The 144,179-nt window shown below is 41.4% G+C and overlaps 2 protein-coding genes and 2 long non-coding RNA genes across 4 annotated transcripts; 2 read left to right on the top strand and 2 right to left on the bottom strand.

The window, feature by feature from the left end:
- The first annotated feature begins 33,542 nt into the window (after positions 1–33,542).
- On the top strand, positions 33,543–65,679 carry LOC134491064 (uncharacterized). The gene is made up of 3 exons (XR_010067277.1): positions 33,543–33,695; positions 62,109–62,269; positions 63,355–65,679. It is a non-coding gene; the product is annotated as an uncharacterized LOC134491064 (long non-coding RNA).
- GABARAPL1 (GABA type A receptor associated protein like 1) lies at positions 59,849–78,972 on the bottom strand. Its single transcript, XM_063294566.1, has 4 exons — positions 78,665–78,972; positions 72,214–72,292; positions 65,689–65,807; positions 59,849–61,785 (listed from the first exon to the last, which is right to left on the bottom strand). Exons 1-4 carry the CDS (start codon positions 78,752–78,754, stop codon positions 61,720–61,722), a joined length of 354 nt encoding a protein of 117 aa, XP_063150636.1. The 5' UTR covers positions 78,755–78,972; the 3' UTR covers positions 59,849–61,719.
- A 20,985-nt stretch (positions 78,973–99,957) lies between these two features.
- On the bottom strand, positions 99,958–106,131 carry TMEM52B (transmembrane protein 52B). The gene is made up of 5 exons (XM_063296656.1): positions 105,700–106,131; positions 105,364–105,407; positions 104,049–104,087; positions 102,966–103,132; positions 99,958–100,926 (listed from the first exon to the last, which is right to left on the bottom strand). Exons 1-5 carry the CDS (start codon positions 105,745–105,747, stop codon positions 100,667–100,669), a joined length of 558 nt encoding a protein of 185 aa, XP_063152726.1. The 5' UTR covers positions 105,748–106,131; the 3' UTR covers positions 99,958–100,666.
- Positions 106,132–108,249: 2,118 nt separating this feature from the next.
- LOC134492486 (uncharacterized) lies at positions 108,250–116,839 on the top strand. Its single transcript, XR_010067446.1, has 3 exons — positions 108,250–108,305; positions 112,440–112,481; positions 116,134–116,839. It is a non-coding gene; the product is annotated as an uncharacterized LOC134492486 (long non-coding RNA).
- The last annotated feature ends 27,340 nt before the right edge of the window (positions 116,840–144,179 follow it).

The following is a 144,179-nucleotide window of genomic DNA, read 5'->3' as shown; positions in this document are numbered from 1 at the left end:
ATTAAAGGCATAATATCCAGATTCTTTAAAAAAAAATTTTTTTTTGGAAGAGCGAAATAAATTTTCATGTGGCCAGTCTAACCTCCCAGTAACTGACAATATAATCCTATGGATGCCATTAAGTCTCACTTTCAATGGGACCCGGTCCCCAGGGAGCATGCAAAGGAATGCAGCCTCACTCATGCAAAGGTCCTGCATATTGTCCCAAGAGCAAGGAAGGGTGCCATGTCGCAATTGGCAACACTATTCTGTAAGATTTAATTGTTGTTTACTAAACCTGTAATTGTTTATCTTTCTAAAACAAGTTACATCCTGTCCACTTTCTTTAAGTTAGCACCTGATCTAATATTTTGCTTTAATTTAATTAAGGGCCATAATGTTAGATGTTACACATTCAAATAATCCCTATATTCATTTATTTATGTCCCTACACACCCGAACTCACATTGGAAGGTTACAAGTAAATACAAAAGCCCTCAATTGTTTTAACCTGGAATGTGGTGTGTGAGAATATACCAGCTCTAATTCTGAGGATTCCATAGTCAAAAAAATTAGCATATACATATAACAACCCACACCCTTGTGTAATGACTGACTGTCATGTGCGCCGTTTCAATGTATTTGATGCATCGTAACGTTTCGCATGTCATTAATTGGATGCGTGTTTCATTTGTCTAGGGAGGATGGGAACGCTTATATTATGGCTTTGCTTTGGAATGTGTTTGTATTATCTACTACGCTCAAGGTTACTTTCCCAGGCTAGCAACTCTGACGATTGCTAGCACCTGTGCCGGGCGGGGCTGTTACGAGGGAGGCGGGATACGTTTGAAGCAAGGGTTTAAGTTTGTATTTGGCGCGCTTTTGCTCATTCTCAGCTTTCTCTGTATTTGCTTTTAGTACTCTAATAAATCAGATTTCATTTAGCATCCTCTTGTGAGTCTGAGTATTTGGGGCTGGGGCAATCATTACATAAAGCTGAGAATCTCAGTTCCTAACTCCGCTGGCCCCTGTCCAAGGAAGACAAGCGTCTAACTTGTGAGGGAGAGAGCCCGCGATGACCGAGCCCGAAATCGTGATGATGGAGGAAGGGGAACCGGACTCGACCGTGAGGCCGTCCGGCCGACCGTCCCAAGGAGGGGAGCTGTCCGCCATCAGAGAGGAGGCGAGCTCCGGGTCGGAGAGCGAAGCCGGGGGGCTGAAAACGGCCCCGGAGACCACCGTGAATTCCCCGGGTGAGCTGCTCACCTGGGATGAGACCCGAGGAGATGCCACAGCAGCGGGGGGCCCATCCTGGAGGCAGAGATACCCTTTATCCCCCAACGTGGTGCAGGTGCAGCCAACGGAGGGCTCACCCACTCCGGATCGAATCAGAGTGCTGGAGTCGAAAATGGATTCGTTGGAGGCTATTCTGAAACAGCTGAGCTTGGATGTAACCTCGATGCGAGAGCTCCGGGAAGAATCCAGCCAGAGGCATTCAACCCCTTCCTCCCAGGGGCTGACCCCGGAACGGCGACGGGTGGTGCGGAGGCGGGAAGGGGACCAGTCGGTCCAGATGGAAATCGCAGCAGCGCCCGGGCGATCGCCCCGGGGCCCCGTGCCGCTCCGAGTCAGGGAAGCACCAGCCGCAGCAGCCCCGGTGGTGGGGCGCAGCCCGGCGGGAGGCGGTATGCGAGACTTCCCTGTCAAGTTTGATGGGGACCCGACCAAACTCTCGTTCTTCCTGACTAATGCGAAAGCTTATATGGAAGAATGGGGGGCGGTTTTCCAATCGGAGAAGGCAAGAATCATCACCATTGCCACCAAACTGAAGGGGAGGGCGGCAGACTGGTATGTCCAGATGTGCCAGTCGGAAGCGCCTGAACTGGAAAATCTCGAGGAGTTCCTCTGGGCGTTGAAGCAACACTTCGAGGACCCCTTAGCAAAGGAGAGAGCAAAGCGAGCCCTGAAGGAACTCAAGCAGGGGTTCCGATCAGTGGCCGATTATGCTTTGGAGTTTAAAGCGCTAGCTGGGAAGGTGGATGACTGGTCCCAAGCAACCATTATCGAGCTCTTCAAAGATGGCTTGAATACCGAGGTGCTGCGCTGGTCCCTGGGGAGGGACGACCCATACACGCTGTATGAGTGGATCCTGCTAGCAGGAAGGGCTGAGCATGCCCAAGAGGTCTTTGCCCAGCGGAAGACTGTCAAGTCGGGGCGGGAGATGAAGCCCAGCCGCCCATCGACCACCGGGGGAAAACCGGGACAGCGACCCTGGGACGAGGAGCGTGAGAAGCGGTATGCCAAAGGATTGTGCCTGAGATGCGGTAAGGAGGGGCATCGAGTGGCAGCATGCCCGAAGGCAAAGGTGGAGGAACGGCCCGGAAAACCGCCGGCGAAGTCCCCTGCGTTGCCGAGGAAACAGAAAGCTGCGGTGGCTGAGACCGAGGGAGACGATGTGATGTTCTACGAAATTGAAGGGGAGACCGAAATCCCGCAACCGGCGGGAAACGCCAGCCACCTGCTCTAAAGGGCGCCGCTGGGCAGGTGGTAGAGGACGGGCGCGAGCCTCCAGCGGTGAGTGGCACTTACCGCATACTCATGGTGAAATTGAAATTGGGTTCACAAGTCAAAACGGTGGAAGTATGGGCCATGATTGATTCGGGGTGTTCCCGGTGTCTGATGCACCCTGACGTGGTGGCGGCTTTGGAGCTCCCCACTTTTCCCCTACAAAGACCCATCGCATTTACTCAATTGGATGGGTCCATGGCAGGGGGCAAACCGGTCACCCATTTTACAGGGCGGGTAGCCTTGCAACTGGGCAGTCACCAGGAAGGGTTGTCTTTTGTCGTGGCTCCCGTAGGGGGCCCATTGGTGGTGTTGGGGGTACCATGGTTGGTGCAGCAAAACCCCCAAATAAACTGGGTCTACCGGACCATCACATTTAGGGATGGGTTTTATCAAGCGGCAGAGGGTAAGGGTGCCCCAGAGGAGATGGTGGGGGTTGCGGCAGCTGCGACTCCGCCTTACCCGGCCTCTCCTCTGGAGGGCTTGCCGGCCGAGTACAGGATGTTTGCTGATGTATTCGGTGAAAAGGAAGCTGACCAGTTGCCCCCCCATCGAAAGACGGACTGTGCCATAGAACTGTTGCCCAACACTCAATTGCCTAAACCTAAAATTTATTCCATGACGCAAAAGGAACTGACTTTGTTGAGGGAATTTGTGGACAAAAATTTGGCGCGCGGCTTCATTGAGCCGGCGAATTCACCCGTGGGGGCGCCGGTTCTTTTCCGCCCAAAAAAGGATGGGACATTGAGACTTTGTACGGATTTCCGCGGATTAAATGCCGTCTCAATTTCCAACAAATATCCCTTGCCATTGATAAAGGACATGTTGTCACATCTGGCCAAAGGCAAGATCTTCTCTAAACTGGATTTAAGAGAAGCCTACTATCGTGTACGAATCAAGGAGGGTGATGAGTGGAAAACTGCATTCAATTGCCCGTTGGGAGCCTTCCAGTATAAGGTGTTGCCGTTTGGGTTGGCTGGGGCCCCTGGGGTATTTATGCAATTAATCAATGAAGTTTTGCATGAACATCTGTTTAAAGGTGTACTGGTGTATTTGGATGATGTATTGATTTATACGGAAACCATGAAGGAGCATGTAGCTCTGGTAAAGAAAGTCTTGTGTAAACTCAGATCTGCTGAATTGTATGCAAAGCTATCCAAATGTGCCTTTCATCAGACCCAAATTGACTACTTGGGGTATAGAATTTCTGATAAAGGTATAGAAATGGACCCTGCCAAGGTGCAGGCTATCATGGACTGGGAGAGTCCCCGTACCCGCAGGCAACTTCAAAGTTTCTTGGGGTTCAGCAACTATTACAGATTGTTCATAAGGGGGTTCGCTGAGATTGCCTTGCCCCTAACGGACCTGCTTCGAACGAAAGGGGTGGGAGATACTAGACGAGTCAAGAATCCCGGAGCGTTGTTGAGGTGGACGCCTGCTTGTCAAACGGCGTTTGAGCGGCTGAAAGCAGCTTTCGTCAAAGAGCCCATTTTACAACACCCTGATCCCTCAAAGCCTTTTGTTGTACAGGCTGATGCCTCCGATTATTCTATTGGCGCATTGTTGATGCAAAAAGACGAGGCAGGATGCCTTAAGCCCTGTGCATATTTATCCCGCAAGTTCTCCGAAACTGAGAGGCGTTGGCATGTTTGGGAAAAGGAGGCATTTGCAGTGAAAGCTGCATTAGAAGCTTGGCGGCATCTGTTGGAAGGGGCTAATCACCCCTTTGAGGTATGGACTGATCATAAAAACTTGGAGGCACTTAGTACCCCTCGAAAACTGAGCCCTAAACAGGTTCGTTGGGCTCAATTTTTCAATCGATTCAATTTTCAGTTCAAGTTTATTCCAGGGAAAAAGAACTTCTTGGCTGATGCCTTGTCAAGGCAACCTCAAGACTCTGGGGCGGCGCCAGATGTGGTGAGCACCCTATGGTCGGCGCCCCAATTGGGCATGCAAGCTGTGACGCGTAGCCAAACGCGCGCGCAACAACCGCCTACCACAAGCGCTGCTCAGCCAAGCACTTTGTCAATTCCCTCCCAATTGCAACAAAAGTTTTTAAAAGAATTAAAAACGGATACTTGGTTGCTTGCGAATAAAGACAATGTTACTTTTGACAGAGGCTTCGCTTGGAAGTCCGACCGCCTCTACGTTCCTGAAAGCCTCCGAAAAGACGTGTTAACACGTTCACACGATGACAAACTCGCAGGTCACTTCGGGTTTGTAAAAACATTGCATCTCGTTCGGAGGCAATTCTGGTGGCCCACATTACGTAAAGATGTCAAAGACTACATTGCTTCCTGCACTGTTTGTGCAATGTCCAAGCGCAAGGTGGGCAAGCCCCAGGGGCTGTTGCAGCCAGTAGCAGCCCCCTCTTCCCCTTGGGAAGAAATCTCCATGGATTTTATTGTAGAGCTACCACCCAGCCAACGCAAAACGGTCATTTGGGTGGTCAAAGATTATTTCTCCAAACAAGCCCACTTTATTCCCTGCGTATCCATTCCGTCAGCGCGTCAATTAGCCCGCCTATTCCTTGTACACGTGTACAGGCTACACGGATGTCCCTCCCGCTTGATTTCAGACAGGGGTACACAATTTACCTCTCAATTTTGGCGGGCGTTTCTCAAGCTGTTAGGCACGAAGCAAGCCCTCTCCACGGCTTGGCATCCTCAAACGGACGGGGCCACTGAGGCGGTTAACTCCACTCTAGAGCAGTACCTGCGCGCTTTTGTGAATTATCAGCAGGACAATTGGGTAGACCTTCTACCATTTGCTGAAGTGGCTTACAACAATGCAGTGCATCAAAGCACTGGACAGACCCCGTTTCGGGTGGCTCTGGGTAAAGACTTTGTTCCTATCACTGATCTCCCACAACCTCCTGCAGGTGCGGTCAATACAGATGATTGGTCAACACAACTGGCTGACTCTTGGCCAATGATTCAAAATGCATTGGCTGATGCTCAAGCGGATTATAAATTGTATGCTGATCGAAAGCGGGCCCCCCAACCTGCATTCCAAGTTGGGGACTCAGTGTACCTTTCTACCAAGTTTATCAAGTCATCACAACCTTCAAAGAAACTTGCACCTAAGTTTGTGGGTCCTTTCCCAATTGTCGCTCAGATCAACCCTGTGACTTTTAAACTTGATTTGCCTCATAACCTGAAACGCTTACACCCTGTTTTTCATTGCAGCTTACTCAAACCGACTATTCCTTCTGATCGCTGGCATCGGCAACCTCCACCTCCCACCCCCATCATGATTGATGGTCAGCAACACTTTGAAGTTAAAGAAATTTTGGACTCTAGACGCCTTCGCAATACTTTGCAATATTTAGTTCGTTGGAAGCATTTCCCTCATCCTGAGTGGGTCGCTGCACCAGATGTGGCTTCCCCGGTTCTAGTGGCCCGTTTCCACTCCACTTATCCCTCGAAACCAGGTCCCTAGGGGTATTTTTGGAGGGCGGTATGTCATGTGCGCCGTTTCAATGTATTTGATGCATCGTAACGTTTCGCATGTCATTAATTGGATGCGTGTTTCATTTGTCTAGGGAGGATGGGAACGCTTATATTATGGCTTTGCTTTGGAATGTGTTTGTATTATCTACTACGCTCAAGGTTACTTTCCCAGGCTAGCAACTCTGACGATTGCTAGCACCTGTGCCGGGCGGGGCTGTTACGAGGGAGGCGGGATACGTTTGAAGCAAGGGTTTAAGTTTGTATTTGGCGCGCTTTTGCTCATTCTCAGCTTTCTCTGTATTTGCTTTTAGTACTCTAATAAATCAGATTTCATTTAGCATCCTCTTGTGAGTCTGAGTATTTGGGGCTGGGGCAATCATTACACTGACAGGAGCCTTGAGACGAGATTGATAGTTGAAAGAGTTTTTTAGCAATAAAGTTAACTGCCAATTGGAATTAATCAAACTGTTGGGTAATGATGTCAAATATTTGATCACAAGAGGAAGACAGGCAATTAAGAAAATCAGAAAGTCAGTAAAGGTGAAGATGTAATATAAGTTGGCAAACTATTTTACAAAGCACTTTATGACATTCTGATTAGTTCAGTTCAGTTATATTACAGTCACTGACCAGTACAAGATACAATTCTATAAAGATATACACATTAGCCTTAAAATATGAACCATCTGATTTAAAATAATTTTAAATTTGAATTTACAAGTTCCAATTAAATGTTAAAATACATTTAGATCACAATGTAAATGAGCCCCTTAATCAAATTTTAAAACAACCTTATTAATTTACATTATCATGACTAATATTCTATCAAATATAAGTGTTTATAAAAATATGGTATGTAAAATATTAAAAAGAGTAATAAAAAGAGTAAAACATTATATATAAAATATATATAGACCACTTAAAGTTATTACAAGGGGTACATTACTACATTTTTTCCAATCATAATCTGATGCATCTTCATAGCAGCTGCGCAGAATCTGGCTACTTGCACCATGACAGTTGGATGTTTGTCTATAAGTAACATTTGCATATAATCTATATCTTTCCGCCTAGGGTATTTTTTGATCAGAGGTAATATTAATTTACTCCTGAGCTCTTTATAAAAAGGACAATGGAGAAGCATGTGGTCTGTGGTTTCTATCTCTCCATTGTTACAAGGGCACCACCTTGCAGCTATTGGGATTTTTTTTGTATCTGCCTTCCAAGACTGCAGAAGGGAGTGCATGGCTTTGAGCTAGGGAGAAAGCTTTCCAATGGCTAGGAATTTTGAGTTGAGTAAGGTAGTTAGCAGTATAATCAATAGTACTTTTACTAGTTCCAGCCATAAATGTATATTCTCCTGGGTGATCACTTTTAATAGAGCCATTTAGTATGTATAGATTAAACTTGTTTGCAAACTTGGCTAGACAAATCCCAGCATAGTTAGATCTTTTATCTTTGAAAAGGCATACAAGAGTGGCATCAGGTAATTTGGGAGCGTGGGTTGGAGGATACTGCTGAAATTTAGAGAACAGTGTATGGTCATCAGGACCTAGCCTGGCATTAAAATCCCCCCCACCCCCCAGGGAGTACCAAAGCATTAGGGTATTCCAGAAGGAGGTTATCAACGTACTGCTCTAAATCTGACCACATTGCCTCTATATCGGCTCTTCTTTGTATTGGCGGGAAATATACATTAATAATTAATAAAGAAATATTCCCCAGATCTAAGAGTATGGCCATAGTTATTTGATTAAGCGGCTCAATGGATTTATGACCTACTCTCAGAGCAGTGGAAATTAGGATTCCCAGTCCACCTTTCATCCACCCTGGCCCTCTGCCAGCGGTTGCCTCCAACTTGTACGAATAATAGCCATTGAATACAAGATCATCAGCTGTCCAAGTTTCCTGTAACAAAAGGACATCTGTATCTAACAAGTGATCTAAATGGTTAAGGCCTTTGTTACGATACCATCCGGCTATATTCCACGAAATAATTTTCAGGGGATTTATCTTATACTGGTCTGCATACCGTCAGGCCATATGCGTTAATATCCTTGATCTAGACAAACCCTCTTTATGACCCAAGTGGGTCCCATCCATATTCCCATCTTCTAAAGATCCAAGGTTGGAAATTTCTAAGGGTTGCTCATGAACTTGGGCCACTGTAATAATTTTTGCTTTAGTTGTTTCCACTTGCTTCTGTGTAATATTAATACTTGTAGTGAGAGCAAAAGGCTCCTCTATCTCAGATATTAGGTCTGGATTTTGTAATTCTTGGTTCTCATTGACAGCTTTCTGCCTACAGCTAGTTTGCTTTCTCTTTTCAGTGCATTCATATTGTTGTCCCAGGTGAGAATTTTCTTCTTGCATTGTTTGAAGTGTTAAATTTAACAGAGGGTTTGCTGTGTGGTCAAGTTGCCATTAAAGCTCCTTTTAAGTCCTTTAATTTCTTAAGTGTATCAACTTGTCTATTATCTGGTAGAACACTGGATATGTTAATTAAGTTTCCTTCTAAAGGATCAGGAGGCAACTGAGTTGTTATCAGGTGGAGAGAACTATTATTGTTCCTTGGCATAGTCTCCATTAATGAGGTGTCCTTAGGCTCATCTGCAGGAGTATTTCTACTATGAGTTAAATTTATAACACTCTCTTGACTATGCTGAATTATAAGGGGACTAACTTCCTCTGAATGAAAAACTCAGATTGGAAATATTGAAAATATATTCAGAAAAGGTTTCATTTTTAGAAGCATACTAGGTATCACAGAAAGACCAAAAGTCAACAGAATCCATCTAAAGCTGCCTCTGGCTGGTAGCCAGTCTATCTTTTGTAAATCCACAAATCGTTTCTCACATTGTAGTAACTGACTTAATGATTGGAGTATAGCTCTTTTCGTCTCCCAGTTTGTATCTGAAGGGCTATCTTATTGGGTTGTAAATAACATTTACCTAATACAGGTTTTTTACCCTTTTCATCCATTTCTATACAGATGTTTGTCATTATCTTCCCTTTTAGCTCCTAATATAGGGTTAACTTCAGAGGCTGAAACTTCCTTTCCTCTGCAGCCTGACAGGAGCCGTGCAGGTGTAAGCCCTTAGCTTTATCAGAGGCCTCAGTTTGATCTGCATGATTCTTACAGAATTCAACAAGGGAGTCTTTTAAAGAATCAACTTGAGTTTTGATCGTACTCAGTAAATCAAAGATTGAGAGAACCGTCTGTGCTGTCAATAGACTGTGTCTAGTTATAAATCCCAATGAGTTTTGGACTTCCAAGCTTTTATGATCAAGGAGTCCTTCTTTATTTAATTGTTCAGCAGCTGTGCAAACAGCAACAGCCTGTGGGGAAGAAGCATTTTCTAGCAATGATGAAGTAAACTCCAACAATTGCTGACTCTCTATCTCAGCCTGTAAGTCCCACTCTAAAGAATCCTTTCTATTCAGTAGGTAAGTCAGGGAATCATATTTTACTGACGGGGTTCACTTACTTGTAACAAATCTGCCCACCTTCTGTTGTTTCAGCAGTTTAGATGAGGGTTGTGTTGCTGAGGGAGTCCTTTGTCTCTTCTTCCTTTTCCCCATATCAAAAGATATGTAGTATAAGTAAAATATAAATAAGCAAGGGAGGCTCCATAGTAGGATAACAAACTATCTAAAGTTGAATGGTGAATTTAAAATGTAGTAAAATAGAAATAAAAGGAACTTGTTAGAGGAGCTCGGACGCATTCATCCGGAAGTCTCCCAGCTGAGCTCTCACAACACGCTCCCCTTCCTAGATCCATTCTGATTAGAAATTTAAATAAACTTGGAGTATATCAATCAAGACCATTAATATTTGAAGAACTGTGTATATGTGCTTTATTTAATAGTAATTGAATTCACTGATCTTATGTAAAGTTCTTGCACTAAATATGCTTAGTTCTCTTTACAATCTTTACTGACTATCATCAAACTTGATTAATCTCACTGGAATTCTTTGTGGCACGGAATTTCTTTTAACCTATCTCAGAAAATAATCAAGAATAGACCATAAAAATAATCCACAGGATATGTTATACATTTGCTAAAATTACACTATATATTTGACCTTTTCTAGATGCTGTTGGGGGTGTAAACATATTTTAATTTTTGGTGGTGATGTCCAATTAGTTTTTTTGTTTTTGTTTGTTTTTGTCAAATGTTTCTGAAGAATTAGAAGCAGTTTAATAATATTGCCGATTTCATATTAGCTTAGATGGAGTGGAACATTTACCATGCTATCAGCAAGGATCAAGATGGAGAAGGGGGACACAATAACCTTATCAGGATGGACCAGTTCCTCATCCTGGATGGTCTAAATAAGACCAGCCAATCAACAGCCAGGATCAACATAATAGACATTGTACTCTGACCAACTAAGAGTAAAATGGCAGGACTACCAGAGCCTAGGGAAAGGTATAAAAGCCAAGCCTTCAGAAGAATTCCACTGCTGACTAGGGTCTTTTGTTGTCTAGTTGGACTGGCCAGCTAATTAGATGAACCAACATCAACTGGGTAAAGATCTTGGGTGTGTTTTAAGATTGAAACATACATACATATATATTAGGAGTTTTGCCTAATTGCCTCTGTAATGCTTTCTACTTGTCAGCTCATTTGATTTATTAATAAATACTGCCCAGAACTGTTGTTGAGATGGGCCATGGAAAACTGCAATAGATGGATGGATGGATGGATGGATGGATGGATGGACAGATGGATAGATAGATAGAGCTTATGTTTAATTTGAATAGATGTGGATTTTCTCTTTTGCAGATCACCAAAGCTAGAGAAAGACTTATGTCCTGATACCAGGAGTGACTTTAAGATTAGGGTTAGGGTTAGGATTGTATCAGTTAGCAGCAGAGTTGCCAGTCCCAATTGTGGTTGTTAAGCAAGGATTACTTGTAATTCATTCCTGGCCATAAGATGTAATACGTTGGCCTGTTCCTCCCTAAGTGTATGGAATGAATTCAATATTTAAGGATAAGTTAATCAATGAGAGCTGATCCTAGAGCTGGCTAAAGCAATATACATGGAGGCTGTGCTTAATTTGTTAGGCCTCCATAGAAAGAAATAAGACCCAGAGTCAGGCATAAAGAGAACTTCCCTTCAGTGTTCAGCAAAAACCTTTAACTCCATATTTTCACAAAACATTCCATAATTGAAGTCTATTCACTTTATCATACAATTTCTTGAAATCTATACATGTATAATAAACTTTATTTTCATATTCATACATTTTTCAAGGACCTGATGAAAAGCAAATCTTTTAATGTATTTTTAAATTTATAAATCCCAATTTATAAATTATATAAAATATAAATTATGTATATAATACATATTTAAGAGACTAATAAATTGATTAAAAGAAGGGAAAAATAAAAGTAAATAAGATCTATATAATAGAACTTTCATATCTATATAATATTGGGTGTGGATCTGGGTGTTTTTATAAACAACAATACTAAGACAGGAAATAGAGCAAAATTTAGCAGCTTTCTTAGAAATGTCATTGGAGATGTCTGCTAATAAAAAGTGTACAATCTCAGACTCAGACAAGAAGAGGGTATATCAGCACTGACTACCAACCCTAGTATAATGGGCAGGGCTACAGAACATGAGCTATTGGTCCAGTGGCTACTTCCAAACATATGCAGTGGCAATCTAAATAGGGAATATTACTAAAGTGCCTTTCCACAAGCTTAGACCATTAAATCTTGCTGGTGTGGGTGCCTTTCTGAAAGATGGGAAAAGTATCTTAAAAAATGGGGGATTTCAACTACCCTGACATCAACCAAGAATCAAACTTTGCAGCAAACAGTAATCCAATAGATGTTGATGTGTCCTGAAAACAACTTCATTGTCCAAAAGGTAGAGAAGGGAACTAGAAGATCCGCTATACTGTATTTAATATTTAGTAGGCAGGGTTGAAGAAGTGATAGGGATCTAAGGAGGGAGTGAACATGTCAAAAGTTTCTGAAGAATTAGAAGCAGTTTAATAATGTTGCCAATTTCATATAATTGCTTAGAGGTGCTATTGAGCACTATGACTAGAAGTGCTATTGAGCACTATTGCTTCCATTGCATTATAAATAGGATTAAAGGTGTTGGATTTAGGACAAACATGGAGAATTTAGGACAAAGGAGACTTCAACATTGGTTCACACTACAATAGATGCATAAAAATTTATAGGCCTTAGCTATGCAATTAGTTTACTAAGTGAGCAAGAAGATTTTGACAAATATGCTCATTTATGAGGCAAAGATGGTATAAACTGCTTATCCGGACTCCCAGCTGAGGAGTCAGAGGTGATGGATGCACCAATGGAGTGGAACATGCGTGATCCTGCAACACTAGAATTCAGCGTATTGTAGGCAGGGAGAACTAAAGGTAGCCAGTTTAATGTTCTACATTTCAAGAGACTTCAATAAACAAAGAGAAAACATAGGAAGGATTCCACGGATAGAAATCCTGAAGGGAAAAACAGTTCAGGATAGTCGGGAAATTCTGAATACCAAAGAGAGAGAGAGAAAAAGGGTGATGTACTTTAGTTTTCTAGTATTTTGTGATTTTTAGAAAAATCTAACATAATATAATCAGGTAAGGAATTAATTTCTTACGTTTCATCCATTTGTAATTCATTTATCTGCAACTGGCTTTTTATTACAGTAGTGGTATAAACCATCTCCCACCTACAGAAGCTATTTAAATTTGGAAAGCCATTTCTAATTCGCCTGAAATCTCTTTTACTTTGGTGTAAGATTAATGGCCCCAACTAAGTGGTTGAACAGAATAGTTAGACTGCTCTGTCTCCAAAGTCACGTGTGGACCATTTTGTTATTGTTAGCTGCCGTTGAGTTGTTTACGACTCACGGCAACCCTATGTATAACAGAATGAAATGCTGTTTGGTCTTGCGCCATATGCCTGACTGTTCCAATGTTTCCATCCACTGTTGCAGTAATTGTATAGGGCTCTGCAAAACAGCACCCCTTTCTTTTGCAGAGCCACCTCAGGTTGGATGCTTCCAGTACTGCTTGACTGACTGCTTCATTTTGCAGGATTGCCCTGAAGGGGCCGAAGGAGACTGGCATTCATAGGGCTTTGAAATCAGGCCTGCAACTAGGGTCCGTGTCACCTGGGGTAAACATGGATTCCACGCCCATTTTGGTGCCCCCCAGCGCTCATTTTGGCACCCCCCCAGGGCGGAGCCTGGGGCACATGCCCCGCTTGCCCCCACTAGTTGTGGCCCTGTTTGAAATGGATGTTCCTGCATGCACCTATAACGTAACTACAGTATTGGTCTGTAGCTCCCAGCATGATCTATCCCAATGGGCAGTGGCATTCCAGGATATCAAATCTGAACTATTTAAGCAACCTCACACTCCAAGCAGCAACTCTCCTTCCACATACACAGAAGGCAATGTTTGAAAGCATAGTTCACTGTGTATGGATGAGGGCTGCAAATGACTCAAAAGGACACTTTGCTTCGACTGAAATCTTGATCAGTGCGTTCTTTTGAAAGCAAAGCCATGCCTGCTGTTTTCCAAAGGCTTTGTGTAGTCAAGCCACACTGAAGCAGCAATTTCATGGGCCTTCAACAGTCTTCCACATCTCTGTGTACGTGTGCAGAAGACACTTCAACCAGCACTTCCAGCCAAGCAAAGAGGCCTGCCTTGGTGCTTCAGCTCGAGCAGCTGAGGCAGAGCGCTTTGCTTTTCCATGTCAAGGCACTGTCTGAGTTGAATCGCTCCTTTGACCAGACCCCTGGAGTAAAATGGTATTGCTGCACACAGGACCAGGTATTATTATTTATGAGGTTTTTATCTGGATCTTTTATGTGCCCTGTTTATCGTTATGTGATTACATTTTTACATGTGTTACCATTTTTTTATTCTTTTTTTATTGGACACTTTGAAGAAAATATATAACCAAGCACAACAGAGAACATGAAAAAAAAGAATATTACAGTATACAGATAAATAAACCAGATAATAAATATCATGGAGGTTATAGCTTTCTAAAATATCATTTATTAGGGACTAACAATCACTATTTAAATTAAAAATGAAGGTCAAAACCCATGGTCAACACATTATAAATCACTAAGTGGAGTTATACATGTAGTAAGTTCAGTCCATATTACTGAAAATCTGTTCAATCAGATTTTCATAACGTGTTGTAATTTTTATGCTGTTCTACGTAATCAATCACATTTTGTAAAGACAAAAAGTAAAATTATTAGATAAATAATTATTTTGTGCCTGATGCTCTGTGTATTCCAGTGTACCTTAATGCATTCATGTAACATTTATTATTTGAAATATGATGTAGGATACTTGATGTTATCACAAGCTGTTATTAGTGGCTCAGTATTTTAAAATCCTTCTTGAATAGCCTACTTGTCCTGAATATTTTAGAGGTTACAACATTTCAGATATTGTAAGAGCTTTTAAAGGCTCCGGATATATTATTTTCCTCCCAAGTTCTTCCCCTCAATCAGTTTATGTGAGCAGCCTTCAAAAATTGTAGCTCCACATGAGGAAACATGTTACCTTAGCAACAAGAACCAGCTTCTCCACACTGTTCCTTTGATTCTAATTCAAAATAGTTAAAATAAAAAAGGAAAATAAATTTGATCTAAGGCAAATAGGAACCAAATATGATGACAAAGTAATAGATAGGGAGTGGCAGCCATTGCTCCCAAATGCAACCCTATCTGGAACCTCCTAGAACCTTCTGGCAGATTCCCCCTCCCCCCCATAGCTGTGTTCCTGAGTTCTGCTCTGGGCTACAATGGAAGCTGTTAGGCCAACCTGACTTTTCTGAACAGTGAGCATTTCCAGAGGTGCAGTCCTTGCTGAGGGTCCCTTTTAAAAAAGGAACATATTAGCGGTTCCTAGTACAACTCATGCAACTTCTCTTCTCTGGATTAGAAATCGTTATGGTTACTTTATCCATGGACCCTGTGAATCTCCTGAGAACCGACACCGAAAGATTATCAAAACTATAGTGTTTTCCTATATAGATATGGTTAATTTTCACATAGGTGTCCCCTCCCATGAGAAATAAAAACGCAGTTATTTGAGGAAAGAAGGGTGGTTTCGGAGTGGAAGGGAAAAAGAATTGGAATGATAAGGCCTGCCCATCTGGAAAGAAGTAAGATAACTCTAGCTCAACACTGAGTGTAGGAAATATACTCTATGTGGGTATGGGGTGTGAGGGTGGGTGGCTGGGTGGGTGTGGATATAGATAATATGCTATTATAACATTTCTGCTCTAGGAAAACAATGGCCAGTTGCATTATTTCTTTATGTCTTTTATATGCGTGTGTGCTTCTGTGTGTATGTATGTTATCAGCCTGAATCAATCCACTGCAGGATGGAGGGCTGTTCCCTGAAAGTTATGGACCATAATACACCACATTGGTCCGGTGTGGGTTGAGAGAGAGTGACTGGCCCAAAGTCACCCAGCTGGCTTCTGCACCTAAGGGAGAACTAGAACCTGGGTCTCCTCACTCCTAATCCATTACCTTAACCACCAGACCACCCTGGTTCTTGCATGCATGTGTGTGTACAGGAGTGTGCATACATAGATGTATATACTATGTATGCATACATAGAATATATATACATACATACATACATACATACATATGCAAGAGGGTGGGCGGGTTTTTTCTGTCCCTCATCTGCTGTTCTCTTCAGGAACTTCTCATTTTCTCTTGTGCATTGCTATGTAAAAATTCTTTCAAGTCCTTTCACTTCCTCTTAAGAACACAAGCTTGCACTTGTATGTGGTATAGTGTAGGTCCTCTTCAGGTAAGAAGACAAATATTGCACACCTTGTAGATCATGATGAAGCTTCCCCCACTGTCCATGTTGTTTGGAATCTCCCTGTTTGTTCCCTGTTAACTTGCTGTGGTCTCAAGCTCCCAGAAGCTAGCCTGAAGAAAGAAGGGAAGGGAAGGGAAGGGAAGGGAAGGGCCTCCTCCTTGACTTCACCCATCAAACTCCCTTGTCAAACTCCTATTTACTTCCCCTCTCTGCTTGCTCAATGAGCATACACTCTGGAAACTGGATTCCTTACATCCCCCTTGATTTGCCTCAACTAAGTCAGCAAGGGCAATATTCCAGTCAGACACAACCGGCAATAACAGCATTCAGGAAGCTTTTAGCAGTAAATCAAAAGTCCTCAAGAAATTGTCAACAGCAGCTAGCAGTCAGTCAGAAGCAGCAAACAGTCAGCAGTTTCTCACCCTATTTGGCTCATTCTCTCACTTTAGTTTTCCTTACCAAACTCCTGTTTACTTTCCTTGTTCACTTGCTTAGTCCAATCATATTCGAAAGATCAAAACTACTTGAAAACTTAATATTATAAATAATGTCATATTCCCAAAGCAGAAAAAACAGTTCAGCATTATTTTTCCCAGTTGTATGTCTGCTTGCAAGATATTTGTATTTTGGCAATTAAATGCTTTTAATGAACACTGAGTATTCCAATATAAACTTGTCAAATATATTTGACTGATATATCTTCATAAACTAAAGTTCACTGCTAGTCATGAATTATATAGATATGTACGTCCAGTTCTAGTAATAAGGATATCTGACAAAACATGAGATTATATCCACAGCGAATTTTTGTTCTCAAGACATACCTCCAAAGGGAAAGAAATGGAAAGTGATATTCAGATAGCACAAAGTCAACCCAGAGCTCGGTAAGACTATGGAACTTCTGCCCGGAACTGGGCAAAGTTATTATCTTGGCTATATCGACCCTGAGGGATTTTAGTATCTCTTGGCTGCTATTTGTATTCAATTTCTTTTTTGTATTGTATTTTAGCAAGGATACAAATACATAAAACATAAATTCTGCATTGAGAATATATTATGTTAAGTATATAGATTGGAATAAATTTTATTTTGCATAAATTATTCTAGTTGTTTGTATCTTTCACTTTTTAAAAATAAAATCTCAGTCATATTTTATATTGTTTCTATTCCTTACTCTGAATCCACCTTTGTTACCTATCCTTATCTACCCAAGTTTGATCACAGTCATAGAATGTGAGCCAGATTATCCAGGCTCATGTCACAGGAATCTGTATAAGATTGTGTCAGAAGAGGAATTCCAGTGGGGAACATGGCTGACTGAACAGCTGTGTCTGCAAGCTCCACGGTCAGAACTGACAACACTGTGCTTTTTCAGGCTCAGGCAGGCTTTTACCTGAAGTCCAGAGCTTTTTCATGAATAAAGAAAAAGCTCAGAATTATCCCATTTGTCTTCAGGAACAGTGTCTAGTAGCCAGAGAATTGCAAACAATGTTTGCGACGATCTGGTAAGAGCCGCCAGGAGGCTGGGACGTCATCATTTCCAACCCACGCTGTAGCCTTAAAGGGACATTAGGTCAAGCTGCTCCATTTCTAAATCACCCAATTTATATATTTTTAAAGTTTACTTACCCTAAGAGAAGCTTTCTACAGCAAGAAGTGGACTGCCTTGTACTTATCATTATTTCAGGATTAAATTTTTAAAAATCTTTTAACGTTTTGGCTTGTTTTCCCATTTAAAGACTAAGGAGAACTGAGAAAAAATAATTGCTGATTATTACTTCTGTACTGAATTTGAAGGATTTAATATTTTCCTACACGTTGAATTTGCTGTTTTGAATTTCCAGCCTTTCCCTAACTTCCCCTGAGAGCTGCTTGTTAGCACACTTTCTCTTGTCTCAATTTCATTTGGAAGTTTTTCACTAACTCGTTAACTCCAGCCAGATTGCTGTCAGGCTATTTTGCAGAATATTTGGGACATTGGGCAAGATATTACTTCTAAAGTGTGTCATCTGGCTGAAGATGTTATGGAAGAAGATGAAGATTTTGGCAAGAATGGAGATGTTTCAACTGACAGCGAGACTGAAGCAATGCCAGGCGAAGACTACATTTTGGGGCTGAAGGGGTTAAAGTGACAGTCTGAGCTGCAAATTACAAAGGGAGTTGTCTTTCTGAGGAAATGTTATGGGAGAGAAGAGAATCTGTTTTGTGGGAGTTGTTTTGCTGAGAAGTCTGAGTTTTTAAGGGGGATAGTTGGGCTGTCTGATTCTTGTAAGAAAAATGCCTTGTGTGCAATAGGGAGATATGTAAATGTCTTGGTATATTTCGAAGTGAGGTAAAAAGTTAATATTTATTTGGATTGACAATGAGGCTATTATGATTTCATTTCTCTTTAATGATTTGGATTAAGATTTATTGGATTCTTTTAAAGGTTTGTTTGATTTGTAAGATTTATATCTATAAGGTGTAATAATTGCATTTAGTGATTTGTATTTAATGGAATGATTTATAGAAATAATGTGATCTTGGTTTGATATAGAGTAAGGGATTGATTATGGAAATTCCTGTATATTCTTGTTGAAAGTCAGAAGTCACTTATGTAATCTTCAAAATTCTTTATTCTTGTGTTTCACACTCTTGTGTTTTACACACTTTTAGGGGGGTTTTGGTAGGTTTTGTTTTGCTTTTTTGTAGTTTTTATCTTTGTTTCAAACGTAATAAAATTCTTATTAAAAAAAAGATTGTGTCAGAAGAGTAGGCGTGGATAATATGCCCTACATGCTGTAGTTAAACTCTTCAAGTGTAAAAATAACCAACAAAATGTACACGACATAAATACTATAATTTACAAAACATAAAGAATCAATTATTGGTTGCTCATCTGCACAGTTATTATCAAGAATCCATTTAGCTTGTATAGATCTATTTTACTGCTACTTCTCCAATATTATGTTAATGGTAAATTCTACTTTAACCGCCCAGAGTCCCTCCGGTGGGAGGAGATGGGCGGTGACAAATTTGATAAATAAATAAATAAATACTTCAGTTACAGTGAGATAGAGATTTTCAACAGAAAATCTATATACAGTGAAGTATATAGATTTTCAACACATTTACCAGAATTCTTTTGATTTCCTTCCACTGTTAGGGTACTAGTAGGTGGGCTTGTTCAAGGCAGATTTATTCTTTGTTGCCATTACTGAGATTTTTTCAGTGGAAATGGGAGCAATGAAAAGAACTGGATCTACTGAATCTAAATTGGAATGGCCATAGCTTATGTAGGAGCCTTATACATTTTGGGATTTGAGTAGTTCAATGATTATATATGCACAGAAGTATTCATGGTCTGCAATCCTATTATTTAAAAAGCGAGTCATTTACTTAAGGGTTAAAAACAATATGAAAACCCATATAAACTCAATGACAACAGCCAAGTTTTCCAAAGCCCTAGTCAAAAGGTCCATAGCAGACTTTTTTGATCAACGCATGCCCTGGAAGTGTACAAGCAAATGCTTTCCCACTAGTTTATGTTGATGAAGTTGAAATACATTTATTTCAAAGGAAAACAGAGCAAAATCCTCTAACTTCCAAGAAAGATTCTTGGGAAGAATCTCTAGACTGTGGCATGAGTTCATAACTTCACAATGAGTTCACATGAGAGATTGATCAAATAAGCTTAAATTTAAACTCTTACATAATTGCCATAAGAGACCTAAAGAAAAAAATAACAAAGGAGTCTCCAAAGAAAATGTGAACTGAACTATGAATTAAAAGCAAAATATAAGAGTGAATTACTAAGAATTTTTCAAGATATCTCCTACAACAGGGTTGAACAATCTAAATCCAAAAGTCACATGTGGCCTTCCAAAGCATTTGTTGAAGTTCCTCCAAAATTTATGAATTTAAATACATGAAGAGTAATTAATTTGATTTAAATTAAATGTAGCTGTTATTCTTGCCACACTTTCTTTTGTGTCCTGGCCCCACCCACATGTCACATGGCCTTTGGCATAACATATAAAGGGCCTCAGAATGCATTCCCCTTTCTCATAAGAACTCACTTATCTTAAAAGCTCCATGTAAGAGAATAAAAAAGAAGACAGAGTTATCAACAAGAAATTAAGGATGGGTCCAGATGAGCCTTTTATCAGTTCTCATCTGACTCATGGAATTTAGGGGTGGTGGTAACAGTTTCAAGTTACAATCCTGTGTTTGCTCACTGTTCCTTTTATTGTTTTTTTTTTAAATCAGAAATAACCAGCTCAGGAAAAAGAAATGGAATAGCTGCACAATGTCTTTTCATTGGTAGGCTATCAAGATAGGAAAGGATGTTCAGATCTGTGGAATATGAATACCAAATACTCTGTGATCTAAACACAGAAAAGAACAAGCTATATGACAACCTACACATACTCTGGATTCAAAGCCACAATTATATTATTCTCCTTGCCAAACAGAATGTGGTAGCGGTGGTGGCACTGCTGCTAAAATTATAACCATGGAAACAGCTGATCTGTAGCATTCATGCCAGCTAGTGAGAGAAAACGAGCACCAAAATGTTCACATGTAGTAAAAACTATTGAATACCAACAACATAATCTTCAGAGTCATAGCTGGAGAGGCCATGTTTTGTTGAGACAATGCATTCAAAGAGTTTCAGAACAGCCATTCCTGGCCAGGCTACTTCATACCCTTTCAGGTATGTCTGTGGATAATGACAGTTCAACACATCTAAAGGGCAAGGTTGTTACATTAGAAACCAACCTCAACTGTTAAGATATAAATTTAAATGTAAAAAGTAACCATTTGGAGTTCAACTTAGTTTTTTTATGCAGTCCTTGGATTATTTATTTATTTATTTATTTATTTTCTATCCCGCCTTTATTATTTTTATAGATAACTCAAGGTAGCGAACATACCTAATACTCCTTCCTCCTCCTACTTTCCCCACAACAACAACCCTGTGAGGTGGGTTGGGCTGAGAGAGAGGGACTGGCCCAAGGTCACCCAGCCGGCTTTCATGCCTAAGGCAGGACTAGAACTCTCAGTCTCCTGGTTTCTAGCCCGTTGCTTTATATGTGAAAGCTCAAAATGGGAAGAGTCTGAAAGAGTTTCTGCTCCATTCAGTTAAATTCTACTTGTTACCATGGCTTATCACAAGGATTATTATTATCATTATTATTATTCAAATTTAATTACCGCCCATCTCCCCCAAAAGAGATACTTCTACCTGTATTCAGCACAGGCATCCAGTGAGAACTCAGCATTCAGGGGAGGCAAGACATGCACACAGGAGACATGTGAAGGGATTGGAGTGTTGTGGCCAGGTTATACATTCTTCTCTCTCACCTTAAGCCTTACCTTTCCTGAGAAATGTATGAAGGTGTGGTATTTCAAACATGGGAATCAACAGGAAGTCAGAAATTTTGTTTAAAAATAATTTCTGTTTAAAATACTTGTTAAATTAAGAAAGTTAAAGGGTCAGGCAAGTAGCATGGATGGTGTCTGCAGGCATATTGGTGCCACAGATACCATGTTGGAGACCCCAGTCTTTGATGTTTAATCTCAAACAGCACCCTCTAAATTCACTTTGATACTCTGCTTTAGGTGTACTTTAGCAGCCACTCCAGTTCTGATAAATCAATAACTTTCTGTTTATCTGATTCTGCAGTTCATTATAAATATATTTTTATGTCTTGCTGTGGTAAAATCACTCACCAAGAAAACCAACTGGGGAAGGTCAAAATGATCCTTTGATTGGTCCAGAGCCAGCAGCTTCTATAAGAGTCTCTGGTGTCTTGCACCCATCAAAGAACCAAGAGCCACCAAGGTTACATAGACTGTATACAAAATGTTGATCAAGGACAACTGATATTCACTACTGAAGGATCCTAACTCCAAAGGAACTGCTTTACAACTGATAAGGAAATGAAATCACCAAAAGCACAGTGTATCCTTTCTGTGTGAAATCACTACAATTACATTCCTAGAAAGGAAACATGATAGCTTTGATAGATAACTTGGGCCAAGGTTCTAATTATTATTCTAGCAAACTGACCATGCATCCTTACAGTAGGAAAAGATAAAACGGCCAAGGTAGTGCAAATCCTTGAGTCTCTAAGATATGAGCTCTGCCATTGATTAGTCACAGACAGGCATAGAGTGGCACTATAATAAGAAATAATATTCTGAAGGATGTTACTTGAGAGATACCAAGAAAGACATCTATGGACTTAAAGAAACATTTAGCAATACTACACTTATAAGCATAATCACACCTTTGACAAATCCAAAATCTAACTCACTGCAATCTACATTTAAGAAAGCTGAAGATTGTACCAAAAATATAGTGTGAGAGAATTACTCACAAAACAGCCATTATATATTTGTCAGAAATTTAGGATGGATTATTTGTGAAGTAAGTATTGTGTTTGTCAGCCCTTCACAGTAGGCCAGGTCAGGAAACAGTGCAAGGTTTACAAGAACGCTACTGTATTGTTGCACAGTATTTCTTTGCTTAAGAGACTTATATGCCCACCCCCAGGGTATAACAACAAAATCTCAAAAGCCTCCCAGAGCAATGTGCTAATACATTTTCTCTCACACTCACATATAAACACATAGACAAACTGTTGCACTGATATGATATGAAGCTGCAGTACTGTAGAGAAAGAGAGCAAGCATTATATCCAGTTGCCTAGGTAATGTATCAAGATACACTTTACTAATAAAAGCAGCAAGAGACATGATGCAACTGTACAATCTGTGAATGAAGCTGCAGAACTGGAGGCAGTTTAAAACTCAACCTTATCTATTACCGAAATATTCCCTGCTGTATACTGAGATGATAGTACAGGTGATAGTACTCATAGATACTACTGATCATTTCCTAAGCCTTTTGTGCCTACTAAAAAGCAAAAACTGTAGAGGAGTGCAGAGATTGCCCTGACAAAAATATGCAAGAGCTGTTAGGAGACCTGTTAAAAGAGAAAGTAAATGACAATTCAGGCTGAGAAAAGAGGGGTTACGAGAAAGAGACTTAAAACAACAACACATTGAGTCTATTTAGTATAAAAGGGTGCAGAAAGAAACTCTGGGAGGCTTTTATTAGTAAAGTGTATCTTGATATATTACCTAGGCAACTGGGTAATGTTTGCTCTCTTGCTCTACAGTACTGCAGCTTCATTGCAACAGTTTTTCTATGTGTTTATATGTGAGTGTGAGAGAAAATGTATTAGCACATTGCTTAGTTGCCGAGGCAATAAGGGATGGAGCCTAGCTTCTATGCAATACTGAATCCCTGCTGCACAGACTGGAAATTAAGCGTATCTGGGTTGCCTTGACAACTGGGCAATGCTTCCTGTACTACGCTGCAACCCAACTTTGGAGAGCATACTGCCTAAACAGACAACACAGAAACACTTGCCTAACTAGCAGAGAACAGGGAACAATTACTGTAGCTATGCTTAGTGATTAAACAGAAAAAACAAAGGTATTTAGGGGTGGGATTTCATCATTCCTCTGATTTTATGTGTGTGAGCATGTATGCATAAAAACAACCTTAGTAATCAAGGTTATATTAACTCATTAATCAAATGGATCACATATAATTGGCAAGTTTTCCTCATGAAATATATTAATATTAATATAAAATTATAAATATGAATGGTGACAATTCCTACCATCAAAGAAAATAAATGGTATTGTAAATGAAGGTAATTTATGTGGCTTTACATGACCATTCCCTGCTGATCAGTGTGGGCAAGATACTGAGATAGATTCAGATTAGTCTGGAAAAAGATTTGTAAATGTCTTCTCTGTTAAACTGAGTCTAGATCTCTTCCACATTCTTACCAACATCTAATAATCATTGAGTGCATAAGAAATGAGCAATATTATAGACATAAATAAATGCATTTTATCAAATTTGTGGATAATGCACCCTAGAAGATGAGTACAATTAAACATTAGCTTAATAGAAATAGAATGAAGTTCAACTAAAACAACTATGAAGAGTTACACTAAGGGTTGGGGTGTCAGAGGTCAGAATGGAGAGGCAGAGATCAAATGCACTACAGTACACCATTATTGACTTTGCAGTAATATCAATAATATTAAAGAAAAGGATCTTGGGATTGTAGTGGATCAAATAATGAACATGAATCAAGAAATGTGATATTACACCCACTCCTTGTTTAGCGGTTGAGTTCTGTTCCAACGACCAGGTCATTAAGCGAAATGGTTGCTAAGTTAATATATGTGTTTGTGTGTGAGAGAGAGAGAGAGACTGTGAAGATCACTGGTTGCTGCTGCCTCATTCAGATAAAGTTATCTTGTACGCCAGCGTTACTCTCACTTTGGCATTTGTTGTTGTCAGGTACATGAAAGTTGGTCGTAAATGCATGCATTGGTCAGAAAATGAATTTTTTTACCACCATTGCTAACCAAGGTAGTTGCTAACTGTGGAGTGGGTGTATTGTACTTTAGTTTTCAAATAATGAAAAGTAATTGTTCCAACTTATTCTAATTCTGGATCTTTTTGTTCTGGTTTGATTTTACCTGTGGCCAAGAAAAGTTTGATTCTATTTCATATGAGAACGTTTGAGCATATTACTTATGATGATCAGAATAAAAACAGGGGTGAGCTGAGCAGCCATTAGGTCTAAAACCGCTGCAATTAAAGCCTTTTTCAGTCACTGTAAATTCTAAAAAACAAATAGAGAAAATAGGGCTCAGCCATCTATACATGAAGGATGACTTGTGTGTAACTAAGAGGCTCCCTCTGCAGAAACACAGAAAATGGAGGTTCGCATAATAATTTTAATTTTTGCTACAGGCTTCTAGGGTCAAGAACTTAATGAGAATTCAAAGAACATGTCCTAATATCAGGCAAAAAGAAAGGAAAAAGAAAAAAAACTGTCAAAAGATTATGTACTTAGAAAGGGCTAGAGGATGGGAGCTTTATTCTCCCCCCACCTCCCAGCCCTACTACAGGAGTGTAAGTTGCCTTTGTGGCCATAAGAATGAGCAGTTTGATCACTGATAAATGTTGATAACTGTACAATAAGATCCCAAAAGAAAACTATTTTGAATTCCTGCCAAAAGAGGCTTGTTGCAAGGAGGACCAAACTTTGCTGTGAAGAATTATTTATATTTCCAAAATGTATACTAATTATAGCATAAAATAGTGTGGGAGGTAAGAGCAATTCATATTCAAAATGCTTGTTAAATGATGGCTTAAAAAGGAATAGGGGTGGGAATTCACTGCTGGGAAGGACAAAGAAGGAACCATTTTTAGACATTTCTTTAAACTACACGCACTTGAACTTCAAAACACCACCAAGGTGGAAATAACTGCAAGGTAAAGAAAGTGGCTGTAATCAGACTTCTTTTACAATCTTAAATACAACTTTTCAGTAAGTTTGACAAAGTAGCACCTGGGAGTGAATTTTTCCCTTCTTCCAAATAATTAACAGAAAGCAATGATAAGGAAAAATGTTCATTTTGAGGTTCACAGGCTGGGACCTAGATTGGTGTGAATATAAGTACTATCAGGTCATTGTGTAACACTGCAGTAATGATGTGGCAACACTGCAGCCTTGCTTTCGATTGATTAGTGTGATGTGGATAATATGTGCAATGATAGCTACATTGCCTAATCAAGGGAGGACGATGACCCTACCTATTGAAGCCTAGGGCAATTGATCATAAAGAACAGCACAAGCACATTTGAAGGCCTTAAAAGTGACCTTAAAATTTAAAACCTATTCTAACTTGTCCTAACAGATTTTCTTTTTTTTATAAGAACTTTATTAAAGTTTCAAAATAAAGTTAAAATACAAAATACAGAATACAGAAAAGCTTGAATACAGAATTAAAGAAAAAAGACAAACTAAGAAAGTGCAGAAATAGCAAGAAAACCTTCTCCAACACAGAAATAAATCCTTATTGTACTAAGTTAATCTCTTACCCTTAGTTAAACCTTGGCTAACATTATTTCTATAAAAAGAAACAATTTAATCATCAAAACCCAAAATCAGAACTTAATTTTTTCCATTACCAGCAAAAAGTCCAAAAGCGGTTTCCAAATAGAAACAAATCCAGTCACAGTATTTTCTCTTATCAAGGCTGTCAATTTTGCCATTTGTGCCAACTCCATTAATTTCACCATCCAGTCTTCCCTTGTGGGAATTTGTACATCTTTCCATCTTTGTGCATACAAAAGTCTTGCTGCTACAAAAACGAAGTCCCATATTGTCTCTCAAGTTGTTGGTCCATCAATCCCAAAAGAAATAGTTCTGGTTTCATCTGTATATCCACTCTGAGAATCTTTTGAATTGTAATACACATTTGCTCCCAAAATTTCTTAGCCTTCTCCCAAGTCTACCAGAGATGGTAAAAAATTCCTTCACCTTGGGAGCATTTCCAACAGACATTTGATACCCCTTTAAACATTTTTGCCAACTTATCAAGTGTTAAATACCAATGATACATCATTTTATAAAACATTTGCTTTCAAATTGTAATTCAAAGTTAATCTCAAACCCTTGTTCCACATATTTTCCCATTGCTCAAGCATAATATTATACCCAAAGTTCTTAGCCCATTTAATCATACAATCTTTGACATATTCATCTTCCAAATTCATTTGCAATAACATTTTATACATCTTGGTAATAAAATATTCATCATTAGTACAGAGGTCCATTTCAAACTTGAGTTTTTTCATTAACAATATTATAGGTCTTTTTATCCAGAATGAATCATTCTGCCAATCGTGCAAATGTAAACCAATGACAAACCTAGCCTTCCAGTTAACCCTCCCATTTGAGCCTTTCCCGCAGCATCAGCATGGCAGAGTTGCCAATAAAACAGTAGCTTTTGCTGAATTTTGTTCGAAGTTCTACAACAGTTTTATATATATGAAATTTGGCTCCTAAGCCAGTAACTTATTTTTATAAAAACTTGATAAAATTGCTATTTGGGCTGTGCATTAAGATGTGTTAGAACTTTTGGTATGCTCAGTTTCTCCCTGTTTTGTTTTCTAAACTCTATAGGTTGGTGTAGATATGTTTGAGATTGTGAATGGTACACTGTAGTGCAGGGTTTCTCAACCAGGGTTCCATGAGAGGTCACTAGGGGTTCCCTGGGAGATCATGATTTATTTAAAAAATTATTTCAAATTTGGGCAACTTCACAATAAGGAGGTAAGTTTCACACTTCATTTTAGTTTAAGAACACTGATAATGCATATATACAGATTTACACGTGAAACAAATATAATAACTTCTGGCCAATATTTGAGCCTGAATGTGCAGGGGTTCCCCGGGGCCTGAAAAATATTTCAAAGGTTCCTCCAGGGTCAAAGGCTGAGAAAAGCTGCTGTAGTGGCTTTGCTGCTATAGTTGCATGCCAATCTAAGTCCTCCTCCACTCTCATGGTTCTCCCTTTACCTCCTACATTGTTGGCCTCAGTCCACAATGCTTTTGCCATTCTCATCCTGCCTATGTATTTTGGATTCAATTCAGATAGGACCACAGACATTGCATATTCCTTGCAGATCACCATAAAGGTTCCTTCACTATCCATGTTGCTTAAAGTCTCCCATACACACTCTACAAACCCCCATCAAAACTCCCTGTTTGCTCTCCCTGTTCAGTAGCTTAGTCAGCTCCCTCCCTGGGCAGCTGGCTTACTTACTATGAAATTGCTTCTACTAGGTCAGCACAAGCAATGCTCCAGTCACACACAGTGGGCCATCAGCAACACAATGGGCAATCAGCAGCAATCAGTAACACAATGGGCAATCAACAGCACTCAGAAATCAGTCACCAGCAGCAATCAGCCAGCAGTCTTAACTTCCCTGGCTCCTCCACTCTCTCCTTCCTCCTTTTCTCCCTCTTCCCACTCCTTAGTTGAACTCCCACACAAAATATGCTCATTCAGAAGTACAGTACTATCTGATTAACATTACAGGCTAAGATGTTTGGACAATCACGGATGTTGTTAATCTCCTTGTTTTTGCTCCACCTTCTCTAACATATTACCTGCAAATGACTTAGATCTCCATTAGATTCATGAAAATTTACTTTTACAGCTTATTTACAGTTGGCAAATAATTTAAAGAAAACAAATAGCAGTGGCACAGAGATAGGTTCAAATGTGAGTCCAGTAATATAGCTGAGAGTCAGGAAATTTAAACCCAATCCTTGCATAAAAAGTTGTAATTTAAAGGAAAATACCAGATTTTGAATTTACCTCTTTTTCCCCAATTACTTTTTGTTTTATAATTTTCCTTAAGATTGTAAACTTATGCCTAAGTACTACCTTATGACTGATCTATGTAAGATGATCTGGAAGCCTTTTTTAACTGGAGAACAGAGTAAAAATGATTTACATAAATATACATAACTTTACCAGGTAAATCTCTTGATAAGTGATGAAGCACTGTGCTGGAATACTTGCTCCAACTTTAGATACTGAACTGAAAGAAGCAGAATGTATCTACATATGGATCACTTCATTCCCTTTTGGGGTAAGCAATGTTATGCAAAGTGCAAAACCAGAGTAAGAGTAAGAAGTAGTAATACACAGTAGTACCTGTGATGTGGGTGGAAGAGCAGTGGAACCCCCCTGGACAGAGCGGCGTGAACGGCATTGAATGGCAGGAGGAAGCAGGGAACGGCAGCCCTGGCCCTGACCGCGTCTCGACAGCTACAGGGGTGGTGGCATCTCCAACAGCACTTTTTGTGCTGAACTTTCTCCTGTGCTGGAGTTTTTCCCCTTGCCCCCTGTGAGGATGTGCTGTGAGGACGCGCTGGGGGAGGCGAGACCTGGATGACGCAGTGGTGAACCCCAGCCCACCAGACGGGCCCTGTGCAGCACGGCGTGGCACGGCGGGAGGCGAACCCCAGCGAATTCTGGGGTGAAGATCAGCCCCAGTACTGGAGTGAGCCCTGGACAGACCCCAGCGTAGCAGATTGGCCCCAGTGTGAGGACGTGGTCCAATTCAACCCTTGGCATGGCAGGCAGGCCCCGTGCATTGCGAGAGTGAGCCCTGGCGAATTCCGGGGTGAAAGATCAACCCCAATGCAGGGATGAGCCCCTGGGGAACCCCAGTGCAATAGACAGGCCTTGCATGGCACAGAAGTGAGTTCCGGAGGTGGTGGTAGATAGACGGAGCAGTCTTGATGATGTGGGGAGTCTGTCTGGCCAGGCATCCCCTGGGGGTGCTGCCTAGGATCCTTTGGACAGCTGGTTTTATGGAGGGACTTTTTGAGATCTCTAGTCCTCCATACCAGCAACAACACCGTGGGTGGGTGGGATTGTTGCAGGCCTTTAACTCTTAGACTGGATGGAAATCTTTGGAGTAGCTGGACGCTGTAGGACGTGAGACCTGAATTAAGGCTTGGCTTGGCTATCCCCTCCCAATCCTCCTAATTCTTTCAATAGTTAGATACAGCAAGGATTAATAGGGTCCCTCCAATGTGAATTCTGGATCCCCCCACGTGTGAGAGAAGAGGGGGAGTCCAGGTGTGAATGTGGTGTGTTAGAGCACTCACCCCCTGGGTGAGAGACAGGGGGTGGGGGGTAGTGGATGTGATGCCTCCTGTTGTCCAGTGAGAGAGGCGCAGGGGGCATAGTGAGTCTATGGGTGGTGGTTGGGCCTACCAGTGCCGAGAGCAAGAGCTGGTGCACTGGGGGCCCACCATCCCCTTGAGGTTGTTGGTATGTGCGCATGGTTGTATCAGAGGATGGAGGGATTCTATTTTAAGCCAGGAACTTTAGAGGTCCAGGACTAGAGGCAACTGGACTGGAAGATCCTGGGGGAGGTAGGGCGGGACACTTTATCAAGGTGGTGACGGGCAGGGGATGTTATGATGGAAGCCGGAGGGTGAGTCATCATAGAGGAAGACGCCCCAGGTGTTTGCTACCTGTAGTGTGTTCCGACCCTCCGTGCTTAAACCCAGGCCCTGGGGGCCCTGGCCTCCGGCTGCTGCTTCTTAACGCCAGGTCAGTTAACAACAAGGCCCCCCTCATATGTGACCTGATCATGGAGGAGGGGGCAGACCTGGCGTGTATTACCAAAACCTGGCTGGGCCCTGAAGAGGAGTGGCTTTGTCAGAGATGTGCCCGGTCGGGTTTTGGGTGTGGCACCAGCCGAGATGCCAGGGCAGGGGAGGAGGGGTGGCAGTCATCATCAGAGAGTCTCTAATGGCCTTCAGGGCCCCTGCTCCACAAATAGCTGGTTGTGAGACCCTGTTCTTCAAGTTGGGTGCCCGAGAGCAGTTGGGAGTGTTGCTGCTGTACCAGCCTCCCTGCTGCATGGCAACCTCCCTGCCTGAGCTGCTGGAGGATGTCTCAGGGTTGGCGGTGGAGTTCCCCAGACTTGTCGTTCTGGGGGACTTCAATCTGCCATCCCTGGGGCAGGCCTTCAAGACAGCCCGGGAGTTCATGGCCACCATGGTGGCCATGGGCCTGACTCAGATTATTTGGGACCCAACTCGAAGCAGTGGCCTCACACCAGACTTAGTTTTCTTGTCGGAGCAGTGGCAATGTGATCTGAGGGGAGAGTTACATCTTTCCCCTTTGTCATGGTCAGATCACACGCTGGTGGCCCTGAGTTTCTCCTATGCCACCCCCCTCCGCAGGGAGGCAGGACCAATTCAATCAACCCGCCCCCGGCGATTAATGGACCCAATGCAGTTTCAGAGGGAGCTGGGGGTTATACCCAAGGACTTGCTACACGGTCCAGTGGAGGCCCTGGCTGCTGCCTGGAATAGGGAGGCAGCTGGGGCCTTGGACAGGATCGTGCCTGTGTGGCCTCTCTTATCCCATTGAACCCAACACTCCCCATGGTTCATGGAGGAGCTGAGGGTTCTGAAGAGGATTAAGAGACGCCTGGAGTGCCGCTGGAGAAAGACGAAGACTGAACCTGACCGGACACAAGCTAGAGCTGCGATTAAGGACTACCTTGTGGCAGTAAGAGCAGCAAAACGTCAGTATTTCTCCACTCTTATTGCATCCGCAGAATGCTGCCCGGCAGCCCTGTTTAGGATCACCCGATCCTTGTTGGGGAAAAGGGGTCTGGAAAATCATCTACAGGGCCGTGCTGAGGAGTTTTCAGAGCATCTGCAGGATAAAATTGCTCGGATTTGTGCTAAGCTGGACTCCAAGCGTGAGGCAGGGTCTCAGGAGATGCCTGGGGAATGTACTTACCCAGTTATCTAGGAACAGTTTGATCCTGTTGGACCTGAGGAAGAGGACAAGATCCTCTGGACTGTGTCACCACCTGTCAATTAGATCCATGTCCCTCCTGGCTGGTGAAGGCAGCTTGGGAGGTGACGTGTGGTTGGGTCCAGTCAATGGTAAATACATCCTTGCAGGAGGGGGTGTTTCCAGCAGCCTTTAAGGAGGCGCTGGTGCGCCCCCTCCTCAAGAAACCATCACTGGACCCTACTATACTGGATAATTTTCGTCCAGTCTCCCACATCCCCTTCATGGGGAAGGTGGTTGAGAAGGTGGTGGCGTTGCAGTTTCAGAGGATCCTGGAAGAAGCGGATTATCTTTCAGTCAGGTTTCAGGCCCAGATATGGAACAGAAACAGCGCTGGTCACACTTATGGATGATCTCTGGCGGGAGCGGGATGGTGGCAGTGCATCCATCCTAGCTCTCCTTGACCTCTCAGCGGCCTTCGATACCATCGACCATAGTATCCTGTTGGGTTGGCTCAGGGAGTTGGGGGTGGGTGTCGTAGTTTTACGCTGGTTCACCTCCTTTCTCCAGGGCCGATCCCAGTAGGTGTTAGTAGGGGAGGAGAGGTCAGGCCCATGGCCCCTTCTCTGTGGGGTGCTGCAGGGTTCAGTACTCTCTCCCTTCCTATTTAACATCTACATGAAACCGCTGGGTGAGATCATCTGTCCCCATGGGATGAGGTATCATCAGTATGCCGATGATACTCAGTTATAAATCTCCATCCCAGTTGAAGTAAGTGATGCTGTGGCTGCCCTTTCCAGGTGCCTGGGGGCTGTTGGGGTCTGGATGGGGAACAACAGGCTTCAGCTGAATCCTGGTAAGATGGAGTGGCTGTGGGTTAACGGCCCCTCAGCTCCTAGGAATTTGCCATCTTTAGTTCTGGATGGGGTTGCACTGCCCCAGACAGACTCGGTGCGTAACTTGGGGGTCCTCTTGGACTCATGACTCCTGCTCAAAGAGCAGGTGGCAGTCATGGCCCGAAGAGCCTTTGCACAACTTTGTGTTGTGTGCCAGTTATGCCCCTTCCTGGAGCGAGAGGCCCTTTGAACGGTCACTCATGCCCTGGTCATCTCCCATATAGACTACTGCAATGCGGTCTACATGGGGCTACCCTTGAAGAGTATCTGGAAGCTTCAGTTGGTTCAAAATGTGGCCATGTGAACAGTGATGAATGCTCCAAGATCAGCACATGTAATACCTTTACTGCGCGAGTTGCATTGGTTGCCAGTTTGCTTCCCGGTCCAATTCAAGGTGTTGGTTATCACCTTTAAAGCCCTACATGGCATGGGTCCAGGTTACCTACGGGACTGTCTCACCTCCATTACATCAGCCTGTCCCACCCGATCGTGCAGAGAGGGCATGTTGCGGACCCCGTCTGTAAGAGAATTCTACCTGGCAGGGTCCAGGAGGTGGGCCTTCTCTGCAACAGCTCCTGCCCTTTGGAACATCCTTCCCCCAGAAGTGAGGTTAGCCCCCTCCCTCCCGGACTTCAGAAAACAGCTGAAGACCTGGTTTTGCCGCCTTGCCTGGAATAGGCAGGGGAAGAGCCATTCTTGGGGCTGGTTGATTCCCTAGTAATTGATTATCCCTGCAGTTGATTCTTAAGTCATTTAATGTATTTTATGACATATCCAACTCTCATTTCCATAAAAGAAAGTGGGCAGGAGATGCTGTTATATAAAGCCATTTTCATTTCTTTTGACATTCATTCCTTGCCAGAAATATCCACTATCTTTTTACCAACATTTGCTTGTCTTACAATTTCTCAATTTCCCCATTTTTATTAAACATTCCACATAGGTACACAAATTCATCTACTTGCTCTTATTTTTCACTACTGTATTTATATAAACCTGTATTTCCATTAACTATGAATCCATTAACTTATCTTTGATAATGAAATTTTCAGATCCATATTACTCATTGCACCATACAATCTATATATTTGCTGCAAATCATTTGACATTGTATGCATACAAAAATACACACAGACTCATCTCCAAATGACACACTTACATGTTATCTATAAAACTGGGGCAAATTGCAAATACTGTAAAATAAATATGTGCATACATTAAACAACCACTCATCATTTACAAAGTATAGCATTGATTCTCATACATCCTTCACTTCCTTCATATAGTAGTTTTATTATATTTGGCAACCGACCTTCAACTCCACAAAAGGGCAAAGTGTTCCATAATTCTAGCCTTTCCTCATACACTTTTTGTCTTAGGGCACTTGCAACACGATCTGATAGCGGAGGACATTGACATCAGTCCATTGCCATGGACAGATTACTTTATGATTGCCTTCTGGCTTACTGGTGTCACCCTCCCACATGAGCAGATAGTGCCTCTTTGATTGGCCCACCCCAGGCAACTGACAGACCTTATGGGCTTCATAGAGGGAGTTTAGGGGGATCAGACTGCAGCTGATGAGAACCCTGGAGGAAGCAGGTTATCTAGACCAGGGTTTCTCAACCAGGGTTCCATGGAACCCTAGGGTTCCGTGAGAGGTCACTAAGAGTTCCCTGGGAGATCACAATTTATTCAAAAAATTATTTCGAATTCAGGCAACTTCACCTTAAAGAGGTAAGTTTCATTCTTTATTTTTAGTTTAAGAACACTGTTAATGCATGCATACAGGCCTAAAATTATTATATAATATAATAATTTTGTAACTTCTGGCCTATATTTGAGCCTGAATGTGCAGGGGTTCCCCAAGACCTGAAAAAAATATTTCAAGGGTTCCTCCAGGGTCAAAAGATTGAGAAAGGCTGGACCCATTTCAGTCAGGTTTCAGGCTGGGATTCAGTATGGAGACAACCTTCATCACCCTTGTAGATAATTTGTGGTGGGGCTAGGATGGAAGTAGTACATCTCTCTTTGTGCTCCTTTATCTCTCAGCAGGTTTTGATATTGTCAACCATAGTATCCTTGTGGACTGGCTTCAGGGGTTGGACATTGGGGGTACCATTTTAGCCTGGTTCTCTTCCTTCGAGATCATCTGCTGGTTTGGGGGTTTGGTATCATTAGCATGCTGATAATCAGTTATACCTCTTGACCCCAGGCTAGCCAAATGAGTCTGTCAAAGTTCTTTTTTTATTAAGTTTCAAGCAAAGATAAAAACTACAGAAAAACAAAAGACTACAAAGAAAAAAAAAGAGAAAAAACTAAAGAAGTGTAGAAACACAAGAGAATTTTTTTTCAAAATTACAAAAAGAAATGACTTTTAACAGCAAGGATATACAAATATTTTCCATAATCAATTCCTTACTCTGTATTAAACCAAAATCACATTATTTCTATAAATCATTGTCATGAGTACTGAGGGTAAGTAGGAAGGGGCCCCTATCCAGGGGAGAAAACGCACACGTAGTTTAGAGGCTTTGAACTTTCCTTCAAAGAAACTCAGAGCAGACCCGCCTTGAGTTCGGGGTTTATCTGTGTGGGTTTCCCACATTCTTTCAGTTTGGCAGGATTTCTATCTACTAGAGCAGATAATGAATACTAGAGACCAAATCCCTGTCTCAGAGTGGTTTTTTGCTCTAAGTCAGGACATCAATCCTGCCAAACTGCTAACTCCCATCAAAAGAGGGAGGAAGAAAATTTTTGGCAGAATGTCTTTGGAAACTCAGGAGCTACGACAAACCATCCAACAATTGGCAGCAGCCATGCAACAACACCAGCAGCAAGTGGATCTCCAGGTCAACACCTTTCAAGCAGCTATGCTTCAACAGTTACAACAACCAGCTCCAATCATCCCACAACCGGTGCCAGCAGCAGCAGCTCCGCCAGTAGTCTTGAGATCTCAGGACAGCTTACCAGAGAAGTTGCATTCCAATGCTGCTTTAATTGCGAGCAACTCCTGAGCAGATCCTGACTGCATTATTACCAGTGTTTTCAACAAGGTGTCAGAGATCATTTGTATGGCATTATTGGAAGAAGGAAAACACTGTGTTAAAAATGGAGCAGCTAGCTGTCTTCATGGTGGGTGGGACTGAGTTGAAGATGAGTTTTCCAGCTACACTCCTTTAAAATCTAAATATTTAGTTATGCCTGCAATTTATTATTGTAGAATAGAAATTTGTAGAATAATAATGGCTCCTCCTGTAAGGGAAGGTTGGCGATGTGCTGCTAAATGTTTAAGAACTGGCTCTGCAGGTTCCATTGCCACTGCCACACTGCTAGCCATGCAACAACTGATTGGCATGCTAGGTGTTGAGGCTCATCTCTGCTGTCAAGCTCCAGAGCAACAGATTGGGACTGGAGTTTTGTGGAGGCCTGGAACTGAAATGGATCAAATTCTGATCCATCCGATCTCACCCAGGGAATGAAAGCATTATTCTTCCTCTGCCTATGGTATTCAGCAAAATCTGAAGTACCCTTAACACATATATATTCATATGTTTCTGCTTTCCTCCCACTGCCCCGGAAAAAAAAAGTCCTTTTCGTGCTTATGTCATAACTCATGCGTATCTAAATTCAGGGAAGATTCTAGTATAGGCTTAGATTGTTGTTTGATAGGCCTTCAGTAAAACAGCCTGATCAAAAGAGTCCCTGAAAGAATCCTGCATCATCAAAATCTAACTGGAGGAACCCTCAACAAGAAGAGAAGATGAAACTGAGTTAGTAAATAAAACTATAAAATTATAATGGAAGAAGCTCTTCTGAGATTTGCTTGGCACATAGGTTGTTGTGAACATTTAGAAATACAGTATATGTTCATATAAGAAAGGAATTCTGCTTGAGCGCCTGTGTCATGTTCATCGTTCCAATGTTACCGCTGCATCGTAACATTTCGCATGTCATTTGGCAGATAGAGCTATGCTTCCCTTGATCCTATGAGCCATCCCTGATTTCAAGTCTCAGAAATCTTTGCTCCCTGGGAAAGAGAAGTAGAGGAGTAGAGGTAACTCCCATGCTTCAGCAGAGTATCAGCCTCCTCGTAGAGCACCTACAGGGATCTCTGGTATAATATTAATATTATGCATGCCATTTCTGCCAAGAAGGCAACTTCTGTGAAAATGGCTTATGTAAAATATTTCCTGCCAGGATTACAAGGATTTTGCAGATCTTGACAGGGAAAGATGCTCTCCCACGATCAGTAATGAAACAAGATGCTATGCAGGGTCTTGGAAACACTATCTACAGTATACCACCCTCTCCTGCTGAATCATGGCAAAGGTAGACAGGTTGAATCTTGAGAAAGGTACAGATATAGACAAGGTAGTTTTTGAAGACTCTGCCACCTTTGCAAACCAGAGTTCTTGTATAAGAATTAATCCCTTTCAAACTAGGTGGTGAAATCTAGTATATGTAACTGTTCTGGCATATATTCATCACTGGCTATCCTTGCTATCCCTGTGAGCACTAAGTCAGAATACGTCAGCTAAATTGTAGCACTTAACTGACAGTGGCTGATTACAGAAAAATAAGGGTCAGACCTAGAAAAAGGCAATGGCAAACCACTTCCATACTGGTACCTAGAAAACTACACGACTGAACTCAACACACGAGATATTGGTAAAGATATCAAAATGCTATATAGCTAGTTATTGCTGTTATATCCTTCTGTATAAGTAAGTATATAATATATAAATAAGGTTATATAAAGTTTATATATGTTTGTTATTTTATATCAATTTTATTTCAGTCATAGACCAGCATATAACTAATAACATAACAATTGTGCTAAAGTAGAAATAAAAATAAAGTCATATTGATAGATTACAGAGTATAGGTATTGAATAATTGAAAATTATTACAGAGTATAGGTATTAAAATGCAGAAGAATCCTATAAAATTACAATTAACTTTTACAATGAATTATCTAAACTATAAACTAAGACAGATAACTATAAAAGAGTTACAATTTATAAAATTCTTTGAAATTCTTTTTTTTATTAACTTCTGAAAATGCATCAATATTATTCTGATATCTATATTTACTTATTTACTGTATATTATATTAGCTTATTCACAGCTTCGATAAATTGTGTCGCTTAGATATTTGGCTGTTAAAGTAAATTAAACACATTAAGAGATGGCATTGTTAATAAATGAAAGGCAAACATTTTGAGTTTGGGGATCTGCAAGGGATAAGATATATATTTATAATGATGAATACTGCAGAGTTTGACAGGTCCCCTCATCTAAGGCATTTTTGAAAACATTGAAAAGCACTAGATCCAGGATAAACTCCTGAGGTACCCCACCGGATAGTAAAGGTAAAGGTTTCCCTTGACATTAAGTCCAGTCGTGTCCGACCCTAGGGGGCGGTGCTCATCTCCGTTTCTAAGCCTTAGAGCCGGCGTTGTCCGTAGACACTTCCGGGTCATGTGGCCAGCATGATGACACGGAACGCCGTTACCTTCCCGCCGAAGCGGTACCTATTGATCTACTCACATTTGCATGTTTTCGAACTGCTAGGTGAGCAGGAGCTGGGACTAGCAATGGGAGCTCACCCCGCCGCGCGGTTTCGAACCGCCGACCTTCCGATCGACAGCTCAGCGGTTTAACCCGCAGCGCCACCGCGTACCCCACCGGATACCTTGGTCCATATTAACATTGAACCATTAAGGACTTTGGGGAGGCTACAGTTGTTCAGCCAGCTCCAAATTCATCTAGTAGTGGAACCATCCATTCCACATTGTCTGCTACTGTCTATATAATATACCAAGATAAAAATCTAAGTTGTAGTCTAGGCACACAAGGCAGTGAAATAGCAGACAATAGAGGCTTTTTGTTGAAATATAGTGGGTGAATGGGAAGAAGTCAAGGGAAGTAAAAGGGAGTGAATGGGATGTTGAGGCAGGATACACAGACCCACAGGGGTGAACTAGGACTGGGTCAAGTGGGAAAATTCAAATATGGATTTGGAGAAAGTTACAGAGGATCACACCCAAATGCATAATTGAAAAAGAAAGGGCAAAAAAGAGCAAAAAGACTGGAGAATCAGTATAAACAGGACACTTACTACATCACTGGTAAACTGCCATACGTGATTGACTAGCATAAGCCATAAGCCTATCAATTCGGCTTATGGCTTTTGCTAGTGCAAGGAGATTTGTATAGGACTGGCTGATTTTTCAGACCTGCTAATAAAAGAATGTACAGATAGTCCTCACTTAACTACCACAATAAGGACTGGAAAATTGGTTGTTAAGTGGTGCAGTCATTAAGTGAGTCACCACGTGACTGGACCTGATTTTACAACCATTTTATAACAGTTGTTAAGTGAATCCAGCTTCCTCAATGGACGTTTTTTGCTGAAAACCAGTGAAAAAGGTTGCAAATCATGATCACATGACCGCAGGATGCTGCAACTGGTTGTAAATGCGAGCTGGCTGCAAAGTGCCCAAATTGTGATTATGTCACCGTGGGGGTGGTGCAACGGTTTCTGATAGGAGTAAGTGCGAGTAAGTGCGAGTACAGGTCGTAAAGCACTTTTCCCAAGGCTGTCATAACTTCGGACCATCGTTAAACAAATGGTTGTTAAGCAAGGACTACCTAAAATGGAATTGCAAAAGAATTTGGTTGTTTAGGGTGCTGGGCTAGAAACCAGGAGACTGAGAGTTCTAGTCATGAAAGCTTAGGCATGAAAACTGGCTGGGTGACCTTGGGCCAGTCACTCTCTCACAGCCCAACTCACCTCACAGGGTTGTTGTTGTGGGGAAAATAGGAGAAGGAAGGAGTATTAGGTATGTTCGCCGCCTTATTTATAAAAATAATAAAGGTGGGATAAAAATAAAAATAAAAAACACATTCAGTCAATCTTGATGTAGGTATCAATTATATAAATTGATATACACTATATTACTATAGAATATGGGGGGTGGGGAACCTAAACATATCCAATTATATGCAAATGAAACATGGATCAAAATAGATGAGCAAGACTTAGACGTTTATTTTACATAAAATTACAGACATTTTATGAACTGAAAAAGTGTATTGCAGTCATTAATCAGCACAAAGACATTTTAGAATTTTGGGTGGTTATATTCAGTGGTTATATTATCCCTACCAAAGTAGAGTTAGCACTAGATACTAGTAAATATTTTTGAATGGATTTAACTAACAATGGAAGCAATTGTGAATTTTACTTTCCTGTGTGGATCAGTGCAAAATATCTGAGTGAATACCAGTAGTTGGAAAAAATAATGTGTATTATAACATTCAACATGAGTAGTATTAATCTTTGGCTTTCTTTGAGAGGCTCACCTAGCATATGGTGAAAAGTGATTGGATACTCACCGACATTTTCAGTTAAAGATTTCTGCATAGTATTATATGCATTTAAAGAGCTGAATGGTCAGAAGAGGTATTCAGTATAGCAGTATCAACCTTTATATTTAGTTTCATTGAGTGAAACTGTTGGGGAGTTTGGAGAGAAGCATCTAATTCAATGACCAGCAAGAAGGAAGGAGATTGAGATTATTTTTGCATGTTCTTCCTCCAAACCTTGAAGGAAAAAAGAAATAATAAAATGTATTGGGAAAGTTCTGTCATCCATAGCACTACGAAGAATTGTAGTCTGCTGAAATATAGGCATTTGGGGCAATAGGAAGTCGACAGGCTCAAGAATAGGTCACTGATGCCTTGACATGGATTTGCCAACCAAATCCTCTTAAGCTAAAAGAACAGATACATTCTAATGCTATGCATATGTAAACTGGATTCCAGGGATAGGCAGCCTGTGGTCTTCAACTGCTGCTAAATTAGAACTCCCAGTATTCTTCAGCATTGGTCAGATCAACTAGAGAGTTATTTCCAGCAATATCTGGAAGGCCAAAGATTGCCCACCCCTGCCTGTGATCCCTTTTCTCTCTTCCTCTAATGTCCCTACATACTGCTTTCCCTCTCTGCCACACATGGATTTTTATGTACTGAACTTTCCTATTATTGACAACTGGTCTCCACTTTTTTTCTAACTTCTCTTCTGAAGAGAGAATATTTAGAGCCAAGCTATGTGAACTGATCAGTTTTAGTTGTTTTCACTTGGTACAGAATTAAAAAGCAAGGGGAGGCAGGGCATTCTTTATCCATATACATTACAAAGCTCTGGCCCTTTCAAAATCACCACATTTGATGATCCGCTTCTAATAGTACCTTGCCTTATTCAAGTGTTTATGTTCTGTTCTTTCTAGTTTAGTTTTGGCTCTACTTAACTGTACAAAGACATACTGTGAGGGAGAGTACATAGGAATTAAGTAGGGGGAATAAACAATATGAGCCATAAATAAGCTCAGCTGTCCAGCTACCTACAAGCAAGCTCCAGCTAGGCTGAAATATGTACAGAACTGTATCTTTTCCTGTCAGTGGCTGCTTTCATTGCAAAGAAATGATCACACAAATCAACCCAAGCTAATTATGCTTTTTAGACGCTTCAGGGCCTTTACAAGAAGGCTAAAATCTCATATAGTTGAGGATGCATCTGGCTGTCCTCTATCCCCATAACAGTATGTGAACTTTGGATCTTTGATTCACAGAATGCATTTACAAGATAAAGACATATAAAAAAGCCTTAAAATTATATTTTATTTGAAGATAGCCACCTTTCATTTATTTCTGTCTTCCCCAATGAAAAGCTTCGTTCCCCCACCCTCATGAATCATGGCTTCAAGGATTAGGGAGTTACGGCCAAGGCTCCTAGAAAAATGAACTTCCTCCCTTAATTGTGATAGACCTGAGGATTTAAGAATCCATCCCCACTGCCCATTCCTAAATAGCAGAAAAACAATACAGCACCAGCATGAAATTTGCTGTCCCTGTCCTGCCTCTGTTACTTCTGTTTCAAGTCACTACAGTCACCTCACTTCTCTTCAGAGTAATGGATGATAAAGCCTAACCAATTTTACACACGTTGAAGCTTGTCTGGAATTTGTTGGATAAGAGGTAGAAAATATTACTTTAAGAAAAGAAGGTACAAATGGAAAAAGACCCTTAAATTAGCTCTTATACTTTACCTTTTGAAGCACTGTCCACAGACTCGTTGTAATGGTAACACCCCAATTATAGATTGATTAACAAATGCATTTTGAAACCTAAAGTTCCTGTGAGGTGAACCTTCCTGAATGGACATAAATGACTAGTGATTGCATTCTTAACAGCTGCCCTTAACATTTCAAAATTAATCAATAGCATTTTCCCTACAGTATTTGTGTGATTGTGTTTTCATTCATTTCTTGCAAACCTTCTGTTCCTACATCTTTTCCTTGGTGACTTGAAACCCTTCTGAAATGAGGTCCCAGTGGCTTTGCAACTTTCCCTTTGGCTCTCTTCTCATTGCCTCTCAGCAGGATATCTGCTCTTTCATTTCAGAGGTATGATACCTTGAAATACAGCAGTTTTCCACAGCACTCTGTTTCATGAGAATCCCGCCCTATTCCATATAAATAAGGGAGCTGCTCCATGGAAATAGAAATTAAGTTTCTAGCCTGAAATTGCTTTAGCTAAGAAGCAGGACAGAGTGCCAAAACAAACAAAGTATAACATGAATGTTAGAACAAACAAACAAACTAAAACCCATAGCAAAGAAATTATCCCCCCCCCATAATCTCCCTCTATTCTATCTGTAATGCCTCACTTGATGCCTTCCATTTATTTGGCTTACTGTTCAACTGAAACCTATGTTGCAAGTATGCTACTAAGAAAAGAATTCTGGTGAAGCAGTCTAGTACAAACACTCAACTGATTTATTTTGGTCCTTTTCTTTTTCTTCAGACAGCTCCAGGATAAGCAGTTTAAAGCCTTTGAGCCTAAATACATTGCAAATTCTTGCTGCCATTTTGAAGATAATGCTAGGGAAAAGCATTTCATTGAAACATGTGTATTTTTATAGGAATTTTATTAAGTTTGAAACAAAGATAAAAACTACAAAAAAGAAAAAAAAGAACTACAAAAAGAAAAAGAGAAAAACTAAAAAGGTGTGAAACACAAGAAAAAAGAATTTTTCAGGTTACATAAAGAACTGACATCCAACTTTCAACAACAAGAATATACAGCAATTTCCATAATCAATCCCTTACTCTATATCAAACCAAGTTCACATTATTTCTATAAATCCTTCCACTAGCACATATACAAATCACTAATGCAATTGCTCCCTCCCCTTATATTAAAAAAAGGAAATATATATATAGATTTCTAAATCTACCCTCCCCCCAAAAACAACATTTATTTAATTATTTCCTTCCTACCACTATTCTATTTCTGTCCACTATAATAAAAACCAAATTGTAACAACATAGAAATTGTCTACTTTTATAATTAATAATACTACAGCAATCTTAACCCTATTAAACCTAAAAACCAAACAATTATTATTATACCTTATAGATACCTTATAAATCTTACAAATCAAACAAACCTTTAAAAAAGTCCAGTAAATCTTAATCCAAATCATTAAAAAATGAAATCATAATACCCTCATTATCAACCCAATTACACATTCTTAAATATTTGCCCCACTTGAAAATATACCAAGACATTTACATATCTCCCTATTGCACACAAGGCATTTTTCTTACAAGAATCAGACAGCCCAACTGTCCCCCTTAAAAACTCAGACTTCTCAGCAAAAAAAACTCCCACAAAACAGATTCTCTTCTCTCCCATAACATTTCCTCAGAAAGACAACTCCCTTTGTAATTTGCAGCTCAGACTGTCACTTTAACCCCTTCAGCCCCAAAATGTAGTCTTTGCCTGGCATTGCTTCAGTCTCACTGTCAGTTGAAACATCTCCATTCTTGCCAAAATCTTCATCTTCTTCCATAACATCTTCAGCCAGATGACACACTTTAGAAGTAATATCTTGCCCAATGTCCCAAATATTCTGCAAAATAGCCTGACTGCAATCTGGCTGGAGTTAACGAGTTAGTGAAAAACTTCCGAATGAAATTGAGACAAGAGAAAGTGTGCTAACAAGCAGCTCTCAGGGAAAGGCTGGAAATTCAAAACAGCAAATTCAACGTGTAGGAAAATATTAAATCCTTCAAATTCAGTACAAAAATAATAGCAGGCAATTATTTTTTCTCAGTTTTCCTTAGTCTTTAAATGGGAAAACAAGCCAAAACTTTAAAAGATTTTTAAAAATTTAATCCAGAAATAATGATAAGCATCAAGACAGTCCACTTCTTGCTGTAGAAAGCTTCTCTTAGGGTAAGTAAACTTAAAAATATATATAAATTGGGTGATTTAAAAATGGGGTGGCTCAACCTAATGTCCCTTCAAGGCTACAGCACAGGGTGGAAATGGTGACATCTCCGCCTCCCGTCGTCTCTTACTGGATCGTCGCAAACGCTGTTTGAGATTCTCTGGCTACAAGATGTTGGTTTGGAGAGCAGATGGGATGATTCCGAGCTTTTTCTTTATTCATGAAAAAGCTCTGGGCTTCAGGAAAAAACTTGCCCGCACCCAAAAAAAGCGCCGTGTTGTCAGTTCTGTCTGCGGAGCTGGCGGACACACCTGTTCAGTCGGCCATGTTCCCCACCAGAAGTCCCTCATTGAAACATGTTTAGATGTTTTGCAAAGTGATTTTTTTTTCTGCCTCTGATGTATTGGTGTCAGGCAGGATGAATGAAAGTAGGCTCGGAATTTTCAGTATGATATTAAAATGTTTTTGTTCATAGTTATTTTTATTCTTCAAGAACTGATGGTAGGATAATTTAACTCTAATACAGAGAACCAGATTTATCAATGTTCACAGAACACTGTATTAATGAAATGTTTGTGGCCAGAGATCCTTTGCAAAAATCATAATTTATTTAAGTTTGTTTAGCTGTGATTAGTGTTTTCCAGACATTCATACAAACTCTGGCACTGTATAATAATGTCTCTCCTACTAGCTCAGAAGGAGAATGTGCAGATAAATGCTTGGGTTTACTAAGCTAAATACTTTTAGAAAGAAGGATGTGTTTTGTTTTGGGGCTGCATAATTTCCACTCTGCCTACAAATAAACAAATGATGTTTTGTGGAAATAGATAGATGTTATGTTCTTTCTCATTCCTGTTCAGTTTAAATAATTCTCTTTATTCCCTGGTCATACATTATTCAAATGTAGAGGCATACCATGGTGAAGGAGGATTCTCGGTGTCTTTTGAGACCTAGCAGTTTCATTATGGTAGTCACAGAATGCCATATGTCTCTTATGGGTAGAAGAAATTTGCATAATCTTCCTCGTGTCAGTCCTTTTGGCCAGAGTGAGGTGGTGATGGCAAATAGGCAGAATCCACACTTGACATTCTTTAGGTTGTTCTTTAATGACTGATTGTGGATTGATCTGACTAACTGATCAGTTCCAAAATAAGCCAAGGTATTTCTTCCAATATAAGAAACCAGGCAGAAACAAAGATGGTGCATTTTGCATGTGGGTAGTTTATGGTGCATAACTCCTGCTTTGAGAATGAGAGGTGATCTTGTCCATTCCATGAGCAGTTTAGTGTCACCTTGGTAAGTAGTCTTCAAGTGCTGAGCCCTATTGCCCTGCCTGCTCTGGAAATCAGGGCAACAAAGGAGAATCTGCAGATGGTCCATGTAGCTGACTACTTTCAGCATGAACAGTGTTTTTTCTGTGAGGCCTTAACAGGGCACAGTTGATTTCTATAGATGATTCTGTGGTGCGCTTTGCCATTCTTGCTTTGGCATATTTTGTTTAGTGGACACTTGCAGGGCCATCATGAAGCAAACATTCTCTTGCTTGGTCTTTTTTTTCCTGCCTCTTTTAAGCCCATCTGTGTTCCCATCTCACTTCTCCATTTTGAAGTATTAGCTATGACACAACCAAAGGGAACCATCCTTTTCTCAATAAAGCTGGTTATTACTGAATTTAGTTGTCTTATCTCAAAAGCAAACCCACTAACAGTAGACTTAGACACATATATTTGTTATCTTTGTATCCTATTCTTCCTTTAGAAGTTTAAAAGATCGGGCTGACAAAATGCAGCTACCTGGTTAGTTTATATAACTTACTTAATATAAGAAATAACTGTTTGAGAACTACATATACTGTTGTGCTTATAGGGGGGAGGGGACCTTCTAAGAAGTTCAGACACAAAAGAGTTAAACCTGCCAATCTAGATAGTGGCCAGAGGCCAGCAAACCCAGGAAATCCAACCTATGAACAACCAATGAGGAGCAAGAAAAACCTTCTATCTTAGGTAAACTTCTAAAAAGGGAATGAACCAGCTCTATTTTGCCTTTGTTCCTTTGCCTTTGTTTTTTGCCTTCCTTCCTGGGAGAAGATGGCATCTTTTCTCCAACTGGCTTGCTTCAGCTAGGTAAAAAATCTGGCCGAATTTGGAGAAGGGTTGAAGAATCAGAAGAAAACAGCCATCTAAAGAAATGTGGAGCTAGATGCTGAGTAAGATTATTTAAAAATGTATTTTTATGGATTGATAGTTATTTCTTTGTATCTTTAGCCACATTTTGTTCTGTCTATATTATTAGTGTGTTTGTGTCCTGTTCAGACTACACAACCAGCAAGATATTATCAAAAATACTCTTTATTAAGTAACTATTTACAATAATTGAGTCCTTGTTAAACAAAGACTTGGTCCAACAAGCCCAAGTGGGCCACAACAAGGCAGTGGAACAGGACTTCTCACTGGAACTATAAGCTGGATATGACTGGAACACAGTGTGCTGGAAACAGGAGGTCTCAAACTGGAACGGTACTGGAACTGTTCTGGCGCTGAATCACTGGATATCTGGAGACTTGCTTTGGACTGGAAGCAGTGACTGGAACCTTGAAGCAGGACTGTGAACAGCAAACAAGGCTGGGCTTGACTAGAACTATGGACTGGGCTGAAGACTTGAAGCAGGACTAGAACTCAGAGCAGGGTTAGACTTGGCTGAAAGCCCTGGACTAGGCTGGAAATCAGATCCTGAACAAGATAGGTGTGAAATTCCCAAACACGGTTGATCGTGCGAGGCGCGGTTGCACAGATTGAGGACAAACTGCGGCGCTGGAGTTTCAAGGTGCAGCTATGCTGCTGGGAAACTCGTGGAGTGCCAAGGGTGGATGCAAGGTGAAGGCTGCTGGGCGTGGCTGATGCAGATTCTTCGGTGGCAGCAGAAGTGGATTTCAATCCCTCCTCGGAGTGGAGTGACAGCGCTGATTCCTCTTTGGCAACAGACGCTGTCTCCGACGCAGGTAAGGACTCTTCTTCTGAAGTTGCAGGCTTGGAGGATTGCATGTCTCTGGCAGCTTGCTCTTCGCACAGTTGCCTTTTATTCCAATCTTTGGCATGCTTGGACCCTTCTGTAGCCAATCGGGCTGCTTTCTCCTGCACACGCTTTTCAGCTCGTCGTTGGCGCACGCTGATTGGAGTATTCAATTCCTCCTCTGAATCTTGGCCAATCAGTGCCTTGGGTTCTTCCCGCGCTGCTGACTCATCCTAGAGTTTCGTTTTCCTGGTTTCAGCCTAGTAAGTTTCCAATTCCTCCTCTGACTCAGAAAGTTTCACTTTCCGAGACAGAGGCAGGCTTGGTTCTGACAGTTTGGATGTGTGTGTGTGCCTGGAAAGTTAGACCCTCTGGATCTCAATGGGGAGGTTCTTCCATAGGGCAGACATTGTTATGGAGAAGGCCTACCTCCTAGGTTCCACCAGATAACACTTCCGTAGAGGAGATCTGGGATGTCCCCACCCTATCTGATCTGGTGGGATGGGCAGATTTCCTTAAGGAGAGGTGGTTTTTTACTACTTTCTATATCATTGACTTGTTTACTAATAATTCTGGTAGATTGTGGATCGAGCTATTGAAAGGACCTTGGAGATCACTTAGTCTAATCCTGTGCTCAGGCAGGAATCTCTACTAGGGCTTCTCCAATAGATAGCCACCCAACCTATTTTTAAATGGATATGATATAATAATGGATATGTTGTGATTTTACATCACAGTGATTCCAATGGGAGAATTTTGTCTAATGGGAGAAATTTAAATATGTCCTTAACTCTCCTATTAAAATTAATTATATTTGGATTTTTTCAGTTTTAATATTTGCTTGCTTCATAAATAATAGAGCATTAAGAAGTCTCAAATGATCAGATAATGGTACACTGCAGTGCTGGATTTCAGTTCTTATATTTCTAGATTTCATTATTAGAAAGAATAATTCAGTGTGGGAGTTTCACAAAAACGCAACTCAGAACAGATTTTTAAAAAGCTACACCAGCTACTAAAACAACATTGACTGTATCTTGCGGCTTTACTTTTATTAAACTCAAAGAATTATACTAAGGTCGTGAGTCTGCTGAATTGCTCAAAAGCTTCGCCTGTAATGAACGTGATATTTTTAGAATACTTAAAAAAAAAACCATTTTTGTGGACTAGCAATTCAAGTCAGGCAAGTCTGTAATTTTTTCTTCATTTTTTATTTGTGATTAGGTGCAGGATTAAGACTGGGGAGATGCAGCTCAAGGCCATTCTCAGCCATAGAAATTCTCTGGGTTACTCTTTCTCAGTCTAACCTACTTTGCAAAGTTGTTGTTGTGAGGGGTGATGGGAGAAATTCATGTTAGCTGCCATACATTTCTGGAGGAAATGTATGGCATATATTAAATAAATAAACAAACCCGTATTTATGAATAGTAGTTAAATTATACCATTAGAAGATAGAGAAGCATAGAAAAGGAAAGTGTAGTGTCTATACATTCATGCAAATGGAAAACTGTTTTGGCCTCTGTGGGTCATAGGTCTATAGATTTAAAGTGACGGGTGCATCTTTTCACGAAGAAATTAAGGAATTCAGTTTGGTCTAGTGGTTAAGGTGCTGGCCTAGAAACCAGGCAGCTGTGATTTTTAGGTTTCCGTTAGGCATGAAAGCAAGCAGGGCCAGTCACTCCCTCAGCCCAACCTACCTCACAAGGTTGTTGTTGTGGGGAAACTAGGCAGGAATATTAGTTATGTTTGCCATCTTGAGTTATATATATATGCACACATGCATTGTTCTTTATTCGTTCAGTCGCTTCCGACTCTTTGTGACTTCATGGACCAGCCCACGCCAGAGCTTCCTGTCGGTCGTCAACACCCCCAGCTCCCCCAGGGACGAGTCCGTCACCTCTAGAATATCATCTATCCACCTTGCCCTTGGTCGGCCCCTCTTCCTTTTGCCCTCCTCTCTCCACATCAGCATCTTCTCCAGGGTGTCCTGTCTTCTCATTATGTGGCCAAAGTATTTCAGTTTTGCCTTCAATATCATTCCCTCAAGTGAGCAGTCTGGCTTTATTTCCTGGAGGATGGACTGGTTTGATCTTCTGGCAGTCCAAGGCACTCTCAGAATTTTCCTCCAACACCACAGTTCCAAAGCATCGATCTTCCTTCTCTCAGCTTTCCTTATGGCCCAGCTCTCAGAGCCATATGTTACTACTGGGAATACCATTGCTTTAACTATGCGGACCTTTGTTGCCAGTGTGATGTCTCTGCTCTTAACTATTTTATCGAGATTGGTCATTGCTCTTCTCCCAAGGATTAAGCGTCTTCTGATTTCCTGACTGCAGTCAGCATCTGCAGTAATCTTCGCACCTAGAAATACAAAGTCTTTCACTGCTTCTACATTTTCTCCCTCTATTTGCCAGTTATCAATCAAGCTGGTTGCCATAATCTTGGTTTTTTTGAGGTTTAGCTGCAAGCCAGCTTTTGCACCTTCTTCTTTCAACTTCATCATAAGGCTCCTCAGTTCCTCTTCGCTTTCAGCCATCAAAGTGGTATCATCTGCATATCTGAGATTGTTAATGTTTCTTCCAGCGATTTTAACTCCAGCCTTGGATTCCTCAAGCCCAGCATGTCACATGATGTGTTCTACATACAAGTTGAATAGGTAGGGTGAGAGTATACAGCCCTGCCGTACTCCTTTCCCAATCTTAAACCAGTCCGTTGTTCCGTGGTCTGTTCTTACTGTTGCTACTTGGTCGTTATACAGATTCTTCAGGAGGCAGACAAGATGACTTGGTATCCCCATACCGCTAAGAACTTGCCACAATTTGTTATGGTCCACACAGTCAAAGGCTTTAGAATAGTCAATAAAACAGAAATAGATGTTTTTTCTGAAACTCCCTGGCTTTTTCCATTATCCAGCGGATATTGGCAGTTTGGTCCCTAGTTCCTCTGCCTTTTCTAAACCCAGCTTGTACATCTGGCAATTCTCACTCCATGAATTGCTGAAGTCTACCTTGCAGAATCTAGAGCATTACCTTACTGGCATGTGAAATGAGTGCCACTGTTCCATAGTTTGAACATTCTTTAGTGTTTCCCTTTTTTGGTATGGGGAGATAAGTTGATTTTTTCCAGTCTGATGGCCATTCTTGTGTTTTCCAAATTTGCTGGCATATAGCATGCATTACCTTGACAGCATAATCTTGCAAGATTTTGAACAGTTCAGCTGGGATGCCGTCGTCTCCTACTGCCTTGTTATTAGCAATGCTTCTTAAGGCCCATTCAACCTCACTCTTCAGGATGTCTGGCTCTAGCTCACTGACCACACCGTCAGAGCTATCCCCGATATTGTTATCCTTCCTATACAGGTCTTCTGTATATTCTTGCCACCTTTTCTTGATCTCTTCTTCTTCTGTTAGGTCCTTGCCATCTTTGTTTTTGATCATAGCCATTTTGGCCTGGAATTTACCTCCGTTGTTTCTAATTTTCTGGAAGAGGTCTCTTGTCCTTCCTATTCTATTGTCTTCTTCCACTTCCGCGCATTGCTTCTTTAATAATAATTCCTTATCTCTTCTGGCTAACCTCTGGAATTTTGCATTTAATTGGGCATATCTCCCCCTATCACTGTTCCTTTTGCTTTCCTTCTTTCTTGAGCTACTTCTAGTGTCTCAGCAGACAGCCATTTTGCCTTCTTGGTTTTCTCTTTCTTTGGGATGTATTTTGTTCCCGCCTCCTGAACAATGTTGTGAACTTCTGTCCATAGTTCCTCCGGGACCCTATCTACTAAGTCCAGTCCCTTAAATCTATTCTTCACCTCCACTGCATATTCCTTAGGAATATTAGTGAGCTCATATCTAGCTGATCTGTGGGTCTTCCCTAATCTCTTTAGTCTGATCCTAAATTGTGCAAGAAGAAGTTCGTGATCTGAACTACAGTCAGCTCCAGGTCTTGTTTTTACCGACTGTACAGATGTCCGCCACCTTTGGCTGCAAAGGATGTAGTCAATCTGATTTTGGTGTTGTCCATCTGGTGAAGTCCATGTATAAAGCCGTCTCTTAGGTTGTTGGAAGAGAGTGTTTGTTATGCAGAGTGAGTTGTCTTGGCAAAATTCTATCAGCCTATGTCCTGCTTTGTTTTGTTCTCCCAGGCCATGCTTACCTGTAATTCCAGGTCTCATTTGACTGCCCACCTTAGCATTCCAGTCTCCCGTGATGAAAATAACATCTCTTTTAGGCGTGTTGTCCAGTAGGTGCTGCAGATCCTCATAGAACTTCTCTACTTCATCTTCTTCAGCATCTGTGGTTGGGGTGTATATTTAGATCTCTGTGATGTTAGATGGCTTGCCCTGAATTTGAATTGAGATCATTCTGTTGTTTTTTGGATTGTATCCAAGCATTGCTTTAGCCACTTCACTCTTAATTATGAAGGCTACTCCATTTCTTCTGTGGTCCTCTTGTCCACAGTAGTAGATCTGGTGGTCATTTGATGTGAAGTGGCCCATTCCAGTCCATTTCAGTTCACTGATGCCCAAAATGTCTATCTTTAATCTTGACAGCTCACCAATAACCACATCCAATTTGCCCTGGCTCATAGATCTTACATTCCAGGTTCCAATGGTGTGTTGATCCTTAGAACATCCAATTTGCCGTTCACCACCAGCACCGTCGGCTGCTAGCCATCCTTTCGGCTTTGAGCTAGCTGCGTCATCACGGCTGGGGCTAGTTGAGCTCATCCTCTGTTCCTCCCCAGTAGCATTTTGACCATCTTCCGACCTGGGGGTCTCATCTTCCGATGGTATACCGACATATCTCTGGTTGTAGTGATCCATTTAGTTTTCACGGCAAGAATACTGGGGTGGGTTGCCATTACCTTCCCCAAGGATTGCATTTAGTCTGACCTCTCTGTCATGATCTTCCCGTCTTGGGTGGCCCTTCACGGTTTAGCTCATGGCATCATTGAGGTGCTCATGCTCCAGCACACACACACATACAGTACATATAATAAAATATTATAACAACAATAATAAGAATAATAATTAATTGGGCATGAGGTATTTAAAATGCAACAGAGATTTCTATGGCTCCGCTTTAGCTTGAAGTTATCTCACATGGTTTTGTTTTGGAAGAAGCTTCTCATGTTCTTAAAGAAAACTGATGAATGCAGAAAGGTTGATAATACAAGGATGGATGGATACCCATTCTCAGTCAATTCTACAACGGTCTGAAGATCGTATCTCTTTCAATATTTGAACAAGTATTCTTTCACTGGCTGTCTTGGCTGGAGAACTATTTAGGCATATTATTTTATAGAGAGTCTGTTAAATCCTCAGTAAATTAAGGGTTCTGAAGTACTTAGGGCTAAGGGACCATATCTAGGCATCAAAATGTATTTTAACTAGAGATCTTGATTTTGGACAAATGATACTTATGTTGCCATTCCTCAGGTAAAAGGCAAAAAAAGACATTAATAAACTGGAGCAATTAGAAGGGCTACCAGGATAGTGGAAGATGGAAACCAAGTCTTAAGAGGAATAAAGATCTAGGTATGTTTAGCTTGCAGAGAGACGTGGAGCAGCAGTCCAGCCGAGCGAGGTCATCAAGAAATCCAGGTGGTGGCTGAACCACATGATTAGAGCCCCCCTTTTGTACACATGTTGACATTACATGCATGCATAAAGAGGTGGGGCTTCAATTATAGGTTGTGGTTGCAATCTTCACTTTTTAAAATGCCCCTCCTCCTCTCCTCCCCCACATGCACAAATGCCCTTGAAGCCAAACAAAGGCACAATAGCAAAGAAAAAGAAGAAATGGAGTGCAGACCAGGAAAGCTACCTGCTTCTTTTTCTGCAATAGGAGAAAAGAAAAGGCAAATCATGACTAAGCAAAGTAGTAGGAAGAAGAGAGGGGGTGGCATACAAATCTTTACGGCACACAACTGAGGCCCTATTTTTTTATAGAATTTCTCAGGGGATTTGCTTGGAAATCAAACTTCTGAGTGGAGGCACCATTACCAGGCCATTTTTTAAGGTGTAATAAAAAGGAAAAGAGCTGGGGTGAGACCACGTATAAAACCTAAGGAAACCCAGTTTTTGAACTTGAGACTGGCCTCTACTTTTTAAGTTCTAAATGTATTACTTTATATTTATAATCTGCTGATAAAATAACTGTAATAAATTATTTCTCATGTAACCTTTCTCTCCCTCTCTTTTTTTGTTTTCTTCACTATTTCAAAGAGAAAACAGATGTAATAATACAATATAATTTCAACTTACATTTTGTTCTAGCGTGCAGCAAATGTGAATCGAAAACAATTCAGTTTTGTATTTGTGTCATATCAGCCTTAGATGGTCTTATTTAGACTAAAGTTCTTGATGGCAAGGACCTATAAGGTATCATATAGAATTAAGTGTTCTACAGAATCATAATATTATGAAGAATTGGCATTATTTAGTAACATAATTACTGTATACCCATTTTCTGCAAAAAAAATCAAAACAAAAGGAACCTAAGTCTTGGTAGTATTCTTATTTATTATTACTTAGTAGAGTAACTGAAATTAAAATGCCTTTTATTTCTAAATTTTATTCTTGTTCCAAACTCTTCCAATTCCCTTACTTGGTTTTCTAAGCAAAATGGGGAGAGGGGGGTCTTCATTTGTACATAATCATAAATCAACATTGTCTCCAACAAATTGCTTTGGTGGTTGTATTGGCACAGAGTACCAGTTCTGGAGGAAATGACCATTTGGTTATTTGTTTAGCTGAAATTTTTGAGGAGGTTGGAGAAATTCTACTACTTTTCCATTTTCCCCAAACATACACATTAGTGGAATGTAAGAAAATAATACATGTTTCCTTATTTGGCTGCCAAATTTACTATGTACTAGAAAATTCAAGTCCATCTTGTCTTTTTTTGATCAGTGGTATTTTACAGTACAGTATGGGAAATTGGACTGAGTATAAAATTAACACAACTGCCAAGAATCCTGAAAAATGATTTAATTAAGGGTTGTTTGGCTCATTTTTTTTATGAAGTAATTCCCAATTGATTTCTTCCATCTGTATAAAGGACGACTGCAATCCTGGCAAGGTATTGAGCCTGTAGGCATTAGATCCATCCTTATAAAATAGATAACATAATAATAAAAAGGAGTTTGGCAGCACTGTTGTTTGTATTAGGATGGCTATTGGTTGGAGAGCAAATGACCTTGGAAGGGGCTGTGGCTTGTCCCACCAGTGATTAAGCCAGTTCCCTGGCTGATCCCTTCCCTTCTCTCATCTGCTTCAAAGATACTTTCAGGTGAACCAGGGTGGGCGGGGTGGGCTGTGGGCTGAAACAACAGCTAGATTAAAGGATCCATCACTTAAAGCCAGCAAAGCTCAGCAGAAAGACCATTTTTGCAGATGATACATGCTGCAAAAAGCTGTTCTTTCCATATGTATTGTACTGTACCTGCAAGTTCATGGCATGTTTGGAGTATGAGGATACTGACTGTCTACTTTCCCTCCTCCCAGAATTCCATTACAGGGGCTCATTGTGATGCTTTTAATGTGAGTGTGTGTTTCAAATAAAATCTCTTGCTTTTGGACTGCAAAAATAGGGACAGGATTTAGGGGGTTTGTGGGGGAGGGATATCCTTTTCCTGTCATTTATTGGTCTTCTGGATTTTTGCAGCCCAGATATATGCTTATTTTACTCTCTCCTGCTCCTCCCCTTACTCCTCATGATCCAATCCTCTCTATGTTCCCTCACTGGGACAAATGTTAAATTCAAACTACATTCACACTTTGGGATATAATAGTATGCTTTGTTACCAAGTTCCCCCATTGTGAGCTTTAAATGTGCATAACCTAAAGTAAGAAAGAGAGAAGGTAGCTCGGTGTTCTGTGTCTTGTCTGAGTTAATCTTTTTCTATGGAATTTGCATATTGTCAGTTGAACTGTTCTCTCTGTGCCTGTGAGCATTCCTGAGTGGACCTCTAATCTGGGCAATGGCTGGTGAAGTAGGTTTTATAACTATGACCGGAAGAAGATTTATTTACAGCATTTATAGGAAATACATTTTATGGATAGGCAATGTCCATTATCTAGCTAACTACATTTTATGAGGAGCTTGTGCTCTGTGCATGTCTGCCTGGTAAGAAGGCAGGACAAAGGGACTTCAAATTACCAAACCCACAGACTAAGAGTAGGCAGAGTAGTAGACAAAGAGGAGATACAGAGTAAATCCTGCTAGGATTTCTATTTACCTCTATTTACCTTTCGATTACCCTCTTATGCTCATGAGGTGTTGAAGGATTGATGCCCCTGGATTTGGATTTCTAACATTATATACTTGTGGTGAGATACTATGATCTGTACATTTTGTGCTTTGTCCTGTTGTAGTGATAGTATGAGCAGGCAATCAGTGATGTCCAGACAACTATTTTCTCCCTTTTATCAAAGAGGTAAGTATAACAGTTATGCTAAATGAGTGCCCATATATATATTGCCAATATAACAAATTTTCCAGAGAGGAGCCAGCAGAACCTATGTGCTGGATTTCTCCTAAATAAAATAAAATATATTGAACTGGTAGGTATAAAATTAAACTTCAGGAGGTTTGCCATGATTAGACTTTAGTTATATTGCCATCTTGTGGGGAAGTAAAGTACAATGTTCATCACACAGAGTGGAATCAATTTTATGAAACTACTGAAAAAGACCGTGATTTATTAAACTGAAAAAATGTTTCAAGAATAATTTTTATGTATCTGTACATAATGAGTAATAATCAGAATTGCCATGGAATTCTTCAGTAAGATTTTTTTCTACTATTATAAAAATCATAGAATTAGAAAAGGCTATTTAAACCACTAAGTCCAACCCCCGCTCCGTGCAAGAATCCAAATTGAAGCATTCCAGCAAGATAGCTAGTTTAATGTTTACTTGTAATCATTTAGGGAAGGGAAAATCACCATCTCTTTGAGTAATTGGTTCCACTGTTGAGCTGCCCTTACTGATAAAAATTTTTCTAACATCCAGTCAGAATCTGCCTTCCTGTAACTTAAATTACTCAGTGTCCTCCTCTCTGCATAATTTGATGAGCTATTAATTATCAACCAATTTTATTTAAGAACTCCAAGCGGAGGATGCACCACTGGCCCATCTCACCTGCTGTGTTGGGGAGGTGGAGCTTGAGCATGTGTGCTAGGACCTGAAAGATGGTGAACTATTAATTATCTAACCTACCTACTTTTGTGTCATCTGCAAATTTTATGAAACTTCTCTATCTATGTCAATTATTTTGAACAGTATGGGAGTCAATACCTCACTCCATTTTGATGAAGAACTATTGATGAACGTTCCTTGAATACAATTTTTTCAGGCTTAAGTTGCTGGTGAAGTACAATTCAGACATTCAGCAAATCAAGGGCTGTTTGTTTAAATAGATCTGTGCTGGTTAATGACTGCAATAAAGTCATTTATTTCATTAAATGGATGCAGAATTTTGATAGAACAATTTACATGCAACAATGAAGTACCATACAGGGCCGCAACTAGGGTCTGTGTCACCCGGGGCAAACATGGATTCCATGCCCGTTTTGGCACCCCCCCAGCACAGCACCCGGGGCACATGCCCTGCTTGCCGCCCGCCTAGTTTCAGCCCTGGTACCATAGGAAGGAAAATAACAAATATATGATCAGCAGCATACTTAGAGGAAATTGGTATAGGATGTTCTGTCAATGGTATATTACTCCAATAATTGATTGCAAAATAGAAAATTCATTCTCTAAAAACAGTTGGAAATGCAATAATCAGTTAGATCATTTTTTCATATTTGGCGGCAACAATTCTGGAAAACAATTTATAATAGAATGAAACAAATTTTACCAGTAGATTTTTCTTTCCAGTCTGCTATTTTTAAATTAAGTATAACTAAACCTTATATTTCCACATAGTATATTGAGTCGGCTTTGTACATAGTAACAGCTGCTAGGATTCTCTATGCTTCCGAATGGAAATTACAAACAATTCCTGCCATAGAAGAATGGCAAATTAAGTTATGGGAGTGTGTCAATGCCAAAACTAACTTCATATTAACTAACTAATATTAACTAACTTTGTATTATATTCATAACAGGAGGAGGAAGGAGTATTAGGAACGTTTGCTGCCTTGTCTTATTTATAAAAATAATAAAGGCAGGATAAAAATTAAATAAAATAAATAAATATTTCAAAAAACAACTCTGATATTGAATTTAATTTAATGTGGAAACCATTGTTGGACTATACATCTTATAACTGGGTTTGTGCCACATCCTAATATAAGACTATAATAATCTTTTTTATGATCTGTTAAATTCTCCAAATTATTGTTTTACTTTGGTTTATAACCTATAGTTTGATTTATACTGCTTATAGCCGTTAGGGATTGCTTAATGATCCAAATTCATTATTGGATACTTCTTTGGACTACTGGCTATTTGATTCTGCACTGAGACGTGCTCATAGCGTCCAGTGGGTCTATCTCTTTGCAGCACAATGAACATGTAGTGCTTTTGATTAGCTACTGATTGCTGGGCAAATTCATGGTAGTATTCATCTGCAAGTTTTTCAGCACAGTTTGTAAAACAATTAACTACAAATCTGAGGCTGGGTAGTTAACCCTGATGAACCCTGATGTTCTTCTATTTATCGCTTGTGCTGTATATTTTAGCAGGTTGGAGCTGAGTGCAAAATTCTGACATGTATATATATATATAGCTCAAGGTCTGTGTGTGTGATGATAGTCTTTACTTAGTTGCTTTATAAATAAACATCTTCATATCAGAGGATTTACCAATATTCATTATTATAAATAATTGAGAAGTATTTTACTCTAACATTCAAGGTCACAATAATGGGAGAATATAATAGTTCCGTTGTAAACATTATAGTTTAAAAATTAAACTATGGCATACATGGATCCACGAAGGCAATATGGGATGTGAGTAGAAGAGAACAACTTGGACAAAAAATGTTGTAATCTTTAATTAGTAAAATGAAGCAAACCTATTGTGGAGGGGTTTCAACCCTTGGAGAGAGAAGGAAGTCCTGACCTGAAGTAGGAGCAATTACTGACTGACAGCTGCTACTGTCTACCTCCTTTTCCTCCTTCTCTCATGAGGCAGTTAGGGCTGGTAGCCTTAGATGGCATGGAGACTGCGCCAGCTGAAGCAGAAGCAAGATTGCACGCTTCGATGCTTGCTTGCTTGCTTGCTTGCATCCTCCTCCTGGACTGTTGTCTAGGCCGCTGTTGAGGAATTCCTAATACTGGTAAGACTGTCACCTAGCTGGAATATTCACCGTCTAACCAAACATTTAAATGGTTGGTTGTTAGAATCAGAGAATGTAATACCAGCTCTAAAAAACAGTAAGAACTAGACTAGAGATTGGTGGGGTAGAAGCAAAGCAAGACAACAACTCCATTTCCAAAGCATGCCGTTTCCAAGGTCTTTAATGCTGCAAAGCGCGCTCTCTCTCACACACACCACCCCCACCTGCCTCATATTCTTTGGAAATATCCACATCTTAACTGAAGAAAAGGACAAATAGTCAGTGTGTGCTGCATTGTTGCCAAGGAAACTGAAGCCAAGGCAGCACAGTGGAATTAAAAGGAATTATCTTAGCTATGGAAAATGGTTGAAATGTACTGATATTGCCAATTTGTTTTTTCCACAGGGATGCAACAGTAACTTTCAGGTTAGGCTACTGAAAATGCTCTAAAACAGCTGTTTTCTGCTGCTGGTTTCCACAATTAATTAAAATTAAAAATTGAGAACTGGATTATAGGTAAGAACAGCATGCTCCAGGCAGCCAAATAGTCATTCTAGCTCTTCTAGATATCTCAGCAGCTTTTGATACCGTTGATCATAGTTTATTTCTGGCCTAGCTGTGAGGGTTGGGAGTGGGAGCATGGTGTTATGCCAGTTCCCCTCCTTCCTCCAAGTTGGTTCCAGTCAGTGTTGATAATGGGAAGAGATATAGCTCACAGCTCTCTCTCTATGGGGTTCCTCAGGGCTTGACACACTCCCTACTCCTGTTTAACATTACATGAAATTGCAGGATGAGGTTATTCAACAGAATGGGGAGAGATATCAGTATGCTGATGATATCCAACTTTACAGCTCTCCCCTGGACCAACCAAATGATGCTGTGGGGGCTCTATCTTGACATCTGGAAGCTGTGAGGGTCTGGATGAAGAAGAACAGGCTTCAGTATTGTTACCCCTGCAAGGTAGTCCAGAAAAGAAGTACAACCAGGAGTCCTAGCTCTATATTGTTAGATTACAATAACAGAATCTTGCAAGACTGAAAGTATTTCTCCCCTCCTTTCCTTTCACTCTCAAAAAAACAACAACTAAGGAGGGTCTCTTCTGAAACATTTCCCATGCCATCCTCCTTTCTGTGGGCTGAGAACTCTTACATGCCAGTTGTACAGTCTCCAGCTCTTCCTTCTGTCTCCCAAGGTCATTCCCACATACCATTACAGTATAGTCCTAGTGAGATTGAGCAGCTTTGGGTTTTAGGGCTGGATGGTGTTGAACTATCCCAAACAGACCTGGTACACAATTTAGGGGTCCTCCTGGACTCCTAGCTTCTGTTCAAGGAACACGTGGCACCTGTGGCCAAAACGACCTTTGCACAACTTCATCTTGTGAGTCAATTGGCCCTTTCCTGGATCAGAAAAAATGGTCACTCATGATTTAGTCACATCCCAAGGGGTATTACTGCAACATGTTCTATATGTGGCTGCCCTTGAAAAATGTCTGGAAGCTCCAGTTGGTCCAGAATGTAGCAACATGGGCAGTTACAGGTGCACCTTGGTGCACCCGTGTTACACCTCTGCTCCATGAGCCATGCTGGCTTCCGGGATGCTTCCAGGTACAATTTAAGATGTTGATTGTCACCTATAAACCCCTCCATAGAATTAGGTCAATTATTTGCCAGACTGCCTCTCCCTGATTGTTCCTACCTGTCCCATTAGATCTGGCAGGAGAGGCATGCTGATAGTCCCATTGATTAAAGAATGTCATCTTGTGGGAGCCAGAAAGAGGGACTTTTCTTTTGCAGCCCCTGCTCTTTGGAACACCATACCCCCTGAGATTCGATTGGCCCCGATCCTACCAGCTTTTTGGAAAGCTTTAAAGATTTGGATGTGTTCCTGAGAATGGGGCTCAGGAGGTTAGATGGAGTCCATGGGATGTCATTAGTTTATTAGATTGGATTTTACCTCAGTTATCATTATAGGTTTTATTTATTTATTCATTCTTCAAATTTCTATCACCGCCCATTTCTCCCAAAAAGGGGACTCTGGGCAGCTTTACCTATTGATTAGTTTTTGTTGTCACTTCGTATGGTGTTTTTATATGTTGTTAGCTGCTCAGAGTTGCTATGGCGAGATGGGCAGCTATATAAATCAAATCAATCAATCAGTCATCTGTGCTGATGGCCCAAACCTAACAGCTGTAGAAAAAACTTATACAAAAAGTTATTTTGTGCTCTTTAATATACTCAATGTATAGCCCGAGTTAGATGTATCATTAAATATCATTCCACTCTGAGTTTCAGATTTTCAAGTGTGTATTTATTTGACTAACAGAACTCTTATCTTACAAAAATCTAAAGCTGGCTTGAATTAATCACATAGAAAGAATAATTAGCACTACCTTTCACAAACGGAAGCTAAGCAAAAATGAAAAATGCCACAATGCAGTTAAAACTTATAAACATAGTACTTTACATGTATCAAACGAGTAAATTGAAATCCCATTAACATTCCTTAATGATTAGCAGCAGCATAGGGGATGTCAATATACAGGTGAGCATTTTACACATTGTGATTTAGCTCATATGAAGAATTTTGAGCTCGTCTTGAGAGGATTGAGAATGTAACTCCTGAAGACTCCCTGAATGATAAAGATACCAAGCAAATGGAAGTAAAGTAGAATTTGTACTGAAAGGAAGGAATTTAGCATTAGAACAGAATCAACTACAGAAGTGGTATCCAGTTTTATTTTATTTCGAACAAAACAAAGAAACCTTAGTCATTGATATAGCACATTCTAGTCATTCCTTCTTGCAGTTTTCATCCTAAAAGTTCCCTCAGCTCTGCCACTCTTCTAAAACAGCCCTTCATTACTTCTTTAGATACAATTTAATAAAGTCCATTTCACAGATTCCTTTGCTATTCCAAAAAATTATTAGAATGATACTTCAAAGCAGGAGAAAAAAGACTAACAGGCTAACAGAGTGTCAATTTCCGTAATTTCACAGACGCAGACAGTCTTAATACCCTCCAAGTTTCCATAAAACTAAGAAATATAAGTCTCAACATAAAATGTCCTAATTTTTTGTTTTTACATTTTTATTTGTGTTGTAGAATAATTGTACCAAGAAGAGGAAATACAACTATTAGTTGCTTTAGAAACTGCTTTGCTCAATGGGGTAAAATCTTCCCCAGGCTTTTAATAGTAACACTATGGTGAGCAGGAGTAATAGAGGAATATATGGAGGATAGTTATCATAAAAAGGATTATTTCAAAAGAAGTTGCAGAATATATGTTTCAGCAAGGCTGTGGGTAAAAGTTAACTTCAAGGGGTTTCATTAACAACACAGCACAGGTTTCAGCTACTGTAACCATGATCTAGATGGGAATAGCCTCTACTTACAAAGCAAGGACCTAGAACATCACAGAACATTCATGCAGTTAGTGAAACTGAATTAAGTATTGAATACCAAGGATCAGATTCTGGTTATATTCTGAGAGAAGAGTGTGAGATATATTGTACTTGCTGAAATTTAATTGAACTAGCTAGGTAACTACTGTGCACAATTTCCTTTATTGTTATAAAGTGGCATTAATACGATTCTGTTAACTAGACTGATTCAGTCTGATGGTATCTGAACTGAATCAGGGGACAAGGGATTGTAATGATTTTAGGAAACAGTAATTGATGCTATGCCTCTTTCATGCATTTACTGGGTAAATAGGGCAGGAGAAGAAATATATTAAAATAAGGAACATTAATTTTGGGATGTTGAAGGGAAGGCCAGTTGAAGTTGAATAACTTGCCATTAAATCCAGGCTGACCTGGCATGGAAAGGAATTGATTATATTGCTAGGTAATTTCTTGCCCACTCCTGTCTTCTACTTGCTCCCACGTGGTAAACTTGTGGACATGCCAGTTATGACAATGGAAATTGAGGGAATATGACAAAGCACCAACCACTAGATGGCTTTAAAACCCTCATTCTTATCTCATGATTGAATAAAATAGCAATTATCTAATAATAAAGGTGCAAGAAATGATGACATGAAATACATGGTTTGTTGTCCAGTTCTTTCTCCCGTTTCCTGCTTTTGCCAGACACAAATTTCTTCCACAACAACTCTTTCAGTCCAATCCACCTGTAAGGCTAGCAACGCATAGATTCACTTGCCATAAACACTTTCATCACTGTAAGCCACATAGAGAAAGTAATCTTCCTCATGATTATCCTGATAAAAGAAAAAAAGGGGGTAGGGAGAAATACAGATCACAATCAGCTAAATATATAGAAGTGGTGACAGCATGCCAGACTTGGCATGTAACAACTCCCATGCTTACAATAATTTAAAATTTTCTTCTAAAAAAAAATCGATTTTTTTAAAAAAGGGAAAACAGGAACAGATTGGTGAAGCAGCAAAAACATCTACAAGGAAAATTTCCAACCAGAAACACAAGCTAAAAGAGAGGAAAGGGGGGTTTCCCTCAATGTTCTACTGTGTCCTGTTCTTACACTTTTGTCACACTGAAATCCTGTTGTTCCTTAAAAACCCAGTAGGTGGAAGCACCTGGCCAACCATGGCTGATCTAAAGCAGATTGGATCTAGTTTGTACTTGGAAGGGAAATTACCAGAAAATGAGAAAAAAACATCCTGGAAGAAGGCAGTGGCAAACCGCTACCATATCATGCCATGAAAACAGTACAGATGTGTCTACGTAAGTAATCAGAGGTGGAGTCAAGACTGCTTTTTTAAAGATATACTTGGATATAACTTTTTTTTAAAAAATGATCAACAATTATCAACAGTACATTGGCATACAAAGTAGTCTTTAGATTAGAGATCCCAACTTGAGCATGCTTGGGGTAAAACTGGCCTTTGGTTACACTTTTCATATATTAGCCAAAATGTGCTCAAATTGATAACTATTGCTATTTTTAGCAGAGAATGCTATCTGTGATATGAATATGATTGAAGCTGGTAGCTACCCTAATTTACTTCTTTCTTCTATTATTAAAAACATTATCTGGAAGCTTTGATTGACAAAGATCATGATGGATAGTAGAGACTAATATATAGGGTTCAATCTGGAGAAAACTATGAGATATGGACATTGCAGCTTGGAATGTAAGAGGTGTAAAAGGTAAAGGGCATGAAATAATAAACCAAAATTTTAAAAAGTACTTATGCTGTGAGTTTGTTAAACTAACTGGAAGGGAAAAAAATGAAGGGCTGAATGAAGGTTGCCTCCTTGATAAATAAAATGTATTTATTAAGGAGCTGATAAATACATTTTTGGAAGTCAAATTTCATTATGAAAGGGGTAAAATTAATGTCATAAAGCATGAATTGATGTCGTGTAGATTGTTTTGAGTGTACTGAAAGCAGAAATTCCTAGGCTGATGGTGAGTGTGTATTCTGATCCACAAAATGGTAATTATAGAGATACAATGGAATAGAGATGAATTTTGGAGAAACTGCACCACATTCCGAATTCATATGATCCAAGGGAAAAACTATTCTGTTAGGTTAGATGAGTTGAAAAGAGATGAGAGAGTACTGAAAAAATGACTGAACCATTCAGAGACTCAAGAATGAATAAAAATAGTGATTTGGTGAGTATCTGCTGAGAAAAAGCTGTTTCAAATACGTAGTTTAAAAAAGATTTAAAGATACAAACCAGAGAGAGAATCAGCATATTTTTCAACCTCAAGCAGATACACAAAGGTTTTGACACATATACAGGAAGCCAGTCCCCCCAACTCCCATTCTGCTAGTTAGGCTTTCTCCTTTTGAAAACAGGCAGAAGTTGCTGGACATGAAGTTGGAAATGAATGGGACTTTCCATCATCCCTCACTTCAACCTCAGATTTCAGCTGGAACTTGCAGGAAGTTGGATTTTGCAGGTAACAAAATTGGCACAGAGGTAACGAGAATAGTGGTCTCCAATGTGTACAGGGGTGTGTAAAATGATTCACTTGGGTGCAGGAAGAAAATATCAGAACATCTATTGATATTTATCTTATCCTTTACCACCTCCTTTTTATTTTTGATTTTGGAGTATGTTTTATAATATACAGTTATACATGCATATACTATATACTGTATATACATATACATATATACATACAGTATATATATATGGGGTGCACACTCATATACTTGTGGATAAGCCCATCCACGGATAAGCCGAACCCAATTTTGGGGGTGTATTTTGGCAATTCTTGGCAAGACGCTAAGCATAAGACATATAAGAAATTGATAACAGCAATAGTTGCTCAAAGTAAAACAAAAGTTGGTGGCTTGCCAAGAAGCTCTGGACTGGATCCAAGATCAGGCATATTTGGACCATAAACTGTAGTAGATCTCATGGTAACATGCTTTCAGGAGCTATTTCAGTCAGATCATACTGTTTGGATTCATGAAATTTACTTCAAGGTGTAAGTCTTCACAATCTCTCAACCCTTGTGAATTTCTTCACAAGTTTGAATGTGATAAAATATTAGAAACAGTGAGGAATGCAAAAGTTCTGGAATATAAGGGGAGGGGGGAATCTCATGCTGTATCCAGAGTTGCTCTCAGATATTATAAAGAAACATAAAGAGTTCCAAGCAGCATGTCCCAAGGCCAGAAATCAGGGAGCAAAAGTCGTATTATTATTATTATCATGCAAACTTTGGCTCATTCCTGGATACTGGCTACATTTAGAAAGTATAGTCCATCCATTTTGTCTTGTATATTCCTTTTTTCATTTTGCAGTTTAGAATCATAATACAAAGATGGAAGATAATGTAGAGTTCATCTAGTCGAAACACCTGCTCAGTGCAGGAGCATCTCTAACCGATGGGCATCCAGCCCCGGTGTGAAGACCTCTTTGCACAGAACTTACCACTTCATGTGATAATTTGTTCCTCTAGCCTGAACCTCTTTCCTTGTATTTTTAACATGTTGGCTTGTTAACTTAGTTAGCTAGTTAAAAGGACATTGGTTATTCTCCACTATGGTCTCAGCTGGAGAGTTACTACTTGTTAAGTTCTTGGATTTAATCACAGTGAGAATGTGGGTGTTTTTTTCCACCACTGAAGTTGGTTAGACACTTTTGGATCTTATTGGGGGAAAAATTAAAATCTGACATGAATTCTCAATACTGTGGAATAATCCCTGTTTTAAAATGGCCTGAAAAATTTGCTGCTGTTGTTTTTAGAATTTTAGCAAAACCAGATTAACACTTTCAAGCAGATAATAACTAATTACATCTTTAAAACCTCTGAAGCATTACAAAAAGGATGTAACTTAACTACAATAACCAAATGGTAACAGAGAGAGCTGGAAAACTGGTTTCACAGTTGGAAGCTTCTGAATTTTTGGAAGCATTGGTTGTACTGGAAAAGGCTTTTATAGAGACCATAGGTAAAGGTAAAGGTTTCCCTTGACGTAAAGTCCAGTCGTGTCCGACTCTAGGGGGCGGTGCTCATCTCCGTTTCTAAGCCTTAGAGCCGGCGTTGTCCGTAGACACTTCCGGGTCATGTGGCCAGCATGACGACTTGGAACGCCGTTACCTTCCCGCCGAAGCGGTACCTATTGATCTACTCACATTTGCATGTTTTCGAACTGCTAGGTGAGCAGGAGCTGGGACTAGCAACGGGAGCTCACCCCGCCACGCGGTTTTGAACCGCCGACCTTCCGATCGACAGCTCAGCGGTTTAACCCGCAGCGCCACTGCGTCCCTCATAGAGACCATACTAACCAATTTTTATCATTTCTTTTAAATTACAAAATAAATTTGGTTCATATACAAGTTATATGGGATACAGAACTGGAATACCTTATACTGCAAAATCAATGGCTTCGGGTATTAAGAAATCTTACACGTAATGTGCCATAAATAGGCTCTGGGGCACAAGCTATGCATCTGTAGATTAGAGACTGAGTCCTCCAGCAATAGGTACTAGGACGTCCCTCAGAAAAAACAGAAAAGTTAAAAAAATAGTGCTTGGAGATGTAATGGGGCAATGGGCAAGTGGAATTATTTAGTTTCATGTAGTAAAAGCATTGTATTAAATACAAAGCAAGATTGTTTGCTATGCTGTATTTCATCATTTCCACCATTAGAAAAGAAGGAGTGCTAGTATTTACCTCATACAGCTGACCCATAGTAGCACTGGTAGGAGGAATGGTGTTGTTGACAAAGAAGAACAGGGCATCCTCTGGCCTCAAGTGGATTCGCTTTCGGATCAAGAAATAGAATTGACCAACTAGAAAAGGTAGAAGAGGTGGGAAGTAGCAAAGAAAAAAATGCATCAGATATAGATAAGTGATAGATCATCCCCCACCCCAACCCCAGAAATCTTTGGAGTTGTTTCTCTGGTTGTCTCCTCTGTCTGAAATGAGGTGAATGAGAACACTGATGTCTTTCTGATACTATGTGAAGATATTTTAATTCTATCTTAAAACTAGCTAAGAGCCAGTTTGGTGTAATGGTTAAGGACCCAGGCTAGAAACTGGGGGACTGCAGGGACTGGTCCAGGCAGTCACCAGGAGTCAACACTGACTTGAAGACACCCCTCCCCACAAAAAAGCTAAGGTTATTTCCTTCTGGGTTTGTTACTTTTTCTGCTGGTATGCTTTTTTATTTGATATTTAATTCTTCTTATACTGATTTTTTTTTTTTTAAATGCCTAGTACCAAAGAATATATTTGAAGGTCAATATATTAATTTACTAAATGAGTAAATTACTCATAAATTAAATGAATAATTTAGTAATTTACTAAGAGCCAGTGCAAGCTAACATACAGTTCTGTTAACACTCCCAATATTTGACCCTGCAGATTCAGAGGTACTTTTTCTATGAATATCCTTATGATAGTGCCTTCAGGCTGTCCTATAGCATTGTCTGAAACACACGTAAAACCCCTTTTTAGGCTCAGTTTGCACAGTTCAGAAGCCCCCACCCAATCACTCCTGAGAGCAGGCAGAACTATTGGGAAAATCACAGTTCAGTCAGAATTGTTCTGAAGAACTATTTGTATATACTGGCAAATCTATATGGAGTGTATAGATCAGCCTTTCTCAACTTTTTGACCCTGGTTTTAAAGGTTTCTGATTGAAGTTTTGGCTCAACTCTAGAACATAACAAGTCAGATTTTGAGAATTTTGCCAATTCCTCTGGTAACTTAGGAACTTCGTGAATAGAGTGTGCTAATATTAGGGCCATGTCATCTGCATAGAGACTGATTATATGTTCAGTTTTGTTGATTAGGAGCCCCCTGACAAGCTGGTCATGTTTAATAGCTTGGGCTAGAGTGGCAAGTACAAATAAGGGAGATAATGGGTGTCCCTGTTTTGTGCCCCTAGTGATGCAAATGGTTCAGTATTGCATAGATTTATAAAGATTTTAGCAAAGAATTTACCATATACCTGTTTAAGAATGTTAATTAATCTAGATTCCATTTGAAGATGTTCCACCAACATAATCAAGTAGAGTCATTGCAGTCGATCAAAGGCTTTAAAAATATCTAAGGTAAGAATTGCTAAGGGAGTTTCAGTGTGTCTACTATAGTGCAGGCAATTTTGAATATAGCGAGTTGGATCTGCAATCTGTCTGCCTTTAATAAATCTAGCTTGGTCAGTATTTAGATAGTACCTGGGGAAGGAATTTAGTCTTTTTGCCAAACAAGCTGAAAAATCTTTAAACCTTGATTAAGCAAAGGTGTAGGACAATAAGATTCTACCAGTTCCTTATCTTTATGGCTTAAGAAGCAGGGTGTCATGGGGAGCTCAGACACAGAAGAGGAAAAGGACAATGAGCAGCCTGCTCCAGAAATACCAGATAAATCACCACCTGAGAAATTGCAGGCAGTTGAGGTGGGGCCACCCTTTGATCAACAGGAGCAGCTGCCATCGAAAATGAGGGATCTGAGCTGCCCACAAAGAGAAGAGAGCAAAGGCACTCTATTCTGCAAGGCTCCTCACAGGAAAGGAGCTGTGGTCTCCTGTAATAAGCAACACCAACACTGGCTCTCCTTAAGCAGAGCAGCAAACCCAAGCCTCTCTGCTGGAAACTGCTGTTCAGTAACCCAGACTCCGTGTGCCTCAAAACTTGACTTCTGGATCCCTTGATTCTGACTCTGGATCCCAGAGTGGCTGATGAACCTTCTGTGATGCTTTGACCCTCAGACCTCACACTGACTACTCTTCTGCCTGCTACTGTGGACTTGAAACCTTGGGACTCTAACAAGGCAAGCTTGCTTGACTTTTGGAATGTCTTTCCCGCTTATGTGTGCATTTATGCTCATCAGCTGCTGCTCTGGCACTTTTTAAAAAAGACTATCAGCACAACCTGCAACCATTCCACTTGTGTTTGTGCATGTTTGGCCTGGGACAGGACACAGGGTCAGTCTAGAACAGGGGGTCAGCAAACTGGCCCATGGGCCAAATCCGGCCCATCACCTGTTTTTGGTATGGCCCAGAAGCTAAGGATGGACAGGTGGGCAGCAGATCACCAGGTCCAAGCCTCAGCCGAGCTCCTGGAGTGGGGCTGGGGGCAGGGCACCCTGGGCAGTGGCCTATGAGCAGCCTCCTCCCTGCTAGTGAGCCAGCACTGTCTAATGGGTCCCGCACTCCTTGGCCTGCAAGACCTGCCAGCCACGCCTGCAGAGGTGGAGGAAGGGTGGCACTGCCAAGCCTTCAACCTGGTCTGGCTTTCACCACTTCACAGTTCTCACCAAGTCAAATAAGGCGCTGTGGTGGGGCTGGAGGGAGGCAATTTCATCAATAAACATTTGTGAAGATTTGTTTTCTCTCTTGGTACCTGCATAATATCCTAAATTTTACCTGTTGGCCTACAAAACTTAAAATAATTATTATTTGGCCCTTTACAGAAAAGCTTTGCCGACCCCCAGTCTAGATTCTAGAATTGAACTCCCCCTTAAGACAGAGTTAAAAAGAGTCACTAATTCTGGAATTACAGTATCTCCCAGTTTCTTTTATAACAGGGCTGTAAGGCCATCTGGGCCAGGCGATATATGTCTCCTCAAATTTGAGATGACTTTGTTTAACTCTTCTTTTGAGAAAGGGGTAAGGTGTCATAGCTCCTCAAATAGCTACTAATTTCCTTATTATTCATGTAAAATAAAAATTAACAAAAGAATTACAAACTTCTTGCCCACTAGTTATTCTACTGCCGCTAGCATCTCTAAACGCATATATGGCTCTATGTTTTTCTTTTAGTCCCATCTCAGGGTAGGTTTGGAATTCCACATTTATCTTTTTATTGTGAAGCTTTCCACTTATGAAACATCATATGGTTATTAGCAGAGGTGGAAACCAAAATATCAGTAGAAATGGAGGCCCGAGAGATATATTGTGGAGATATTATAAACTCCTTCTTCCTACCAGATACCATTAAAAGGTTTAAAGTCAATGATAATCCTTTTTGGAGTGCTAATTTTAAAATATGGGTGAAATGGCTAAAACTTCCTTGTTCTCTTCTTATTTCTATTTTTAGCCATCCTAAATTCCCTATATCCATCATTATATTTTATAAACCAAAGATCAATCAAAAATTATACAGACTGAAGGATTTCTATCATTCTGGTAATCTTACTGATCGAGTTGATAATTAACGAGTTAACTTCTTCAAAATGTGCTTAGCTACTTCATTTACGGTTTAGATCTTTTCTTGTTAATTCAGAAATCAAAGCTCAAGCAAACAGACCTTAGACAAACTTTGAAGCAGTGGTACTGAATTTTTCAGATTCATCTAAAAGACTCATCTCTAAATTATATATTATCATCACAGAACAAGCATACCAGCCTCTAATTGGTTTGCAAATGGCTTGGAAACCAAATTTCCAGTAAGAAATTAAGAATAAAGAATGGAATAAAATACGGAAATGGAAACCATTTGTGAGGAAAAGGGAACATATTTGCATTTGTTCCATGTCCCCATGTTTTTTCCTTCTGGGCTGAGGTGTTTCTGGTGATTGGTAAAGTTGTAAATCAAAGAATTAATATGTGCCTACAACTTGCTTTGCTAAATATATTAAGATCTAATACAAATATTTAGTCTAAAAACTTAGTGGTATTTTTGTTGACTGCTGCTAGAATGTCCATAGCTAAACATGGAAGGATAAAACTATGATGTTAGAGCTCTGGTATCAAAATGTCTGGCATGTTGCCATAGCAGAGAAATTGACCTACACTCATTTGCATACTGGTCAAGCTAAATTTAAAGCCTTCTCAAATATATAGTCTGATTTTATATCTTAATGCTAACCAGAGGAAGCATAATTGTTTTATGCCAGATATATATTAATGTGTGGGAGGAATATTAAAGAAATATTAATGTTTCGTTTCATGAATTGTTATTCTTGTCTCCCTTTTTAACCTATTTATTTATGTATTTATTTAATCACATCTGTATAGCTGTCCATCTCACACAGTGACTAGGAACAACATACCTTATTTATCTATTTATTTATTTATTATTCAAATTTTGTTACAGCCCATCTCCCCCTAGAGGGACTCTGGGCGGCTTACAATAAAATTTAAACCACAACAATAACATTAAAATCCAATAAATAAACAATTTACCAATATAAAATACAATGTAGATAAATATAAAATCCAAGTGGCTCTAAGATGCCAATCCGATGGGAGGGGCTCTAAGGCGCAAGCCACCCCCAAGAATGGCTACCCACCTTCCCGCCCCAAGCGAGACGGCAGAGCCAAGTCTTCAGGGCCTTCCTAAAGGTCAGGAGTGATGGGGCCTGCCTCACCTCAGGGGGAAAGATGTTCCAAATAATAAAATATTTAAAAAACCATTAAAACTACCAATTTAAATTAAAAAGAAAAACAAGTAAAAATAAGTACTGTAAAAACAAGTAAAAAAACTAAATGACAGCAAAAAATACAGAGAGTGCATTCCGTTAACTGTCATACAACTATTTAGCAGGCTCTGCTCTGTCATGGGATCTCCAAGCTAGTTGACAGAACCATGCTTTAAGGTCCTTCCAGAAGGCCAACAAGGTTGGGGCCAGCTTTACCTCGGGGGGAATGATGTTCCACAGGGTGGGGGCCATGGCAGAAAAGGCTTTCTTCCTAGGTCCCGCCTGGTGAAACTCGCTGGCCGACAGGACCTGCAACATGCCTCTCCTGCTGGACTTGATGGGATGGGTAGATGCAACTGGGGAGAGGCAATCCCTCAAATATCCCAGTCCCATGCCACATAGGGCTGTAAAGGTTATAACCTGCACTTTGAATTGGACCTGGAAGCAAACTGGCAACCAATGCAGCTCGCACAGCAAAGGTGTAACATATGCCGATCTTGAAGCACCCATAACTGCCTGCGCCGCTGCATTTTGCACCAGCTGAAGCTTCCGGATACTCTTTAAGGGCAGCCCCATGTAGACCACATTACAGTAGTCCATTCAGGAGATGACCAGGGCATGAGTGACTGTGAGCAGAGCCTCCCAATCCAGGAATACAATTTAATTGTACTTAGAGTTATTGTAAAATTTTTAGAAAAAATATTTTAAAAAATCATCATTAATCCAAACTTCATATTTTCCTTGGTTTTCAAGAGTTGATCTCAAAGACTAAGTAGGGTCAGCCATTATTGGTACTTTGATGAAGGACTGCTTTAGAAATCCAAGGCCACTGACTAGACTTGGAAGTACTGTAAAAACAAAACACACATTCTGGCAGAAGGTAATTATTTCCAAACTGCTGCCAATAAGAACAGTGTCAAAAATGGTCCATGTTGAAATTCAGGACTAGTTTCTCACTGATTATTTAATGATTTATTCATTCATTCATTCAATTTATAAGGCTGCCTATCTCACAACAGTGACTCTGGGTGGTGAACAAAAGATTAAAACCAAAAAGACACAGCAACACAATTAATAAAAATAAACAACTCAAAACAATCAGTATAACACATACCCTAAGGGCTAAAAGTCATTCCATATTTACAATCAATAACAAGACAAAAGCCAGAGAAACCAACCAGCAGGACTTGCTTAACTTCTTTGCCCAAATGCCCAAGGGAACTACCTAGTCTTCAATGCCTTACAAAAGTCATTATACTTCTCCAAAACAGAACCAGCAGACTGGCCTTGTACTAGTTTTCAATGGATGACTAGCAAACAGACCTTAACAAATTTATCACTAAAGTGGTCACAATTTATTATAATTTATTTATTCAAGAAGTTAAGAAGTTCTTCCTCTCCCTTCCCTTATTTTATTATTCTCTTATTTAAATGAAGATGCATTAAGCAGATTTTTTCCTCCTATGCTGTAAAGATAAAGAAATATTAAATATTTACTCAAAGCCAATGAGACATTGAGAGGGGAATGTCACATTCTATTTGATATTTATCTATATATTGCTTATTAAAAACATTTTTGTGTATTTATTCATTCTATTTATTTGTTAGATTTACTGTATATCTTGCTTTTCTTGAGGGGATTCAAGGCAACATACAGAATATTTCTTCCCCCAATTTTATTTGACAACAACCCCTTATGAGTTTGGCTGAGCTAAGAGAAAGAGTGATTGTCTCAGTCACCCAGTAAGCTGCTGAGACTGGAATTGAAATTAGTCCAACTACTATTTAGCAGGTAATATAGATAAAATGTATGGAACAAGATATACTTACCTGTGAGATCTGATGGGACAAGGTACTTCCTCTTGTCCAGATCAGGTACTCTAGCTTTGGGTGCCTTCTCCACTATAACCTAGAGAGAAAGGAAGAAAAAAATAAACAAACTTCCCTTAAAGTGGCTATATTATCCACTGCTCTTATAAAACAAATGTGGGACTTCTTACCATAATGTTGTAAAAACATTCAAGTCTCTCCCATTATCTCTCTGCTCCCTCATTTGTTTTTTTCTCAGATAGATACATATGAAAAATATTACTCTAATATTTAAAAGAAAAAAGTCAAAGGTCATGAAGTGATTTAAATTAGAAATAAACATTTTTTTAGAAATACTATATACAGGTATATTCATTAATTTAGATAAAGGCCAAGTATTAGTACATAATTTACTCCCACAAAGCCGATGTCCATTTTGGGAAAGCATCAGGGAAGAATTATATTTTACAGCTGGCTAGTAAAAACAATTGCTACCAATTGCTTATTGGCTGGATCTAAAAATTGTTTTGACCTTGAATTATTTTTTTTTCTTTAATCTTTTTCAGTGAAATGCTTGTACATATGTATTAATAGTCAAATGCTGAACAAATTAAAAAAATGTCTATGGAAACAAGTTGTAAGTTAACAGAAAGCTTTCAAAATTTCTAAACTAAAAGCTTCTGTGGATGTTTTATGTTGACAGGACTTTAATCTTTGACCTCATATGCTTATTATTGACATTGTGGGGGAACTGAAAACGTTTCGGGTCTATGATGAACATCTTATCTGTACTCAATTCCTGATCACCTATGTATCAGTCTACAGATAAACCAACAGATTTCTTTGATTAAAAAAAGTGTTATACACACGGACCCCAAAATATCTCCCACACAATTCTAAAAGGAATCTTGATTAAAATTACTGTGTGATAGCAGCCGAACTGCACATGTCACTTTGTATGTTTCTTTAGATATCTAGATGTTGCACCACAGCTCTCCTGGTCAACACAAATTTTTTATTTTTGGCCTTTATAACTTTCTACAGCAGTGTCCCATGCGTTCAAGTTAGGAACCCACTTTTAGCTATCAAAGTCATTTGGGGAAAAAACTGTTCGGTGTCCCCTCGTTCACATCCTGAACCATCATCATCTTAATGTAAGGCTACCAGATGCTAGAATGGATCTCCCTCTTTATATACTCACAGACTGGAGGTCTTACTGTTCTTGTGTGACTGGGGCTCATTTTGGAGGCCTCAAGGCCTCTCCTTTAATGGAGGGGGCGGTATATAGATTTTACAGAAGTTATCATTGCTACTGACTAGGAAGAGGTGCTATACAACTGCTTTTGTCTTTACTGAGACTCATCAGTTCTACCAAATTAGAGCTACCAGATTTCTATTGCAAAAATTCAGACTGCCACTAAATGGCAGCTCTTTGAAGGAATTCTTTGCTGCCGTCTGGTGGCTATCTGAATCTTATTTATTTATGTATGTAGGTATGCATGTATGTATTTATGAAGCAGAACATAGAGAAAAATAGCAATAAGAAAAAAGAGAAAGCAATCAAACAACAAAAATTATATATTATATACATATATTTTATGAAAGGCCCTAATATATAATTTATTTTGTTGTTATATGTCTATATACCCTAATTAATATTAGCATGATTATTCTTTGTTGAATAATCGTTAATCATCCTATCACTTACATGAACGTAGTTCTACCAGTTTTATCACCAATAATGGTAACAGTTCTCAAATCTTTTACATTCACAAGACTTTCCCAAATCAATTAATCTCCTGAAGGATTCCATATACCCTCCATATAAATCCTGCAAGCTGTTGAGGATTCAGCAAAGTTATGAGTGAGGCATTCAAGGATATATGCCCTGTTCACAAATTATTGCTAAAACTTTTAAGGTGTCACAATCTTCTGTTATGAATCAAGAGTGAGCCCTAGCACACCCTTATTTTTGATAGCACTGGTAAATTAGCAGGGAAAGATGAACTGAGGGAATACATATACTACTATAAAGAACCCTGATAAACTCCCACAAAACCTTGGAATTCCCCAGAACAAATCTGAAAATGATAGAGCTAAAAATAAGCATACTAGAAGCAACAGATTTCATTCACTGTCTTCTAGTCCATATATATATACTGTATAACATGTAATGTTTTAAGTGTCAGCAGCCTATTAAAAGCACAGACCAGATGCAATTTCATATTTGGAGTGGGGGTGTCCTACATAGATGAGTTTTAAAAACTATACTATGATCCATACATATAGAGTACAGCTATATATTATAGGTCATAATGCTGTTTAATCCACATCTGTTATCTTTTAAATTTAATTTAATATTTCACTTTCAAGGCTGCTCTTTTCCACAACTCTGTGCAGCTTACAGTTAAAAAAAAATAAAAAAGAAAACAATATATCTCAAAGAAAAGGGAATACAACTTACCAGAAGAACCAACCCCATAACACAAAAGACTAAAAGGATACCAAAAAACCAAAAGAAATGAAATGAAATGAACACAGCTCCCAATGGGCTTGACCACCATCCTAACCCAAGTCCTGGGAGAATAACCAGGTTTTTAACAATTTGTGAAAAATCAGTAAGGTGGGAACAGTACAGAACTCCAAGGTCCAAGGTCATGCCAAAGGTCAGCGGCAATAGCCAAGAAGGCATGCTTCTTGGGTCCTGCAAGACACTGACATTGCTTAACAGGACCTGGAGCATGCCTACTCTAGCTGACCTCACCAGATCGGCAGAAACAAATGGAGACAGGCACTCCCTCAAGTTTTTCTGAGTTCCATAATGCCAACTTAGGATGGAAGCAGTCTCTCAAACTAGGAGTGTGCTTAGAGAAGGTGAATTTAGACAACCTTTCTTAGATTGGTTGTTTGTGTTTTTGTGGAAACACCCCCACCAAAACTGGCAGGGCAAGCTATTATATATAAATAGGCAGCAAACCCCACACTCACATGCACTGATGATGTTACCCAGTTGGGAAATGAAATGTCTACAACCAAACAACCAAGCTCAGAGAGCACCAAGAACTCCACAACCCTGAGCTACAGATATTCTCTTCTACTGGAACCTTTCTTAAGCAGAGAGAAAAAACATCTCAAAACCCTTGATTACATTGTCTTTCCCTTGTCCTTTCCAGAATTCCCTATCCATTCTGCAAAGTAGAAACAAATAATCACATGACAGAGTAACCATCTGAAGAATTTCCAATACAGTAATTTCCATCCAGCAACAAATTCTTGAGTCTTTCCTACCATTTGCTACATTCCAAACAAGAGTCTGGAGTCTGTTTCTTCAGAATGTGGGGATAACCACCAAACTGGATGGCTTTCAAGAGCCAATTAATAAAGCCTTCAACAGCCTCAAGCTATGACTGCTAACTGCAGTCTCCATCATCAGTGGCTCTATACTGCTTCTACCATAGCATGGAGATAGCATGCCTTTGCATACCACTGACATATGAACATAAGTAGGAAGAATGCTACCACAACTCCTCTCCTGCTCATGGCCTTCTCTAAAAATAAAGCTGGACTGAACAGACCTCTGGTCAACCTGTAGAGCTCATTAGGTAAGCTTCTGCAACCAGCCACAGACACATTACAAGAAAGTGTTGCATGATGTTACCACTATATTCTGCATGGTAGAAGGGAAAAGGACAGTAACAGATCCTAATCAGAATGAAGAGAAGGGCAGATGGACAGATCTGCATGTGGAGAAATACAAAAAGAGGAATAACTGACAGAAGAAATGTTGAGGTGTATAAATCAATCAATCAGTCAACTGTGAAGAAGACAAAGCTATATGCCTGCAGTGGTGCACAGATAAATGCATGCAGTACAACTGACTGAGGGGTTAACAGAAAATTGGGCTCTAAGAGGCCCAATGAGAGCAATAATGGTTCTAGTGGCTAGTGCTATCTGTCATTTGCTAGGCTCCCTTTCTAGAAAAAGTCGTCCTACCCAAACAATTTCTGTGGCAGAGGCAGAATAAAATACTTCTCAGTATCTCCTTCTTCTGAAGTTAAGGGCCCAAGTCATCCATTGCATGAGACTCTGAAGTCAGAATGTATAGATATAAGAAGTAGGTTAAGTAATGTTTTAATTCCAACATTATGCTTGGTTTTGCTTTTTTAAAATACAGCTGAATAAAAAAAAATATGATTGTATCTTCTGCCAATGAATTTAGTTTTCAAGGATGAATCTTAAGTACCCAAAATTAAAGGAAAAGATGCTTTGGCCAAATCTCACATAGTCATCTTGATGACCTAGCAAGTCTCACCTCTTCTGGAAGGATAGATTCTCTAAGGATTCTTAACCTAGCACCTGAATACAGTGTACTGAAATTGAATCCGCAATGCAAATTACGTGCCCCATTAGGCTTTTCTGAAGAGGAAATAGTCAGCGGCATCAGGCCATTTCCCTTCTAGCTACAGACAGCCTTAAACATTATACGTAAGGCAACAAATTCACAGTTGACCTCCATCTGTCATTCTTCCTATTACAGAATGATATGGTGGAATAAATAGCTGCAAAGTCCCTGCTATCCCACTGCTCTCCTATTCAAGCATCAGCCTGTTCCCTTGACAACCCCCTATTCTTTAAGCCCTCATCTCCACATACCTCACTTTTACAGTCTCAAAATTGTTTCCTGCTGTATTATTAGTTTTCCTGGTCTTGGCATTCAATATACTTCATTTGAAAAATTCCACCATGGGACCTGTACCTTAAGTTGACATACTGTTGCTTATTAACCCGAGTACCACACTTATATAGTATTGCAGTTCATCCGGTCCAAACATAGGATTCTTCTCTTCCACAAGAAAATTCTTAGCTAAGATGGTGCTTGGGAACAGCAGAAATCTGGAGAATGCTGACACTGTCAGTATTTTTATGATTTAGTAGGAAAAAAAGTCTGAAAAAATTCAAAAGATCAGGAAAACCCAGCTGTGTGCCTGCAGTAAAGATGGAGGTGTCACCCACATTTCTACAATTAATTAAAGGTATTTATCATTAAGTTTGAAAAACTGATCTAATGACATAAATATTTTGCCAAAAAACAACCTAATAATGTTATGAATGTATAAAAACAATTCTCTCTCTCACCTTCATTAAAAAAACATTCCAGGATGGTCACAATATACACATTAAAATCCAATAAACTATTCAGTTGGATCAGTGAGTGTCAGAATGCTATCCTTCAATCAATCGATTTCGATATATAGGCCCTACTGTTACTAACAAGGCTTGGCAAAAAAAGGACTGTAACAAGGTACTGGCCAACAGCAGTATCAGACTAAGCTCCCAAAGAAGGGTAAACCTCAAGATGCTGAAAATAATACTGGTAAATCACAACATGAAGAGTTTTTGACAGTGCTGGAATAGATTAATACTAGCTCTTTACCTTAGTTCACCATTCATCAATTAAAACTCATATTTTTTTGTAAAAGAATGTTACAAGGTTGAATAAGAAACCATCTTTATAAAATCATGTGATATTATCAAGCAAGAACAAGATACACGTTATAATTAAATTCCAACTGAAAGCTTCCTAGTTAATCAGGTGATACTGGTTGGGCTTGACTCCTGGTGACTGTATGGTCAAATACTCGCCATCTTGACCTAAGACATCTTGAATCATGCTGCATTAGTGGGAGGGGGAATGCTGGCTTATGAATAGCTTTATTTGGAAGTTAGCCCCATTGATCTCAGTGCAATTTACTGCCACGTAGCAACGCAAAATACAAGCCTGCCAAATCATTCTTTCCTTTTTAGTGCAAAAGTATACAGTATTGTAAACAAGCACAGTTGAGTACAATATTAAAGATAAGCAGTGCCTTTCAAAACTGGGAAGCAGACATTCCTTGGTAGTCTCTGAGAAAGATGGGGAGGATGAAGAGCAAAACAAAATCAGAAAATGGAGCAACCATGAGGTTGCTTTCTTGTAGTCCCTCCCTCATATCAAAAGAGTAGGCCATAGTCTACTTCTCTGCTTCTCTGAAACAAAAGTATGCCAGGATCAAAGTCAAAAATAAGACTATGATTCATCTCAGCAAATGAACGCTTTCAGAAGTTTAAAACTTGCTTTGTTATAATGTTAACACTAGAGTGGTCCTTCTGCCTTCATGTTTAGTGGGGAAGGTACTGGAATGAGGGAAATGAACTCCTACTCAGAACTCAAGCAGCATATAGGACAACAAAACATAAAAAAAAACAAGAGGCATGAAATAGGCACGATGGGGCGGGGGATATATACAGTATGTCCGTCCCCCCCTCACCTACAATATTACAATATTAACAGGCTGAAAGGATCAAGAGGCGATCCTATCCTCTGAAAAAAAAATCAGACTACTAAATAATAAGCAAGAAGGCGCATCTAGGCTAGCTCAAAGCTCAACGCACTCTATCAACAAAGGTGCGATTCGTATGCCTCCCTACTCACAGGCACCCGGTCTGGGTATTTCTTTCGGATTTTCTCCCCTTCTTTTTTTCTGTACTCGAAAGGATGGTCTTCCTTGTACTGGAACTTCATGGCTTGGGTAGATAGTGCAGTGTCGTCTTCTGTGCCTTCCTCCTTAATCGACCGTTTCACTGCTCTTAACGATCGCGATGAGAAAACGCAGCTGTCGGCAACTGCGACTTTCGGGGCGATTCGCTTGCTTCTAGACCAGCTGATCAAGGATACACAATAAACACACGCACTGCCCAAGACAGGCGTTGTGACGTCACTTTGGGTAAAATCAGCATCTGCCTCCGCCTGCTTCACAGACTGCACCATTTCAAGGGGAGGGGGGGGGGAGAGACAAAAGGCGACATATCTGAAGTCGTCACGCAGACAGCTCCTTCTCAGATGATCAATGGAAGCTTCCACTGCCGTCAGTGACGAATCCAAGTTACACCTTTGCGGATGGAAAGGCAAGATTAAATGAGATTGCTCTCTGTTGTTGTTTTTTAAACTTTACAAATCATTCTCTGTTTCATAAGAATGGTAGGAGAAGGTAGTGAGAAAATGTTGGATCCGATTAAGAGTGCAATTCTACATGGGACCGAATCAGGAAGTTTAATCGTTTTATAAAATGCCTTCCGAGGTATGCCCTTCTAAACATAATACTATTAAAATATAAAGTAGTTATAAATAAGTTAATAATATCAAATTAATACTTGAAGCCAAATGATATGCTACGATCTTCCTAGCTCAATTAAAGAGCAGTCTGAATTGCTCAGTTTATAGGATCTGCTTTAAAGCTTGGCAGTCTCAGTGGGAACAGAGCTGGGAAGCCATTCCTGAAAAACTCCACTCCCTGCGGCCCACCAGCCCGATCGCCTGTTCTGATGTGCACATGACCACCTACCAGAAGGTGGGCCTCTAGCAGTCAGTGCTGTCTTCCTTGGTAATTGGTTGCCAGAAGTAAAGCCCCTTAGGCCAACTCTAAGCCCCTCTTAGGCCAACTCTATTTGTATGCTGCCCTCTGTAGTGGAAGTGGCGATCCCCCTTTCCATATAAAAGCTCTTCACGGTATATAAGCACCCCTCTCTCCCCCCCCCCACGGTTTACACACTTACTAAAAAATAACTTGAATTTCCTTCATTAGAATTTATTCACAGTTGCAACCATGATCATGTAGGATTGTGACTGCATTTGGCAAAACTGGACATCTGTTGGTTAGTTTAGGCTAGAGTCAGTGACTCCACGGGTCCCTCAGCAACATGCATCCTTCATGCACCTTCTGCACTTGGGTGTAGAAGATGGAGGTAGCCATCTGCTGCTAAGGGGGAGCAGGCCTTTTTCCACCTGTTTTTTCTCTGACAGAAGCAGAAAGCACCTGTCCTCCCTTGGCTGCCCAGATAAAAAAGCAGCAGCAGTTCACTTGCTCACAGGGCTTGGGTGCTCTTTTGCTTTTTTAAAGAAGAAAAAGATGGAAAAGCTGTTCACTCACAAATGTAGGAGTCCACCAATGTCACTGTTCCCTAGTGGGAGGTGCTGCTGCAATGGCAACTGCTTGGCCACATCGATACCTGATGTGCTGAGGCTCGCCTGCTTTTCCAAGCACCAAAAAAGGTCATTTTACTTCTTTTGCATGTCCTGTAATTAAGGCTGTATTCATTCATTTGTATTTAACTTTGACTTCAAAGGCAAAGGAACACATTCTTCAAACATCTCTCAATGAGCATACCAGCCAGTCTAGAATAACATTGCATGTGTCTAATCTATGATGCCTTATATAAAAATAATTTGCAAGGATATTGCCCTATGAGACTTTTATGGCACAATTATTCTGCGTCATTCACTGAATTGTTTGAGGTCTAGATGTCAACATGTTCAATTTGTGTTCCCCCTCCCCGACTTTCCCCCCATAGTTGTGTAATGCTGTCGGATGGGTTGTGTTATGACTACCTTATGACTAGGTATGACTAGGCCCGCAAGATTTTATTGTTCTCCCCCTTAACGAGATGGTTGTGTTGTAGGAAAAAATCCAAAAACGATAGGGTTTTATTAGGACCAGTCAAAATGACAGAGATACCAAACCTTCCACTCTGTCTTGCATTATCGTAATTGGTCCTAATAAAAATGTAACCTAGCCATGAGTTTCTTATTTTAAATTAGTCATTATAACCTTACAAACTTCCAGGGATTTGCAAGTTTTGGAACGTAGAATAAATAATCTGCAGGTTGATTTTTATAACATGTAAAGGTGTTTCACTATTGCTGCTCTGCAGCCACCATCTGTCTACATCTGTTTTTCATACAGATGTAGCTAGAGGTAAATCAGTGTGACTGGAGTGACATATATGTGGCACACACTCTGCTCCTCTGATTCAGAAGGCTGTGGAGGGGTGCTAAGTGGTGGAAAGAAGGATGGACCTGCAGGAGAAGCGGGAGGAGGCCAACTGCAACATCCTGTGTTCAGGCAACAGCAGCATGACTCAGGGAAGTGACTCTCCTCACCCTGCTGCATTTTCAAGGTGCCAGTATGCAAATCATTTGTGTACCCAGAAACCTCCTCTCCTCCTAGTAGTGAACAGTCCCAGCTAATTTTTAGCACTTTGAGCCTTGTGATCACTTGCCTAAGGCTATGTCCTCTGTAAACATCTGAATCAGATGATCACTGCAGCTGAGCAGTTGGTATGAAGGCTGAAGAGGCAGCCTTTGTGTGGAATGAAAGAGTCATCGCTGGTCACATCCTTGTACCACAGAATATTCTCTGAGGGTTGGGAGGATTATCTCTCGGCATGCCCTATTCCAAAATTGTATGAGGTTTAAAAAGGAGTGGAGGCACACCGTGTTATCCTCAGTGCTTCAGAAGAAGTGTGGGATAAAAGTGTAATAGATACCAAGAGATTTTTTAATTAAAATCAACAAGTAATTTAAGTAATATAAAGCCTTGAATGGATTCCAGGGATCATGTAGTCCAACTCCCTGCCCAGGACGGGACTCTAATACTGTACTACAGTGTCCCCGACGGATGGTCATCTAACTTCTGTTTAAACACCTCCCGAAACCATCTGTTTCTGAAAAGTTCTTACCACTGGAAAATATTTCCTGATGTCCAACCAAAATCTGCTTCCTTGTTAACTAAATGCACTGTTTATTGTCCTGTTCTGGAACAACTCTGAGCAATTCTGCCCTGTCACCTACATGATAGCTCTTCAGGTATCTGAAAACAGTTACTATGTCTCTCTGCACCCTTCTCCTCTCCAGCGTAAATATGCACAGTGCCTCCAGCCATTCCTTTAAGAATGCCATTAAAGCCATCCCTTTGGCAGGCTTTTCCTTCTAAGCCCCTTATCATGATTTCTCGTCTGTACATGCTCCAGTATGTAAATGTCCTTCCTAAAATGTGGTGCCTAATACTGGACACAATTTTCTGAGTGGGGTCTGACCAACACAGAATAGAGAGGAACAATAGAGAGCCAGTTTGGTCTAGTGGTTAAGGCAATGGGCTAGAAACCAGGAGACTGAGAGTTCTAGTCCCACCTTAAGCCTGAAAGCCGGCTGGGTGACCTTGGGCCAGTCCCTCTGTCTCAGCCCAACTCACCTCACAGGGTAGTTGTTGTGGGGAAAATAGGAGGAGAAGGGAGTATTATGTTTGCCACCTTGAGTTATTTATAAAAATAATAAAGGTGGGATAGAAAATAAATTTTTAAAAAAAGGCCTTTCTTGATCTTGACACTATACTTCTCTTGATGCATTTTGGGATTGCATTTACTTTTTTTGCAGTTGCATCACACTTTTGGCTCGTGTTCAGCTTGAGATCCACCAAGACATGTAGATCCTTTTTGCATGTCCAGTATAGTTCTCCCCAATTCTATAATGATTTCCTATGTTGCTCTTATCCAATAAAGGACTTTGTTTATGTGTTTCTGTTGGAATTTGCTTTGTTGGTTTCTGCCCATTGTTCCAGCTTCTCAAAAACTTTGTGAATCTTGATAATGTCCTTTAAGGTGTCTGCAAAAATTGATAATATTTTCCAACCCCTCATTTATACATACATTGAACAGCACAGGCCTTAGAACTGTGGTATGCCATTTGACACTTATCTCCAGCTTTTCATGAAATGTTGTATACTCAGGTCTGTATGCATCTAATGGTAGCATAGTCCAGCTCATCTCTATGTGGGTCTCATGGGAGACTTCATCAAAAGTTTTGCTGAAGACATGATACCCTGTTCCAGTCAATTGAGCTGGTCTGTCATACCCTGAATGCCAGCCTCAGGAAGGCAGCACACTTCTCCTGATAGACTGCTGGAGCTTCAGCTAGAGCTTCATCCATCTGTAGACTTCTCTTCTTTAGTTCCCCAGGCTTGTGGCAGCTGTTCTTCATCCAGGGGTCCAGAATCATCATTAACAGCGAGGTGAAAGAGCTATTCTTGTTGAGCTTAGGTTTTTATGTCACAGTTCTCCATCTCTTCACTCCCTTTGCTTGCTTTTCTTCTGTCCTCTAGGACAGCGGTTCCCAACCTTTTTGGCACCAGGGACCAGTTTCATGGAAGACAATTTTTCCATGGACCGGGAGGGGGTGAGGATGGTTTTGGGATGATTCAAGTGCGTCCTCTTTTTCCCAACCTTTTATTCTTTTTCCTTCATGCCGTTTGGAGATAGCAGCCAATGGGCTTGCTTTCTCTGACAGGAGGTGGAGCTCAGGTGGTAAGGCGAGCGATGGGGAGTGGCTGTAAATATTCAGGCTGTAAATTCGCTTGCTCGCCCACCACTCACTTCCTGCTTTGCAGCCCGGTTCCTAACAGGTCACAGACCAGTACTGGTCCGCGGCCCAGAGGTTGGGGACCCCTACTCTAGGAGGCTTCTTAGTGCTGTACTCCCTCCACAAACATTTCCTGAGTCCAATTCAAGCTGGTGGTAGTGGTGAACAATTTTGCTTCTAGCCATTCCAGGAGGATTTAGCATGTCTTTCCTCTGCTTCCACATTTCTCTGAAAAACCCTGCCAAACTCCTACTTGCTTGCCCTGTTCCCTTGTGGAGTGACCAGGGAGAACAAAACAGGTCTCCTCATTGCTGGCTCAAGATATATGGTGCCCCATTGCCACATTGACTGATGGTACCACCTCCACTGTTGCAAAGATTTGATTTTTAGAATGATTCAAAAGGAAGGGTGGCATTGGCACCCCCTAAGCTTTGGAGCCCTAGGCCAGGACCTACTTCAGGTCTTCCAGGTGCAAAATGTCTGACTTTTAGCAAGGGATGAATTGTATTTGCTTCCACTCTTACTCCTTAAAATATACTGAAAGACTGGACTTCCATTGGGGACATGACGGACTGAACAGCTGTGCCTGCAGGCTCCACGGGCAGAACTGACAACGCAGCAGTTTTTTCAGGCTCAGGCAGGTTTTTCCTGAAGCCCAGGAGTGTTTTTCTGGGAAAGTAAAACACTCAGAATCATTCCATCTGTCCTCCAAAACGGTGGCTTGCAGCCAGGAGATCCAAACAGCATTTGCGCTCGACTAGTAAAAGTTGTTGGGAGGCTACGATGTCACCATTTCCAAGCCGTGCTGTAGCCTTAAAGGGACACTAAGACCGGGCACCCCATTTCTAAATCACCATAGTATATGTACCCTAAGAGAGAGAGACTCGTGTGGTGCAGAGCGGTAGGTGGCAGTATTGCAACCGAAACTCTCCCCACAACCTGAGTTCGATCCCAGCAGAAGCTGGATTCTCAGGTAGCCGGCTCAGGTTGACTCAGCCTTCCATCCTTCTGAGGTTGGTAAAATGAGTGCCCAGCTTGCTGGGGAAGGCAATGGCAAACCACCCCACTATAGTCTGCGAAAAAAACATCGCAAAAACAGCGTCCCTCCAAAGGGTCAGACATGACTTGTTGCTTGCATAGGGGACCTTTCACCTTTCACCCTAAAAGAAGCTTTCTGTCATGAGTAAGGATGGCGAGCAGGGGGCTCCCATCCAGACTGTTAAGTGCATGCGTAGCACTGAGGAATTGGTCAGCCATTCAAAGAGACACAGATCGGGACCGCCTTAACCTTTGGAGTTTATATGTCTGGGTTTTTCCCACGCTTCTTCAGTTTGTTAGGATTCCTGTTATGTACTAGCAATAAAACATTAGAGACCAGTTCCTTGTCTCAGCGTGTTTCCTGGCTGTTAGGACATCAATCCTAACAAACTCCTACTCCCATCAAAAGAGGGAGGAACAAGAAATTAAGGAGAGACGTTGGAAATGTCTTCAGAAAACCAAGAAATGCGGCTTGCCATCCAACAATTGGCAGCAGCCCTGCAACAATACCAACAACAAGTAGATCTCCAGATCAACACATTACAAGCTGCCATGCTACAGCAGTTACAACAACCAGTTCCGATTAACCCACAACCGGCACCAGCAGCAGCAGCAGCAGAAACTCCGCCAGTAGTCTTGAGATCCCAGGGCAGTCTACGAGAGAAGTTTGGAGGAGAAGCAGGACAGTTGAGAACATTTCTCACACAGTGCACTATGTTTTTCGACAGCAGACCGGCAGAGTTTCCCACAGACAGAACCAGAGTCACCTTCATCCTAAACCTGCTAAAGGGACCAGCAGCCAAATGGGCTATTCCCATGGTGGAGAACAACGACCCAATTCTCAACGACTACCAGAACTTTTTGGCAGGGTTCCGAGCACACTTTGATGACCCAATCAGAGAGGCCACGGCCAGCCGGGAGATTCGGAAGCTCAAGCAAGGTAACAAGAGGGTGGGAATCTACATTGCTGATTTCAAGTTGTTAGCAGGAGATCTGGACTGGAATGAGAGTGCATTAAAAGACCAATTCAAACAGGGGCTGGATGAGGAAATTAAGAATGAATTAGTGTGCCAGGGAACACCAGCTACCCTAGAAGCCTTATATCAGTTATCGGTGGTCATAGATGCCAGGCTAGAAGAGCTCAGGCAGGTGCAGCCAGGGAGAAACAGGACACTCAGAGCGTTTCCAGGATTTCCAGCTCTCTCCGTAGCATCCACTCACTCAGCACAAGAGGAACCAATGCAGATTGGGGCAAGCAGGAGACTGATTTCCGAGACTGAGAGGCAGAGAAGGAGAGAGAGAGCCCTTTGTTTCTACTGCGGAGCCCAGGGGCACATGGTGAGAGCTTGCCCAGCGAGAGGCCAAGCAACTTCAGTAAGACCCCCAAGGCAAGCAGCTGAAACAGGAACCATCTCCGCCTCTGCTTCCAACCAGGGAAACTCCATCGTCTCCCTCCACAGAGCTCAGCAGGGAGACCATCAATCAATTAAGGAGGGCTCATTCCGAGGATGCCAGGCAAGCCTTTTACTACTTACCCGTAATCATGCACGTCAGCCCAGAGCACCAGGTCAAGCTAGAGGCCATCGTGGATTCCGGAGCTTCAACCAATTTTATTGATGTGCAGACCATACAAGACTTCAACATCCCGACCAGAGAATTGCCATGCCCCATAGAAGTGGAGACCATTGACGGCCAGCCCCTCAAGGCAGGACCAATTAGAAGACTCACAGAACCGGTGCAACTGACAGTGGGAGACCACACTGAGTGGATCCAGCTTTATGTTACTGCATCGCTTAATGTGCCAGTAATCCTAGGCACTCCTTGGCTGAGGATCCACAACCCGTTGCTGAACTGGACTACAGGAGCAATCTCCTTCCCAGCTAAGGAATGCCAGCACCACAAGATTCAAGCCGCTCCACACTCTCCAGCAACCAATGCAGTCACGGAAGCAGGGGGGGTCCAGTTGCCAGCCAAGTATGCAGATTTTGCAGACGTTTTCAGCGAACAAGAGGCCACAGGACTACCCCCCCCCCCATAGGGACTGTGATTGCACCATTGAGTTGATACCAGGAGCCAGGGTTCCAGCAAGGAAACAATATCCCATGTCTCCCAAGGAACTAGCCACCTTAAAGGATTACTTAGACTCCAATCTCCAAAAGGGATTTATCCGACCATCTACTTCCCCAGCGTCTGCTCCTACCTTCTTCGTACCAAAGAAGCCTGACCCGTTGGCACCTGCAACCCAGGAGACACCCATGAGAGTGGTCCACGACTTCAGTTTTTTAAATAAACAAACAAAAAGAGAATCCTATCCTCTGCCCTTAATCTCGGATCTGCTAGATCGCTTACAGAAGGCATGCATTTTTACCAGGTTGGATCTCAGGAGTGCGTACAATCTGATCCGGGTGAAAGAGGGGCACGAATATCTGACTGCCTTCGACACCAGGTTTGGTAAATTTGAGTACCTTGTTATGCCCTTTGGCTTGTCTAATGCAGGAGCCATATTTTCCAGATTTATGAATCAAGTTTTCTCTGATTTACTAGATAAGTATCTGGTCATTTATCTAGATGACATATTAATTTTCTCTGAGGATGCTACAACTCATGTAACCCATGTACGTAATGTCTTGCAAAGACTGAGAGAGAACAGGCTGTTCGCCAAGCTAGAGAAGTGTGCCTTTGATTTAACTGAATTACATTTCCTGGGCTATAAAGTCTCAACAGAAGGCATATCCATGGATCCTTCTAAGGTCCAGGCAATTCTCTCTTGGCCACCTCCCCGAAATGTTAAAGATGTACAAAGGCTGTTAGGATTTTGTAATTTCTATAGGTGTTTCATAAAGAACTATAGTGATATCGCTAGATCCCTCACACAGCTTTTGAAGAAAGGAGCAAAATTCATTTGGGGGGAGAGACAGCAAGCAGTCTTCCAAGAATTTAAGCAGCTCTTTGCATCCCAGCCGCTGTTAAGACACCCTGATCCCACGAAGCAATTCATAATGCACTCAGATGCTTCAGACATTGCCATTGGGGCAGTGTTATTGCAATATACAAATAAAACCGAGAATACATTGCTTCCTTGTGCCTTTTTTTCACACCTGCTCTCACCAGCAGAGAGAAACTATGATGTTTTTAACAAGGAGTTGCTGGCAATTAAAGCAGCATTCCAAGAGTGGAGGCACTGGCTGGAAGAGGCAGCCCTTCCTGTGAAAGTTTGCACCGATCACAAGAATTTACAGCTTCTACAAAACACCAGATCCCTCACCCCACGCCAAATTAGATGGAGCCAGTTTTTCTCCCATTTCAATTTTGTTATTTCTTATCTGCCCGGGGCGCAAAACTGCTTGGCAGACGCCCTCTCTCGATCCTTTCAGGCTACCCCCGCCACTCAGCAGGAGGTACAGGCTACCATATTACAACCTCACAACTTTGATCAGTCTATGAGGGGGAACCAGACAGAGATTTTAGCAGCAGGCAGACAAGCAGAGGACCTATTTACAAGAGTCAGAGCTCAGCAGCAACAGGACACGTATGCCAGGGCCAGGATGGATGAACTTCAGAGGGCCCCGCAAGACACTGCCTCACCATTCAATGTGGAGGCAGGAATCCTCTGGCATAGTGGGCGATTATATATTCCCCCTTCATTGAGGGAAGAAGTACTGAGACTTTGCCATGACCACCAAACGGCAGGCTACGGAGGCGTTTTCAAAACTCTCCATAGAGCTCTGAGAGACTACTGGTGGCCTAAGATGGTTGCAGACATAAAGGGTTACGTTGCTTCTTGTCACACCTGCAGACGAGCCAAGCCTCTCCCAGGGAAGCCCACAGGACTCTTGCAACCCCTACCCACCCCCAGTCAGCCTTGGGATACTATCTCCATGGATTTCATCACTGATTTACCCCCGGTCCAGGGGCTGACTTCCATACTGGTGGTGGTGGACCTTTTCACAAAGATGGCGCATTTTATTCCTTGCAAGGGCCTCCCATCTGCACCAGCCACAGCGCAGTTGTTCATGGACCACATTTTTAGGTATAGAGGCATGGTGAATCACTTGGTGAGTGACAGAGGCCCACAGTTCACTTCCAGGTTCTGGAGGGCCCCTTTCCAGTCATTAGGGGTTCAGATCCACCTGTCATCAGCGCAGCATCCTGCCAGTAATGGGCAAGTCAAGAAAATTAACCAGTGGTTACAGCAGTATCTCAGGTGTTACACCACTTATCGGCAAGACAATTGGCCAGCCCTGCTGCCCATGGCAGAATTTACATATAATAATTCTGTACAGTCCTCTACCAAGATGTCCCCTTTCCAGGCACTCTACGGGGTTAACCCTCGGGTGTTGCTCACCTCCTCCCAGCAGGGAACTGTTCCAGCCGCGGCTGATTTTCTTAAAGAGCAACAAGCCGCACAGGAGTTGTTAAAGGAGCAGCTGAACAGGGCAAAGAGTGCTTACAAGAGGGCGGCAGATGCTCACAGACAGGAAGGGCCAGCGATTGCAGTAGGAGACAAAGTGTGGCTCTCTACCAAGTTTTTGAACTCTACCAGGCCCTCCAAGAAGTTGGACTCTAAGTTTGTGGGCCCTTTCACTGTGGCGCAGCAGATAAATCCAGTGGCTTATCGTTTACAGCTCCCAGCATCCATGAAAGTCCACCCAGTGTTTCACAGAGCCTTGCTAGCCAAAGACCCTCCCCCAAGTGCCTTGCGATCGCAACTGCCCCCTCCCACCTCCGGTAATTGTGGAGGGGGAGGAGGAATATGAAGTTGAGGAAATTCTGGACTCTAGGAGGAGGGGAAGGGGCATCCAATATTTCATACACTGGAAAGGGTACCCTGAGGAAGAGTGCATGTGGGAGAATGCCAGAGATGTGCACGCACCAGCACTAGTTCATCGTTTTCATCAGCTTTTTCCTCACAAACCCAAGCCTCGCACTCTACCCGAGATTCCTCTTTCGGCTGAGCAGGCCAAAGAAGCCCAAGCAGAAGAGTTCGTGAGTGTGCACCTCCCCCCCACCCCGCCTGAGGCCTTCACTCCAGTTACAGAGGAGGTGGGGGAGCCGCAGCCCTCCACCTCGGGCTTGCATTTCCCAGGGGGGAGGGGGGATGACTTTTCTAATTATCTAGATGTTTTCCAGCAGCAGCCACCTGGCCCAGAAGCGTTATCAGACCTGGAAAGCAGCACTGATTCGTCCTTGGAGGAGTTTTCCTTTGAAGGCTTTCCATCGTTGCCCAGTTCCCATGGGACCTTAGAAGCAGACGGCAAATCTTATCAAGACTCTGGAGGGGAGGGGGCTGAAATGGAACGTGAATCTGGAGGGGAGGGTGATGTCATGAGTAAGGATGGCGAGCAGGGGGCTCCCATCCAGACTGTTAAGCACATGCATAGCACTGAGGAATTGGTCAGCCATTCAAAGAGACACAGATCGGGACCGCCTTAACCTTTGGGGTTTATATGTCTGGGTTTTCCCACGCTTCTTCAGTTTGTTAGGATTCCTGTTATGTACAAGCAATAAAACATTAGAGACCAGTTCCTTGTCTCAGTGTGTTTCCTGGCTGTTAGGACACTTTCTACAACAAGGAAAAGCGGGTTCTCTTGGTGCTTATCATTTTTGGGGTTAATTTTTTTTTTTTAAGTTTTGGCTTGTTTTCCATCCAAATATTAAGGAGGATTGAGTATAAATAATTGTCTCGCTGTTATTATTTTTGTACTAAAGTTGAAGAAATTGGTGTTTTCCTACACGTTGAAATTGGCTGCTTTGAACTTTCAGTTTCCTGCTGCTACTTTCCCTGGGGAATTGTCTGCTTATCACTTTCAGTTGTGTAAACACATTCTGTAACTCCTTCATGTCTTTGACTTTCGCTTGTTAAGCTCCTAGGGGGTGCTATAATCTACTGCTTGAGACATGGAGGATGGAAGTCAGACATTCTCTGACTTCCATCAAGATATTAAGCAGATTCTTTCTGATTCTTACCAAGTTTTTATGCAAGGCATTCAGGACATTGCGGAAAATATGAGCTTTAAAATGTCTCATCTGGTTGGGGATGTCGTGGATGAAACTGAGGAATTTAACAACATCAAGAATGTCTCTTCGATCTCTGCTGAGATGCTGGAGGAAGACTGGATAGTGGAGTTGAAGAAATTAAAGGGACAGATCAAGTTGCAAGCCATAAGTGAAATTGATTTTCTAATGGAATGCCTTGGAAAAGAAGGTGTTATTATGTATGGGAGATTTCTTGAAGAGAAGTTGGAGTTTTTAAGGAGGGCAGTTGGGCTGTTTGATTTCTTTAAGAAAAAGGTTCTGTGTGTATTGTGGGGATATGCAAATGCTTTGGTTTACTTTGAAGTGGGTTAAGGGACCAACAATCTGGATTGCTTTTAGGGTTTGGCTGATTTCATTAATCATTCATCTTTAATGATTTGGATTAAGATTATTAAGGTATAATTTAAAAAATTAATGTCTGGTTTTGGGTTTGACATGATTATGATTATTAAAATTGCTATATTATTAAATATAATGGTAGACAGTTTATATGTTTTTTAGTTTGATTTTTATTATAGTAGAAAGGAATGTGTAGAATAGTAGTAGGAAGTAAGTAAATGTTATCTTTGGGGGGAAGTTGATTAGGAGGTTTATACATTTTTTTCTTTTTTAATAAGGGGAGGGTATATCACTATACTTAGTGATTTTTATAATGTGCCAATGATATGATTTATAGAAATAATGTATACTTGGTTTAATATAGAGTAAGGGATTGATTATGGAAAATAGTTGTATAACCTTGCTGTTAAAAGTTGGAAGTCACCTCTTTTGTAACTATTTTTTTAAAAAGTTCTCTTGTGTTTTCACACTTTTTTAGTTTTTTTTTCTCTTTGTAGTTTTTTTGTTTTTCTGTAGCTTTTATCTTTGTCCAAAACTTAATAAAATTTATTTATTTATTTATTTATTTATTTACACACACACACACACACACACACACACACTGAAAGAAAGTACTAAAATGGTTTTGCTTGGGATCTGCATCAATATTATACATACAGTACATTTTCAGTTCAATGAACAGGTGGTAAGAATTTAAGAGCTGGAATATAATTTTACTGAGAAGGGGTGAATTAATGTATGGGGATTATGAATCGTCACCATAATTCTTACTATGGTCAAGAAAGGAAAGGTATGTACATTCAGAAGTTTCAAGGAAAGGCTTGAAACATTCAGAAAATTTGTGCCAAAAATAGTTGATACTTGCCATATTATAAGGTCCACATTATAATCCTTCCTGCTAGATCCAATAAAATTTCCAGTATAGAAATGCAAACATCTAGTTTCAAATCTCTGTTTAGAGTCTTGTACTTAGAGTCTTAACCTCTGCCTCATACCACAAAGACATTCATTTGGAGATGTCCAGACGATTGGAGGCTTTTGCCAAAACTATGAAAGTAGCGTTGCCCCATCACATCACAAGCTCCTGCTCTTTCCTACTTGCATTCAGTGTCACAACATTATCTATCTATCTATCTATCTATCTATCTATCTATCTATCTATCTATCTATCTATCTATCTATCAAATTTAGTCACCGCCCATCTCCCCCAAAAGAGGGTACAAAAGGGTGGAGCTTACATTGTGACAGTGTGTCATGTTCTCATTCCAATGTCTGGTTAACATTGTAACGTTTCACATGTCTTTTTCTGTTCCGTGTTCCTTCGCCCGAGGTTTTTTCCATTCCTTCGCCCTCCATTGTTTTGAGGGCTTGGAATGCATGTTTGGGTTTGCGCTCCTGTTCAAGGTTACTTTCCCAGGCGCGTCTAACGGCTTCTAGCACCTGGGAGGGGGAGCGTCCTGACGGGCGATGGGGCGGGACCTGCTTCTAAGCAAGGCTTTTAAGTTTGTATTTGGCGCGCTTTTGCTCATTCTCAGCTTTCTCTGTATTTGCATACTATTCCTTTAATAAATCAGTTATCTTTAAGCCCGAGCTTGTGAGACTGAGTATTTTGGTTTAGGCAATCGTTACATAAAGCTGAGAATCATTTTATCCATTTTCCGCTAGCCCCATCCAATCATTGGATAAGAGGGAACGCTAGCGATGACAGAACCTCAACTTCGCGCAAGTGAGGGAAGCGAAGAGGAGCGGGAGGCGGCCAAAAGCCGGCCAGCGCTAACATCGAGAGCGCAAAGAGCAGCACGTCGGGAGTTGCGAGATATCCAATTGGACGAGCTGCTGATATCCATGCAGGAGAGTCTCAGGAGTGAACATAGAACTGTCATGGAAAGAGCACCGGGGAGGGGGTCTCCACAATTGTCCTGGGAGCACGAAGTCCCCTTGTCACCGAGGGTGGTGGTAACCAACCAACCCTCGGAGGAGCCGGTCACTCCGGCCCGTATGAGGGCATTAGAAGATAAAATGGATTTAATAGTGACGATCCTCAAGGATCTACCCAGAGAGGATCTACCCAGAGAGGCAGAGCCCACCCCGGAGGATTGGGAAGAAGAGCCGTCACAGTACCCCAGGCACAGTACCATGTCGACCCGGGGGAGAAGCAAGACTCGATCAGCCCGTCAAGGGGGGGAGCGAGAGGCAAGACCTCCTAGGGATCGACCACCCATGGGGGCTCGGCGCACGCTGACATTCGCGGCACCGCCACAGCCAGCTGAGCCGGCAAGAACCTTCCCACCATTTGGAGTGAAGTTCGATGGGGATCCCACAACGCTCTCCTTCTTTATTACTAATGCCAAGCACTATATAGAAGATTGGGGTCGAAACTTTCGGTCTGAACATGGCAAGGTCAATTTCATTGCCAACAAGCTGAGAGGAAGGGCAGCGGATTGGTATGTGCAACTATGCCAAGCTGAGGCAACTGAGTTAGAGGACTTCGATGACTTTTTGTGGGCACTTAAAGAGCATTTCGAAGACCCCCTAGCTCAAGAAACGGCCAAAAATGACTTGCGGAAACTCTACCAAGGGTCCCTCTCAGTTGCCAAATATGCGTTGGAGTTTAAAGCTTTGGCAGGAAAAGTGGAAGACTGGTCTGAGCCAACAATCATCGAATTGTTCAAGCAGGGGCTTGAACCCGAAATCCTCCGATGGGCTCTGGGCAGAGATGACCCCAAAACGCTATATGGGTGGATTCAGTTGGCGGGAAGCGCAGAAAATGCCCTACGAACCTATGCCCATACCAAAGAGCTTAGACAAACACGTCTCGCTAGGGGAGCGCGCACATCTGGACTTGCCAGCCGCCCCAAACCGAAAACCTGGGAAGAAGAGAGGGAGCAACGGTTCTCCAAGGGTCAGTGCCTCCGATGTGGGAAAGAAGGGCATCGAGCCACGTCGTGCCCGAGACGCCGTCCAGAGGATCGACAGACGAAACCCACGGTAAAGACGCCTGCTCCTGCTCCACCGCGAAAACTGAAGGCAGCCCTCGCGGAACTGGACCCCTCAGACCTACCCTTCGGAGAAGGGGAGGAAGAGTTGCAATTCGAGCAGCCGGCGGGAAAAGCCTACCACCTGCCCTGAAGGGCGCCCTAGGGCAGGTGGAAGAAACCGGGCGTAACCATGATTCGGTGAGTGGAAACTTCCCCACACTGACTGTTAAAGTTAAACTGAGCTCAAAAACCAAAACGGTGGAAGTGTGGGCCATGCTAGACTCGGGTTGCTCCCGTTCCCTAATGCACCCTGATGTCGTAGCGGCTCTGGAACTGCCCACGTTCCCTTTGCCAAGACCCATGATTTTCACCCAATTGGATGGAACTATGGCGGGAGGGAAAGCAGTCAATCTTTCCACGGGACTGGTCGCCTTGCAGATGGGCTCCCATCAGGAAAAGCTGCCATTTGTGGTAGCTCCAGTGGGGGGTCCTCTGGTAATCTTGGGGATGCCTTGGTTTGTGCAACAAAACCCTTTTATCAACTGGCTGCATAGAACTGTGACGTTTGCAGACGGATTTTACAAAGTACCCGAAAAGGACCTACTGGAGGACATGGAGGGCGGAGGGGTAGCGTATACCACTCTGCAAACGCTTCAACCTCTTGAGGGACTACCCAATCAGTATCAAGACTTTGCTGAAGTATTTGGGGAAAAGGAAGCGGATCGCTTGCCACCCCACCGAAAAACGGACTGTGCCATTGAGTTTTTACCAAATGTAAAATTGCCTCACCCAAAAATATACCCCATGTCTCCCAAAGAGCTTACCACGCTAAGGGAGTTCATTGACAAAAATCTGGCTAGGGGTTTCATTGAGCCGGCAAATTCCCCGGTAGGAGCTCCTGTCCTATTCAGGCCAAAAAAGGATGGGTCATTAAGGCTTTGTACCGATTTCCGCGGGCTCAATGCGGTCTCAATATTAAATAAATATCCTTTGCCCCTGATCAAAGATATGTTATCACATCTGGCCAGAGGCAAAATTTTCTCAAAACTGGATTTGAGAGAAGCTTACTTTCGCATTCGCATAAGAGAAGGGGATGAGTGGAAAACAGCGTTCAACTGTCCTCTTGGGGCTTTCCAATATAAAGTCTTACCATTCGGTTTATCTGGGGCACCCGGGGTTTTTATGCAGTTAATCAATGAGGTCTTGCATGACCACCTATTTAAGGGGGTACTGGTATATTTGGATGATGTATTGATTTATACTGAAACCATGTCAGAACATATCCACTTGGTGCGTCAGGTACTGGCTAAATTGAAAAAAGCAGAGTTGTACGCAAAACTGTCAAAATGTGCGTTTCATCAGTCGCAAATTGATTACCTAGGCTACCGAATTTCAGCTCAGGGCATTGAAATGGACCCTGCAAAAGTAGAAGCTATTGTGGCATGGGAGCCTCCCCGTACCAGGAGACAATTACAAAGTTTCCTTGGATTCTCTAATTTCTATCGGGCATTCGCCCAAAATTTTGCAGAAATCGCCCTCCCCCTTACTGAATTGTTAAAAACTAAAGGACAGGGGGATACGCGACGTTCAAAGAACCCAGGCGCGCTCCTTAAATGGACTCCAGCCTGTCAGCAAGCGTTCGAAGCGCTCAAACTACTTTTTACCACAGAACCAATTTTACAGCATCCAAACCCCTCTAAACCCTTCGTTGTACAAGTCGATGCTTCTGATTTTTCCATAGGAGCAATTCTGTTACAATCTGACCAATCTGGCGTTTTAAAACCCTGTGCCTACCTCTCTCGCAAATTCACGGAAACAGAAAGGAGATGGCATGTTTGGGAAAAAGAGGCTTTTGCTGTAAAGATGGCTTTAGAGACATGGCGACACCTATTGGAAGGTACTTCAAACCCTTTTGAAGTCTGGACTGACCATAAAAACCTCGAAGCTTTAAGCACCAGTCGGAAACTCAGTCCCAAACAGCTGCGCTGGGCTGAGTTTTTCAGCCGCTTTGACTTCACTCTTAAATTTATACCAGGCAAGAAAAACTTTTTAGCTGATGCACTCTCGCGCAGACCCCAAGATGCTGGCCCAGGGCCAACGGTCCAAGGCACCGTCTGGACCGACAAACAATTAAGTTTGGCAGCAGTGACTCGCAGCCAGACCCGAGCGCAATCAACTTCGCCTCCAGCCGCTCTGCCTTCCAGCCGTCCGCCGCCCTTGTCAATTCCCTCCGATTTGCAACAACAGTTGCTTTCCCACCTTAAAACAGATACTTGGTTGCAAACCAATAGACACATTTTAACTTTCACCGATGATCTTGCCTGGCGCAACGATCGTCTCTATGTACCCGATGCAATGCGAAAAACCATACTCCAGCGCTGCCACGATGACAAGCTAGCTGGACATTTTGGCTACGTAAAAACTTTGCACCTCGTTCGCCGCCAATTCTGGTGGCCAACTTTACTCAAAGACTTGAAGGAATATGTCACTGCGTGCCCTGTATGTGCGGCGATAAAGCGCAAACCAGGCAAACCCCAAGGTCTCCTTCAACCCGTTGCCACTCCATCTGTCCCTTGGCAGGATATCTCCATGGACTTTATCGTTGATCTACCCCCTAGTCAACGCAAAACTGTCATTTGGGTCGTCAAAGACTTTTTCTCCAAACAAGCCCACTTTATCCCATGCGCTTCTATCCCCACCGCACAACAGCTGGCACGCCTCTTCCTCATCCACGTGTACCGCCTCCACGGTATCCCCGCCCGTTTGGTGAGTGACAGAGGCACACAATTTACGTCACAATTTTGGCGGGCATTTTTAAAACTTTTGGGTACTAAACAGTCGCTTTCCACCGCCTGGCATCCGGAAACGGACGGATCTACAGAGGCGGTTAATTCTACATTGGAACAATACCTCAGAGCTTTTGTTAACTACCAACAAGACAACTGGGTCGATTTACTCCCCTTTGCTGAAGTCGCTTACAACAATGCCATTCATCAAACCACTGGTCAAGTTCCCTTTAAAACAGTTTTTGGACGTGATTTTGTTCCGATTCCTGAACTTCCTCATCCTCAACCGCTACCAGCCACCCTTGCTGACTGGGCAGACTCTCTCAAAGACTCATGGTCTAATATTTTATTGGCTCTCCGCCATGCCCAAACTACCTATAAACGCCATGCCGATGCAAAGCGCTCCCCAGAACCATCCTTTGCGGTCGGGGATAAAGTCTACTTATCAACTAAGTTTATCAAGTCCCCACAACCCTCTAAGAAACTTGGTCCTAAATTTGTCGGTCCTTTTCCAATTGTTGCTCAGCTCAACCCTGTTACGTTTAAACTTGATTTGCCTCACAACCTTAAACGTTTACATCCTGTTTTCCATTGTAGTTTACTCAAACCCTGCCTGTCATCGGACCGTTGGCATCCACAACCCATTCCTCCACCTCCCCTCATGATTGACAACCAGCAACACTTCGAGGTGGCATCTATCCTCGACTCCCGACGCCAGCGCTCCGCTTTACAGTACCTCGTCCGCTGGAAACATTTCCCTCATCCTGAATGGGTTGCTGCTCCAGACGTGCATTCTCCTCGTCTCGTGACCCAATTCCACTCTGCCTATCCTGACAAACCAGCTCCCTAGTTTCTTTTGGGGGGGCAATATGTCATGTTCTCATTCCAATGTCTGGTTAACATTGTAACGTTTCACATGTCTTTTTCTGTTCCGTGTTCCTTCGCCCGAGGTTTTTTCCATTCCTTCGCCCTCCATTGTTTTGAGGGCTTGGAATGCATGTTTGGGTTTGCGCTCCTGTTCAAGGTTACTTTCCCAGGCGCGTCTAACGGCTTCTAGCACCTGGGAGGGGGAGCGTCCTGACGGGCGATGGGGCGGGACCTGCTTCTAAGCAAGGCTTTTAAGTTTGTATTTGGCGCGCTTTTGCTCATTCTCAGCTTTCTCTGTATTTGCATACTATTCCTTTAATAAATCAGTTATCTTTAAGCCCGAGCTTGTGAGACTGAGTATTTTGGTTTAGGCAATCGTTACACAGTGTCATCATTTCTACCACCTTGATCACCCCTACGGATGTATCTTAATACAGTACATTTCTTTTGTTTGTAATATTTTCTTTTACTATTGACAGTTTTATTATTTGACTTTTTTGCTCTTGTGGCTATTATATGTTTTGTTTTATTTTTTACAGCTGTGCCAAGTTTGAAGAGGGGTTTCAATTTAAAGAAGCATCAGTCAGATCAGAGCATATTTATAGATCAGAACTTCCTTCTGGGTAGTGAAGGGTGTCTTTGAATTATATTGTAGTAAATATGTGGAAAATCTATTATTCCAGAAAAGAGTCCCAGAGAACTTCAGAATATTCTTTCTCTCCTCTGGTCCACATCTGTCTGGCAGTTTTCTCGAAGTTAGTCTTTTGAACCAGAGATAATTTATGGTGTTCTACATCTACAGTTCCAGATGAAATAAACCTGTTTCAGGGCCCGACTGTCTGGAATGCCACAAACTGCCTCTGGTTCAGATTGAAGACTCTTGACAATGAATGAAAGAGAACCAGGCCCGCACTTGCAGGCACTGGGTGTGAGGATGATCTGGCTGCTGTCTTCTTCTCTCGCCACTCTGTGTGAGTCCTGCCCGAAGCTGCATGCTCAGTGCAGGAGGATGACCATCCCAGATAGGAGTATATTCTTCTTCCTTCAAGAGTATACTCACAGACGCTGGTCCAAATCTTTGCTATTTTTAATAATGGGGGAAGTAAGTCTACAAATGACATTTTCTCAGTGCCAGCCAATCGCTGTGGCACTGCAAATCCAATCCAATCCAATCCAATCAAAAACCTTTATTATGGCCTGCTTGTGCTGCCTCTACCAACTAGCTAACAAAAAATGCTGCCAGCAAGCTATAAGCCTAACACAACCAAAACCTGCACTAAGAATCCATTAAGTTGATACACTTACACTTCAACGTAAGTGTAACTTGCCTGACATCTAGTGTCTAGTTAAATTCATACCAGCTCAGAATATAACATCTGAGCAGCTGTATATCAAGTAGGGATGAGTGATGGTTAATTGAAACTAGAAAGATTTTTTTCTTGAATTTCTATGTTCCCGAATCCATCATTTGTAAGCTTTCTTCTCCTCAGCAGATGAGTCAATTCAATCTCATTTGAATGAAGGATGAAGGATATATCCAGAGTGACCTTTGAAACTGTATTTTCAACTCTTTAGGCCAAACAGATTTATTAAAACTAAGATATTTCTCAGAAATATCAATATCATTATACCCAATAACATGCAGTGATAAGCAGATCAAACACAAATACAGGCAGAAAAAATAAATATTGATTTACTATTACTGATAACATCTGTCTCCATAAATATTAACAGTTTGTTATATAAATAAAATGTGCTCCTTTCTATTGATATAAGTACTGCTCATATTTTGTATTTTTTGTATTTTGTATTACTTTTGCCTTCTTCAAGCTAGTGTCCTCCAGATATATTGGACTTCTGTTCCCAGCACAGTTGTCCCAACAGGGATTTTCATGAAAGGAGATAAAAGTGTATTAATTTTGTGATACTCACCTGGATTGCATTTAACCTGTTGAAAGTATTTGTTAGTGCAATTGGGTGAATCTGCTTCCTGACTCTTCAAATATTCCTAACCATGTCATAAGGCCTGACTCAAAGAGCAGAATTATTCTAAATTTGTTTATTCCCTGGGAAATTGAGATAGGATTAAAAGTTCATAGGAGTCATTGGCAATTCAGCATTCACTTCTTTCCATCTTAGGCATAGAAACAGAAACAAAAAATCATAGCATTTAATAGCCTTAAAGTTTAACCCAAACGTTTAATCATATCCCCACAAACAGGAAATATTTGTAGTGTAATACCCTCCTTAATAAAGGATTCATAGGTTTATAAATATGGCTGTTGTATTTTTGATATAGGGATGCATATATTGATATTTTTGTAATTTTTTTATTGATTTTATTTGATTTTGTAATTTTTTTTGTTGATTGTGAATTTGGTTTTTGTAAGCCACTTAGATTTGTTTTTTGACTGGCTTAATAAATAAATGGTATGGTAACAGGCTCCAGTAAGTTGTTCTGAGAGGAGATTCAGAATTGGCAATAAATGGGTGGACACTGAATTAGGGTTAGAAATTACTCTGTCCCACCTAAAATACTGTATATACAGTAGTGTTTATGCAGATTCTGTATTGGAATTTGGCTCCCAGAGGTAATTCAATATCCTTAAATAATGGATCTCACTTCATAGGATTCAAAAATAATAATACAAGCTTCAATCACCTAAGAATTTGAACCTGACTGCAAGGAATGGAGAACACAACTAGAAGCTTGATTATAAATCATTAACATATTAGCTATTCAACAGTTATGAGTTCAAATCTTTGTGGTTTTGTTTGTGTGAACCCCACTAATCTGAATGGACATATCTGTTGAAACAGAAGTGAGTGAAAGCATTGCAAGGGAATTGTTGTGATGACCCTACAGGTGCTTTGGAAAGGGAATGATGCACTCTAGAATATCTTTTAGGGATGAAAGTAGAACTAGAAGAAAGATGCAGGCTTCAGAGACACCTGTTTTAAATCACTGCAAAGTTGTTCCTGGATGCATGTTGTTAAAAATGTAGCATGCAGCATGTTGTATGTAATTTATTTCTTATATTGTACAAATTTAGAATTACAGTATTAGAAAATAGAGGACTTGGTTTGGTAAAGTTTTGGTCAAACAGGAACAATCTGAAATAGACTATCAACCCAGCAGTATACATTTATATATCGCTGTGAAGGTATCCATTCTTTGCAGAACTTGCTGATAATCTGACTCAGGAGTCTTGGCTGCCTGCGGAATGTGCTTCCTGGACTTCTTTCTCAGTATCTGTTGTCCGTTTCTCCTCTGGCACCAGCTCCAAATCTGGGGGTCTTTCTCCACTTCGAGCCACTGTGAATCTGTTCATGTGTATGGCTTCCTCATAAATTGGGGGTGTCTCTGTTCGGGCAGGGTGGTGCACTGCTGGTGCTGCACTGTGGGAATGAGCTACTGCCAGTATTCTCCTAGCAGCTGGGCCAAACATGGAATGGAGGGCTGAAAGGGAAAATACCAGGAGTATTTAGGTTACTTCTGCAACTAAAAAACCCGTAATGATTAAGGATAGGAATCATTCTCATGTTTTGATTGAGTGATTGATTATATGCCATTGAAACAATTTTACAAAAGTGCTCACTGAATTTGAGAAGCAGTTTTCAAGGAGTACATCTTTTAATCCTTTGTTGGAAAGAAACACCCTTTTGAAATTCTGCACAGCACTAATACATTACAGCATGATTTTAAAAAATAGATAACATGCTATGTAAATATATTATAAATATATGGATGTTATTATATGTAAATATGTTAAAATATTTTAAAATACTATACTATATTGCTTAATACCATACTGTCTTAGACTCACTCATGGTAAGAAAATGACCCTCAGTACAAAACAAACCCAAAAAGTAGCAGAAAGAAAACATTTTTCTGTAAATTTAGAATTTTTTAACATCTACGTCTTGGACTACACTTTTTATTGGTTTTATTGTATTTTAATGACTATTTATTCTTGTTTTATTGTAAACCGCCCAGAGTCGCTCTTTGAGTGAGATGGGTGGTGACTAAATTTGAAATATAAATTTAAAAAATTCAAAAAAGGAAGCAAAAGGATGGATTGAAAGAGATGAAAAACTACATACAGACTGATCAGACAAAGTGATTAAGAGTTACAGAAGGATAAGAAGAAAGGTGTTCAGCACATGAGAAAGAACAAAGCAGGTTTTTTAAAGAACAGTGGAATAAATCTGAGTCTATCTTTCCTTGCAAAACTGCTTAAACAAATGAGATACAAGCAAGACAGCACTGCCTCAGCTCCCTGGTTGGGTTTTCAAAGGTGATAAAAGGAGGTGTGTTACTCCTATCAGACAGCCTGTCACAGCATTCTTCCCCTTCCTCCAGGTTTGTGCATTTATGGAAGGAAGGCTGCAATGAAATTTGAGATGCTGCAAACCAGAAAGGCTGTTGAAGCTCTGCATCTGCTTTGAATCTCACCAAAGTAATTCAAAAGTGCTTATTAACTTCAGCACCTCTGCCAGGCTGGAGATTCAATTCAAGAGCTTGATTCAAAGGGCTAGTACAGTCAGTTTTCAAGCTGAATCATCCTTTTCAAAGCTTTGTAATGTCCACTTATGTCTGAAAGACAGAGAGGTTCTCCAACAGAACTTAGGTGGCCAAGAAATGATTCAGTTGAATCTAACAATGCTAGAATGCTAGATTGTCAGCTTCAGGTACCCAAAGTAGTTTGTTTGAGCACCAGTGTCCTTGCAGATAGTTACTAATGGCACCCAGCAGGAGTGCCTCTTCTGGTCTTCAAATAATGTATTATTTATTATTATGAAAAGGTTGGCTTCCAATGCCATTTTTATTGGATCCCAAAAGCATTCTGAGAAGTAATTCTAATTTTAAAAAATGGCAGGTGGTGTATGGCCAATCCCTTTTTTGGTGCCCAAGGAAAAAAAAAATGTAATTGGGGGTAGCAGGCATTTTGGGGTCTAAAGATGGTATCAGAAATATACTAGAGGAATGCAATGGAGTATTTTTCTATGCCTATGGTATATGATGTTTTTAGATTGCATATGGTTCATGATGTTTTAGCTGCTTGTATTAATGAGATTGGGTTGTTTAGGTTTAATTGTGTGTGCTAGAGGCACATTTTGTCTTTTAGAAACATTTGGCACCATTCCCACCTTGCACTCGGCTTCTTAGCCACACTGTCTCTGAACTCATCAATTTATCTTCTGTGAAATATATCTTTTACTTTTAGTTCTTGGGAAATGGTTTTATTTTTAGCCATATTCATCAAAACAATAGCTGTGTCGTAACTGGTCATGCCCAATGGCAGGCATTATGTGAACTATGAGCCCCAGGAAGCATTTAATTGAGAATGCTCATAACATCTCTCAGGATTTCAAAAGTGCCCACCCATCCCTCAAAGTTGGGAAGTCCTATACACTATTTTGACAAGACATTTCTGACTGGGATCTTTCACAATTGTTCTCAACCTTCAAGGGTGACTAGATTGTCATTCCACTCACAAGTGATGGTGCTTTGAAGGGTGCTGTCATGATCAAAAGCAATAACTGTAACCTCATATGGATGAGGACTAGCATCTTCTCCTGGATGGCAATTAAGGCAGTAGCATCTCACACAAACAGAGACAAGGGCACAGAGGAGGAGGAGCCCACCAATGGCAACCACAAGCCTGGAAGTGAAGAAGAAGGATCAGAACTCCTGCCATTTATTACTCCTATGATGGGAGAACCCTAACAAATTGTTATCATAAAACTGGAGATGCACAAAGTTCCCTATTTTATCTATTTTCCAGAAGTTCTAATTTCTACCAAATGTCTATAGCTAATTCCAGAACTGGATCAAATGGGTATCACCATAACTTTCAGTTACATCAATTACTTTCCATTTTTTTTCTCTCTCCCTAACTCATTAGAATACACATTGATAAAGCAATGCAAGAATATTCTTGGCTTACAAATAACTAAACCAAAGTTCATTGTAAGAGCAAACTGACCCACTGATCTAAACAGAAACGTATGGTTCCCTCACCTCCTCCTCCTTAGGGGACTATGGAAAAAGACAGACAATCTTACAGCAAAGGTCAGAATCAAGGGCTCAAGAGAAACACACCTGGTTACAGAGGTCTGCTTTTTCCTCCGCTTGTGTCTCCCAGGTCCTCAGCTTCATGTCTCCCAGGCTGCATCTCTGAGGCACCAACCAGACCAACTACCTCCCTGACCTGCACTTCTCTGCCCTAACCAAGCTCACTAACCTGTCCCTCAGGCTCTTCCCTCCAATCCACCAGGCATTACCTCTTCTCTTTAATTCTGGAATTAATATCCATATGATGGAAAACAGACTGGGAAAAGTTGTGTTAGATTATAAATGATACAAACTACTTGTACTGTAAAGTGTGTGGGGGGGGTATTCTTAATATTCTCTTGTTTGTCACTGAAGATTGTGTTTGAGTTATTCACATTGTTTTTAATAATTATCGTATTTTAGATTTTAAAAGCAAAGAACCTCACCCAACAAATTCACAGCATCAAATTCACAGCATCATAAATGACAGTAAGTCATACAGAATCTTTTCCCATTAAACTTACCAGATGTACCAGAGATCGACCCAGTTTGGGTTGGAACAGCTTTGGAAGTAAAAGGAGTCAAGAAAATATTAATGTCATAGAAATAAAGGGTTAATTTTTACATTCACAGACATCAGAAGTTTATCCTTCAGATGATTGCTTTTGTCTTAATAACCCAGATATATGAAAAGATCCATTGAAAGCATTTTGCATTTGAGAGAAACTGTGAGATGTAAAAGTTCTGTACTTGATTGTCAACAATCAAGATCCCAACTGGACAAAATAAAACCTACTAACCCCAAACCCATAACACGCATGAGACATTATACAAGCAATTATAAAGCAGGATAGCTGCAAAGTTATCAAAGGTGAGGCTTAAGAGGAGATGTTTAAACATTCTCTTCAGTTGTAGCTTAAGTTGAACAAGCTTTTTCTTAACCTTTAGTTGTATCTAAATTCTTAAGTATAGAATTCTTATTACATGCCCATTTAGTAGTACTGTATGTTGGAGATTTTCAGATTCTGGGTGGTGACCTCAATCATGAGATTTACGGGGGATAACACTCACTCCCATTCTGTCTGGGTGCTGGCGGGCTTTGCTGAGCTGCTGGGTAGATCAGGCTGTGCATAGAAGTTGGGCATTGGCATTTTTCTTCAGTGGTTTTCTTTGTACTCACAGCCATAGCTCCTGCAATAGTCCCAACATACTTCTGAGTGCCATCCAAGGCAACTAAGCTAGGATTGAAGTACTCTTGCTAGTCTCACCACCCCTTCCTCCTGTTTTTTGCCACTCTTCCCAGGAGGCCTCACTCTGGGTTCTGGTACTGAGCCTGCCCCTGCCATCCTGAGTGCTGTTCCTCCTCTACTTCTTGAGAACAACAGTGCATGCTTAGGAGGCCAGCACATTCAGGCTGCTTGGGATGGGCTGAGTGTCAGAATCCAGAGTGACAGTCCCAGGAACAGCTCAGTGATGTATCCCTTCTGGCCTTCTAAAAGCATATGAGGTCAACATAACAGATAAGAAAGTTAGACTCCCTCAGATTCCCTATAATTCAGCACTGGAAAGTATTCAGAAGAGTACATCAAATGTGTGCCTTGTAATTGCATTTTAAAAGCCACATCTCTGCTGCTCACCCCCATGCATTATACCTTACTCTCAATTAACTGTCAAAAAATATGTTTTTGAAGTTCTCAGCTCAGTACTAAATTCCTAGAATGCTTTATAGTCTATTCCCAAAAATCTAATCCATCCAAAACTGAAGCAGTTTTTCATCCATATATCTTAGATAGCTTACTTGAATTTATAAGAAATTGACGGTACTCTGTATATACTCACAGATCATTGTTTGTACAACTTTCTTGCAGTTTCACCTGAGGAATCTTAAAAGAAAAAGAATCAAAAGCAATGGTGGGATATTCCGCTTTCTTTCAACATCACAATTTTAAATGTTACCCTTTTCCTGAGTTGGTATAATATTCATAATTGTTTTCCTATCCTCATCTAACCAGATATTTTAGCTTGTTTTCTTGTGCTCCTTGGCATGAGCAAGTTAGGTTTTCTACATTTTACTCTACAAATCTACATCCCTAAATCAGAATTCATTTCCTACTGGTTTTCCATCTCCTTTTACTTCTTGTTAGTTACTATATGTAGAGATTTAATGTGGCTTACCTGAGTCAGACATGCAGAGATGGCTGCAACCTGGGTACACTTGCCCATCAGATGGTGCGATTTTTCTTTTCCTTGGCAAAAGGGGTGCTGCCTGTTTAACTTAGGTTCACCATGCACAGTCTTCAGACCAAGCAAATCAACAATGAAATAGTCTTAAGGCACAATTTTTTGCTTTTTCAGTCTGTATGCGTCTGAAAGTATTCCCACAATCCACACACTTTCTCAGTGTCTGCTCATATTTATCTCAGAAGCTGAATGGGAAGACTTACAAAGTTGGAGAGGAAACCAAGTCACGTTGTCCTTCAGTACAAATGCTCCTGCTTATTTCTAGTAGTTTTCCTTCTGCCACTGCCTCCTCTTTGAAGAAAGAGGTCTAGTTTAGGATGAAGGTTGTAGTGTTTGACCTCTTCTTTCTGCAACTACATACTTTAACCTTTTCACCAGAGAAATGCTTTTTCAAGGACAGCCTGTTAGATTTGCAAAATAACTCAGAAACTATTTACACTCGTGAGATCCACTTAGTCACCCATGCTCCAAATCTCTGATGAAGTACTAAAACGTTAATCTGTAATAAACTGCTGCTATTTCAGTGATTGGCCCCATATAATTAATGGAGTTTTTTTTTTCTGTTTTCAAACTAGTTATTTTCCCTCAAGCTCAAACCAGAGTCTTGTAATAACCTGCTGTTTTCCTCTGGTATACTCACCTTATATTGCAGTTAGATTTCCTGGGCTTTCTTGTGTGTGCATGTGCATGTATTGAGCTGGAAATGTATGTTTTATATCCCATTATTGGAGATATCCAAATATTTCTCAATGATCATTCATAGTTTAATCAGACTTACTTTTAACAATTTCCTTTGGGGCGTGTACCTGTTCTGTGAAAGGCAAGCCAGTGTTGAATCAGAAAGGTTTCTTATCCTCAATTACAACTATGTTTTATCAGCAATTAAGCTGGTGAATCATTACTCTGACATGGCTTTCAAAGGCAGCAAGCAGAACCAATGGATTCTGGAGCACAGCACCCATTTTCAATTAGATTTTTTTTAAATCTACAAATTTCATACTGATTCCTGCACCAAGCAGAATAGAAAGTTGGCCACTTAACTGATCCAGAAAATGGCTATAATTTAGCAGTTTTGAAAAGAAGTCACTGGATCCTTACTGGCATTTTATATATATGCCTTTTTACAAACATGTCAGTTGTGCATCGGTTTTTTAATAGATTAAAATAGCTTGCTACACACACATTCAACTAGTGATCTGAGTTCAGAACCCAAATTCTGAATTAACAGGACATGACCCAGATTGGCCAGCCAGAGGCATCCACAGCTGGCTACCATGATTGAATATGCATCATGAAGTCCTGACACAAGCTCTACCCTTTTGTACTGGTGTGATATCACACACAAGCACATAAGGAGTAGAGTTTGCACTACAATATCACCGTGTGTGTTTCATTACTTGCCCCCCCTCGTGGATACCCATGTTGCCAGCTCACCTGGTCTCCTGCCTGGGCACAGTGCCAAACTCTAACGGGTTGGTCCTTTTCAAACATCTGCTTCCCTTCCTTATGGATCAAAGGAGAGATCTGAAATCATTTCTAAGGACAACCACATTGTCATTTCTAACTGAAGGAGGCAATTCTGTGGAATAATTTTGGTACCAAGCCATACATTATTGTATAGATCAAAATCAGCACTTTGAATTACACTTGGAAGCCTATTGACAATGAATGTGGGGCCCAAAGTACAGGAGTAATATGCTCATGGCAGCTAATGGCTGCCAGCAAGTGGGCTGCCACGTACTGTACCAACTGTAGGTCTTAAAAAACAGCCCCTTATAGAGTATATGAGTAACTGTTGCAAGCTTTTTGTGTTTTACACAGAAGCCAAAACTGGGCAAAAGCCTCCTGACCAGGGTTACCATGGCGATTGCTGTTGCTAAGTGATGTGGTCGTAAAGTGCAATGTCACATGACTGCATCGCTTAGTGACAGCAATCCCAGACACAGTTGCCATCATAATCACAAGATGTGTGGGTTGTTAAGCGGGAAACCGCGCGAGTCCCAGGTGAGGAGCACAGGGCTGGCCTGGGGAGTGGCGGTGGGAAGCTTTGGGAGGCCCTGGGAGGGCAGGTGCAGGCCACATGTGAGTTGAGGGAGGCTGGGGGAGGGCTTGGGAGGCCCAGCGCAGGCCACGCATGAGCGCAGGAAGACCAGGGGATGGATAGTGTAGGTTAACTACGTAAGTTAGAGGCAACAATTTTGGTGGTCTAAGAGAGCCTATCCCCACCCATAAAAGGGTTAAGCAAGGATATATATTAGCCCCCCTACTGTTTAACCTTTACATTAACAATATTGTACTTTTTGCCAATTCAGACCTCCATCCTCCATCCCTCTCACATTATCCAATCCCAATTCTTCTGTATGCGGATGATGCAGCCATTATTTCAGTTTAAAAATTGGGCTACATGAAGGTCTTAAGGAACTTTCAAGGTACTATGCTAGAGAATGCCTTGAAATAAACCACCAAAATACAAAAGTTTTTTTTTTTTCCAGAAGACTCTGTGATCCATCAAACTGGACAATTAACAGCAGACCCATCAAGTAGGTAAAATAATTTAAATACCTAAGTATTCACTTCTACAAGCTGGGGTCATCAAATAAGAGAGTATCTATCTATCTATCTATCTATCTATCTATCTATCTATCTATCTATCTATCTATCTATCTATCTATCAAATTTTATCACTGCCCATCTCCCCCCAAAGGAGGGAATCTGGGCTGTTTACAATAAAACAAAATTTAAAATTCAATACAATTATAAATACAAAATATAAATATAAATAGACAATAAAAATATAAAATGAGATAAAATCCAGGTGGTTGAAGATTCTACACCAGACTGTGAGTATAAAAGGGCCATTCTAGGGTGCTAGTCATCCCCATAAATGACTATTCCCCTTCCCATTCCAGGCATGCTGGCAAAACCAGGTCTTCAGCTTTTTATGGAAGTCCAGGAGCGAGGGGGCTTGACTTACCTCCAGGGGGAAGAATTTTCCAGGGGGCGTGAGCTACTGCAGAGAAGGCCTGCTTCCTGGACCCCGCCAGACAGAGTTCTCTAGCAGATGGGATTCATAGCATGCCCTCTCTGCATGACCTGGTGGGACGGGTCAATGTAATGGGGATGAGACAGTCCCTCAGGTAGCCTGGCCCCATGCCATGTAGGGCTTTAAAGGTAATAACCAACACCTTGAATTGGACCCAGAAGCAAACTGGGACCCAGTGCAGCTCACATAGCAAAGGTTTTACATGTGCCGACCTCAGGGCACCTAAAATTGCCCATGCGACTGCATTCTGGACCAGCTATAGCTATGTTAGCTATGAAAGCTCAAAAAGTATCTCTAGCGATCAACAAATCTGCTAGTTGGTGGGGGAACAACTTTGTCCGTCCAGCAATTAAATTATTCAAGGCCAAAGTCCTTGGCATGATGCTGTATGGATCTCAGATGTGTATTTACAAAAACTCCTCAATCCTTGAACAAATACAAACATTCTTAAAATCAATAGCATATATTCCTTGCTCAACTTCTAATGCCATCACCAAATTAGAGCTAGGTTGCATCTCATTTGAGGCCCAGGCAAGACTATGTCAGCTAAGATTCTGGGCAAAACAAATCATCTGGGGAACCTCATTGGTACATCTTATTCCATATGATATACATCAGTCTACTCTGAAAAAACAAATAGACCAAGATCTGAGACAGCGTGGACTGTCAATACCAGCCCTACTTCCTTTAGACCTAGAAAAAACCTTAGCAGAACTTAAGCAGAGGGTATGGGACGTAGACATCCAGGGAAACAGAGTCAAATTTTCCCATCTCCCTTACAGACAAATTGCTCTCTCCCCTTGGACACTCCCCAATTACATCTATAAGATCCCGTACACTCCTCCTAGAAGGGTCTTCTCCCTAGCCCTTACAGATGCTCTCCTTACTAGGGTGACAGCTGGCCGATATGCCAAACATCCATATGAAGTTCAAGTATGTATTTGCTCAAACATGAGTCTGTTTCACACATTCTTTTAAAGTGCCCATTGTTCTTTCATCTGCGATCAGAGCCAATTCACCTGCCCTTGAGTCTGATAGACTCCTCTCATGATGAGAAGATTGAGATATCTAAACTTACTTACTAAACGACCAATACCTGGGTGTTTCGAAGCCAGTAGCAAAATTTTCATTTATAGCCTTAGCTTACCGAAACTGGTGCCTCCAATGAATGGCTAATTTTATAGGGTTTCTTCCTTTTATGTATGTCTTGTTAAGCGTTAATGGTGTACTGCATTTTAAATTTTTTGACTTGGTCTTGGACTGCAAGCAAACAAACAAACAGCTCTTTATTAGAACCCAGCATTTAGTTGGGCACATTTTCCTGTTTTCTTTTGCTTTCTTCCTTTCTTCAAGTATTTTCAGTGTATCCGCAGACATTCTGACTTTTTTGCTTTTTGCTTTTGGTGATATTTTTGTTTGCTTCATCTTTAATTATGTCACAGATTTCACTCCAGAGTTCTTCCCTGCACTTTATTACCAAATCTATACCATTAAATGTATTATTTACTTTCACTGCATCATTATAGGGAATACCTCTGAGGTTGCATCTTGTTGGTATAATTATCTGATTTCTTTAGTTTAAGTTGTAATTTTGCAAGGAGTTTGTGATCTGAGTTGCAGCCAAAACCAGATCTTGTCTTTGTTGACTGATCAGTGCTTCTTGATCTTTGCTTGAAGAGTATATAGTTAATTTGCTTTTGGTGATGTCCATCTGGTAATAACCATGTGTTGAGTAATCCTTTAGATTGTTATAAGGAGTAGTGGTATCTGCAGGATCTTGCTGCTTTCATCATTCTGTGTTGTGGCATTGCATCACAAGCTCTGATCTTTGGGGGCATGTGTGCAATGTTGCAATGCATATAGAAAAAAGAGAGGGCTTGTATTATGATGCTATGATGACACTGATCCCCCTCCTTGCCTCCCCCTCTGCATGCCACTGGGAAGAAGGCATTTGCTATAAACATTTATATTTTTTATTAGTCTATCTCCTGCTTTGTTTCATATACCAATGGCAACTTTTCTGTTATTTCAGCCACTATTTGATTTCCAACTGTAATCCTCCAGTCTCCTATAATTAGTATGACATCTTTTAGGACTGGGCGGGCAAGATGTTGCAAGTTGCCATAGACTGTTCAATGCTTCCTCTAAATTGGAGTTTGGAGCATAGACTTGGATCAAAATAATACTGATTGACTTGCCCTGAACGGAGATCAGTCTATTATTTCTTGGGATAAGTCTGAGTATGACTTTAATACCTTTGTTTAATAACATTAGCTAATCAATTTCTTTTGTTTTTAATCTGCAGTGGAACTTACGCACTTCTGATGTGAAGTGACTCATTCCAGTCCATTGTAGTTTGATGATACCCAAAAGATCAATGTTCACATGTGGTATTTCTACATTCACAATACCAGCTTTGCCTTTGTTCACAGTTCTGACATTCCATGTACTTCCTTTTTCTTTCTGGCATAAGTGAACATTTTTTGGCTTTAATTCAGCTACATTGTAAACACCAGTATTGCCCTCTGCTCCTCCCCAATAGCTTGTTGGGTGCCTTCTGACTTGAGGGTACTGTAGTAGTTTCCCCTTTATCCCAGCCCAGGTTTTGCTGTAGATATAATCAGACACACCTCACTGACTATACAGTTGATGGACCTTTCAGGGGTTGGGATCAGTTTGGCATCATCTGGTGCAAATACTCTCCCTGTCCTCCTGTCTCTGGGCATTGCCTTCTAGGCCTGTTCTGCTTCAGGCAGCAATGGGAATAACCTTTACTGCAATCACCGACCAGTACAATATACACTTCTACAACTAGAATTATAACCCCAAATAAAAATACAGAAAGAGTTTCTAAAAAATGACAGTGAATAAAATGCAATGTATATGCTCATGGTGGGACAATAAGAAGACATGTAGGAAAATGGGAACTAAAATAATTATGTGGTGTTAAGATCCCAGAAAACTATATAGGCATTATTCTTGTAAACACTGCAATTAATACAATAGTTAAACACTAAAATACAATTTTAATATACCATTATTTTAATATACTGCTGAAATTTTAAAATTGGAAACACTAAAATATTTAAAGTTAAAACCTGTTGATTGACAAAACACTTCACTGAATTCTTTATGAAGATGACAAGTCCATGCCACTAATTGGCTTCTATGAGGTATATAATATAGTAAATATAATATACTATATATATTTTACGATATATAATATTTAAAAATCCTAAAACATTTAAAGGGGAAACTCCTACCCTCAAATCAGAAGGCACCCAATTGGGGAAGAGCAGAGCAATATTGTAGTACTGGTGTTTACTATATATAGTAGTTGAATTAAAGCCAAAAAATGTTCAGTTATACCAGAAAGAAAGGGAAATTTGATAATCTTTAAGGGATCTCCGTATCTGGCATGCTATTAGCAGGAGTTAATGCCTTTTGTCTAGGAAGTTTAGGGAAAACTTCTGATAATCCTCATCTAATGCTCCTTTTCTTTTTTTAGCTCAAACTAGTAACAGAAAAATTCTCTGTGAATTTAAATAAAGTTCAGTTGTTACTAAATATGGCAATGGAAAAGTGATTTTTAAGAAAATTATTCTGACTTCTATTTATTTATTCTATTTAGGAAACACAGTGGCAACTGTAAAACAATAGCCTTAAAAGTAAGGTAAGTATAATACTATGAAAATTAACTCACATCATGTTGTGTTAACGTAAGTACTTATTTTAATCTAATCCAGCCTATGGCAGATTGATATAGTACCAGTAAATTAGGTTCCAAAGGAATGGCTAGTTGTAAAAGATACCAGAAGAATTACAGGTGGTCCTCATTTAACAACCATTTGTTCAGCAACAAACTTACAATGGTGCTGAACAAGTGGTAGTTATGACCCGCACAGTCCTCTCTTAACAACAGTAACGGGGACTGCTGGAACTATAGCCATCGTTTTTCTTCTTGACACACATTGCTGTTGATACATAGCTGCAGCCAATGGTTTTAATCACCTCATTAAACTCTGCCTCTTTTGGTGGCAAGATTAACTTTGGCTTAGGGTTCATTCCTTTTTTCAGCTTTCAGCTACTTTTCTCTTTCCAGCCACAAGTCAACACTGGGCTCTTGGGAGGTATACGTAGTACATTTGTTAGTTACTTTTAAATAATAGCAACATTTATTTCAGACAAATGCTAGGGCAGTTCATAAAATGCTTCCCCATTTTCTCAGCCCTGTTTAAAGGAATACTGTATTTTCTTCACAATTGCATCAGACTGAAGAAATTTAGAAAGCTTTCTTTTGTGGAGGACTTTAGCATTTGTAGTCTTCTCTTCTTTAGATTCGCTTCTTTTCTTTCTTTTAAATCAGGGTGGACTATTTTGGGGGGCTGGAGGTTGCCTCCAAGGATCATAGGCATAGCTGATATTATGCCATCAGCAACATGGGCAAAGCCAATACAGTTGGGTGCTTTGTGGGGTGGGGTCACCTGCCTCCAAATAGATCAAAATCTTTTGGGATTACCCAGTCTAGATGTGTTCTATACGGTGTTTGGTAGGTCCCCCAAAAGACGCTAAAGGACCACTTTAATAGAAATTCTGAGTGGGAGTGTCAGGACTGTGACTACCGGCTTCCGACAAGCAAAGTCAATAGGGAAGCCGTCAGGAGGTTGCAAATGGCAATCACATGACATTGCACTTAATAACCATGTGGAATTTGCTTAATGACAGCAACTGGAACTGCCACAATTGCCGTCATAAGTTGGTGTGGTCATGTGACATTGCACTTTATGACTGTGTCGCTTAGCAATGGAGTTGCCGGTCCCAATTACTATTGTTAAGTGAGGACTACCTGTATTATGGGCTTATGCTCATCAAGTCATAGGAAACAAGATCTAATGCTAAGATTATTCTCATCAAAATAAGCAATGCTAGATGTTTTAATAGTCTGTGTGGAGAGATCAATGATTCTTTGTGCAGTACTATGAATATCCACCCATTACTCCTTTCTCGGTTTGCAATTCAGGTTGGCTCTCTTTGTCTTTTGGCACAGAGGCATAACCACAGAACCAAATACTCTTATGTGTTCTAATCTGGGCTTCCTTCCATGCCATAGCTCTTGCAGCATTGCATTTGTGGCCTTGGTTGGGAGCCTCTGTTGCAGAGAGGCTGCAGTGACAGCTACCCCCTACGATGTATTTACTTGCCAGTCTTGCATCTGGCATCCGGCATCTCATCCTCTCAGTCAAACAATAATTTTTCTTCTCTGTTATATCATTCTGCTCAGTGGTATAAGATCCTGAGGTCACCTGCCACATATTTTTTAATGTCATCCTCATTATCTGTGCACAGTGCTTGAGTCTTTCTTTCGAACTTGTTGCTCACAAAGCCACACATAACTAGGATTTATCTAGGACGTGACTCTATTCACTGAGCAGGTAGCAAAAGATTAATCTAGAGCAGAGGTGGCAAACACATGGCCTGTGAGTTGCGTATGGCCCACAATACTCCCAACTGCGACCCAAACCAAATTAAAATGCAGTTAGGAAATTTCTAACAAAACAAAATAAAATACATTACAACTCAATAGACTTAGTCACCAACGCTGTAAAACACCAGGCTTGTGAGGAGTCCTGCAAAGGTTGGCCACCTCGGCTTAACTGTTGCAGCAAGGGTTGCTTGGCTTCTGCCCTGGGCGGGCTCAGCAGGAGCATCACATGACCTCTCAGTTCCCTCTCAGTCTGCACTTGTGCCTTCTCCCTGGGACAGCAGGCAGGCAGCCTGGCTCCAGTAGCTGACCTGCTCCGGACCCCAGAGCCTCCAGGGCACAAAGGAGCACCTCCCTTCAAAACAGGTTGAATTCATTTCCCTCTCCTTCCAAAAAAAGTTTAATATCTCTTGAGGCTTAGGCTGCACAAGGTCCATGACCCTTGTTAACTTTATAAAAAAATCAGCTTTAACTTAATAATAATTTAAAAAATTAAATAAATTCACCATATATCCAGAGAAAAAAGGGGGGGGGGGAATGGGGAAAAATGAAAGAGAGGGGGTGATCTAAATGTTTTTCGTATAATACTTTTGATAAAATAGTTTCTTGCAAAAGATGCCAAGTTTCTGTGGCATATCGCTATAAGAAGAATCAAAATTAATAAAGATAATATTAATTTAATTAATATTAAATTAATTTTGAATCTCCTATTCAGTGTTAAAACAAAATTGAATGCATCTTTTTATCTATAACTACTTCCTACCTGATTTGTATGCATGTATGTAATAAATATATACACATAAATATTGAAAACAAATCATCAAATTTATTGTAATACATTTCTTTTTTATTTATTATCTAGTTTCTTTCTCATTGTAATGTGTTGATGTATTTATAAAAAATATAAATATAAGTATGTGTGGTTTTCTAAGTCAATATTTGGCCCACAGGAATCCTTACATATGGTTTAGTGGCCCCTGCTTCTATTTGAGTTGGACACCACTGATCTAGGGTGGTGTTTCTTAAAGTGTGGTCTGAAGACCCCTGGGGTCCCCCAAGACCATTACAGGAGTACACAGAATCAAAATTATTTGCAAAATATTGAAGATATTTGCAAAAAATTAAAAGGATGTCACTCTTCTCATTACTATTTTTTATTTGTTAAAAAATATAGGGCTTTTTCATGAAAAATATTTTATATGTCAGTATCTAATGGGTTTAATACTGTTATTTTTACATGATTCAATAAATAAATATTCTACAAATGCATCAATTTTAATTTTTAAATACAATAAATTTTGATAAATATAACCCACACAAACAAAAGCTCTTTTGGAATCCTCCATAATTTTGAAAAGTGGGAAGGGGTCCTGAAAAAAAAAGTTTAAAGAACGTTTATTATCTAGACTAGGCATGTCCAACCCACGGCCCATGGGCTGCATGTGGCCCTGAACAGCTAGTAATGTGGCCCCCCAAATCGTAAACTTTTAACATTTTTTGCTTTTTTTTGTGTGTGACTCAATCACGCAGTGCTCGAGTGTGGACTGCATAGGTAGAAACAACAGAACGCTGTGTAGGGGAGTGGGCAGTGCAGTGCTAATGCCGCCACCACCCGCTACACACATCAGCTTGTGGCGACTTGGCGTTATATATAATATTTCAACCTACCTACATGTGTTCTGTGACGACAGGTGTTTATTGTTATTATTATTAAGTAGACATGTAAGTTTTCTTATTTGATTATTAAACTTTGCTTTGTTTAGTTGCCTACCTAACAATTTACGATGGGCTTGTTGTGTTATTTCTTAAAAAATATATTTATTCCTAAATAAATTTATTCCAGCATGGCTTCAACATCATTTCAACAGAAAACAGAACCCAAAAAAGAAAAGAAAAAAAGAAAAATCGCGGATGAAGGAAGAGTATTCAGTGAAAAATGGACCGATGAGTACTTTTTTGTCAAGACAAATACTAAGGCACTATGCTTAATTTGTAGGGAAAATGTGTCAGTTTTCAAAGACTACAATTTGAAAAGGCATTATATGGAAAAACATGCTGCCAAATTTGAAGCGTATCAAGGAATTTGTCATAAAGACAAATTAGCGGAACTGAAAAAAAGTCTGTTGTCTCAACAATTTTTTTTTTAAAGTCACAACTCAAAAGGATTCTATTATAAAAGCTAGTTATTTGGTAGCAAATCTGGTTGCAAAAAAATCAAAACCATTTACCGATGGTGAGTTTATTAAGCAATGTATGGAAAGCGTGGCAGATATAATTTGTCCTGATAAAAAAAACTATTTTTCTAAAATCAGTTTGTCTCACCAGACTATAGCCAGGCGAACTGAAGAAATAGGAAAATCTGTCGAAAGAGGTTTGAAGAGTAAAGCTGCTAATTTCAAATTTTATGCTTTGGCGATGGATGAAAGTACTGATGCTACAGATATGGCTCAACTTGCCATTTTTATTAGAGGTATTGATAAGGAATATGTCACTGAAGAAATGGCTTCTTTGGTGCCATTAAAAGACACAACTAAATCTCTTGATTTGTACAAAGCTGTAAAAATGACATTAAAGCAATTTTCTTTAACCATTGTCAACATGTCTGGTATATCTTCTGATGGCGTCCTGGCGATGGTTGGTAAAAGTGAGGGACTTACCAAATTGATAGAAGACGATGCAAGTGCCGCCTGCAACTCACGTTTGATGAAGTATCGCTGCATTCTCCATCAAGAAAATTTATGCACGAAAGCTTTAAAAATGGATAATGTCATGCAAATTGTCATCAGAGCAGTGAATTTTATAAGGGCCAAGGAATTGAATCATTGCCAATTCCAGGAGTTCCTTAAAAGTATGGATGCTGATTATGGGGACATCATTTACTTTTCTGAAGTGTGGTGGCTACGTCTGGGTAAAATGCTGAAAAGATTTTATGATTTGCGAAATAAAATCAAGTCGTTTATGGAATCAAAAAGAAAATTTGTGCCAGAACTTGAAGATGAAAAATGGCTCACAGATTTAGCATTTTTGGTGGATTTGACTGCTCATTTAAATGAGTTAAACATGAGTCTTCAAGGTGAAAACCAACTTATCACTGCAATGTTTCAAACCATAACAGCATTTGAAATGAAACTTAAAGTATGGCAAGCTCAAGTTATGGAAAATAATTTTATACATTGTAATACGTTGGCTAAACACAGTCCTGTGAACAGCAAGAAATATGCAGCCTTGTTTTTTGGTTTGATACAGGAATTTGAAAACAGGTTTCAAGATTTCTGGAAAAATCATCAATATTCTGGTATATTTTTGACTCCATTTTCAGTCGACATAACTACATTACCTCCGAATTTTCAAATGGAATACATAGAATTGCAATCAGACATTCAACTCAAAGAAAAATCTGATCATGTCTCTCTAGTGGACTTTTATAAGGCCTATCTTCCCAGAGAAAAATATCCCTGGCTTCACAATCACACCTTATTCATGACACTGCTTTTTGGCAGCATGTACATTTGTGAGCAACTATTTTCAAGGATGAAGCACACAAAGAGTAAAATTAGAATTAAAATTTCTGATGAGCACCTTGAGAACTCACTGAGAATTGCAACCACTTTCATCGATGCATTCATTGATGCCTTTGTTGTTTATTCGTTTAGTCGCTTCCGACTCTTCGTGACTTCATGGACCAGCCCACGCCAGAGCTTCCTGTCGGTTGTCAACACCCCCAGCTCCCCCAGGGACGAGTCCGTCACCTCTAGAATATCATCCATCCATCTTGCCCTTGGTCGGCCCCTCTTCCTTTTGCCTTCCACTCTCCCTAGCATCAGCATCTTCTCCAGGGTGTCCTGTCTTCTCATTATGTGGCCAAAGTATTTCAGTTTTGCCTTTAATATCATTCCCTCAAGTGAGCAGTCTGGCTTTATTTCCTGGAGGATGGACTGGTTGGATCTTCTTGCAGTCCAAGGCACTCTCAGAATTTTCCTCCAACACCACAGTTCAAAAGCATCGATCTTCCTTCGCTCAGCCTTCCTTATGGTCCAGCTCTCGCAGCCATATGTTACTACAGGGAACACCATTGCTTTAACTATGCGGGCCTTTGTTGTCAGTGTGATGTCTCTGCTCTGAACTATTTTATTGAGATTTGTCATTGCTCTTCTTCCAAGGATTAAGCGTCTTCTGATTTCCTGACTGCAGTCAGCATCTGCAGTAATCTTTGCACCTAGGAATACAAAGTCTTTCACTGCTTCTACATTTTCTCCCTCTATTTGCCAGTTATCAATCAAGCTGGTTGCCATAATCTTGGTTTTTTTGAGGTTTAGCTGCAAACCAGCTTTTGCACTTTCTTCTTTCACCTTCATCATAAGGCTCCTCAGTTCCTCTTCACTTTCAGCCATCAAAGTGGTATCATCTGCATATCTGAGATTGTTAATGTTTCTTCCAGAGATTTTAACTCCAGCCTTGGATTCCTCAAGGCCAGCTTGTCGCATGATGTGTTCTGCATACAAGTTGAATAGGTAGGGTGAGAGTATACAGCCTTAGTATTCATTGATGCCTTAGTTTCACAAAAACAAGGTAAAATATCCCACTAGTTTTATGTTGTCCTCTTTTAAAAATTTATAATAAAAATATTTTTAAAAAATGAAGTTTTATTACTTATATACATTAACTGTATTATATATTTTATGTGTGGCCCAAGACAATTCCTCTTCACTTAATGTGGCCCAGGGAAGCCAAAAGGTTGGACACCTATGGTCTAGAGTAATCATCAGAAGACATTGATAGATATGTTTCTGCCCTGTGTTATTACCTGCTTTGGCCCACAGGAGTCTCTGTGGATCATTTCAGTTCTCTGTTTCTTTTTTTTGTACAAATGAAGGTTGAATCCCTTTTGCTTTTATACTGCATTGGCTGGGCTGCACATGGCTTTATTCTGAGTCCTTTTGTTAAATTCTGCAATTTGTTAACAGTTTTTAAATTTCTATACCTCCTTCTTTTCTGCCACAGGCTCAATCAATTCCTGTGACTGTGGTTTTCATTGTGCTGCATAGCCCACTTTTAACAGTCTACTTGCTTCTAAATTTTACTTTACGCTCTTTCTGTGTAATACACTTTGCTGAGAGCAGACTGGATTCCAAATCCAAGATATAAAGTGTATCCTGAATTATTAATTTGATCTTCTTTCCATTATCCAGGGTACAAGAAAATTATATGGTCCTCTACCTGCTGAAAGAAGTCCATCTACTAAGTAACTTGCCAATCAGTGCCTCTTGTCTAATTTGATAGATTTTTTAAAAAAAATAAGGATATGTTTAGTTCCAGAATAATCCATTTTGAATTAGGCTGGGAGGAATTAGGCTCTTTTCTCTCCCCATGCATTTTATTTTCTCCCTTTCTTTCCCTGGGCCAGGATGTTTCAGTGTGTTGGGAAGCTGGTTTCTCAGAATTCCCCTCCCAAGAACTCTGGTCTGGTAGAGGTTCCAGGTCATTACAGTGGAAACACTGTCCCTGGATCAGGCTTTAAAAGACAAGTTTGAAGTAAGATCTGATTTTTCTATCTGAGAAATATGTAAATCATTCTTGTGGAAAGCAAATGATAATCCCCCTGCAGCAAGTGATGGTTTAGCAATTTTGGTATGATTATTATTAGTGTAAAACAATTCTAACTGGGACTGGAATTTCCATCACTAAGTGAAGCGGACATTAGGTGAAACATCACATGACTGCACCACTTAGTGATGGCAGTTCCAGTAGTCCTGGTTGTGGTCGTTAGGCCAAGACCCTACCATCAAACGCGAGGACCTCATGTTTCTCTTGTCTTGCCACACTCGCTCTGCTTCAACTCCCCCCACCCGTCTATCTCCCCCTGATTTCTGCCCTTTTGGCTGCCCTGCACTCCACCACCTGCCCCTGACCTCCAGCAGAGGGGGGCGGCAGAGTGCAGGGCAGCCAAAAGAACAGAGATGGGGAGGGATAGGTGGGGAGGGGGAGTTGAAGTGCACACTGCAGTCATAAATCCAGGCAGGCTTCCAAGTGCCCCAGTTTGGATCACATGACCGTGGGGGTGCTGCAACAGCTGTAAATTTGAGGACCAGTCGAAACTGCCATTCGTTCAGCACCATTGTAACTTTGAATCGTCATTGTACAGATGTTCATTAAGCAAGGACTACCTGTAATAGGATTTGATTTCTGTTACTGTTATATCGTTCTATACTTTTTATGGACTTGGCGTGTGTGCTGCTTTGAAGCAGTTATCACTGGAGAACATATAAGCTGAAGCAATAAATAAAGTTAAAATCTGCTCCATATCTCATTTCTAGTGCGTGCACTATAGCCTTATAACTTTCCAGTAGGGAGTTCACGAGCAGAATAAGTTCTACTATTTCTGGTTATATTCCTAGGTTTTGCCTTTTAAGATCCCTTGCCATCCTTTGTATTTCATTCACATGCAGGTTCAGTTTTCCTTCTCTCAGCTGTGGTTTAAGGGTTTTTTGAAATGATATTGGCTTGGTCTAAATCTCTTATATGAACGTAGATAGAATAAACCATCTATGGCCAATGACTCCTGCTATTCAGTCATCTGCAGCAGAACAAACTACTTGATCCTGCGCTGCATTCTTGGACCTTTCTTCACAAAGATCATCCATTAGGACTTTAGAAGCATTTTTATCTTGGAAGACCAAAGGAAACTCTCTCTACTGAAAATCGTTGGCCTTCTTTTTCTTATCTTTCTTTCAGATGCCAGTCCTCTCTTTCTGGAACTTTTCACTTACTGTTTTGGACCTCCAACCCTGTCAGAGAAACTGATTTGAGTGTGTTCCTGAAAAATGTGGATTTAATCTGAGCAAGGGATGGCGAAGAAGTCTTTCTAACTTTAGCAGAAAGAAGGATTATTATAAGAAATACATGGGGGAGGGAGGTTTACATCATATCAAGCAGACAGCAAATATGCTTCTGAAGAAAAAGGGAGGAAGGAAGCACCCAAAGATTAGTACACTTACAATGGGCACTTCGCATGAGCCATGGAATGGAATGGAATAACTGTCATGTTCCCCATTGCAAGGCATAAGTGCATCACAACGGGGAACATGCACATCAGGAAAGAGGAAGGGATAACCATTATCCTTTAAACACACACATCATCCCTTAAGCACCCAAACCCATAAATAAATCATCAGGACAATAGAAGCGCACCTCGGACAGGATCTGGAAACCATTAACAGATCGGGGGAACTCCCACCCATTACCCCGGGGGACGCACCTGCACCGGACGAAGGCAAGGAGACAAAGGGGAACGTCGGAGATCGCCCGAATCACCCATCGTTGGACCCATACCAACGCTAATCACCCATCCGGACCTGGCTTGGGGGACAATAGGGGTTGGAGGAGAACAAGGTCCGCCATCGGGGTATAAACGGGAGACCCTGATACCGCACCCGCATTCCCGTCTTTTTCTCTGTATGCATTCTGCTTCAATAAACCCAGAAATCCTTAAACCCTTTAAGTGAGTCCGTGTCTTATTCGGAGCAAGGCTACCCTGACAATAACTTTATTGTCATTCCACTATACACTATACAGTACACCAAGTCCATAATAAAATGAAATTTCATTGCAGTTAGCTCACAAACACAATCAGACACTAAAATAAAAAATACCATAATTACTATAAAATATACATTCTTTACACATTCCACTTTAAAAACTTACTGAGTATTCAGGAGTCTAATAGCTGGGGGGACAAAGCTATTACCCAATCTGGCTGTTCTACATCGGATGCAGCGGAATCTTTTCCCAGATGGTAACAAAGAAAACAGGCCATGATGAGGATGGGAGGAGTCACTGATGATATTTCGGGCTCTGGACAGACTGTGTGTATGCACTATATCCTGAATGAGAGGAAGTGAAATCCCAATTATCCTCTCTGCTGCCCTCACCCTCCTCTGCACAGACTTCCTATCCGAGGCACTACAGCCTCCAGACCAAATGGAAATACAGTTGGTCAAAACACTCTCTCTAGTGCCTCTGTGGAAAGTGAGGAGGATGGGAGGTGGAGGATGTGCTTTCCTCATCCGGCACAAAAAATGCAGACGTTGCTGTGCTCGTTTTACCAAAAATGCGGTGTCTAGAGACCAAGTCAGACTGTTCGTTATCTGCACCCCCAGGAATCTAATGCTACTGACTGACTCCACAGCTATGTCATGAATAAAGAGTGGTGTCTGGCTGGGCTGGCTCTTTCTACAGTCGGGAATCATCTCCTTGGTTTTTTCAACGTTTAGAACCAGGCTGTTTATATTACATCGCTCCACCAAACCCTTCACCTCCTCCCTATAAGTCCGCTCGTTGCCATCCCTGGGAAGACCCACCATCGCCGTATCACCTGCATACTTCACAACAGAGTTGGTGGTGAACCTGGCACGACAGTCACGGGCCATCAGGGTGAACAACGGTGGGCTCCGGTGTCATGTTCACCGTTTCAATGTGCTTGATACATCGTAACATTTCGCATGTCATTTGCCTGATACGTGTTTCATCTCAGGAGAGAGGAGGATTCCTCGTCAGGGAGTTGTTATCTGTTGGCCGCTGGGTTGGAATGTATTTGGGTTATCTCATGTGTTCAAGGTTGCTTTCCCAGGATGTGTGGAAAACGGTTACCAGCACCTGGGAGGGGGGTGGTTGCTATGGCTGGTAGGGGGGAGGGATTACATTTGGAGCCGAGGGTTTTTAGTTTGTATTTGGCGTGCTTTTAGTCATTCTCAGCTTTCTCTGTATCTGCCATAATTTCCCTAATCAGATTTCATTTAAGTAACCTCTTGTGAGTCTGAGTGTTTGGGATAGGCAACCATTACATAAAGCTGAGAATCCAAAACTTCAAATCCCGCTGGCCCCTATCCAGGAAAAGACAGGTTCGTCCGATCCTGTGAGGGAGAGTGCTGGCGATGACCGATCCAGATGTGCTACTCGTGGAGAGTGAGGGGTCGAGTGAGGGAGAGCCCGATTCTACCATGATGCGCCCCGACAGAGCCCCCCTGGGAGAACTCTCAGTGATTCGGGAGGAGGTGAGTTCGGGGTCTGAAGGCGAAGCTACGGGCATGAAGACTGCACCAGAGACAACGGTCACGACCCCGGGCGAACTGGTCACCTGGGACGACAGTCGGGGGGACTTCTCAGAGGCGAGGGGCTCGACCTGGAGGCAGAGATACCCGCTGTCCCCAACGGTGGTACAGGTGCCACCGAGGGGGGACTCCCCCACTCCAGACCGAATTTGGGTGCTAGAGTCGAAGATGGACTCTCTGGAGCTCATTCTGCAAAAAATGAGCATGGACCTGAGTTCGCTGAAAGAGGTGTGGGAGGGGTCGAGTCAGCGGCATTCGACCCCTTCCTCCCAGGTACAGTCGCCGGAACGGAGAAGGGGAGCTCGCCAGAGAGAGGGGGACCGGGCTCCCAGGGTGGAACTAGCGTCGCCGCCCATCCCTGAGCGGAGGCGGGCGGGAGCTGTCAGAGCAGCTGAACCGGCAGGGGGTGGCACAGCCCGTCGGGAGGAGGATTGAGGGACTTCTCTGTCAAGTTCGACGGAGACCCGACAAAACTCTCATTCTTCCTGATTAATGCCAAGGCGTACATGGAAGAGTGGGGGTCGCTTTTTCGATCGGAAAAAGCGAAAATCATCACCATTGCCACCAAGCTTAAGGGGAGGGCAGCGGACTGGTATGTACAGATGTGCCAGTCGGAAGCCCCTGAACTGGAGAAATTCGACGAATTCCTCTGGGCCCTACAGCATCATTTCGAAGACCCACTAGCGAAGGAGCGGGTGAAGCGTGCCTTGAAAGAGCTCAAGCAGGGATCGAGAACTGTGGCTGACTACATGCTGGAGTTTAAAGCGCTAGTGGGGAAGGTGGAAGATTGGTCGCAGGCAACTGTCATAGAGCTATTCAAGGATGGTTTAAACACCGAAGTGCTGCGCTGGTCGCTGGGGCGAGATGACCCTGACAGCTTGTACGGGTGGATCCAGCTCGCTGGGAAGGCTGAGCATGCCCATGAGGTGTTTGCGCAGAGATGAGCGATGAAGTTGGGGCGAGATGGAAAACCCACCCGCCCTTCAGGCTCCTTTGGAAGATCCGGACAACGTTCGTGGGAAGAGGAGAAGGAGCGCCGTTACGCGAAGGGGCAGTGCCTGCGCTGCGGCAAGGAGGGGCACCGCGTGGTGGTGTGCCTGAGGGCGAAGGGTGAGGACTGGCAGGGAAAGTCGACTGCGAAGTCCCCCTCCCTACCGAGGAAAATGAAAGCAGCTGTGGCCGACAGCGAGCTGGAAAGCGTGCTGTTCTACGGGGACGAGGGTGAACCGGAATTGCTGCAGCTGGCAGGAAACGCCAGCCACCTGCTCTAAAGGGCGCCACAGGGCAGGTGGTAGAGGAGGGGTGCGAGCCTGTGTTGGTGAGTGGCAACTATTGCATTCTCACTGTGAAAGTAAAGTTGGGATCCCGCTCGAAGACGATAGAAGTGTGGGCGATGATCGATTCTGGGTGCTCACGGTGCTTAATGCATCCTGACATGGTAGCTGCCTTGGAGTTGCCCACCTTTCCGTTGCAACAACCCATAGCTTTCACTCAATTGGACGGATCCATGGCAGGGGGCAAACCGGTCACGCATTTCACCGGTTTGGTAGCTTTGCAAATGGGTAGCCACCGGGAAAGGTTGTCATTTGTGGTGGCTCTGGTGGGGGGTCCTTTGGTGGTTTTGGGTGTCCCATGGTTGGTCCAACAAAATCCTCAGATAAATTGGGTCTATAGAACTGTAACCTTTAGGGACGGATTTTATCAAGCACCGGAGGGAAACGAAGCTCCAGAGGAGGTGGTGGGGGTAGCGGCAGCTGCGACTCCGCAGTACCCAACCCCTCCTCTTGAGGGTCTACCGGAGGAATACCAGGCGTTTGCTGATGTGTTTGGGGAGAAAGAAGCAGATCAACTTCCCCCTCATCGGAAAACTGACTGTGCCATTGAGCTGGTGCCTAACACCCAATTGCCTAAGCCAAAGATTTACTCAATGACTCAGAAGGAGCTAACTTTGTTATGGGAGTTTGTAGACAAAAACTTGGCAAGAGGGTTCATCGAACCAGCTAGCTCGCCAGTGGGGGCACCGGTTCTCTTCCGCCCGAAGAAAGATGGGACATTAAGACTCTATACCGATTTCCGTGGGCTCAATGCAGTCTCAATATCCAATAAATATCCCTTGCCTTTGATAAAAGATATGTTATCACATCTGGCTAAGGGGAAAATCTTCTCAAAACTGGATTTAAGGGAAGCCTATTACCGTGTGAGGATCCGGGAGGGGGATGAATGGAAAACGGCATTCAATTGCCCGTTGGGAGCTTTTCAATATAAGGTTTTACCGTTTGGTTTGGCTGGGGCTCCTGGGGTGTTTATGCAATTGATCAATGAAGTATTACATGAACATCTGTTTAAAGGGGTATTGGTCTACTTGGATGATGTATTGATTTATACTGAAACTCTGGAAGAACATGTACAGTTGGTTAAGCAGGTGCTTCGCAAGCTAAGGAAAGCTGAGTTGTATGCCAAACTGTCCAAATGTGCATTCCATCAAACACAAATTGATTATCTGGGGTACAGGATCTCAGATAAAGGCATAGAGATGGATCCTGCTAAAATCCAGGCCATCTTAGAATGGGAGAGACCCCGCACCCGCAGGCAACTTCAAAGTTTCCTGGGGTTCAGCAATTACTACAGGTCATTCATAAAGGGGTTCGCAGAAATAACTTTGCCCCTGACCGATTTGCTTCGGACGAAGGGGGTGGGAGAAACCTGCCAGGTAAAAAACCCAGGCGCGCTGCTTAGATGGACTCCGGCTTGTCAGGCGGCGTTCGATAAGCTGAAGGAGTCTTTCACACAGGAGCCTATTTTACAACATCCTGACCCCTCCAAGCCTTTTGTTGTTCAGGTGGATGCCTCTGATTATTCTATTGGAGCCCTGTTGTTGCAAGCAGATGGGGCGGGTTGTTTAAAGCCATGTGCCTACCTGTCCCGCAAATTCTCTGAGATGGAGAGACGTTGGCATGTGTGGGAAAAGGAGGCTTTTGCAGTCAAAGTGGCTTTGGACTCTTGGCGCCACTTGCTGGAAGGGGCTAATCATCCCTTTGAGGTGTGGACTGACCATAAGAACTTGGAAGCCCTTAGTACCGCTCACAAGCTGAGCCCTAAACAAGTCCGCTGGGCTCAGTTCTTTAACCGCTTTAACTTCAAACTGAAGTTTATCCCAGGGAAAAAGAACTTTTTAGCAGACGCGCTGTCCCGGCAACCCCAGGATTCCAGCTCAGCACCAGAGGTGGTCAGCATGCTGTGGACACAGCCACAACTGGGAATGCCAGCTGTGACCCGCAGCCAAGCCCGTATGCAGCAGCCTGCCGGCAGTGATTCCGCTCCGCAAGGCACCTTGTCCATTTCATCTCAATTGCAACAAAAGTTTCTAAAGGAGCAAAAAACTGACACTTGGTTGCTAGCCAATAGAGACAATGTTACTTTTGACCGGGGATTCGCTTGGAAATCCAACCGTCTCTATGTCCCTGACAGCTTACAAAAGGAGGTTTTACTCCGTTCGCACAATGATAAGGTTGCTGGGCATTTTGGCTTTGTAAAAACTTTGCACCTGGTTTGCAGACAGTTTTGGTGGCCCACATTGTGCAAAGATGTGAAGGATTATGTGGCGTCTTGTTCTGTTTGTGCTAGATCTAAACGTAAGGTGGGAAAGCCTCAAGGTTTGTTACAACCAGTGGCCAGTCCTGCTTGCCCCTGGGAGGAGATTTCCATGGATTTCATAGTGGAGTTGCCTCCCAGCCAACGAAAAACTGTAATTTGGGTAGTAAAAGACTATTTCTCCAAGCAAGCTCATTTTATCCCATGCGTCTCCATTCCTTCAGCACAATTGGCCCGCCTATTCCTTGTACATGTGTACAGGTTACACGGATGTCCCTCTCGCTTAATTTCTGACAGGGGCACACAATTCACCTCTCAATTTTGGCGGGCATTTTTAAAACTGTTGGGCACGAAACAGGCGTTGTCCACGGCGTGGCATCCTGAGACTGACGGGGCCACAGAGGCACTAAATTCAACACTGGAACAATATTTGTGTGCTTTCGTGAATTATCAACAAGACGACTGGGTTGACCTCCTTCCATTTGCTGAGGTTGCCTACAACAATGCTGTTCATCAAAGCACCGGTCAAACCCCTTTCCGCACCGTTCACGGCAGGGATCTTGTCCCAATCCCTGACTTGCTGCAGCCATCTATCCCGCCTGCTTCACCGTCCGAATGGGCAACACAGCTGGCGGACTCCTGGCCGGTCATCCAGCAGGCACTAGCGGACGAACAGTCTGCTTACAAACAGCATGCTGACAAAAAGCGTGCCCCTCACCCTTCGTTTCAAGTGGGTGACATAGTGTACCTGTCTACCAAATTCATCAAGTCCTCTCAACCATCGAGAAAATTGGCTCCTAAATTTGTGGGTCCATTTCCTATTGTGGCACGAATTAACCCAGTGACTTTTAAACTTGATTTGCCGCATAATTTGAAATGCTTACACCCTGTCTTTCATTGCAGTTTGCTCAAGCCCCTTACTCCCTCTGACTGCTGGCATGATCAACCTCCGCCACCTCTTCCCATCATGATTGACGGGCAACAGCATTTCGAAGTAAAAGAAATTCTTGACTCTCACCGGCTTTGCAACACCCTGCAGTACTTAGTTCGCTGGAAGCATTTCCCCCACCCGGAATGGGTGGCCGCTCACGATGTGGCTTCCCCTATTCTTGTTCGTCGTTTCCATAATGCTTACCCTTCCAAACCTGGTCCATAAATGGTTTTTTTGGGGGGGGCAGTATGTCATGTTCACCGTTTCAATGTGCTTGATACATCGTAACGTTTCGCATGTCATTTGCCTGATACGTGTTTCATCTCAGGAGAGAGGAGGATTTCTCGTCAGGGAGTTGTTATCTGTTGGCCGCTGGGTTGGAATGTATTTGGGTTATCTCATGTGTTCAAGGTTGCTTTCCCAGGATGTGTGGAAAACAGTTACCAGCACCTGGGAGGGGGGTGGTTGCTATGGCTGGTAGGGGGGAGGGATTACGTTTGGAGCCGAGGGTTTTTAGTTTGTATTTGGCGCGCTTTTAGTCATTCTCAGCTTTCTCTGTATCTGCCATAATTTCCCTAATAAATCAGATTTCATTTAAGTAACCTCTTGTGAGTCTGAGTGTTTGGGATAGGCAGCCATTACACAGCCCTGTGGGGAATACAAAGAAAATTCCTAACTACATCTGATTGCCTCTTGTAGTTAGGTGTGATGTACTGAAAGTCAGTGCAACTGAAGTCACACTTCCAACAGTTTTAACTGCAGATTTAGTGCTTTTTCAAAATTCCACAACTTTCAACAGACCACTAAACTTTCTGTCCAAGCATGCCTGCTAAACGTCTGGTGGGGGTGGGAGATCTGCCCAGTAAAGTGGGAGACAGATTTATGATACAATTCTATGAGTCAATTCAAGTCTCAAAAAAGTTGTTGAATCAAATTGATTAGAAAATTTTGATTCAACCCAATAAAAGTGTGCATTTGTGTAAAAGTCTACTGAATTGCTGAATTAAAGGCATATACTGTAGTTCTATTTGACATGTCAAATCAATCCTGAATTTCCTCTGAATCCAAGCTTCAGAGCCCTATTTGTAAAAAGACCTCATGTTACATTAACACTAGATGTCACTACAGTTCTTTTTAAGCATCAGAGTTACTTTGAAAATTTATGAAGGCATGTTCATTTTAGAACTAAGAACCCAAACTCTTCTAAATTTTTCAGTTAAATTCACATGTAAAAAGAAGTGTATTCTGCTGAAAAATTTATTCTGGAGCTATGGGACAAGCCCAACCCCAAACTAAAATCACTGATTTCAACATGTACTCAACATAAACTAATAATCTCCTTCTGAAATTATCTGGATTTCAAAATGTTTAACTCTCTCACATTCAGCATCTTTCAGATAAAAACTTGAAACTGAACAGTTGAGGTTTACTTTTCCAATTTCACCAAGTTTTTGTACTTGTCTTCATGTACTCACAGTGCAAAGAACCGTTTGCACAAAGAGACAAAATAAATGTGCTGTTTCATTCAGTGTAATTCACAAGAGAAAAGGAATTAGCACTATAAATTGAAGGCTGGAGACCATATGCAGAGAATTTGTTTGTCATACTAGATTAACCTTATCTCCTTTGACATAGCAATTACCATAAAATATCAGGAGAGTGCTCTGGATACAGTGTACGTGACCTCAGCAGAACACTGAGCAAAACCTCTCATGATATATTGATTGATAAAATGGTAAAATATGGTCTAGAATAATAAAACTGCTAGCTGGAGTCAATATTGTCTCAACAACTGCACCCAGAGAGTGCTCATGAATGACTCCACATCAGCTTAAAGAGTAGTATCAAGTGGAATGCTGCAGCTGCATGTTTTTAGATTAAGAGGTTGAACAAAAGATTACTGTACATAAAACTAGGAAAGAAAGAGAACATTCAAAAAGATTTAGACAGGCTTGAACAATGGGCCCAAACAAACAGGATGAAACTTAACAGGGATAAAAGTAATGTCTTGCATTTGGGGAGAAAGGCACATACAGAATGGGGACCTGGCTTGGCAGTAGTTCATGTGAAAAGGCTGTTCATAAATTGAACATGAACCACCAGTGTGATAGCGCCACTAAGAAGGTAAATGTTATTTTAAGAGCATAGACACTAATAATTCTGCCTTCCAACTCTAAGATTGTGTGAACCTATTGTAAAACAAACTAGTGAGGTATTAATCTGAGATGCATTTTCTGTCCACTTCAATTCTGGGGTGAAAGCATTGTTTCTTAAACTTCCGAAACCTTGGGATTTCCTCCCTTGAGCAAGCTGATTCGGTGCCTTCCTCTTGTTTCTTAATGTCCTTTTCTATTCTGTGGCTACTCAGTCTTCCACTGGAAATACAATGCCAGCTGTAGAATGTATTGCAAATGACATCAAGGACAGTGTGTTTTAGTAATCAAACTGAGACGTCAACACAAACATGACAAAGGCAAAGTTAATAAGTTCATCATCCAAGAATGACAAAATTCAGACTCGCCCTCTGCTGCTGTGACTCAAGTAGATTCACACACCCAAGATATAAGCTTGATCTGTCATGCAGTGGAAAATACAGCCACATATGGAAACAGATAACTATGCAGCCTTGATGTTTTAGAGCCCCATACCATTTCTGTGTTACATGAATAGAGCTTTCATCTAGCACAAAAGGATGTCCAAACGTTCACGCAAGGAACTAGTTGCTGCATTTCGATCCAGTGAAGAAGGAAAATAAGTAAAGTAAAGTAAAAAAATAAAATAAAATACAGACGATACTCAGTTTCTGGCTGATCTTCCCCAGTAGTTGCATGTTGTCCTGAAGTCATGCTCCACATGGGCCACTTCTGGCAAGTAGGCAGAAACCATCTAATGTCACTTAGCTGAATTTTAAAAAAAGTAGAATATCCATCATATATATTTTTTTATATCATACCATAGCTCAGTATTTTCAGAGGATGGCAAATTAATTAAGACTTTCTGTCCCCTAAAGCATATGGAGCTAGTTAGCTGCCTGCATGTTTCCTGGAAGACAAACTATTCCCCACAATAGTTTCTACCATCCAGGTACTGTAGGACTTTTGTGTGGCCTAAAGGCATGCAGAGGTTCCTGCTTAGTTTGCAGCCTGCCAAATGCCTATGTAGTTTTTAACCAAAGGTATATTTTTGGTAAGTTAAGTGGGGCAGGTGAATATTAAGAGAGAGAGTGTGGGGGCACCCTGATACTTGCAGGTATGACATTGCCTTCCCTTGTCTTATGTTCTAATTAGGTGAAAAGGAATGAGTAAATGAACAATATAAAGATGACTGAAACAAACAGACTCTGTTACCTACTGAGGGCTCTTACTATGTGCTTTCTCCAATCCATGAAGTGGCATAAAAGTACGCCAGAACATATTGTGCTACCCTCATTGTTGAGCACAATTCTGTCTCAACAATGGGGTCAGTGACTGGTGTTGTCCTCACAGATTTAATGCAGACAAGTTCAAGAATGTGATTGTGGACTCCTGTAATATCACTTCCCAGCAGGAAAAACCACCATCACTCACTACAGGAGGAGGCAAGTTTTGACAGATGATTATAGCTGTCAAAGACAGCTGGCACACAGGGGTGCTGCCGCCTGGTAAAGCTGGTGATGTTCTCCTGCTTTGCTGGGCAGAATCCTGTCCCTCTGAAGATCAGCATATAATATGAGGGAGGGTCTGCCCAATCAGTGCCAATCCAAGGTATGGCCTACCTAGTCTACCTAGTAAAGATCCTCTCTTGCTGTATGGGAAGTGCCATGGATCAGGTGCTGTTTTTAAATAAAGTTTAGCTCTCTTGTAGAAGAGTGCAGGACCCATGTTTAAAAAGAGTTTCTTCCATCTAGGGCATTTTATTTGTTTTATTAAATTTAGAGGCTGCCCAATTCAAGATGACTCTGAATGGCTTACACATTAAAAGTCAAGAACAATAAAACAAACAAACAAAAAAGATCATGCATGTCTGGAAGAAACAAACCCAACACACACACACACAAATTGATGGGCTCAACAACCACCTTATTCCCAGGTCTGGGAGCAAAGCCAAATTTTCAAAGATCTTTAGAAAAACTTCAGGGGGTGAGCCAAACAGATCTCTAGGACAATATTGTTTCAGAGGGCAGGGGCAGGTGAAGTGGGACCTCTTGCTTCATCATACTATCCTCTCACCTTTTTTTTTTTTTTAGTTGAAAAGAAGAACAGGAAGAACTGGTTTAAAACATGAAGTTTACATTCGTCCATAAGAACATTAAACCTGTGTTTGAAAGTACCGCCCACCAAAAAAAATGCTTTTACAAGGAGAACCATGTAATAAATGGGATTGCCTCTACGCTACAGCTTCATGCTACGCCTCTCCCTACCTGGCTGACAGGCTGTAGTAGTAGGTAGTCAACTCTTTCCCCACCAGGTTTCTAATCACATAAATCAATTGATTCATTGGATTGGAGGACTGTCTGCTAGAAGAACTTACCTTTTCTAGATTTTCTGCAAAGTCTGACAGGAGAAGTGGATGGGGATAACTGACTGGTGCCGTGGGAGGACCTCATTTGAAAAAACCAGACTCTCCCATTACTAAAAGCAACATGCTCCTGGAAAACAGGGCCCAGAGCCTAGGGGAAGAGAATCCCTACAATAGCCTCTGGTGGCTAACATGAGCTCAGCAGAATCCAGCCTCTGGCCATAGCAGTGATTACACTACTACCAAGGCATGATTCAGATGGCAACGCTTGTCTGGAAAGAGAAAAGAAAATACCCCTTTAACGTGAAAGCAGCCAGAGAAAATGCAAGCTGCTTCTGTGGTGGAATGAGAATGGGATGAAGGCAATGACATAAAGACATGAAGAAAATGGTTTGGTTAGGGGGACATGAGGATGAACCTTAGAGTTTCAAAAACAAGCAGCAGAGATCACCTTGTGCTTTTCTCACTCCATGCCTCCACTCATCCTCCATTCCGAATAAAAAAGAAAAAGAAACAGCCCTAATGATCTGCACCTACAGGAAGCTGATTTCCTGTTGGTTTTATCTTGACAACTGATTGGCAGCTGTTAACTAGCTAGCATTTCCTTATAGGACTTGAAGCTCAGGAATGAGGAGACAGAAGAGTTCCTCCAATGTGGAAAGGGAGCCAAATAACAACAACAACAACAACAAATGTTGCAGTGGCTTCAACTGCACAAAAGCCAAGCTGGAAATAAATTAATTTAGCTCTCTGACACCATGTGGGAATGGTGTGACCATGTGGGAATTCAATGGTGCAGAGCTTTCAGACTGCTATATAACTTTCTGTGAAGGTGTCCTTAGACATTTGAAGCCATTAGTGAAAGTTTGCCTTTAAAGCCTAAAGCAACTTTTCCCAACACACTGCCCTCCAGATGTTTTGGGACTGTACTTCTCAGAATCCTGGTTTCTGGTAGATTCATGAATTTGCAGAGTTGTAGCATGTCTAGGGACACGGTGGCGCTGTGGGTTAAACTGCTGAGCTTGCTGATCGGAAGGTTGGCGGTTTGAATCCGCGTGACGGGGTGAGCTCCCGTTGCTAGTCCCAGCTCCTGCCAACCTAGCAGTTCGAAAACATGCAAATGTGAGTAGATTAATAGGTACCGCTTTGGTGGGCAGGTAATGGCGTTCCGTGTAGTCATGCCGGCCACAGGACCACGGAAGTGTCTACGGACAAATGCTGGCTCTTTGGCTTTGAAACGGAGATGAGCACCGCCCCCTAGGGTCGGACACGACTGGACTTAATGTCAAGGGAAACCTTTACCTTTACCTAGCATGTCTGGACAGCATCAAAGGCATCTCATAAAAATAAGCAACAAGCTAAACGTCTCCAAGCTGTTATAGGTTTCTGATGAGAGTCAGGAACTCAGTCAGTCAGGAACTCATTGGGAAACTAACTGAAACTGATCCAATGTAACCGGATGAATGGTATTTTTTTAACCTTTACAGGAATTACATAATAGTCACAATGCCTATTGTGGATCAGAAGTGAGAGTTTTATCTATCTAACTATTTGTTTCTTTGTTTGATGTATACTCTGTTGCAATCATATATGACCCTCAGTATTTACAAGATATATAAAGCATCCATGGTAACCCTAATGAAAAATATCTAAAATCAATACAACCACAAAACAATAACATATAATGGACCAAAACCATACACCATTGTGTTGAATCTATCTACCTATCTAACTACCTACCTAATTCTAGGTTACAAATACTCTGTGAAAGAGATCAGTTTTTAACTTTTTCCTAAATGGAATCAGGCAGTCTGATTTCTTCTGGAAGGATGTTCCAAAAAACTGGCATTCTGTAAGAAACAGCACCTTCTGGCTTCAGACCTTTTACTTCTTGGAAGGGGGAACTTTGAACAGTTTTTCCTGAGATGAACTTATTGGATGGGCCAATTCCAGTTGGAGTTGGTGGTCCTGGAGATAACAAGATGCCAGGCCATGAAGGATTCTATAAGCCAAAACCAATACTTTGAATTGTATAAAAGTAAAAATGGTTTAACTTTTTACTTTAAAAAGCCTATCAGAAACCAGTGCAGAGGCCAAAGCACAGGTGTAATATGCTTGCAATGGTGTGGGCCAGTTAGCATATGGCTTACTGCATTCTGGACCAGCTGTAGCTTCTGAATTGTCTTTAAAGGCAGCCCCATATACTGCACATTGCAGTAGTCCAACTAGATTGTAATATGGATATTAGTTACTGTTGCTAGGCTTCCTGCACCAGGTAAGGCTGCAAATGGCATAGCAGCTGAAGTTAGGCACGGTCACCCAGACCACAGCACAGTATTTACCTGGTGTTCTAGCAAAAGCTATGAGTCTAGAAGGATCCCTAAGTTGCTGACCTGCTTCTTTAGGGATAATGCTTCCCTGTCAAAAGACAATGCTAGTGTTGACAAAGGGCCTCGGTGGACAAACACTGGGCTAAGTGATTAGCTGCAATTCCAGGGCAGCCAGGGATACAATGTAATGCTGGGTGTTATCTGCATATTGATGATACTGTACCCCAAATTCCTGTGCATTCATGTTGTTAGTAAAAAGTAGGTGAGGGAGGACCAACCCCTGGGGCACCCCACAACAGAGAGGCCACTAAGCCAACCTCTCTTCCACTACTGTCACCAACTGGAACCACTCACTGAGGAAGAAGCAGAAGCATTGTAAAACAGTGTGTCCGATCCCCAACCCCTGTAGTCATTCCAGAAGGTTACAAAAGATAATGGTACCTCTGAAAAAACCAGCAGTGGTATACCATACTCATCCAGGACCTGAGAATGGTCATCTATTTGAGCAACCAATGCCGTCTCTCCTATATCAAGAAGTGAACTGATTGAAAAGAATCGGGATAATCCACTTCTTTTAGGATGCACCATTGTGATAGTTGTGGGCCTCTTTATGAGGGGTTGCATAGGATCAGTCAATGCCCTTTCTCACAATGAGGTGTTGATAGTCTTCTAGATCCAAGTGGTCACACACACCCTGACTCCCTGGAGGAGCCAAGAGAGTCATGAACGAAGCCTGCAGGTGTCAGAGGATATTATAGAGAGTACCCTATCCACTTCATCAGAGTTTACCAGTCAAAAGGAGTCCCAGATAATATGATAAGATGTTGCCCTTGTCACATGGCCATAGATTCTGCCCATGAAAAAACAAGGATCTTTTATTGCAAAGTGTTTGGCAAATTGGTCAAAGACAAGTTATGAATCAATTCCAGGTATACTTTAGTTTGTACTGCTCCCTTTTAAAAAGTAAGGAAAAATGGAAAGCACAAATATTTCTCTACAAACAAGCATATAGCCTGAAGGAATGTTGCATAATTTATTATCTCAGAGTTCATGATGTCAAGATTTCTTCACTGCTTCTTCTAAAGATTTCGAAATGCCATCTTGCTCCATTGTTTCAACCAGAGAGCAATAATCTGAACACCAGGTTTACCAAATAGAAAAAATATGTTCTGCTTGCCTGTTGGAACAAGTAAGACTCACATGTCATTATACGTGCTTGGAAAAAAGTATGTGGCCCTTTTCCCCACTGCCAGGTGAAATTGCTATCCTCCCTTGAACTGACAAAAAAATATACCAGTATGAAATTTGCTGTCCCCAGTGCTGATCCCTGTCCTGCATCTACAGTATTGCCCCTGGTCTGGCTTGCCACTGATGGTTGCTGGTTTCAAGTTTGCAGGGTATATTAAACCCTACTTAAACCCTCTGGCTTTGTTGCCTTCCCATTTTCTGAACACCAACTGTTCAAAAACCATCTGCCAATCAGGACAGGACAGTAATCTGGAAATGACAAGTGGCTGAGCCACCTCCCCTACATCACATACATCAAAGACAAGAATTCACCTGTCAAAAATCTAAAAGAGATTTGAAAGAGGTTGCCACTGCATGTTCATAAGTTAGATGAAACTGGGCAAATATCCTTATTTTAGTGGTCCAAGAATAGATTTATAATAAGACTCCCATGTTCCAGTGCAGCACATGCTGTATATAAGCAGGCAACAACTTCTAGCTCAATGGCAATGCCTTTGATGACGTACTACTCATGTTTCTGCAAGTCATTTTGTGTGCTTGGAAATAATCACATGCTAAACTTTTCTGTGGAGATTTGTTTCTGTTTAAAGGGAAGCATGAGCAATGAAATGTCTCTTTTCTTTAAGTAGCTCGCAGAACACGTTTGTAGGTATCAGCTGAAGTGGGGTTATGTGCCCATTATTATGAAATTAAGAAACTGAACACACTTTTTAGGAGATGTGTTATTTAGTCTTGGAGCAAACTGCAATTAAAGGAAGTAATGTTCTGAAGATTATCCAGCAGGAGGGACTAAAAAGAGAAGAGCCAACTACCACACAATTTCTTCCAGGAAAATATCACTTTCCATTACTTTTGTAGTACATTTTAATTCATATACAGTAGATCTGTTTATATGGACAATATTTTGTTGTTATGGTTTATATAAAACAATATTTTGCAAGTGTAGCTGCTATCACACAAAAAAGATTCAATGCCACGAGTATTATGAGCTGAAACTTGATCAGCAAATATCCAGGAATCACATGAGGAGAAATTTGAAATACATCTGTGCTGAATTTGAATCGTAAAAGGCAGCTATTTTTCCTCACACAGCCAGGAATGATACTTCGGGATGATACTTCACTATTTTGGATAGTGAAGATTCTATAATGTGACAAATAAATCCAATCAGTTAAATAACTTCTTTTTTGATTCAACAAACTCAAGGATCATTAGAGTTTTACATAAAAACTTTGGATGTCAACATAAAGGAAATTCCATGTGTACCATAAAGGAAATTCCAGGAAGACTTGTTCTACTAGTTAGGTACGCTGACCTTTTGCTGCGGTCCATACCTGTCTTGTACTTGTACTGAACAATTGTATGAAAATTACACTGATCAGCAACAATGCAATTGTCATAATGATTGCTAGATTCTTGTTCCTCAAAACTCGTAATTTTAAGGGATAAGTGTTATTGCAAATGGAATCAGATGATATTCTAGAGCAGTGTTTCTTAAACTTTTTTCTCTCAGGACCCCTTCCCACTTTTAAAAATTATGAAGGACCTCAAAAGAGCTTTTCTTTGTATGGGCCATATTTATTAATACTTGCCATATTAAAAATTAAAATTGATGCATTTGCTGCTGCTACCGCTTCCCACAGTGAACTGGAATGGACTGGAATGGGCCACTTCACATCAGATGACCACCAGATCTACTACTGTGGACAAGAGGACCACAGAAGAAATGGAGTAGCCTTCATCATTAATAGTAAAGTGGCTAAAGCAGTGCTTGGATACAACCCAAAAAATGACAGAATGATCTCAATCCGAATTCAGGGCAAGCCATCTAATATCACAGTGATCCAAATATACGCCCCAACCACAGATGCTGAAGAAGCTGAAGTAGAGCAGTTCTATGAGGATCTGCAGCACCTACTGGACAACACGCCTAAAAGAGATGTTATTTTCATCACAGGAGACTGGAATGCTAAGGTGGGCAGTCAAATGACACCTGGAATTACAGGTAAGCGTGGCCTGGGAGAACAAAACGAAGCAGGACATAGGCTGATAGAATTTGCCAAGACAATTCACTCTGCATAACAAACACTCTCTTCCAACAACCTAAGAGACGGCTTTATACATGGACTTCACCAGATGGACAACACCGAAATCAGATTGACTACCTCCTTTGCAGCCAAAGGTGGCGGACATCTATACAGTCGGTAAAAACAAGACCTGGAGCTGACTGTAGTTCCGATCACGAACTTCTTATTGCACAATTTAGGATCAGACTCAAGAGATTAGGGAAGACCCACAGATCAGCTAGATATGAGCTCACTAATATTCCTAAGGAATATGCAGTGGAGGTGAAGAATAGATTTAAGGGACTGGACTTAGTAGATAGGGTCCCGGAAGAACTATGGACAGAAGTTCACAACATTGTTCAGGAGGCGGCAACAAAATACATCCCAAAGAAAGAGAAAACCAAGAAGGCAAAATGGCTGTCTGCTGAGACACTAGAAGTAGCCCAAGAAAGAAGAAAAGCAAAAGGCAACAGCGATAGGGGGAGATATGCCCAATTAAATGCAAACTTCTAGAGGTTAGCCAGAAGAGATAAGGAATTATTTTTAAAGAAGCAATGCACGGAAGTGGAAGAAGACAATAGAATAGGAAGGACAAGAGATGTGATGCGTAGCTTCTCCCCAATGAGGCGCAGACTCGAACTTAGGCTGGCTAAGGAAATCTGGTTTATTGGGAAGGATACGGTCACGAGAGAAAGACGGGAATGAGCACGTGTTGGGCTCATTCCCTTTATATACACGTGTGTCGGCCTTGCCCCTTTCCGCCCTCCCTTGTCCGTGTGTCCGTTCCCGGCCCTCTTGATGGGTGATCCAAGTGAGACAATAGCCTTGATGGGCGATTAGGGTGGGTGCCGCCTGGCTCCCATTATCCTCCTTCTGTGTGTGGCCCAGGTGTGTACCCTGGGGCCCTGTGGAGTGGCCGGTGATTATGTTGATGGCCGCCCGGCCTTGGGCGAGCCATCCATGCAATTTGTTCTTGAGGGGATAAGCCTATGCATACTTCCTACCCCTCCCTTCCAACAGGAAGGCATGATCACGTTGTGAAGCATGCATGCCTTAGAACGGGGCATGACAAGAGACCTCTTCCAGAAAATTAGAAACATCGGAGGTAAATTCCAGGCAAAAATGGGTATGATCAAAAACAAAGATGGCAAGGACCTAACAGAAGAAGAAGAGATCAAGAAAAGGTGGCAAGAATATACAGAAGACCGGTATAGGAAGGATAACAATATCGGGGATAGCTTTGATGGTGTGGTTAGTGAGCTAGAGCCAGAAAAGAATGGCCATCAGATTGGAAAAAATCAACTTATATCCCCATACCAAAAAGGGACACGCTAAAGAATGTTCGAACTATCGAACAGTGGCACTCATTTCACATGCCAGTAAGGTAATGCTCAAGATCCTGCAAGGTAGACTTCAGCAATTCATGGGGCGAGAATTGCCAGATGTACAAGCTGGGTTTAGAAAAGGCAGAGGAACTAGGGACCTAATTGCCAATATCTGCTGGATAATGGAAAAAGCCAGGGAGTTTCAGAAAAACATCTATTTCTGTTTTATTGACTATTCTAAAGCCTTTGACTGTGTGGACCATAACAAATTGTGGCAAGTTCTTAGTGGTATGGGGATACCAAGTCATCTTGTATGCCTCCCGAAGAATCTGTATAACGACCAAGTAGGAACAGTAAGAACAGACCACGGAACAACGGACTGGTTTAAGATTGGGAAAGGAGTACGGCAGGGCTGCATACTCTCACCCTACCTATTCAACTTGTACACAGAACACATCATGAGACATGCTGAGCTTGAGGAATCCAAGGCTGGAGTTAAAATTGGTGGAGGAAACATTAACAATCTCAGATATGCAGATGATACCACTTTGATGGCTGAAAGCGAAGAGGAACTGAGGAGCCTTATGATGAAGGCAAAAGAAGAAAGTGCAAAAGCTGGCTTGCAGCTAAACCTCAAAAAAACCAAGATTATGGCAACCAGCTTGATTGATAACTGGCAAATAGAGGGAGAAAACGTAGAGGCAGTGAAAGACTTTGTATTTCTAGGTGCGACGATTACTGCGGATGCTGGCTGCAGTCAGGAAATCAGAAGACACTTAATCCTTGGGAGAAGAGCAATGACCAATCTCGATAAAATAGTTAAGAGCAGAGACATCACACTGACAACAAAGGTCTGCATAGTTAAAGCAATGGTGTTCCCTGTAGTAACATATGGCTGCGAGAGCTGGACCATAAGGAAGGCTGAGAGAAGGAAGATCAATGCTTTTGAACTGTGGTGTTGGAGGAAAATTCTGAGAGTGCCTTGGACTGCAAGAAGCTCAAACCAGCCCATACTCCAGGAAATAAAGCCAGACTGCTCACTTGAGGGAACGATATTAAAGGCAAAACTGAAATACTTTGGCCACATAATGAGAAGACAGGACACCCTGGAGAAGACGCTGATGCTAGGGAGCGTGGAGGGCAAAAGGAAGAGGGGCCAACCAAGGGCAAGATGGATGGATGATATTCTAGAGGTGACGGACTCGTCCCTGGGGGAGCTGGGGGTGTTGACGACCGACAGGCAGCTCTGGCGTGGGCTGGTCCATGAAGTCACGAAGAGTCGGAAGCGACTAAACGAATAAACAACAACACCGCTTCTCACAATTGTTTGATGGGATTTTAATATTGTATTATTTTTCAACATGGGCTGGCAAATAAGTTTGATTTCAAGGATCCTTGAGAGGGTCCTGGGGGGACCACACTTTAAGAAACGCTGCTCTAGAGAAGGGCTGAAGAAACTGCACAACTCACCTGAAACTGTAAAAATATTTCTTGCATCATGTGCATGTTTTAATTTGCTTTGTACAAGATTCCACCTGAGAGCTGCAAAAAGGGTATGTACACAGAGACCAGCCAAGCATTTATGTTTTGTCCAGAGCAAATTGGAGAAGCCAATCTCTACTTTCATGATCCACTCAGTGTTCTGGTACAGAAAAATGGGTGTATTCCACTCAAAGCTAAAATTATAATTCTTGCTTATGCCTACTAACATTATATTAGCTTATAAGTAGAGGTCAACAAAATACAGTTGGAGTTGAGAACCAATAATAATTTTTAGGTAGGCTTTTGTGCCTTTTTTCTTTCCCCAGAGCAAGAGCAGATGATGCTTTCAGAAAAAGTTTTTCTTGTACAATTGCCCTGCAGTATTCAGAAATGTTTTGGGGAATCTAGATGGCATCATTTGCATTCCAGGGAGAGAAGATCAGTTGTTTTGTGGTGCTCCGTTGGCATAGGAGCCCAGTGATCTACAGCAGTCTGGAATGAAAAGGAGAGCTGCAAGTTCCAGTGATTCTATTCATGATGCAGAGATCTGGGGTGTGGGGCTAAATATATGTTTGGCAAGAGTACTGGGTGTGTCAGGTAAGGTAATGAGTATGCGTAGTCTTATGCATGTGAACATTAGTGGATCCTCTGAAATATAACTGGACAGACAACTCCTCGACCTTTGCTGAACACAATTAACTCCTCTTTCTAACTCTCTCATACCCCAAATTGTCTGGTTTTCCAAAATTCCTCCTAGGAGTACAGGCAACTGTCACTTAGATCACACTGCAACAGAAATCTCTTTGAACCAAGGCAGGAAAATCTTGGCTATTTGATGCCTATAAATCTTAAGGGCAGTTACACGTCCCCATTCAGGTATTCTCCATCCTCTAAGAGTAGAATAGTTGGTAGTGCTTCCATAGCCAATAAGAAAAGACCTCCTGTCAGTCTCTTATCATCTGTTGACATTCAATTACATAGTACGCCAATAAGCCAATCGCTAGGAGACTATGAAAGCCCACAGGTCCATCCAGATACAAAACTGACAATACTTGCTATAATCACTATCTCTTACTACATGCAGATCTCCAGCAAGGTAGTTCATGTATCCCCCATTTCATGTCTTCCACAGAAATTTAAGCAATCCTTTGTTACTTTAAGTTTGACCTAGGAAATATGCAAGAGGACAGAGAAAGGATGATGTATTTGAAACCCCATGCAGGCCAGTCATTTTTTCCACTATGTCCAGGCATGAGTGTTGTTGCTTATGTATGCATACAACAATACTCATGCACAAAGAAGTATCAGCAGCTTTCAGGCAACTCAAGATTTGCAGAAATACCTTCTTTTTTACATTCCCCTCACCCCCATATAACTTGTTCCAGAGCAAGGATGGGTATAATTCAGAATTGGGATATAGATCTCAGATTAAAGAATTCTGAGTCCAGAAATTTGCTCTCACTACTCCGGTTCTGAAGTGCCAGCAGCCCTTCATTCCAAATCCACTCCCACATCTTTAGCTAAACATTACAATTTAGGATGGGTGGGGAATCATTTTATCACTATTATTGCTGGGAGTTAATCAGCTGTAAGTTACTAAGTTTTCCTAGTACATTCAGTAGATTCCTTTCTTCACTGTTCCCCTATAGAACATTATCAGAGCTTTTTCTAGTGAAGAGATCTATCATAATCCAAACATTGAAACTGTCATAGAGTTTGCAGGAAACAAGATGAAAACAACACCTTTTTTAAGTTATGCAACTTAACTGTTTACTTTAGAAGGGTGGTGAAATAAAGTCCTTCAGTGAATCACTTTTTTAGCTTATTAGCACATAGTCTTCTTAAAGTTGCAAGGTAATATTCACTTCTTCCCTGCAGAATCCAGATAGTGCAGCACCTGTTAAAAACTAACCTTTTAATAGTGACTATAGCATAGAAACCTGTCACTTCTCCGATCTCTGGTAGTCAAAAGATCTTTCTTACACTGGGAAATGAACTATTGTCCACAGTACTGTGGTCTCCAAGTAAGTTGGGAGATGCTCCCAAATCCTCCCACTGCTGTCATCAACTTTTTTCTTAAGTTGAACAATGAACAACAACGTGAGGAAAAAGTTGGTGGCAGAATATGACCTATTCATAGAGCATTTGCTTATTCATTTAGGACTGCGTTCTAAACCGATCATGTACTGGAATAGTAACTTGCAGCAGTGGCCTTTGGAGGCTTGGCCAAGTTCCCCCAGTGATTTAGAAATGCATTTTTTACACATCCTTTGACATTGTGCCAATAAGCTTGAGCTTGCTTCTCACTGCAAACCTTTATCAACCCGCCCTCCCATGCTTGAGGGAGACTGAGGAACAGTGTTGCCAGTTGCGTGGTTTTCCCACCCAGTTGGGCTTTTGGATCACTGTGATGTTAGATGGCTTGCCCTGAATTCAAATTGAGATCATTCTGTCGTTTTTTGGATTGTATCCAAGCACTGCTTTAGCCACTTTACTATTAATTATGAAGGCTACTCCATTTCTTCTGTGGTCCTCTTATCCACAGTAGTAGATCTGGTGGTCATTTGACGTGCAGTGACCCATTCCAGTCCATTTCAATTCACTGACATCCAAAATGTCTATCTTTAATCTTGACATCTCACCAATAACCACATCCAATTTGCCCTGGCTCATAGATCTTACATTCCAGGTTCCAATGGTGTGTTGATCCTTAGAACATCGGATTCACCGTTCACCACCAGCACCGTCGGCCGCTAGCCGTCCTTTCGGCTTTGAGCTAGCTGCGTCATCACGTCTGGGGCTAGTTGAACTCATCCTGTGTTCCTCCCCAGTAGCATTTTGACCATCTTCCAACCTGGGGGTCTCATCTTCCGATGGTATACCGACATATCTCTGGTTGTACTGATCCATTGAGTTTTCACGGCAAGAATACTGGGGCGGGTTGCCATTACCTTCCCCAGGGATCGCATTTAGTCTGACCTCTCTGTCATGACCTTCCCGTCTTGGGTGGCCCTTCACGGTTTAGCTCATGGCATCATTGAGGTGCTCAAGCTCCAGCACCACAACAAGGTAACGATCCTTTGCTGAAGTCCCAGTTGGGCTAGTTTTGGGAATTATTTTGTGTTTGCGGGTTGCAGTTTTTTGGGCTACTTTTATAAGGGCATGTAGTTTTTGGGCGACAGCTTTGAGGCGGGGCGAGGCAGGCAGACGGAGCACCGTCTACATAGGCTCTCTGAAATCCTCTTTTCACTCTCTTGCACACTCGGGAGGGCCTTCCAACTAAGCGGGGGAGCTGCTTCCCTTTGTCTCCCC

Source organism: Candoia aspera, chromosome 2 (genome assembly GCF_035149785.1).
Source record: "Candoia aspera isolate rCanAsp1 chromosome 2, rCanAsp1.hap2, whole genome shotgun sequence".
Taxonomy (NCBI): domain Eukaryota; kingdom Metazoa; phylum Chordata; class Lepidosauria; order Squamata; family Boidae; genus Candoia; species Candoia aspera.
The sequence above is the reverse complement of the archived record's forward strand: the minus strand, read 5'-3'. Positions and strand labels throughout refer to the sequence as shown.

Excerpts from the sequence above, each read along its gene's own strand:
- GABARAPL1 (XM_063294566.1), bottom strand. The coding sequence starts at position 78,754 with ATGAAGTTCCAGTACAAGGAAGACCATCCTTTCGAGTACAGAAAAAAA. Across the intron at positions 65,808-72,213 it reads TGTCCCATCAGATCTCACAG|TTGGTCAATTCTATTTCTTG; the intron begins GTAAGTATATCT and ends TACCTTTTCTAG. Across the intron at positions 61,786-65,688 it reads CTATGGGTCAGCTGTATGAG|GATAATCATGAGGAAGATTA; the intron begins GTAAATACTAGC and ends TTCTTTTATCAG.
- TMEM52B (XM_063296656.1), bottom strand. The coding sequence starts at position 105,747 with ATGGGCAAGTGTACCCAGGTTGCAGCCATCTCTGCATGTCTGACTCAG. Across the intron at positions 103,133-104,048 it reads GTCGATCTCTGGTACATCTG|GCTTGTGGTTGCCATTGGTG; the intron begins GTAAGTTTAATG and ends CTTCACTTCCAG. Across the intron at positions 100,927-102,965 it reads CCTTCAAAGCACCATCACTT|CCCTCCATTCCATGTTTGGC; the intron begins GTGAGTGGAATG and ends TTTCCCTTTCAG.